This window comes from Thermothelomyces heterothallicus, assembly GCF_042370625.1.
Source record: "Thermothelomyces heterothallicus CBS 202.75 unplaced genomic scaffold P884_scaffold_31, whole genome shotgun sequence".
Lineage (NCBI taxonomy): Eukaryota > Fungi > Ascomycota > Sordariomycetes > Sordariales > Chaetomiaceae > Thermothelomyces > Thermothelomyces heterothallicus.
Window position 1 is genome coordinate 17,619 of NW_027192592.1, and position 128,004 is coordinate 145,622.

Genomic DNA, 128,004 nt, shown 5'->3' on the forward strand with positions numbered 1-128,004 from the left:
AGTACTAGATCCTCGGTAATGGCATCGCGAATCTATATAAATGCTTACTTATACTACTCTTCCTATTAGAACTTAGCGTTCTTCTTAGTAAGCTTATATAATGGTTATACGATTACTCTAAAGTTCCTAATAAATATCCAGTAGAAGTTTATAAACCTAATGAAACTTCGTACTTCTATAACTAACGTCGGTCATAGCTAATCTTTGATAGCTTTAACCTTTAAGGGTTCTATCTAAATTTGTCCTAGGGTTATCTTGTATCCTAAAAACACCGTCTTCCTAACGTAGAATTCGCTCTTTTCCTTGTTAACTAATAGCTTATACGCGTGTAATACGTCTAGCATTACTTTTACGTGCTTCTAGTGTTTATCTATTATCTTAGAGAAGATAAGTATATCGTCAAGATAATATACTATAGATTTGTCAAGAAAGGGGCGGATAGCTTGATTAATTAAAGCTTAGAACGTTACTAACGCGTTTGTAAGTCCGAATAGCATAACGAGGTACTCGTAGTAGCTATAAGGTATCCTAAAGGCCGTTTTCCACTTATTACCTTCTTTGATCTATATATAGTTATAGGCCGATAGTAAGTCAAGACGCGTAAAATATTAGGCTCCTACTAACTAATCTCGGAGCTATAAGATTAGTAGTAATAGGTATCGATTCTTTACAGTCTATTTATTAAATTACCGATAGTCGACGTATAACTATAGCTTTCCGTCTTTCTTAGGTATAAATAGGATTAGGTAGCCTACTGGCGATGTCGACAGGTGGATATATCCTCTCCGAAGGTTCTCCTCCAAATATCGCTAGAGTTCTTCGTTCTATGTCTAGCTTATATAGTAGATCTTAAAGAACTTCAATCGTACTCCTTCCTTAAGCTTGATCTCGTAATCCTATAGGCCGTGTTCTAGTAATCCTTCTAGATACTTTAGTTCAAATGCTAGGTGTCCTTCGTACTCCTTCGGTACTTCCCTAGTCTTATCTCGTTTCTCGGTTTTCTAATAGTATACGAATTTGGTTCTGTCTATAGCAATACTAGCGATTTCTCCTATCTTAACCTATTACTCTAATTATAGTGCTCCGTATTCGTTAACAGAGAGAATAGCTATCGGTAGTATAGCTCGTTCTTCCTATTGTAACGTCGGTGTCGTTATACTGCTTCTTCTAGAGTCTATAGTAGTCTGTCTACTACTGCCTATCTCTTACGGTAGATCTGTAGGACATGCCTTCCCTTAAGCATCATCCGCTCGCGATCCTTACACGCTTCCTATTACGCTAGTTAAATATGACTCTATTTGGGGTCGTAAGTAGCTATTATTCTTCTAGCTAATGTCCGGGTTGTAGTCTTTATACTATAGTAGTCCTAGTATTATATCTTTATCGTTACCTATATTTATAATGTTAAATACGACTACTATAGTCTTCCTTGTTATAGTGATATTGATCGGTTTAGTCTCCCTATATATCTATTATATTAGGAATAGCCCTTTGACTATACTATACTTCCGTTTTATTCTCTAAGGTATCCGTAGCTAATTTACAAGTATTAGCGAAATTAGGTTTATCTCTACTCTACTATCTATTAGTATAAGCATTTCGTACTACTTCTATTACGCCGTTATCTATAGTCGCTTGTCTTATTATCGTCATCTAAAGATTATAGCGATTTCCTATGTTTCTGTCGGGAGGTCTTAATATAGTAGTCTCTTACACTAGTTCCTCCTATACTACGCTACTACTTACTACTACATAGGTATTAATAGTTTTCGGGCCCCTCGAAGGGCCCTAACCTATTTCCTAGGTTAGTATTAACCTCTTCGATTATTCGGCTAATAGCGGCTTTATCGATCGTTCTTATTTCTATAAGCCATTAAGTGCTTATAGCTTCCTATTATTAGGTCTATTCTACTTTCCGTTATATAGTCTATAGCTTCATCTAAAGCTCCCGAATTCGCGATTTCTTTTCGTCCGCGTGATAGAGACAATCGTTACTCTAATATAAGTCCTATATATCTCGTCCTATTCCGTAGGGCCTAGGCTAGGCTCGTCTTAGAACTACCGTGATACCTTCTAAACTCCAGGTTTCGATCTTCTAGAGTAATTCGGCCGCTCTGTTTCCTATATTGTAAACCTATTCTATAGGGTGTAAACTTCTATCCCCGTTTTCCTATCAGGTTAGCTAGTGATTATTTTCGAATTTATCGCAGAAGTGGTATCGGCATTTATATACTATATACTAAAACTAGGGTACTTATATATATGCCTTATATCAAGGGTATAGTCACGTAGCGTTGCCTAGAAGATATTAGAATTCTCTTCCGAATCCTTCCTACTATATATAGACTATAGGTACCCTAATACTAAGGTAGGAATGTTTCTTTTAATAACTTTCCTATATACGTTCGTCTTTTCCGTAGTTTATATATATAAACTGGTATTCCGGGTTCTATATATCATAGCTAAGTTACTAATCGTCAAAGTGCTTAATATAACTATTAGGTCTATTATACGTTATAGGCTATTCCCCTTTAATAGTTTCTACGATACGTTAGAGTTCCCTTATTTCGTCCTTTATCTTGTTACTCTACTAGGCAAGTCAAGTTAGGCATCTATCTCGTTCGTATAACTCCGTATTAAGCTAGAAAACTTTATTATAGTACCATTCGATCCGTTCCTAAAGGAACAAGATATTCGGTCCGGGTCGGTCGACTCCTTAGATATCGGTTATCCACGATCTATCCTGTCTCTACGTGACTATAAAACCCTACTACCTCAAGGCTAGGAGAATCGAAATTGGTAGTATATACTCCCCTGCCGTATCCTATTCGGTAATATCTATTTCTAGGTCTATAGTAACTAATTCGGAGTACGGTATCTATTTGTCTTTGTTATTATCGTGTTCGAGACTATCCATGTCATTATCCCTATCTTTATAGCTTGTAGCTACTACTTCGATAACGTCCTTGGTTTTATCGATAACCGTAATTTCCTTTCCCGGGACTAGTTTCTAATCTTTCTTCGGGCTTCGATATTCCTACTTATAATATCCTTTCTTTCTATAGTTATAATAGGTAGCGTTAGATTTGTCTTTAGCTATCTTCTTCTTATCCTACTTCTATACTATATCTATATCTATAGCTCTAGGATATATCCTATACAAGGTACTAACGTACGCTTGCTTTTTCTTGTCGTTAGCCTTAACCATAGTTCTATTCATTCGACCTTATTTCTACTATTCCTATATATAAAGCTAATCATCAATTCTAATAGCCTATATAATATATTTATCTAGAGTTTTAGGCTAGTTATACTTATATAGCTTATCTTTAACCTTTTCCTTTAAGCCATTATAGAATAGTTATATTAACGCCTCGTCATTAAGCTAAGACTTAAATATATCCTATCTAAACTATATAATATAGGAGGCTACTAACTTAGTCTATCGGAGATTGGCAAGCCTTTCTTAGGTATAAATCTTCTCATCTTTATCGCTAAAGACCTTCCGAAGCTCTTCTTCGAAACGGTCATAGGATCGAAAGACTACCTATATAAAGGCATCTCGGTCGTCCTCGTCTTCCTTAGTAAGATAGTCATTCTATATAGGTTCGAACTATCTAAGTACCTTACCCTCTAGTCTTATAGCTACGTAGAAGACTTTAGCTTTGTCATCCGGAAACTTGTCGTCATTAAGCCAGAAGTAGGATCGGAGGTTTATCAAGAACCCTATAAGGTCCTCCTTGGTTCCTCTATACTTACCAGGTAGTTCGATCTTGATACGGCTTGCTTTAGCAGTCTCAAGCGCCTTGATTTTAGCGTAGGCCTCGTTAACCAGCTTCTACAAGTGCTTTTCGCCGTTCTTAAGTTCCTTGATTCGAGCTTAAGCAGCCTTGTCTCTCTAGTCTAACTCCTAGATTTGCTACTAGAGCTAACCAAGCTAGGCAAGCAGTTATTTGGCTATAACATTAGTAGCTATATCGATATCGAGGTCGAAGTCACCTCTGTTCTAAACTATAATAGAACAAAGGGAGTAATAGTAATGTGTAACGAACCTAACTTAGACTCCTTCTGAAAGGGTTTAGACGAAGGTAAGTGATGTAGGACAAGTGTATAGGTCGTCTAAGGGATTCGGTGAAGCCGAAGGGTTTATAACAACAGAGTTGTCTCTTATAATAGTACGATGCTGTTAGGGGTATTGTGATTGTAAGGGCGGATAGCTATTACTGGTGAACTTCTAGAGTCTACTATAATAAGTGACTATCTATATGTATATATAATCCTGGGATCACCCTCTACCTAGTGATCCTTTGCTGTCTGGATCATGGCTGTGGTAGTGATCTTATAGTGTATGGATTACTTTGCCAAGCGTGATCCTTTCCTGATTGGTCCGTTTGTGCCTACTGTCCTATTGGCCTGTCGGGGAAGGCGGCTTAGGCGGCGTCCCGTATATATATTTCCGTGACACCTATAATAGAATAGTATTATTAGATAGTGTTTTTAAGAGCTATCTAAGGTAGTAGTTTTATAATTTTTAGAGAGGTATTTATTAAGATATAAGAGAAGCCCTTTTTTAAAATATTATATGCTTTTCTATTATATCTATAAGGCTATTATCTTATATAGAGAAATATATAGTATATAATATAGATTCTTTATTTTAGAAACTATTTTTATATAGGGTGGTTCTTTTCTATATATCTAGGAAGATATTAATATTATTATCTTTATATCTAATATAAGGTCTATCTTAACTTTAGTAACTATTATTTGCTAGCTTGTACTAAGCCTAATGGAGTTACTCTATTAGAAAAAAGGAAAATAATACTTAGGTAGGGCTTATTTAAACCTATTACTATCTAGTTACTATCTAATTAGGCCTTGCTTAGCGTAGCCCTCCTTGAAGTGCTATTAGGGTCTAGGTACGGCCGTTCGCCTAGGCCAACCGCGCGGTTTCCGAAGCGTTCACCATAGTTCCCATCCAAATAGTCAAACGTAGCGGTATGGAACACGGACCGGTTGTCCCAGATGGCTACCGATGCTGTCAGTACACTTCCGTCCAGATATGAAGGGTGGATCGCTCACCGATGTCGTTAGGGTTTTTCCACTTAAACCGGACCTGCAGGTCGTGGTTTTTGTAGATCAGGTCTAGAAACCATTCGAGGAGTCTCGAGCTCTCCTCCTGGGCCAAGCCGTTGATGTGTTTGACATGGCCACCTACGGGGAAAATGCTCTTCCAGCCGGTGACGGGATTGGTACGCACGACGGGGTGAACTGCCTTAAGCTCGGTGCCGACGTTCTCAGGGGCGCCTCGTGGCTTGTCGTAAAGCTTGAAACCAGACGCTTCGGCCACCTTCTGGAATCCGGGCTGCTCGAAGGTGGCCGTAAGACCCTCGAGGAATTTCTGGTACGGCTCACTGATGCGGTCGTAGATTTCGTATCCCGATGCCCAGAGAGTGTCTGTGAGAGCCTCTGTTAGCGGTATCTCTGAGTTGCCTCCCTCCCGAGCAGCCACATACCTCCACCAGTGGTGGGAAGCTCAGTCAAGCGGAGGGACGTGTAATCAGCTGGCACAGGTTCGAATGCAATATCGCTATGCCATTGACCACTGTTCTGCTTTTTCGCGCTGAGCGTCTCTGGGGCAACCTTGGAATAAAACTTCTTATTCTGGATCGAGCTGATGGTGCTGATCTCGAGGTCATCACCTCCCAGTTCACGCTCGGAATTGAGGATGGGATGAATATGGAGCCCCGAGGTGGCAGGCCGTCCGGTCAGCTCACCGAGTCTCAGGATGAGCTTCTTCTGCGTCTCGTTGGTCAGGCCATCCTGGGCACGGAAGAACACGACGCCACGCTGGGAGACTGGAGTTGTAAGCCACGGCGCTGCCCAAAGCCAGGACCACGAGCGGCATATGACTTACTAGTAATGGCCAGATCTCTCAAAAGCTCATCGGAGTTGGGGGCATTCAGCCATTCGTCCAGTTTGGCCGTAGGGAATTCTCGACCAATGACGGGCGTGACATCAAAGTATTCGTAGGCTTCAAGTGCCCCGGAGAGCTTGAGGGGCTCACGAGCCGGACCTTTGGTCACCACCGTAGGGGTCTCGGTATCGATTGCCGACGGAGCCATTGTGCTCTTTCTTGTTGGGCCTGCGACGCGGAGCACTTCTGGGGGGTATTGAAGGCTGATGCTTGTTTTCGCAGAATCAGAGTTTATCAAGTTAGTCCTTCATTCCTCCGTCCACCACGGCCGACACAGAGTGTCCTTTTTATATAAAGTCGACAACAGCCCTTCAACCACAGGTTGGCCCAGCTGACGAGATGAATTTACATCATCGACCCTGCCATCCTCCTCACACATCTGCTAGCCCCCGCGTCCCCGCTTTCTGATGCTGCACAGCATTGCAGGACAAGATGGATGGTTCACGGTGGACGGTGGAGGGTCATCGAATGGGCGTTGATGGTGAAGATTGCGAGCTCCCGGGCACGCATTCCGCCATTGTTATCATGTCGTTCGAACAGGAAGGGAATGGGACCGCAATGACCAAAGGACCGGCCGTTCTTGGCTGCCCTGGTAGAGCACCGCTCCGTGCGGAGATGCCTCCCAACCCAACCCTCATTAGGGACGCCGCAACACGGATGTGCAGAATGTGTATGAACCACCTGTATGTATGTACGCCCATGTATACAATACAACGTCTGCCGGGCCTCCCTGCCTATCCGGATAGCTGAGACGAACCAAGAGGTAGCTATAGCCCAGCCCCCACGTGGGTGCACATACTCCTGTTCGTTGTGTCCGCATTTCCGTTGCTCGCTTTCGCTCTGGGTCCCGGGGGTAGCGGAGATAATGCGAGATGGTTTCGGGTTGGTGGTGATCAGGAGTAACTTCAGCAAAGGCGCTCGTATGGCCAGCTCTGCCGCCATCGACATGGGACTTATCATGGTTGCTATTGGCCGATGGTTTCTTGGTGTCGCGCGGGGTGCATAATAACGAGAAGTCGCGTCAGACTTGGAGGTGATCACGCCTCATCACGCCATTGCTCGACCCCTAATTCCTGCCCTTGCCATCAAAAACCATAACGCTGGGTCTGCCAGCCGACCAGTATGGGCAGCGCGCCAGTGTGCCGGAGTGTGTTTACAGTAAGTACCGTTCAGTTCCGTGATAGCTCTACTTCTGATGAATCTGCTGCGAGGCCCGCTTCAAGACTAGACCAATAGGAGTGCCGCCGCGAAGATCGGCTTCCGCTTCCTCCGGTAATGCTGTACGGACCGTGGGTTGCGCCCAGTGGCCCCTTAGTTCCCGGCCAACGCAAATGGCGACGGGTAATGTGACCGTACCAGTGAGTGGGCGAAACTGGACATTTCAGATTCCCTATACAGGGGACAGGGGTTACCAGTGTAAGCAATGCTTGGTATCAGCTTCGCAGCTGGGTCTTCACCGGCCACAACGCTGGCTGTGAGCGACCGGGGTTGGGGCCGAGGAGGGGAGGGAGGGAGGGGGGGGGGTTAAGTTGGCTACTGAATGCCCAGTATCTGGCTGACGACAAGGTAGTGCTTGCCTGAGGGGAAGGAGGGGCGAAGCCGAGAGCCTCTGGCGTCGTGCAGAATTATAGGTGAACACCGCCTGCATGCGACAGCCCACATACTGCGTAGATGCGCCCTCGATACCACGCCGATATACGGGGGGGAATCCAAGACGTGATTATCGGGAGAGTGTACGCAATGCTCGGGCCTAGAACCGGCGTCTTTCTTCCGACAAGGACGTCACCTGGATATGCTCCCGAGGCTGTATAAGTACCCGACTCCCAGGTCCGGCAGCGGAGGAGTGTAGCACCACTTCGGAGGGGCGCATTGACGACACTGGAACTTGAGCCGGCCCGTGAGCCTGGGTTTGGGAGTTCTTTCTGCTTCGGCCTTCGCATATATCAGCTCTGGGGATATTGGGATCAGCAGAAGCCAATGGCCACCATCTTAAGCAGAGACAAGACCCCACGGGTCGTCAATGACCCGGACAGCAAGCTAGGGCCCGATATATCAACCACTTCCGTGAACACGATACCACCTGTCGGAGAGCCACTGCTCAAGAAGCGATTCTGGTTCCAGAAGACCAGGCCGTATGACCCCGATGCTATAGCCACACAGGCGGGTTGCCCTTCCCATGTCGTCCAGACCACGAGACAAACCAGCAGGAACTGACCACCGGTTTAGGCCAGCGTGTTCGATGATCCGGAAACCGCAAAGCAATATCAGCCGCCACCCGAATGGTAAGCCATTATCCCCTCCAGTCCCAGGGGCATTTCAGTCTTTCTTGAGGGTGTCTAACCAAAGGGGCCCCGTGCGCAGGGAGAACACCCATCGCTTCGACCCCCTTGCGCGATGGACATGGCGCGAAGAGGTTCGGTTGGTGCGCAAGATCGACTTCCGGATCATGGTATGGACCTGCATCATGTTCATGGCCCTGGAGCTCGATCGAGCAAACCTTTCCCAGGCTCTATCCGACAACTTTCTCCCTGAGCTGGGTTTGACAACCAATGGTGAGTCGACGGCAGCATCTGGGCGAGTAGGAGCGGTATATCGGGTGGCAGGTGCTGACCCCTATCCCCAGACTACAACCTCGGTGTCACCGTCTTCCGGCTTTCGTTTCTCTGCGCCGAGCTGCCATCACAGCTGGTATCCAAGTGGATGGGGCCGGACCGCTGGATTCCGATGCAGATGAGTCTCTGGAGCATCGTAGCGGCTATGCAGTTCTTCCTCTCCGGCCGCGCGTCGTTCCTCGTCTGTCGCTCTCTGCTGGGAATCCTACAAGGAGGATTCATTCCCGATGTAAGCAACGCACGACTCCTCTCTGCTCGGGAACCTGCCCCCCCCCCCCCCCCCCCCCCCCCCCCCCCCCCCCCCCCGGGGCCCCCGGACGCGTTGCCCTGTGTTCGGTGTGAGCTGACACCGAAATGGACAGGTGATCTTGTACCTCTCGTACTTTTACAAGCACCACGAGCTCACTATACGACTGGCTTTCTTCTGGACCGCCATGAGCATCGCCGATATTTGCTCGGCGCTTCTCGCCTACGGGATCCTGCACATGCGGGGGTTCCAGGGCCACTCTGGCTGGAGGTGGCTCTTCCTGCTTGAGGTACGGGAAGCCCTCTCCATACCCGTCTAGGCCACCACCGTAGAGACCTGGCTGACACTGATACGCAATACCTAGGGTTTGTTAACCCTTGTTGTCGGCCTCTTGGCCTTCCTCTTGATGCCACCTGGACCGTGCCAGACGGCGAGTTGGTTTCGAGGGAAGAATGGCTGGTTCACCGAGCGGTAGGCCCTTCTCGCCTCCTTAGAATCCTACCCTACCCTACCTTCTACCCCCCCCCCCCCTCAACTCCACCTCGCCCCCAAACCGCGAAACCGGGGACCAACCCATGGTTGCTAACCGGGCTGGCACCCCCCCTAGTGAGGAGACGATCATGGTTAATCGTGTTCTACGCGACGACCCGAGCAAGAGCGACATGCATAACCGTCAGCCCATCACATTTGGGCTCTTGTGGCGGAGCCTCAAAGACTTCGACCTTTGGTAGGTGGCCCTCGGGACAGTTGCCGAGGAGGAGGAGGACCGGACAAGGGGTAGTGCTAACGCTATCTAGGCCGTTATATATCCTAGGGCTTACGTTCCAGATCCCAATGACACCACCGGCGCAGTACCTCACCCTCACCCTTAGACAGCTAGGCTTTGATACCTTCCAGACGAACCTGCTGGCGATACCTAACACCATCGGCCATAGTAAGTAGCATCCTCTCTGGCCGTTCCCCGTCACAACAGTAGCACAAACTGACACCGCCACAGTCATAACCATGGTTCTGATATCCTATCTCTCCGAGGCAGTCAGCCAGCTGACGCTTGTGGCTAGCCTAGGGCAGATATGGGCGCTGCCGTTCCTGATTTACCTGAATGCCGTCGACACGGCCAAGGTGAACAGGTGGGTGATATACGCGGTGACCACTCTGCTGCTCTGCTACCCCAACCGTAAGGACCCATATCGAATCCCTGGCGCGCATTTGGTGGCGTTACCCGAGCTGACCAAGAACATTCAGCCCATCCGATCCAAGTTGGATGGAACTCGCGCAACTCCAACACGGTTAGGTCCCGTACCGTGTCTGCTGCATGTTACAATATGTTTGTCCAAGCTAGCTCTATCATCGCCTCCAACATCTACCGTGAAGGTACGTACAACGAGAGCCAGAAGAAAAGGGCAGGGGGGAGGTTGGGTAGGTTCGCGCGTCAAAGAACGATTGCTAACGAGGTATGTCCCAGACGACGCGCCGCGATATCGACGTGGGAACAAGCAGCTGCTTGGAATCCTTTGTATGAACCTTGCGCTGTACGGCCTGGTGAAGGCGTACTACGTGCTCCGAAATAAGCAACGGGACAAGAAGTGGAATGCCATGACACCGGAAGAGCGACTGCATTACCTCGCCACCACCACTGACCAGGGCAACAAGAGACTAGACTTCCGGTTCCACCACTAAATCGTGCATTTTCTAGGGGCGAAGACAAGGCAAGAATGTCGTCGTGGACGGAGGAGGAGGAACGAAGGACAACAAGAACAAGGACAGGTAGCCTTGTGACTGGGGAAGCCTTCGTGTAAGGAAGGCTGGGTGTAGGGAGTAGAGAAGATAAAGACATTTATGAACCTCGGTAGATGGGCGAGAGGGTAGCGATACGACACCTCGAGACTTGCATTAGGATGGTCAGCAAACACAGTCGGTGTTTTGGCTCGCTTTAGTACGGTGAGCACGGGGTCATTCTCGGCCTCTTGCGGTGTGTGGTTAGGGCCGCCATGGGCCGCCGGGACTGAAGACTCTAGAGAAGAGGCAGCTATAACCATAGCAACGGGTTGATCTTTGCTCGAATAAAAAACGTCTCATAGAAATTGGGTGTTTTTTTTGGTGATCGATGGCGAGGCGGCAGGATGATGGTAGCATCAGGGCAGTAGAAGCCGCGAAGAATGCTTCAAGTGTCGACGAGAGGTTACTTCCCAGAGACGAAATTTTGTAGGTAGACAACTCCGACTGTGGCATTCTCTTCGCCACACCTCAACTCGAGATACCACGGTAGGGGAAACGCGAAGCTTCGTGCCTCAGTCGCACGAAAACGTCCATACGGAAGATAGCAAGCAGCAGGCCAGGCGTTATATTACCCACCGGAGAACTGCACTCCGGGTGAGGAAGGTTGCCGTAGTATGTGGAAGAGGTGCGCAGCCAGCACGTGATGATGCTGACTTCCCCGAACCAACTCCAAACGCACCCCGCCAATGTGGGGTGATTGCTCGCCGAAATTCGGGGTTCTCCAAACCTTCTCGAAGTCGTTGCACAGCAACTGCTAGGAATTCCATACCGTCTTTGACGGCAGAGGGTGATCCGCTTCGTTCAATTCGGCGGCCCACGCGATAAGTAACCCCGATCTGCTCTCTGATGAACACAAAAATCGCAGGGCCACCAGCAAGGCTGAAAACCGTTACGCACAGGCTCCCCCACTCTGCCTTCTTTGCTGCCGGCCTCTGTTCTTTCCGCTCCGAACCTCCACCCCACTGGGCTGCTGTGCAGCTTCCCGCCGCTGCCCGTGCCAGGTTTTGCCCCAGCATACCCGGCTGCGCGAAGCCTTTGCTACGGTCAGCCATCCGTCACCGGAGACTTCCGCCTACGACGACGACGCCGAGTGTGCGCAGAATGGCGACCACAGCAGAGGAGCAGGCGAAGTTGGTGGAGACGTCGAAGCGCATGGCCGCCTATCAGGCGGTCAAGGATTACCTCTTGCCCGAGTACACCAGGGTGGGGATTGGCTCCGGGAGCACCGTCGTCTACGTTGTCGATGCGATCGCCGCGCTCGGGCCCGAAGTGACCTCCAAGATGGTCTTTTACCCGACGGGCTCCCAGTCTGAGGAACTGATCGAGGCGGCTGGGCTGAACCTGCAATACATCAGCAAGCTACCCGCTGGCCAGCAGCTGGATGTAGCATTCGACGGCGCCGATGAGGTGGACGACGACCTGAACCTGATCAAGGGCGGCGGCGCTTGCTTGTGGCAGGAGAAGATCGTGGCCACTAGCGCCAAGCGATTTGTCTGTGTGGCCGACTTCCGCAAACTCTCTACGCGCTTGGGGACGGCTTGGAAGAAGGGCATCCCCATTGAGGTGCTGCCCATGGCCGCCCCGAGAGTTCTCGACGAGCTCCGGCGAATGGGTTCCCAGAACCCACGCATCCGTCCCGGGCTGCCCGGAAAGGCTGGCGCCACCGTCACGGACAATGGGATGTGGATTATCGACGCGCCGTTTGCCCCCCTCCTGCTCCCCAAAGACACCGAGTCCGCCGGTCAGGCCGGCGACGGGAGCAACGGCTTGTGGACCGTCGACGCACTTGCGGATGCGCTGATCAAGATCCCCGGCGTGGCCGAGATCGGCTTGTTTCACGGGAAGAACGGGCTACAGGTTGCCAGCGGCGCGCAGAAACCCGTGGCGGCGTATTTCGGCATGGCTGATGGTACCGTCGAGGTCAGGTCTCCGCCATCTTGAACTGGAGAAAAGTGGCCACAAGGCGGCGAACCACTTGCGGTTCCTAGGTGCTTCATAACGGCACCGAGGACGAAGAGCTCGTAAACAATAAACTCGTTTTGAGTATATGCGCGCGCTGGCCACGATCCTCCAGAAGCTTTATCGACGTTTGTGCTTGTGCCGGACGGATAGATGCAGACTTTCATCTCCGATCCGGCTTATAACGTTGCTTTTATTCGCCTTTCTCCCTGGACCAGCTCGGGGCGTAACTGCCAATGGGTGCCTCGATATGGAGCTCGTCTCTGGCGCACTCACTAGATGCGACGTCTCCTGCAGCCCCGAACCTGACGGATGGCTACATCACTCACCCGGCGCCTGGACAAATATCGCACGCACCACACGGTAGCCGCCGCGACCTTCACATGTTGTACTGCACGTGCTTTCGAAAATGCAACAATATGTTCGATCCGCGTCAGTGCCTGTCCCATGGCGGGCTGAAGAATTTATTTTAGATGTGCCATGCTGGCGGGGAACAACCGAGCAGCGGCCGTCCCAGAGCCTCAAACCATGCTGCGCTTCACTTGTACTCGCAGGTCCATCATGATTATCTTTTTTATAACCCCGGGCTCTTCTGGCTATGCCCGAGCGGCACCTTGAAAGTCCGAGGCTGGCGACAAGAGACGAAGGTGCGTGAGAGGGGGGGTGGCTCTACCCGCTTCTACCACTGACCCTTCTAGGTCTGTATCTGATCTAAGGTAAATGCTGTTTGTGCCGCCGGCTGTGTTGCCGCCTCTGTTCGGCACCTCTGTCCCCAGTGATCAAGCAACGGCCGTGTGGGTGGACCGCATTACCAACAGATGACGGGTTGATCGCAGATCGGCGAATTCGCCCTATGGAGAAGCACACCCCGACACACTCGAATACGTCAGCGCTCGTTGTAGGCAAGTTCTCCCGAAGGTAGGTATTATCAATCCCAACCAATGTCTGGTGTTAATTGCTACAATATTTCCTACCTACCTACCTACCTACCTATAAGTATAGTACAAGGTATCATCTGCGACATGGAAGCGAAGGAGACGCTCTCCAGTGACACAACCAGCATTTGGCCCCGTCGAGAGCTGGCCAACCTCTGCAAGACATGGCCATTGCGGGCCCTTTTGTTCAGCTAGCAAAGCCGCCCGGCGGACCCATAACCGCCGAGCCAGTCACGGCGGGTCGGAATGCCAGCAGGTTCCCAAAGTACCTACCTGTACATCCGCCAATTCATACATCACATCAGTAGCACGCAATACCTTGACGAATTCAGGCATGTCGCCATGTATATGTACGTATATTTACCAGTCATGTCCAGTGATTGTGTACCTCGCAAAGAAGGAGTAGTCGCTCTGGTTTCAGCCAAACTTTAACACGGGTATACAAGCACAGCTGGCCGTTTCAGAACAGGCAGGTTTTAACTTTTTCCGGGTAATTCGTGGGGCCACCGGCATCCGGGCGCGATGTCCGATGTCCAGCCGCAGAGCCCAGATTGGGCGACTTGTTTGGGAGCCGGCATTTCGCCCGAACGCCAGGTCAGGACCAAGGGACTCAACTGAGGTCCCGGAATTTGCGCCCCCCTACGGCTCTGTGGAAACTATTGCAATCAGAAGCAGGTCGGCTGGGCCTCTTGAAGGGATAGCGTTGGAAACCGTCCTGTCAGCCACGGTCTTGCATGAGAAATCCGAGAATTCGAGGTGAAGGCCGCGGACCGAAACGAACAACTGAACAAGGAATAAAGCACATAACGCTCGGTAATGGCGACAGCTAATTTCGTTCGCCGGTTTTCCCTTAGGGCTTCGTTGTATTAAATGGTGCATGGAAAGTGCAGCACGGCATGTTCGCATCGGGCTGGCCTGCCGCTGTTCACAGGATGGCCGGCGGCGGGAAGAGGCAGCCCGAAGAGTTTCAGGCCGCTCCCCACGTGCTATCCATGGGGAGGCCTGGTTCCACCCGGAAGTAATGGAATCCATCTATTGTTCGTGCTCTTGCGTCTCCGGCGACCCCGCCTGTCTCCGAGGGAGCTTTCACTTTTCCCGAGGCTTTCACTGCGCTGACAACAGCAAACTGGAAAAATCTCTCGCCTTGAAATTGCTGCTATCAGGCGACTGACGCTTCATGGCCATTTTTTTTCGCGCAATCCCCCATCCGGGTAAAGGCATCACTGACCACAAGCGTTATGCTCCTGGGCTCTTCCGAGAGCCTTTATTGTGGCCGTAAAGACTTACATTGCGATTGAATAATGTAGACAAGGAGCGCTGCAGGGTGGAGAGTGAATGCGCAACGTCCGGCGTCGGAACGCTTAGCGGCCGAAGTGTCCGAGTGACGATTCCAAGATTAGGGCTCGGAACTTGTGGAACCTGACGCCGGACACGCGCGAGGCGAATTTGAATGTGGTACCCTCACCCTCCTCCGCCCACTCCATTCTCCCAGAGTTGGTTCTCGCGGCGCAGCCGCCTCCGGACCCACGAACAAGTCTTCAGGTGAGTGATAGCAAACTTGTCCATTGGCCCCAGTTGGATAAAGCAAAGGGGGAGGAAGGAGAACTCGCTACTTATCTGGGACGGTCCAAGCCCGGGCACGGCCCCACTTTGGGCCTCAGTAGTATGAGTAGTATGAGTAGTACTCCGTATTCCCTCACGCGAATATCCGCATCTGTCTGCATTGGCCGTTCAACTCTGCGGCCCCGGACTGGTGCGCGTCGGTTTGAGGAATGCAGTCGGGCAATCTCTCGGGCAGGCGCGCAAGCCCGAAATTTAGGGGCGGAAGGGAAAGTCAGATCCAGCGGGAAGAACCTCGAGCACAGAGCCCAGGCTGCGCGCGGCCGGGACCTTTGGGCTCTGCTCTAGGGCGGACCCGCATCCAAGCCCCGGGCGCAGGCAAGCGCCGTGTTGGCAAGCCACCCGCCCGCAGACGGCGACGGCGGGCAGCTCGGATGCGGCGTCGCGGATTGCCAGCCGTCATCAGTTGCCAAGTAGCACGGGAATCTGCTCGCTCTGCCGTTTGCCGCGCCGTTCGCAATTGGTTGCAGCCGAGGATGGGCCGGCCGGTCAGGCGGCCGTCACGCCTTCCCCGTCGTTTGCCCTGCCGACTGTATCGTACAGAGGACGCGCGCAAACGGTATGAGAGTGACCAGCGGCCTGAACTATGACTCGCGAGGGACAAGACCTCAAGAATAGAATGTCAATTTCGAATCCAAGTGCATAAAGGCTCGCAGCTCAACGCCGTGTCGGGCAGACCCGCCGATCGGCGCGTTCATTCGTGTCGGGCTTGGTGGTCTGAGGCATCCGTGTCTCGGTGTCGGGGCGCACCACGGATGTTAGGGAAGCACATCAAAGCCGACAGCTCACATACAAGAGCGCGCTTCCAGGCGATTTTTCTCCATTAAAGATAATTACAAGTATATCGGGCGACGCGACGCGATGAGTCGCCGGAGGTCGGCGGTTGCTGCTTTTTTTGTCGAAGCCGGTTGGACCGCTTTTTCCATGTCTGCCGGGCGCCGGGCTGTGGCGGCCGACGCTAGGGACAATTCGCACTGACGGGGCTGTCGCTGGTGCCTTCCCTCAGTGGTCCCCACTTTCTTCCCCGTGCCCCCAGACCCCGGCACCATCAGCCGATCCGCCCGACTGTGGCCTCTTTTTTCTGTGAGCGCTGCCGCCGCCTCCCTTTCTCGCTTCCTGAGGTTCGAAGCCCGCCCGAGCCCTTTTTACCCCATCGCTTCCCGTCCTTCCTGTCCTTGCCTTTCCTCCCCTTCCTCTCCTTTCCCCCCTCCGCGCCCCATCGATTTCATCCTCCGCGCGAAAGGCTCTGCGATTTTGCTTTCTGTACAATACAGTACCGTTTCCCGGAGACCCTTTTTTTCTGTGCAGCATCGAGTTCTTCAGCCCGGCGTAGCTCCGGGATTCAAATTTCCTTCCTCTCCGGCATCGTCGGTTTTTCCGGTGCCCCGCGCGACACCGTCTTTAACTGTCGCCAATTTTGCGCGGAGTACGCGCGTCCCAGGCTCATCAGCACAACGAGACGAGACAGGGTAAACGCCTCAAACCCGGCCAGCGACATTAATCAACGATGGCGTCGGTCGTGCGATCGACAGCCCTTCGCGCTGGCGGCGCGTGCGTGCGCTGTCGAAAAGGCAAGACCAAATGCGTCTACGAGAACGGCAGATCACCTTGCAAGAATTGCGCAAAAGGCATGCATGAATGTTACTTGCCTTCCGAGTCCATGAGTCACGGCGGCCACGGAGTGTCACCCGCGCGTGTCCACCAGCGCGTGCGCGAGTCCCTGCCTAGTGAGCGGGTTGTCTCGAGTACCTCGGTCGACCGACAGGCGCCGCCCCCCTCGAGTCTGTCACGTCACGTCCCGACGACGACTGAAAAGTAAGTATTTTCCCATTCCCCCGGTTCTCGTTCACGATTTAGACCCGATTTCCAATCCCCCCTCGTTGACCACGCGCGGCGCGCAACCTTCCTCTTTTCTCTCTTTAATTTATCGCTCGCTTCTTTCGTTTCTTTTCCTCCTCCCCCCATTTTCCCCCTCTGGGATCTTCCGGATGCTCCGTTGGCAGCGACCCTTTCCTCCGCTCCCGGTTTGCCCCCACCTGCCGAGTGGCCATTTTTCAGCCTTGGCTCCGGAGGGCCAGACAGTTCCAATCTTACCCCACTCGGCCCTCACTCCCCTCCCAAATCGGCATACGCAATTTTCCCTTGCTCCGTGCGCGGCTTGCCGTCCCACCCCCGATTGTCCTGGTCTTGGCGCGCAACCACGAACGGAGCTGCTAGCGTTGAAGCTCCGCATCGCCAATACCAATCTGGCTCTCTAATCCGGGTTATTTGCGCTCTATTCACGGATTAGCACAAATATTGAATTTATGATATCCCATCTGCTCCGATAGCGTTCGGTCGAGGTTAACAACAATGTCCCGTGCAGGCTTACTCCGGAGTTACTTCAAGAAGCTGAGCGTGTCATCTCGAAGACGCTGCCCGCATGTGTGGCCTTTCACAAGCCGTCGTTCCTTCAGCAGCTCAAGAATGCTTCTATGGACCCTACCATGGTCAATGCTCTGCTTACGACCGCTGCCAGGTGAGTCCTGTATTCCGCGCTCGACGGTCCCGGGGTTGGCGGAACAGGTCCTAACGCCGTTGGCAGGCACTCCCCAGCCATGATTCGTCGATACGGTGGTCACGGCGGTGGCTCCGCCGCTGCCGAACATTTCGCCAGCAAGACAATCAGCCTCATCATGCAGGCTCTGGATCAGCCCAGCCTTGCCGATATTCAGGCCCTTTGCCTGCTCGTCATCCATGAGTGGGGTTGCCGCAATGCGGTGCGCGCCTATGTCTACCTAGGCCAAGCTGCGCGCATGGCGCAGATGTATCGCGTTGTCCACACCCACCATCAGCAACCCGACCCGGACCAGTTCCTGCAGGACGAGTCCTTCCGGCGCACTCTGTGGCTGATTTACATCCTTGACTGTTTCCTCACCAGCAGTCCGGGTCGCCACCCCGCTCTGTCGTCGCATGATGTGAAGGATGTGTCATTGCCATGCCCCGATATGAACTACCACTTCGGAAGCCCGGTTTATGTTCGTCCCCTGAATGACGCTTCGCCGTCGGCCATGGCGGATCCGAACGGCACTCTCGCCGAGGTTGGTGAGTTTGGCCATATTGTGTTGGCAACCAAGGCTTGGCGCAACGTGGTTGAGATGATGACGACGACCACGTTGGAGACCTTCTCGGAGGAGCAGTGTGTGGCGCTCGAGCAGCAAATCGATCTTCTGCGCCAGTCGCTGCCGCTTCATTTTGCCGACAAGCCTGGCCAGATCAACCTGCACATCACGATGGGCAGCGGTTATACGTACGCCATGATTCATTCGCTCCTTAACTGCGGCACCATCTTCGTGAACCGTCGCCGCATTCTCCAGGCCGTCACAGACGAGAACTTTTCCGTCGAGGCCTGGCGCCTATCTTCGCATGCTCACGGGCAGGCCGTCGACCGGATCTTTGCCGCATCGCATAGCATCATTACCTCCCTCCTGGCGCTGGAACACGGTGCGGATAAAGACAGCATCCTCTGCTTCCCCATCTTCATGCTCTTCTCGGCCTTTACCGCCGGTTCCACTGTCGCCTATCTCACCCTCAAGGGTCTCGCCCCACCCGATGTTACCGAGTCCGCTTCCAGCATTGTTCGTGATAGTCTGAGACTCTGCCAGGAGGGCTCTGAGTCTTGGCCATTGGTTCTACCCTGGCAACGACACCTCTCTGTCATGTCGAAGGTCTTGCGCGAGGTGAATAGCGCCCCCCGTGACATCCGCGAGCCGCGTGAGGATAGTAAGCCAGCCCACCGTGTTTCGCCCTCGGTCAAGGACGACGTTGTCAGCCAGGCCGACACCAACCCGGACCCCATGGAGTATGATCAGACGACGTCCTCTGCGTCGCATGCTCCACTTCCGGCTGGGGTGGACGGCCGAGACAGCGAACCTTCGGTCCCCAGAAGGTCCGGTGTCACGACGATCAGCGGTGGATCCGCAGGTGCTTCAACCCCGGCCACGGCTAGCCCTCCGCCCCAGAGCCTCGCTCCCAAGGCGGACTCACCCGGTGCGGCGTCATCGGCTTCCGTTAGTGGTATTCCCCAGGCACCACAGACAGGCCCGGATGTCGACATGTCGGCCATGGAGCTTTGTGCGGCGTTTGAGAGACAGCTTCTCGAGCTTGATGACCTGGCCGCGTTTATGGGAGGCGGAGTGTGAGTCTTCCTCTACGTTTCCCCCCTCAATCCTTTCGCGTTTCACGGATCGATAATTGACCATGTTCAAGTGCTCCTAGTTAGGTCACGACGCAGTTGCGATGATCATGCCTCCCTATTACAATCATTCGCCATTCTATTCATCCCTTGCATTCTCTTCACTCTCGCATCGGGTGCCACCGAGAAGCTTTTGCTCTGTACCATCTTGATTTTTAGGCACCTTGGAGGAGATGCTACGGAATAGTCTGCTCTTGGACGGAGACAGGGAGAATGGTTCCATCATACTTGTAAAACTAAGTGTTGTCTATTTGCTTCTTTTTCCCTTTGCTGTTGGACCGCTTCTGGGTGGGAGGGAAAGTTGATTTTTTTTTGTCTGACGTGTTTCCTGGTGTGGCTACCCTCTCATTAGGGTGATGGGACACTGATTTGCTCTTCAATGCTTGGGTTTCATGTTAAGAAAGGGAGTTTTGAAAGTGGTTTGGCGGCTCTTTGTGGGTTGGCAGCAAGGGCGCTCAAGGACGTACAAAATGGTTAGCTATGTAATCCCCTTACCGGGCATGTATGAGATCTCTGGGGAACATTTGTCTGGCCTCGGCAGGGGCATTCGGATATTTGGCCGTGAAATCGTCTTTGCTCCTCTGAATTGGACTTCTAGCTGTGCAGTCTAGTGGCACTGGCGGGTTCAGTTTTGAGTGATAGATTTCCTCTTTTACAGTGCTTGGTGTCTTGTAATTCCAGCAACCTGCCTAACTTGGAGCAACAAGGACTCTGCCTCACCCATGACGTAAGAGCGGCTCGGGCCGGGCCTCGCCAGATCTGCACCCCCCACCAATGGACTAAAATATTTCGCCATTATTTAATGCCAAGCTGTGACCCTCGTGTGTTATCCCGGCAAACAAGGGCCAGAGTTCGTTCAGGCATGCAGGTTCCATTGCCGAGCCGCTTTGAACAGCGGATTGTTTTCAGCCCCACCCCCCCTTTCTTCCGCCCTTGAGGTTTGGGCATGTAGGCTTTATGTAGGGATGAGACAGATTCTTCCGAGCCCACGAGCCCTAGACTATGCTCCGAGAGTCCAAGCCTGGTGTGTACATATCTACAACCTACCTTAGCTAACAGGGAACAGTGTATGGGCCTCTGCAACGAGGCTGGTGACATGGCATGTGGGTTTGGGCATTATCTCCATGAACTATATAATTCCTTGTCGACGACAATCTTCACGTTCAAGAGTGCTGGTCACCAAGCCCCGCTGATCCACCCAGCGTTTACTTCCAATCCCTGTCACGTACAGCTTGCATTCCATCACCCATCCACTGCCTGGACTGATGGTTGATCAACCATGCAAGAGTTGTAGCACAACGGTTTGTGCTCAGCTTTCGATCCCCTGGGCGTCACCTTTTCCCAGCGTGCTGCGGAGAGAGAGAATGATGTCTTTCAACTTATCCACTTCCTCCCTGAGCTTCTTGACTTCGGAGACTGCGGGGTCCTCGTCGAGATTGCTCTTGGCGGCATCGACCTGCTTCTTCCAGCCATCCGACTCGAAGTCTAGCTGCCCCAACATTTGTTCCCACTCCTCGACCGTGTCGTCGTCGGCGTCACCGCGGGCACGGTTCACCAGGATCTCTCGGGCCCATCGCGTCTCGAAGTAGGCAGAGATGAGCAGGAGGGGGGAGTAGATGATGCCCATGACAATGTCATTGATGCGCTTGTACGTCTTCTTGTCCATCCACCACTCGAGGAATGGAACCAAGATAAAGGTTTCGATGAGGTTGAAGGGCGGGATAAAGACGTTCTCGTCCGGGGCGCGGACGAAAGCCATGGTTTTTTGGGCAAACATGGCTAGGTACTCGTCGTTGGCGTTCTCGTAGATGTCTTCGTAGGCCGAGTTGTACAGCGCAATCAGGATGTTGAGCAGGATGACCTGGCGATATCCTGTCAGTCAAGCAGGCAAGCAAGCAAGCAAGCAAGATGCGTGCATGGGGACACGGGACTCCAACAGAAGCACACAAGCGGGTTGTAAAGGAAAGGAGGCGTAGGAGAATAGTAGCGTACCATGACGACGAAGGTAAAGCAGTAGTAAAGGATCAAGCCGAACGGGGGCTGAAACCTCTCAAAGCCGCTGAAGTCGGGGGACTGCATCACGGTGTTGGCCATGGACTGGACGATAAACATAATGTCCTCAACGTCCCGATCGTCGGCATAGTCGAGTCCCACGAAGGCCTGCAGAAAACCAACGACGAGAAAGGCCAGCAGGGCGAAGAAGATGATAGACTCCTTCATCATGACCTTGAGAACGACCAGCATGGCGCCGAAGAAGCGGAAGCTGTCGAGATATAGCAGCAGCCTGGCCCAGAACATCGGTGCGCTTACGGCGAGAAAGCTGTAGCTCAGGGTGCTAAAGCGATGCCGCAGCCCGTCCGGGTCGCCCTGGGGGTGGCTGAGGGCCATGCAGCGGAGGACAAAACTGCTGACCAGCAGGCCGTAGAGCAGCGAGTTGAAAGCATTCCAGAAGTTGAAGATGTAGTAGCCCGCCTTCCAGAGCTTGGTGGCGTCGCTGCAGATGAAGCCCAGGGTGAAGAGGTAGAGCAGAACCTCGACCGCGTCGATTCCGCCGTCTTCGTTGACGGTGTTCATGGCCACCGTGTACAGGGCGAGATATATAAAAGACATAAGCATCTGGGTGGCGTTCTGGTACATGGGCGAGCGCATGCGGTCGGGATCCAGGTGCGCGATGTAGGACGTGTTGTCTTTGTCCCTGTAGTCGACAAAGGAGGCCGGGTCGTTCTCGTCCTGGACCAGCCATCCGCGCCAGAGGTGGTTAATGCACCTCTGGTAGCCCGAAGAGCCGATGACGCGCAGAGCGTGCAAGTCGACCGCCTTCTCAATGACATTGACGGGATGGGTAGGTCGGCCGTCGACTAGGATGGAGTAGCGCTTGAGCAGGACCGAGTGCAAGAGGTACTCGGTGTCCTCCTCGGACTCGATGATCTTCTTGGCGATGACTTCGCAGGCCGTGGCTCGGAGGTAGTGGAGGTCGGCATCCCACAGCTCCAGCAGCGCCTGGTGACGCCACCAGCGCTTGTTGATGAGCAGGCAAAACACGACACAGGCGCCGTGCTCGCGGCCGCCTGCTTCCTTGGCGGCCTGGATGACCTTGGGGCTGATGACCTTGCTGTGGGGGGACGTGATTTGGCTCTCCTTGAGCTCACATGGGACGCACTCTTCGATCAGGTGGCGGATGCGGAGCGCCACTTCGGTGACTTTCTGGGCTGGAATCGCCGACTGCACGGACTCGTCGCGGTAGGTTGGGAGAACTGGAACAGACGGTCAGCCTAGCTCACTCGATGACCGGCAGCGCTCTCCTGTGCATACGCACGTCGTTGTCTCGACTCGTCCCACCAGCCGTTGCGGTCGTGATGGCCGCGGCTTGGGTGATTCAAGCCAAGGAAGCGACTCCATGCTTGCCCGGGCATTCTAGCGGTAGCCGATATGCGGCGGGTGAGTAAGTGTAACGCGAGGCAGTACAAGCACGTACTGCCCAAACCCTCCCTGAGATGCGGTGGACGGACTAGAAGTTGTTGGAGGGAGCTCCGAATTGGCCGCTATCGACGTTCTAGAAGCGACGATGGAGCTTTTTGATGAACGAAGGATCGTCGTGAGAAATTGAAGTTGGAAGAAGCGAGAAGGTGAATGAATAAAAGGAAAGGTGAAGCCGGCTCCCCGCGCTTTAGGCGTTCATAGCTGCCAATGGCGCCGGCTTTTGGCCTTGTTGGCGTCGCGGCACGGCCAACAGAACGTTTGGGTTCAGCTGCCATTGAAATCGGATGACGTCGCTGTTTGCCGGGGGGTTCTCCGGGGTCTGATGCTGGTTTAACATTGAACGCGTACATTGCCCACGGTGCCTCGATACTACCTCAACAGTCACTCTCATTCGGCGGGAATGGCGGGGTCGGGCAGTGGATCTTGCAGGGTTCGAACATGCATAGCAGCGCCCCAGTCGATTGTTTCCTCTTCAGCGGCGGCATTGGCACAGCAAATAGATCATATCGATGGGGCTGCATGAATGGTACAACACAACCCAAGAAGTGGCGTACGATCGTCCGGATATGCTCGACCAGGAAATGCTTGGCGACGCTGTTTTACGGCCCTAAGTAATCTGTACTGACGAGGAATTGTGTGCCTGAATAGTTGCAAGCGACTCAGACATCGACATTACCGAAACGATAGCCATACCTTTCGAGAAGATCATAGGAGAGACGGGAATCATAAGACGCTCTTGAGGAGGTTTCGTGATAGGAACAAAAAATTGGGGGGGGGGGGGGGAAGAGCAGCAGCGATAAGAGCCTAAGAGCCTGCCGCCCTCCTCCCAGACGAGCCAAGGATGGATAACAAACGAGCAGAACTCAGCGTGCCAATGAAATTCGGAATGTGGCGTAGGAGGAAAAAAAAAGTGGAACATGGAGGGGAGAAATTGGAAGAAGAAGAATGAAACGAAAGGGGGAGAACAATAAAGGGGGGATGTAGGGCGGGTAGGGACGAGTCTAGAAATAACTCCTCATCGCTTCCTGATAACCCGGGCCGCCCTTGAGGTCACGCTCAAAGTTGGTCTGCACTTCGAGTACTTGGCGGATATGGCTCATCGACAGCGGTTCCCCCTTGTTAACAGCGAGCGCCTGCGCCGTGCGCACCGTGTTCTTGATCTGCCGTCCGTTGAGCTCGTGCCGCGCCAGGGTCGCGTAGTCTTCCTCGCTGAAGGCCATGAGGCTGGCCTTCTCGAGTACCCGTGCACGCTCGATGAAGATCTTGAAGATGGTCTTCCTGGCCCGGTGGTCCAGCTCGTCGTACCGCAAGGCGATGTGGATGCGTGACTGGAAGGCGTCGTCAAACGTCTAGCGAGCATTTTTGTCAGCAACATCCACGCCGCCGCCGCCGCCCCTTATTGCCATCCGTTCTGCCTGCAGCTCACCTCGACTCGGTTCGTCGTGAGGAATAGGATACCCTGGAAGTACTCGAGCTGGCGGAGGAAGACGCTGACAAGCGCGTTCCGGTGTATATCGCGCATGTTGCGCTTCTCCAGGAAGACGTCGGCCTCGTCGAGCAGGAGGATGGCGCCCCAGGCGTGGCAAATATCCAGTATCTTTTGGAGCTCGCTCTCCAGATACCGTGAGTCGGTGCCCAACTCTCCCGCCGATGCCATGTACAGGGGGCACTTGAGCAGTTCCGAGATGCCTTCGGCAGTCAACGTCTTGCCGGTGCCCGGGGGGCCGTGCAGGACGGCTGTCAGTTGCCAGGGTCAGCAGTCGTATCCGCGCTAAGAGGGATGCAACAGCAGGGCGACGGCAAACAACATACCTACGAGACCCTTGCCCTTGCCCTGGATCACGTCGTCGATGCTCTCGGCTGCGTGGTACTTGTGGGATTCGACGAGCGCCTGCACGAGCCGTTAGGGCGACTGCTCAAGGTTGCGAGATACGAAGGGTCGCGTGCGCGCAGCAGGGATGGGATATCCGTACCTTGACGATGTCCTTTGTCTTTGGCTCCAGGACCAGGGATTCGTAAGCCGTTTCGTTCCACTGAATCTCCTTGACCCCGGAGACGGTGAACTCTAGCCACAGCTTCTCGGCAAAGGCAAACCCGAGCACAACCGGAGAGGCAATCAGGTACTCTTCGTCGCTGAACTCCGGCACCGGCTTGGCCGCCTTGCCGTCTTCTGACGGAGGGGTCTTCTCCGGGTCGCCATCGGTACCCTGCTGGCGCTGCCCGTCCTCGCCCTTGGAGATCACCATGCCGAGCCTCTCTTTCCCTCCGCCCTCGCCATCGTCGTCGTCGCCACCCTCAGGCCTGGGCACGCGGATATACCTCACCTTGCCCTTGTCGTCCTGGACCGCCTTGGTGACGAACCTGACCTTCTCGCCGCTGAGGCTTGCGTCGTCCCCGTGGTCTGCGTCGCACCCGCAGCAGCCGGACTCACCGACCGAGTCGACGTCGTCCTTGTCGTCATCGTCTTCGTCTTCGTCGCCCGAAAACATGTCGTGGTCCTTGGGCTTCACAAGGGAGATTGGGTAGTTAGGATTGGTGCGCCGGTGGACGCTGGGGTCAATCATGATACGCCCGTTAATATTGATTTTGACGACGGTCTTCTTCTTTTTGTAATACGCCATCCCCTGATGACTCTTGTAGTGCACCCCGCTCAGCGACACAAACTTCTTGCCGCGCTCGATGAGCTCCTTGCGCAACCGTGCCTCGTTTCTGTGGTACTTGAGCGGGTAGCACCCCAGGCTGGTGATCTTGCGAGCTCCGCGGAATTCGCCAATCACTTCCGATATGCTCCCAAAGCCGTGCTGCTTCCCGTCGTACTCAAAGTACTTGCCTTCGAGATAGTAGGAATCGCCCCTCATAATGTTGTGGTGCTTCTCCGCCACTTCTACCTTGAAAACGCGCGGTTCTTCGTGCGAGCCGTATGTGGTCGTGTATGCCAGCGTGTTGGGCTTCCACAGGGCCCAGAGCAGCTCGAACGTGATGAGGCCGTTCTCCAGCATGGGATAGAGACTGCGGGGAATCCGAAGTGTTAGCCACATCAAAACAACGAATAGGGCCGAGAGAGGAACCAGAGGGGCGAGAAGCTGGGTGAGACCTGTTCTTGATGTCGGCAGAGTCCTTATCAATGTACTTAATAAGCACCTTCAGATGCTGGCGCTTGGACTCGATCCGCTTTATCTCTTTCTTGCGGTCATGCTTGTTGCGAATCTTGCTCTCCCTGGCCTTCTTCTTTAGGTCCTTTAGGTGCTTCCGGAGGTCCTCGAGGTACCTGCATATATTTCGTGTTTGGTAAGCGCGCCATCTTTCCTTTTCCTGCACATTTTTTCTTGATCAAACCCCCAAGCGTTCCAACATCCGAATCTTTGCTTTCCAAACTTAGCTTGAAAGGGGAAACTTACAGAAATAGCAGGTTTGGATCAACCTTAGGTGTGTCGTCGACCAAGCTGACGCCCTTGATGTCTCCAATGACATCCTGCAGGCACTCGCGAAGCAGCTTGCTCTTGATGTCGACAATGGTCGCCTTGTATTTGCCCTCCCAGTCGAAAGTTCGGCGTACATGGAAAATGAACTCGTCATACTGGGCGTTGACCTTACCCTCGGCCGTATCCTGCAGCTTGTAGTTGTGAATCGTGTCGTCCCAAACCTGGTCGACACGCTTGTACTCCAGCCTGGTCGCCTTGCGCGCCTTCTTGGTGTCTATGTCTTGGGTGCCGCCCAGTAGCAGGTTAGAATCGAAGGTGCCAAGGTTAAGGTTCCCCCACCCCGACGGATGGGCTCCTCCGTGGCGTGGTCTCGCCGGGTCGTAGCGCAGCCTGGTGTCATAGATGGGGGCCGGGACACTGTTGTTGAGGCCCGAGGGGTATCCATACGAGCCGGCGCCTTGCGGCTTCTGCAGTTGCTGCGGCTGCTGCTGCTGCTGGAAGAGGAGCAGATGTTGGAGTTGCCTCACCAGATTTGCCTGGGCTTGCTGTCGTTCCTCGTCATCCTGGCCACTACCGCCGCCGTCGCTTTTCGAAGAGCCAAACTCGGAATCGGACTCGGACTCGGAGTTCGAATCCGAATCTGGCGTCTTCCGGGCCGTGGATGTCTTCCTGTGCCTGTTTGCGCGTGTCTTTTTCGCTTTGGGGGGTCCTTGATGCTTTTTGGACACTTTCTTCTTGTTGGGTGTTTCTACCTCAGACTGGATAGCGTCCGAAGATGACGAACCGGTGACTGTCGCGTTGACACTGGCATCGGAATCAGAAGAGAAAGCCGCCGGCGACTGTTTCTTCTTGGGTCTCCTGGACCTGCGCTTCGAGTGTTTGCTGGTCGCCTTCTTCTCGGAGGAGGGCACCTCGCTGGCGACAGACCTGTCGATGGGCTTGGGCTCATCCACAGCGGACTTGGCAGCGTTTTCGCTCAGGACATTGGGGTTCCCGATCTTCGCTGGAGCCGTTGGATCTCCCTCGCGCAGTTCAGGTGATGTCTTATCCTCGGAAGCCATGTTTAAGATCCAGAGAGCAGTCCCGAACTAGAGCGCTTGCTGAACGGTTCGTCGCAGAGTAGTCGAGCCGGGCCAGGTTCCAAACTCCAAGGGTAGCGTAGAGTAGAATAAGGTGTTGGTTGGAGCGGAAGGGTGGGTGGGGAGGGTAACAGAAGGGATTTCTGCAGCGGAGTGAACGAGTGAAGCCTGGAGTTAAGAAAGAAAAACACACTTTCAGAGTGCTGTACTACTGGCAAATCCCGAGATTCCGAGGTGGCCGGCCGACAAGGTGGTCCGGGAAGATTACAACAATGTGAAACAGGGAAAGGCAGCCGGTGCAGGTAGAGAGATGCCTGACTAGGATTATACGTGGTCAGCAGATCATCCTCGTCTTTTGGTTTGTGGAGGGACAGCAGAGAGGAGATAGGTGGTAATGTGAACTTCGAAAGACGCGATACGTTCGAGAAAAACAAGTGGAGGCTCAGCGCGTTTGACCGGCCACGAGGGGACTCGTAAAACATCTGAGGAAGCTAGCTTGCGAGAGGAGAGAGGAGAAGAGTATAGCCGGAAGACATCAATGGTGGCGCTTGACGAACGAGGAATCACGCTACCTGCTCTCAGACTCGGTGTCCTCGAATACGTGGGAACCGTAACCAGCAGCGCCAGAGAGTGGTGCATATGAATGTAGGGCTTAAGATAGAAGGGTTTGCGATTTGGAGAGTTGGGGGTGGTGCTGCCAAGCGAGTAAGAAATCTCAGCTCCCAGACCCTCCCGACTGGTGTGGCCGTGCCACGAGGTGTTGCTCCGTCCGAATGGTGCCGGATGTCACCCGTTGTGATCTGTTGGCCTCTCGGTTTACCTGATGTGTCTTCACAACCCCGCGTGCTTACCACGCCTCGGGCGGAGAATAGCCGAAGGGCGGGGAAGATCTGGAGGGCGCGTCAGTCGCGTATCCGAATGGAAGAGATATTGCAGGCCGTGGTCTGGGCGTAGAACTCCTTTGCCGCGGAGCAAGCGAGACTACGGCGAGGAAAACGCAGCGTGTGACGCATGAAGGACATAGAGTAGTGTGGGTGAGTGCTTGGGTCGTTAAAGTACCACACGCCCTCCAACGAACTCTCCAGGGGAGGCACAGGAGCAAAAGATGAGTCGCGCACGCCTTGTGGCAGCCTTGTTTCCCTGAATGGCCAGCGAGGTGCATTGAGGCCACGCCAACCGCTGGCCAGGTGTCTTAGCCTTGATATGAACATGGTGTTCCACGCTGGAGACCAAGCCAGAAATGCAACCGGCATTCTAACTCTTGCACCAGCCCATCATTTTTTATTCTTTGTCCGGTCAACGGGAACGGATTACAGGCATGTAGAGCGCACAAAAGACTCCGTGCTTAGCTAATGTAGGGAGTAAAAGATGTGTCACGGCAGAGCAGCAACAAGGCGAGCTTTCCAATTACTGCGGGGCGTTTTGGAGGGGACTACTTGGCAATCTTGCTGGAACATTCAAAGCGTCGGGTTGGCCAACCAAAGCAAGACCACTTCGATAGCCGCCGGTAAAGAGGCCGTCTGAAATCAGGGTGCACCAGCAATAACGGATGAGAGGGGGGTTCGGACGGTGAAATGGGGCAAAGCAGCGAAGAAGATCGGGCCTTTTCCCGATTTCCAATCCGTTTAACGCGGGTTGGATGAGGGTCTCCGGCACGACCGGGAATGTGAGGCTTCATGTCTGAATATACCTCCCTGTACGATCGATCTATGAGTACCCCGTACTGTGTGGAAGGTACGCACATACCCGAGGTGCACATAGAGACCCCATGCGGCGCTGTCAGCACAGCAAATCCTCAACGATATGGAATGTCACACCCAGCACTTACCAGTGGAGCGCCTGGGTCGAAGCAGCCTCACTGGAGGGATCGGGTAACCGCGGAAGACGCGGCAGCAAGTGCTGCGATAAGCACATTCTGATTGAGGCGGACATTCCTAGGTACGTGCTGCTTGTGGCTTCGGAAGAGGGTCAACATGGGGAAGCCGCAGACAGCACACAGATTGTACGCCCTATGCACGCATGTTGATTGGCAGTTCCCACTACTCAAGGTGCCGATAGGTCATGCAGTCCTCGGTCTGGATAAAAGGCGAGTGGATGGGATGAAACGATCTGCTTTCGAGGTGTTGGTGTTTTGGACTCATCCCTGGTTCTCGGCTAAGGAGGTTTCCATGTTGTGCATAACTGGTCCATCTCCAGGGCACCAGGCCAGGGGAGGGATACGGGCATTGAGGGAGTGTAGTTGTTGACTGCGGCCATCCGTCTGCGTACTCCATGTTGAGCGGTAGAGTGCCGCACATGTTCAGGATATTCCGGCTGTAACAGGCGCCGGCCCGGTCGAGGAGGCAAGGCCACTTAGAGCTGCATCATGCAGGTTGCCTAACCTGGCGCGGTGATGGCCCTCATTGGCTCACAGGTGGGCCTGTTTTGCAAGGGGAGGTATGCCGCTGCTGCTTAGGGTAGTGACGGCCCGGTGTGTCAGTATGAAGTGCAGTAGGCTATGAATTCAGTTTTCCCCGAGCACAGGAAACGGAAACGCGGAAACAGATGAGCTGAGAGTTGCAGAGTAAAAGCCGGAATTGACTTGGGGATTGCCGACTTTATTTTGATCCTCCCCGGACTGCAGCCCCGTCATGCGAGGAGGGGCGGGGCGGCCAGGGCAATTCGCCAGAGGCTTACCTTATTGACAGAAGTTCCATGTTTCCAACAAGAGTTTCCAACAAGAGGAAAGAGAATCACCGTCCATCCACTTCCTTGCAATGTTTTACGTTTTGCCTGCAGAACAGACAATTTCGTTTCTGCCGCACGTGACTGCTCTTGTGCATATTTTTGCGTCGCGCCCTCGCCAATAGAACAGCCAGCTTCATATGGCAACACGATGCCGCGGCTGCTTCTTGTCTGTTCTGCTATCTAAAGGAGGTTCCAGGGCAGGATCCAGATCTAGACCGGTCTAAATGTCATGGCGGGGAACAAGAGGAAAGCGCCCGATGATGCGGCCGAGATGAACAGCCGGCACGGAGCTTCGACCCGGCTCTCACAGCCTGCGACGGATAAGGGATTCACGGCCGGCGAATCGAAACCTGCTCGAACCGGGCGTCCGCCATCCCCGGGGGTATCTGCCGACGGCTACTTCCGCCAGCTATATGCAACCGAGCCGGACTTCAGGCAGCTTGCCAGGCGAGACCCTCAATTTGCCGCCGTGTAAGCACTTAGCCTTCGCTGCTGAGCGCTCCTCCGACAATGGGCATTGACAGTCAGTTAACTCTACCGCAGTCTCCAGGACAACGGGCAGTTGGACTTCAGCGATCCGGCAGCCACCATGCAGCTGACAAAGACTCTACTGCACCTTGACTTTGGCCTGAAGCTCGATCTGCCCGACGACAGATTATGCCCCCCGGTTTGTCTTCCTGGCCCCGGGGCGCTGTGCCCGAGACCCAATGACTGACACGAGTCTAGGTCCCCAATCGTCACAACTACATCTTGTGGCTGAAGGAACTGATGGACTCGACATCATATGAACAACCCGGCCGGAGTCTGTGCGGGCTTGATATTGGCACAGGCGCGAGTTGCATATACCCTCTCCTTGGGGTCGCCCAAAGGCCTTGGCGCTTCATTGCAACAGGTTGGCCATCCCCCCCTTCGCTTGAAAGATTAGCCCTCGGAAGCACTGACGTGCTGTAGACATCGATGGCAAGAACCTGAGCTATGCGGAGCGAAATATCCGACTCAACGGCCTGCAGGACCGGATCCGGCTTCTGGATAGGAAGCCAAATGACCCCTTGGTACCACTTGACGATGTGGGCATCGCATCCGCGGTCGATTTTGTCATGATGAACCCCCCATTTTACTCTTCAGAAGAGGACATGTTATCGTCGGCAAAAAAGAAGGCGCGACCGCCAATGTCGGCCTGTTCCGGGGCTCCGGTAGAGATGGTTTGCGACGGGGGCGAGGTGGCACATGTCGGTCGGTTACTGCGCGAGTCGCTGATACTGCGGGACCGCATTCAATGGTATACGTCGATGCTGGGAAAGCTCACCAGCCTCGAGGTTCTCGTTGAGCAGCTTCGCGACCACGGCATCGATAATTACGCCGTCACCGAGTTTGTCCAAGGGAATAAGACACGCCGGTGGGCGCTGGGGTGGAGCTTTGGGCCCATGCGGCCGGCCGAGCATGTGGCACGCGGAATGAAGGCCAGCTTGTGGAAGAAAATCCTCCCACCGCCAGTAACGGCGGAGCTGCTAGTGCTGCCGGCCGATCAATCGGTTGGTCCAATTACTTCCCGGGTTCAAGACATCATGGGGGCACTGGAGCTGATGTCTTGGGTGTGGGAACCGGAAGCAGCGAAAGGGGTGGGGAGAACGAGGGAAAATGTCTGGAGTAGGGCTTGGAGAAGGAAGAAGCTTCGGGAGCAACAGGAAGGAACGAAAAGCAAGGCTCATTACGATACGGGTTCAGAGTCAGAAGGATGCCGGCTCGGGTTCGAAGTTAGCGTAGTAGTCGGGAGGTCGGATACAAGAGTCAGTCTGCACTGGCGTGAGGGCCATGACGCCCTCATCTTCGAGAGTCTTTGCGGCTTTCTACAGCGCAAGCTCAAAGAACCCGTAGAGTCCAACAAAGATGACTGATTTCGCTCTCTTTTCTTTCTTTCTCTTCTCTTTTTTCCTTCTCCGAAGGAGCCTTCATCCACATGAGAACGGACCGGCGACATTTTTGTGGTTGTTGACATTACAAGATGGACGGTAAACAAACAACATTACGTAGTTATTCTGGCGAACGTGTACGAACGTTTTGTTACATCCGTAATCTTGTAATATTACACTATATTCAAACCGCATCTCCAAACCTCTCCCAGTCTCTTTCAACATCGTTTACAATCCCACGATTGTCAACCTCTCGCATCTGCACTCCCACCACCATGTCAGACCGATCGCTGGCGAGCTCACGATTTACGCCGCAGAACCAGGCCACCAACGATCGACTGTCGATCAACACGGTCGGTCTAGTCGCGCTCTCGGACTTTCGCAAACGACGCGCTGAGGTCCTGGAGCAGCAGGAGCGCGAGGCTCGCGAGGCGGCACTCTCGGCACGCACAAACACCTCGACGCCGGACAGATCGCTGACTGCGACACCGAACAACGCAAGCGCCGACAGTAGCGAGACGGAAAAGCAGAGGAAGAAGAAGAAAAAGAAGCATGCAAAGGCGCTCGTTTCGTTCGGGGATGATGACGAGGAGGAGGAGGATGAGTCTGGACCCAAGCTTGTCACCGGCCGGGGAGCAGGAGCGCAGGGGGCGGAAAAGGCCGCTAGACAGGCTGCAGAGAAGGATGTTGGTGACAGCAGCAGTGCGGAGACTGGCACTGAGGGTGCCTCTGGCGAAGACAGGGACAAGGACAAGGACAAAGACAAGGCGGACAAGCCACCGGCCAAGGTGATGGTCAACTCGTCAGTCGGCATTGTGCCCCGTGCCCGGACGAAAGCTGCGCTGCGGAGGGAAGCGGCCGAGAGGGAGGCATTGCGCAAGGAATTCCTCATGCTGCAAGCTGCCGTCAAGGCGACGGAGATTGCCATCCCGTTCGTCTTCTACGACGGAACCAACATTCCCGGCGGCATCGTCAGGGTCAAGAAGGGGGACTTCGTTTGGTTCTTCTTGGACAAAAGCCGTAAGGTCGGCGCACGACTTGGAGTGGGTGCAGATAAAGTGGTGAATGCTAGGCGGGACTGGGCTCGCGTCAGCGTGGACGACTTGCTGCTTGTGAGAGGAACCATAATCATACCCCATGTGAGTTTCACTTTTCATTCTCTATTTTTTTTCTTTCTATCTCTTTTCCTTTCCCCTTTCTATGTGATTTGCTAACAGCCTGTCTAGCATTATGAATTCTACTTCTTCATCATCAACAAGACCATCGGCCCAGGCAACAAGCTCCTCTTTGACTACAGCGCTGAAGCGACCCCGACGCATCCAGCAGCAGGTGCTTCAGGCACATCGGGAATTAACAACACGCCTGACCTCTCCAAACTTGAAGGGGCATCGGATGACCCGACCTTCACGAAGGTGGTTGATCGGCGGTGGTATCAGCGCAACAAGCACATCTACCCGGCCAGTGTGTGGCAGGTATTCGATCCGGAGAAAGATTACTCGAAGGAGATCCCGCGGGATCCCGGAGGCAATGCCTTCTTCTTCACGAGGTGATGACACCGGTGTCGGGAGCATCGCGTTGATTTAAACACGGCGTCACCCCTGCAGCACCTGCAGCACCAGCAGCAGGGTTGTTTTGGCGCCCGTTAAATGCAGGTAGCTGGCTGGTGCTGTCTTTCTGTGAGCTTCATCTGAACGATCCATCTTGCTAACGGTGGGACTGGGCTTACCTTTCAACCCGTCAGCCGCCAGACACCCCAGAACAGAGCGGCCAGCATGAGCCAACCTGGCCAGAAGAGCATCAGGAGCAAGGTGTTGCCGCCGGGTCCAAGGAACCATAAGAAAAGCTCCAATTCGAGCCTCCTGCGGAGACGCCTGGAAGGCTTGGAATCCCACGCGCTCCATGCGAGCCATTTCGACAGGAACAGCGCCCTTGCGACGACGGCCCTGGAGCCAAGGAGCGTCCTCCACGCAATGCTCCTGCTTGCCCAGAGGGAGACTGTGGCTGCGATGGTGGCGGCAAAGTAGGCCCGGACGACGAGGTGGAAGGCGGCAGAGCCTATCAGTTGCTGGAACTGAACCGCGCTGTTAACGAGAGGATGGAAGGTCGAGATCACGTCGGATCGTTGGGTGAGGGAAGCGGTTGGAGAGCGCTTGGGGGTGGCTAGGAGGGCCATGTTTGTTCAACAGCCGGTGGAAAACCTCTAGAGGGAATGCTTCCATGTCAGTTGGTGACCTGGTCTGTCAGGTTTGGCGATCCTTTTTCTGGTGAAGATTTGAGGGGATCGAAGGGTAAAAAAAGCGGCCCAGTTGAAGGTGCCGGAGCGTACCCAGCGGATATGCTGGGTCCTGGAGATCCACTATCGAACAAGCTGGAATTTCTTGGCAGTCGTAGTACCTGACTGTGACTTGTCGAGCCCTTGTCGCCCGCCGCCACTCGTCGCATTGCGGTTGCAGCCCGGCAGGTCACTGACTGGTCCCACGTCTCTGAGATTTGTTAGGGATTAACTTCTTGCCTCGCTGGCAGAGCGTGCACCATGGCGGCTCTGTTGTCAACCCCTCCTCAACCTGTTTGGTACACTAATGACATGTCTCGGTTGCGGTGTTGTGGACCCTGAGGACCCCGCGCCATAAAGACGTACCACGTGGGGGGTTGATTCGCGACGTCAACAAGAAGGGAGCAGCCGTTGGCACGCGTTGCATGGCGATCCCGATACATGCTGTTCGAGCGCATAGAATGACACATTTTTGCTTACTGGACGCGGGGGGTCCTTGTGGTGCAAAACGGCAATTGTTTGAGGGGTCGAGGGATTTGCGGCGGAGCCTGACTCGACGGGCGGTAAACTACATTGCCGCTCCCACAACGCTTGCAGAGACCGGAGTGCTCCTAAACTCTGAACACCGCTGTCTTCACAGGGCTTAGGGCAATGCATTTTGCAGTGCAATCTCGAAGTACAGAGATATCATGTCGAAGGCTTGCAGGGATTATGTGTCGCCTTCCTGGTGCGGCTGCAGTTTCGTCCCGGTTGGTCTTCGTCCCAAGCCGGTCTCGATCGGAGCTGCTTGAGTTGAGCTAACATTAACCGTCCGGCGGGTGAGGCGGGGCGGCGGGTCTGCAGGTCTGCAGAGCGGGGCTTCCTCCTTCCAGGAACGTGCAACGGCCGAGCCACTGATTGGCCTGCACCATGACTCTGGAACAGCCCCAACCTTAGCACTGAACTTTGATGCCATTTGAATAGTCAACGCTGTGCACCCCTCATCTTTCCTAGGTAGATAGTATGTTTGTGTATGGAATTGCAGCTACTTAGTCGTGGAGGAACGCTCAGGGGAGGGTATGTACTGTATATACATACGTGATACCACTCTTCACCTGACCTCGAGCAAGGTTTCATGATGCAGTGGTAGCTCGACCCTATGCCAGGTATGCGAGAAGTCTCTTACCTGGAGATTACATCGGGATTCTTCGTCGATAGCCTTTGTATGCAACCGTGAGCAACTGATAACGATATCCTGGGACAGGAGCCCGATTTACACCAAAAGGAACTGAATGGGTCGTATCTTAAAGGGCTTCGACGGAGACTGGCAAAGACAAGGAATATGTTTCCTTCTCTTTCTTTGTCCCTCTTTCTTGTGCTAGCGGTTTACCTGGCTTCCAAGGAATAATAGCACAATGAGTGTTGTGTAGTGGGAGCCAGTAACCCGGCTCCAGAATTTGGCAGTGCTCTAAACTTGATCCCTACAAGGAAGAATTGTGCATACAGGGGCGGGCACCTTCCCTTGATGACAATGTTACCTGGCTAAGGTACCTTATACATGCTGAGAGTGGTGATTTGATTATGATTATGCGTTTTACAATTAGGAGATACATGCTTACAAACCTGTTCGGGCAACTGAAGCTGAAATCACTTCTTCACACGTCTCATCGACTTCCGCCACGGGATCATCAATCCAAGCCCATCAACCTTCTCAACCCCGTGTTATCCACGATGGTAAACCCACCATGCAATCTCTCAACCCCCTGGCCGTCCAGAGCATTGTCCCACATGCCCATGGCCATGCCCGTCAGGAATTTCCCCAGGTGCTCAGTGGGGCTCCACTTGCTCTTTGCCGCGTGCTTCATGATCGGTGACATGATGCTTCCGGCCATGCTCCTCAACATCCCAAGCTCCGGCAGGAAAGGCTTGATTTCGGCGTGGCCGGTCCAGTCGACGAATCCGGGGCGGACGGTGGTTGCCCTGAGAGTGGAAGGATTCGATTTTTGCATCTCAGCCAGCGCCAGTTCGGTTTCGCCCTTGATACGCCCAAAGAACGGAGTCAAGGGGCCCGGGGTGAAGGTTGCGCCGTTGCCGGAGACGTAGACAAAATGGAACGGTTGACTGTTTTCTGCTCTTGACGCGAGAGACTGAAAGGCTTTTGCCGCAGCGAGAGGGTAAGTCTTGGTTATTGTGATGTAATCCCTGGAGCGGAGCCGGTTAAGATCACTCGTGTGCCTGGTAACTAGTCAGAGTTCAGGGGTCAAAAGGTACTGACTCCTTGCTGACCTGGGTCTGGCTGATGCCCAGTGCCCAGACACAAGCTTGGGCTCCTTGTAGCTTGTCAAGGAGGTCTTTGTCGTAGGACGCGAAGTCTTTGTGGATAATGACATTGATGCGGTCATCAGTGAACTTGACTGGCCGTCTGCTCACAACCGAGATCTTGGTGACGTCTTTACATTTGATCATGGCGTCGAGAGCAGCGGTGCCCACCAGACCGGTGGCGCCAGTTAGAATCAGATGCATCTTGTTGAGCGTGGAGAATCGAGATATATTCGGGTAGGCGTAGGTAGGTGGGAATAAACGCTCGGGCGCTTTGGTGGCAACCAGATGTCAACACGCGGTAATCCACCCTTTTGGACACAACTGGAATTGTGGGTGGCCTGAAAGAGATGGGAGGGATAATTGAGAAATAAAGAAGTTTGCATAGGTCAGCACGAGAACCACACAACCATGCTGGCTGACAATGGCGGCGTTAGTTTTCGGCTTTAAAGCTAGTGATGGAATACGGGGCTGACGCGTCATGTAAGGTTAGATTAGATAAGTCTTGTGGGTCTTGGCTTTGTGGAGTTCTTTTCGGGGTGGCCCTGTGCACCACCCTCTTCTTCTACTTGGATGCAGGGCCCGCCTGCAAGAACCCACAAGACAACCTAGACATCGCATTATTGAACCATCTTGATTTAACCAGACCACGACCTCGCCAGCTTTAAGGTTCGGAGATAAACTATAACTAATGAGTGTCTGACTGCAGTGACAGGGGTCATGTGTGGCCGTGTTCCTGCCAACCCTCCCACATCGAGCAAGGTTCAAAAATGCACTTACACATCTTCTATTCCGTGCAGTATACTAGACACTTCTACTCACTGAAGCTCAGATCAATTGTGATCGGCTTATTCTCTGTCGCTCATGAATGGAGAGTATGGAAATTGTATAATCGACGGCTGCAGCATGATACCAAACACTGTCTCTATCCCCGGGTGTGTTAAGAATCTACCAAAATCTACAGGTAATTGACACTACCAGTATAGCATTTCGCATAGTAGAGTAGGTGGGCACTCACAACTTAGCCTGGGAATTCGCACCATTTATCCCAGGCCGCTTGGTCTAGGGCGGGTATTGTGCATACTAGAAAGACATAAGAGGACAACAAAAGTTAGGCATGAATATTTGTAATGCGGTGGGGAGAACAGGTCGTCGTGTCCTATAGTACAGAGAGCTCCTCTCGCCGAACGCTGAGCCACCAAAAGTTTGTTTGCCGCCGGCAATAAAATACTGGCTGAATAGGAGTATAATAATGAGTCTGTCAATTTCTTAGGCCCTTCTAGGTGAATCTTTCCCGCTTTTAAATACACTCTATAAATTAGCTCAAATTCCCAACCGCATTCAAGCGTGCATGCAGGTACACCATGACCCCCTCCCCAAGATCACTTCAGACTGCACTCAAGGCTGAGGCTTGTTGGACGGCTGGCTGAGCGAGGCTTTGCCGGTCAAGCCAGTGGGCCCACCAGAATGCGAGGCCGTAGCAAGGTTCGGATCAGGACCGCCGGTCATGCTCTGATGCTGCTCAGCTGCTGGCCACGCTGTCTGGAGAGTGTCTTTCTTGTCTTCCCGGAGGGCTACATCAAGGAGGCGAGCTTCATTGTTCGGAGCGCCAGAGAGAAAGAACTTACGTTCCTAGCCCATCTTCGTTGCCTTTTCCAACCCCTCCTTCATTGTATCCTTGACTTTATCCATGATTGGAATGATTGGGATTTGGTATGGTAACTCCTGATGTAAGATTGTACTGGACGTGAGCGGCTAAGGAACAATTGGTAGTTTGAGTTCTGTCCTCGGCGGTGCAGTTGCTGTGATGCAATAGCCCAAAACAATGCCACTGACGTTGTTCATACCCAAGGTAGGTAAGGTACCTGGTAGGTATGTAGTACCTGAGAAAGATGGGCCAGCTTTGTGATGTACTGGATGTATGTACCTATGTATGTACCTTGGTACCATTTTTCGGGACCACGAGCAGATGCCCAAGCTCTGAATCGTACTATTACTGCAAATCTCGGGATCGGCATGGCCTACCATGCCAGCTAGCCGATCGTAGGGCGTGGAAGCCATTTGAGGGCTATCTCGCTACAACAGGCTCACGAGCCCCATCGGCTGATGAACTCGTCCCTCTTTGCGCTCTTGGCCTTCAGTTTAGCCAGTCCGACGCCGACATCGCTCAACTTCTCGTCCACCTTTCTGAGCTCCTGGGACAGCACGGCTATCGACCTCTCAATCTCAGCGTCAACGAGTCGAACGTCTCCGAAGGGACTCTCGGCCAGGATAGAGTCGTGGACCAGTTGGATCGCCAGTTTCCCGTCGGCCACATGCTTGGTTGCTACTTCCTCAAGGTTCTCCTGGGCATGGAATGCAGCGTCCTGCAATTTTTTCCGACGGCCAGCAAGGGCTAGAGATAGCTCATCTACCTGTGCGCGCAAGTCGGGAAGCCCTTCCTTTTCTTGCGGGAGGCTGATAGCAAGAGTACGAAGGATCTCCTCTAGCGGTGAGTCGTCGCCCGTACCAGGCGCGCCAGTCGAATATCTGGACCTCTGGCTCGGCCGGGTGCGGACTGGGGACACGGTTCCCTGTTGTTTGATGCTGTGCTGCTGGTGCGTTGGCGATGCTCGGATGGCTGAGGGCTGCGTTTGTAGCTCAGCTTTGGCGAGGTCGAGGACGGCGTTCGCTGCCAGTTGGTACGACTGGAATGCATCAAGGCGAGCCGTCAGATCTTGTACGCGATCGATAAGGTAGTCGAGGCATTCGTGGATCTTAATCATTAGCTTGGAAAGAAAAAAGAAGAACTCGCCAGTACTCACATAACTGGCTGCCTGGACTGACCTCGCCAGCGTCTGGCTGTTCTTTGCAGCGAGACTTCTGAGTGCCGGCTCTAGAAACTGCTGCTCGGTGGACATTTGGGCGACCGGAAGGATCTCTGCGTAGAGGGACTCGACCTCCTCTTGCAATGCGGAAACCTCGTCGGTGGAAACCTTGGTTGGTGCCGATTTGGTGGGAGGCTCAAGAGCTTCGAGGTAAAGGCGGTCCAGCCTCGTGCGAATTCTCTCCACCGTGAACTTGATCAGCCTACCACCACGTGAGTCTCTGAACGGAGAGGAGGCACGGCGAGAAACACACCTCGCGCATGTCTCGCGCAAGAGAGCGACGTCCCTTTGCTCCTCATCATCCTCAGATTCGAGCTCCAATCCCAGATTTTGAAGACTAGATAGCAACCTGTCGTCAGAGGAAAACAGATTCTCTGCCGTCTGCTGTATTGTTGCGCTAGCGCCGATGCTCCGCTGCTCGAGCTTGCTGACGCGAGAGCCGAGGGATTGCAGGAGTTCGTCTGTCTTGTCGGGCCAGTCAATACAAAAACAGCTCTGCACGCACCGGGTAGGTGGTAATTATATACGTGTAAGGCAAGATCACTGCGCTCAGATTGCCACGCCCGGGCTCGCTCCGCTTCGATGGTGACGCGCTCCTTGAGGCTTTCGCGCCCAGAGTCGACAAGACGGCCAAGAGCCTCCTGCTGCTGTCTGAGCGCCTCGGTATGCCGCGTGATGGCCTGGGTAGAGCGGTGGAGCTCCTCTATGGCGTCCTTAATCTCTTGGTCGCTCAGCAGACAAGTTGCGGCCAGATCTGACGACTTGGCGAGCTTATCGGCCAGGCCCGACTGCTCGAGGGCGGCATACCTGGTCGGCACGGTTAGAATTGAGGGCTGGCCACGGGTCTAGACAAAGACTTAGGGGTTTACGAACTGGCTCAGCTCATTCGCGGTGAGCAGCGTATCCGGCGTGAGGTGAAGCGTAGCCCAGCGCAAAAAATCGATCGAAGCTGGGTCGGAGAGCGCTCTCCTTACCGCTGACGCATCGAACGATGGGTCGTACGCCCGCAAGAGGGTGATTAGCGACTCGGCGTCCATGCCGAATATTCAAGAAACTAAGGCATCGAGTAGACCTGGCGTGCAGAGCTCCTGGTCCTTCTCTGTCGGATAGAGCATGTGACCTGGCTCTTGTGTGCATGAGCAGGTGAATGTCGAGGTGGAGCCTGGACCCAACTCTGACCGACCAGCCGACGATCCCTGCCTCCGCCGCGCACCCCGCAGTGGGAAGCTCCTGCAGACGCAACGTGAGCCCTGCATTTGCCAAGCAGTGTAATCCGTACGGTAATCGTACTTTGTACATACCACATACGCGTACCACGTTCATTGCGGGCTGCAACTGGCTGCCTCCTTTCACAACAGGATATCTCGTGAAGGTTCGTTTAGGTGTTCTTGGTTGTTACGTCCGTAGGCAGTGATGGCACGCTGACGCAAGGCGGCGGACCTCCCGATACCTAATTACTGCTGCTGCCCGCAGGTCCAGGGAAAGCAATGACAACAGACGACCAGCCACTGTCGAGCAGGTGCGCCTCCCGGGACTCTCTTAGAGTTTGGCAATATTCATGCTCTGCAAAGCCTCGAATCCCAGGCGCGGGGAGTTTTCTTTGCGACAGTGACTCGCTGCCATTCATCGAAGCCGCCAGGAGCCGATTTGTCGGACGTCATCAAGCTCGGGGCACAGCTTTATGTTCTTGGAGTATGTGTGGCATTAGGTGAACGGCAATGTGGCATGGCACCTCAGAGCTGCTAAGCCGCTACCTTGTGCAGTGGGTATGGTCACCGTTCAATGCTTCTAAGACAGGGTCTCCGAAGGATCTATTGTCCCAAATTCGCGTTCCGAGGCACATGCTCACCACATTTTTGCTGGATGGAAGCTTGTTCAATGTGCCCACAGGAGCTCTCCCTTTGACGCTTTGACGTATCGTAAGACGGTGATCCCACATTCACCAGGTTCAGAGTGCGGCTCGAACCGCAGCCAACCGTTGTTGAAAGGCGGCAAGCTGCATGTCCGGCACCACTTGCTGGGTCCTGCAGCTTCCCACCTTTGGATGGCTCTGTTGCGGGCTCGTCTCTTTCCCCCCTAGTATTCTTCTTGCGGCCGATCCGCACAACGCGCCGCTCTTGACTTCCGTCCCAACTTCGTCATTGGGGCGTGGGGATGGCCCTTGTTGTTGATTGGACACGGCATGATGCAGTGTTTGGCCCTAAGCCTTCTACTGGCGACTAAGCAACACCGTTTGCGAGGGGCGCCACGGATGGCCGCTGTAGTCGTCGGCCAGCCGTTGCCTCTGGGTCCCTCCTGCCCTGCATGTGTTGCGCATGCCCGTCATTGACTGCCGCTCCACACAGACAGCCTGGAGTACAAGCTTCAGGGACCGTCTGACGCTGGAGATGCCGGTTATTAGAAGTTGATGGGATGTTGAGCTCGCGCCGGATAATGGTGAGGCAATTACGTATTCGTCGAGCTAGCCTTCCAGGCCTCATAAAGGGTAAATAAAGGGAGATGCTTCCTCCAGGGCTGCAGACTCTTCCCCGGAACCCGCCCCGCTAGGTACGGGGGAAGCGCACAGGTGCAACCCGATCATCCTGCGATGCTCTGTCTCCAGGTACAACTTGTGTTTTCTCCGTTTGGAGTTCGAACATGCGCGCAGTCGCGACCCGCGGAGGTCCCAGAGATCTGCTGGGTAACTCTGTAGCATCGACTTTGGGCAGTTTACACCGCAATGTTGACGTGTTGCTTCAGCACGTTACCCTGAGGCATGCCGGAGCCCCTTCCCGGCAAACACAACGTTCTGAGGCACCTCAACTCCTTCACCTGGATCCCTCGCTCGGCATTCTGATAGGGTCTGGGTTGCTCTTCTTTATGCCGACGATCTTCGGCGTAGTTCCATGACCAGCCCAGAGCAGCTCCTGATCTGCGATCGTACGGCGTTCGTACAGCGCACCTCTGCTCGGGATGCAACTTGAACCGACGGCTCCATCCAGGCTTCACCGTCCGAACGGCCACCCGAACGTGGGTTTGGGGGTACAAACACGAGGACCACCACTACAGTCTGTGTTCCAGACACTCCCGCTGCCGTCCCCTTTTAAGTGCGATGGTTGCCATCCTCCTCCCGCCTCCAGGCTCTGTCCAAGGTGATGTCTCACTGCCTGATATGTGCGTACTTGTGCGAAGCAAACAAGCTGTCGCCCGCTCGACTCTTCCGCCTTGGATTCACATGCCCTCTCTGACCGGCACCGTGGGTCTGGTGCGAGCACGGGAATGACTTCACTGCCTGTGCACCTTCCTCAAACCTCAAGCCCGATCTCCGCAACTCCGACGCCTCGAAAACGGATCGTGCTGCGCGAGCAAGTCCAAGATGGGTTAATTGCGGTTGTCATGGCCTCCATCGCCCAGCTGTTGATCACTGCCATACAGCTGGGCCTAAACCGGGAGGGAGCGGACTTTCCAGCGCCGATACTGGCCATGGTTGGGTTATTTGCGGCCTTTTCCGCCATTGGATTCGTCCTTCCTGGACTTGAAAGTGTGTACATGAGGTGGCTACGGCGTCCTGTGAGTACTGGTAGCAGAGACGTTCCCGGACGCCGTATCTGACCGAAGCTGACAGAGCTCCTAAATCGTCACATGTCCATTGGGTTCGCTATTCCGGTGGTCATGCTCTGCCGCGGCCCTGTATCTGACCCGCGCAGCATCGGCATGATTGTTATCTGTTTCTGTGAGACGTCTTGCCGCTCCTCTGCCCAAAAAGCCATTGCTAACGTGCCAAGTTCTGACGGGCCTGTTCAACACTGTCTTTGCTTACATTCTTACTTTCTTGATCCAGTGTGTCATCGTTCGCTACGACAAAGCCTTCTTGGAAGTTCGGCGGCCTGGGGATGTGGAAAGGGGGGGAGAAACGCATACACAAAAGCCAGGCAACTTGGACAACCCGTCCTGCGAGGGTTCGCCGGGGGGAAATTCGTTGACCATGGGTTTCTACGGCTCAGCGGAATCCTCCGAACCGGTCGAGCCGACATCGCACCATGCACCGAGTCTTGGTCCGCAGCAGTCGAGGGGTTTGTCCCCCCGTGGTGCTTTGCACGCCTGGGCAATCAGCAACCCTATCCTCCTTTTTTCCTGGCTCCTTACTCTAGCCGTGGGCGTTCCGCTCCGCTACTGCAGAGGCCACGACGTAGCCCTCGGGACCCTTCTGATCTTTTCCGCCTGGCTCACCGCGCTCGCCATCCAAACCGCCATCAAGTGCACCGCCCATCTGCCGCCCAGTATTCGGACCCTCCTCGCAAGCCTCCTTAACCCCGTCCTCTGCACTTCCCTCGCCATGATAGCCTACGTCTTCATCGACGGAGTCCTCAGTCACCGGCCGTTGGGCGTTATGCTCGACACCCTGCAAACCCACACCACCTTACCTACCCTCCTTCTCCACCCGGCCAACACCCCTACCACCGCGTTCCAACCGGCACGGCTACCCCCTGGACGGATGGCCGCCGGCGACATAGCAACCACCCTCCTTAACTCAGGCCTCGTCGCCTGGGGGCTGAAGCTCTACGCCCACCGCGCGCACCTCTTCTCGCGGGCTGGTCTCGCCGTGGTCACCGTTTCCTCGGCCCTCGCGCTGGCAAACCTGGCGGGCGGCCCGCTGTTTGCGCGCGCCGTGCTCGGCGTGGCGCCGCCTAGCAACGCCCTCGCTTTCGCGGCACGGAGCGTCACCATTGCGCTGGCGGATCCTGTCATGGATATGCTCGGCGGTGATGGTGGGCTGAACGCGGCTATGGTTGTGGGTGGAGGGATTGTGTACCAGATAGGGCTGGGGTTGGGAGTAGGAAGGTGGTTGGAGGCGGGAGTCGTAGAGAGGGTGGTGGGGAGGAGGAGGAGGAGGAGGAGGAGGAGGAGGAGGAAGAGAAGGTGGTGGTGGTGGTGGTCGAGGATGGGGAGAGATGGCGGTGCTCATGATTATGGTGGTGGCGACGGTAATGACCGTGGTGAGGATGAGGGTTACGGTAGCAATAATAGCTGTCTCAGCGGTAGTACCGCAACGGAGAGCCGGAATTGCGGGAGGGCGGAAGAAGATGGTGGTACAGGGACGGGCACGGAGGGTGGCACACAATGGGTGGGTGGTGGGCAGGCACAGGACGCGAATCGGGCGACCGTTAAGGTGCAGCAGAGCGCGAACGACCCAAGGATTGTTGCCGCTGGCGTCACAATCGGTGTTAACGCCGCGGCCATGGGTACGGCGTACTTGTACGAGGTACACAGCGAGGCAGCGCCGCACGCCGCATTATCGATGATTGCGCTGGGTGTCATGACGGTGGTATTTTCGAGCATACAACCGCTCTCGCAGTGGGTTGTGAGGAGTACTGGTACATGAAAGGTTACGTACACACAACGTGAGTATTGCCAACACCATAGGAAAAGACGGTGGGCATCTGGGGAAGTTTATCGCTTCCAGGAGAGGGATGCCGCTGTTTTATGGTCAGGGAGCAAAAACTCCAAGGCCCCGGGTTCCGCAGAGGGCGAGTAGGAAGGAGGGGCCCCATACAGAGGGATATCCATGGGCGGTTTACTATCGATTTGGTATCAGCCTGGATTATGTCAACTTGGGACAGTCAATCCCATCGAACTGGTTATGCGCTCGACACTGGTGCCAGTATTCTAAAGTAAAATCAGTGGCTGCCACCCGCGAGGCCGAACCAGTCTCGTTTACGCGCTAAGGGGGTGGAATGATGCCGGCGGAAAGAAAAGTACTCTAATCATAGCCATCTGTTCCCCATGTTTCGATGACAAGCTTGTGCCGGAATGCCGCCATCGCATTCACTCGAGTCTTACACGGCAGGTTAGCTATACCCAGAAAGGGAAATACATGGAGAAGGAAGCAAACCTTTCAATCAGGTGCAGCCCACTTGCTGTATCAACAATGCCGGAAATCTCCCCTTCCCGCAGCGCAAATGCGGCGTCTTCAAACTCTTTTTGCATGTCCCCCCTACCGAAGAAGCCCAGATCCCCCTGCTTGCGGGCGCTGCTGCAGTCTGATTCGGTGAGGGCGAGCTGGCCGAGTGAAATTTCGCCGGATTTGATGCGGGCCTCGTAGGACTTGATGATCTCGTACGCCTCTTCCTTGCTCCGGGTGATGGTGTTTTCGCGCCAGCTTGACGGGCGCCGGCTGTCGCGGTGCTTCACGAGTAGGTGGGCGCAGCGGATCTTGCCCGGCTGGCGCTCCTCGCCGGTGCCGGCGGGTAGGCCCTTGTTGCTGTGGTACTTCGCCATGTAGATCTTGAGTTTCTCCGTGTCTGTGCCCGAGGGTGGTTCCCAGCGCGAGATCTTCTCGGCCGAATTGAAGTAGTAGGGCAGGTTCTTGGACTGGCTGTGGCGCACCTCCCAGTTGGGCGGAAGGCCGCTCTCAGGTTGCTGAAGGGGCACGTTAATTCCTCAGTTGAAGTCGGAGAGGCTAGGCTACGTTGACAGCGTGGGAGGGCCGTTCAGAATTTGGGAGAACTACTCACGTCGGCCATGGTTCCAAGCAAGTTGCTGTGCGACTGACGGTAACTGCGGCGATGACCACAAGAGAGCGTCCTGATGCGGGGACCTGAGCTTCGGTTCAGAATCGGTCGCGCAAGCAAGCGTAGCTGACCGGTGGGTAAGAGACAATAAGACGAAACTTGAATAGAATGAACTGGTGATAGAGGGACTCCAGGATCAGCCGATGATGCGGTTTGTCCTCTTATGAGCAGGCTGGCAGAATGACAAGGTTGCAGCGGGCTGTTAATCGAAGCCTCTGGATGCGGAGTGCAGCTGGGCCAAAAGGCGGGGTGATGGAAGGGTCAGGGTGGGGGTGTGCAAGCGCCTGGTGTGCCCGCTGCAGGTGCACGGCGGGTTGCTTCGGACCCCTGTTTCAATGGCCGAGCACCTAGGGCATTGTCCCACACAACCAGGCACGCCAGGCTGCGTCACTCACAGTCACCTGTCCCACCTGTGTGGGCGCGTACCACACCACCGTCAATCACGAGGCTTGCCGCCAGAAAGCGCAGCGTTGCACTCGACGTACCCACAAAGGATGTGGTCACTTTTTTGCGTTATTGAGGCTAAGCACAGGTTTGAAGAGCGATTGACCACCTTAGCCATAGTTAACCCCAAGGAAGAATACCTAACCTGTAGTTATGTATGAACTGTACATACATGCATACTACGGATTACATCTACATACGTACCCTCTGTTCGTGGTGTTTACACCGGGAACTTGTTAACTTGGCCAGGGGCTGCTTTGCGTGCTTTGTGGTGTAAGTATCTCAATATCGCTTCTTGTCGGCGGCAGAGCCGGGAGGCTAGCATCAGGTCAATTCGACACACTGATGAAGTCGATGTGGAGTCGCCAATTTAGAGGCCAGAGGAAAGGATAGAAAGTCTTGCAAGGTACTCTCCGACGCGATGTTGGTCAAGTGATAAAGGAGCATTCTTATGGTAAGGTACGACTTGCTACACTTTCCCACCGTATATGTATTATTGATACATTGATTATACATAATACCTTGAGACGAAGCCAATCTATAGCTTTATTAAGGTACCCTTGCCACTCTAACAGTTGGAGAGGAGGAATTAGCATTCTTACTGGGGTGTGGTATCGAGTGCTTGCTTGATGTTCCCGACAGATTGCGCAGTTCACACACGCCAGGTCGGGATATATTTCGAAAGGCCAAAAGGCGCCTGTCACCGCGGATTTGCACTTGCAGTGCACATTGCTTATCGCCTAGTGGCCTCGCGTGAATGCTGGGAACATCAGGTCTGTGTACCTTCTTTTAGGTAATTTCGATTGCTGTATACGGAGTATGTGCGCAGGAAACTAGCCCGAGATCGCGTTTTGTCTCTTGAGATTAACAAACAATGATCCTTCGCGCAGAAGAATGTACGGATTATAGTACATAGGATGCTACACTAGAGTACTTGTATGTAATCTAGACTCTATACCTTCCTATCCCTCCTTGAGGCACCCTGCACTTTGAGATTCTCGAGTCTAAACAGCACAAGGCTAATCTGATCAGCGTAGATGGAAGGCACTACGTTGTAAGGATGTAACGCTACTGATGAAGGTACCCTATGTAGGTACCGAGGGTACTTACTACGTATGATGGGTAAGTTTGACCCCCTGTCTGGGTATCAACAGGGGCCCTGACAGGCAGGCGCAGGCAGGAAAAACTGGTGGTAGAGGCACAAGAGGTTTTTCCGAGAGAGCCCTGGTCGGTACCTGGGCAGGGGGTGAAACTTTGGCTCCCTACCACAGTATACGGTATTGCGTTCTGTTTGTGCCCGAATCATTGACACCAACTTGCAGTGGGGTCATGGCGCAGAGGTGAACCCCTGACCTCAAGCTAAAACGGTTTAGGCGCTACTCAGTGCCAACATTAAAAATTGCCGTAGTAGCTTCCACTAGTATCGGCCCGAGGTAGGTACTTACACAGTAATAGCAAGTAACTTTGTATGCGGCAGCCCCAAACTGTGCATGTGGACAAACTTGTCATCTAGGCTGCTGCAAGGGAACATGGAAACAGTGTCCGATGATATTCCGTTGTCTGCTGCTGCCTTAAGCATCGTTTCGCAGGCACGGTCAGCTGCTCCTTACTCCGTTATGTCGAAAAGAGTTGGAGCAGAATTGTTTCCGGATTTTTGTTCCCCGTTTTACCAGTGCCTTGGCATGATTTGCCGCATCTGGGCTTGGATTTCCGGCTCCGCCAATTTCAGCCGTGGCTACTCCGTACACGTTTCGCTCAGACGTTTTGCAGCGTTCTTACGGTCCCGCACGTACCATCATCATCCCAAGCGACTCCTTCCCCATCGGCCACTTCTCTCTAACAGCTCAATCATCGACTTCCGACCACGCGTCTATTTCTGTTGTCGCCCCCAGCAGAGCGCCCGACCAGTACTGAATCGGAACTGAATCTCTATCTTCCCCAGCTGTGTCGTGCCATACTTGTAGCACAGGTCAGGTCAGTTTCGAACGGAAGAGGGGCCGTCTTGCCACCACACCAACAATGTCCTCTCCCTCAGCCACCGCTAGCGACCGCAAAAAACCGGTTGAGCAGATTACATTCCGTTTCTGCTCCGAGTGTAGCAACATGCTATACCCCAAGGAGGACGAGGTCGAGCGCAAGCTCATGTTCACGTGTCGCACTTGCAATTTCTCAGAGGAGGCCACCTCGTCGTGCATCTTCCGCAACACCATGAACAACGCCGTCGGCGAGACGGCCGGCGTGACGCAGGACGTCGGCAGCGATCCTACGGTGGGTAGCTATTCTCTCTGTTCTGACACAGACCCTTCTGAGCGCCGAGGCCCGGGCTCGTTGTCGATCGTCTCGAGCTCAACGAGCCACTCCATTGCTTCGGCCTGCGTATCTTCCTGCCTTGGGTGTGGTCGCATGTTTGTCTGTGAGGCATGCGGTGACCACTTCAAGATGCTCCGCGCCGATCTTGGTACGCCGGAACTCGAGTTCGATGAGGCCGGCGGACTTGAGTTTGACCAGGACGTCGACACCGATGACGAGCTTGACGTGGACCTCCAAGATGTGGAAATCATGGCTTGGACCGGTGAGAGTCTCGACGAACTTGGCGCCTTGGTGTCTCGAACAGAGGACCTTTTCGGGCTTCGCAATGTCGAACTCAGTATGGAAGAGAATGCCACGAGCGCTCTCAGAGCTGGTGCTCCAGTATCTTGAAGACGTCACAACTCTCTTGCCTAGGGATGTGCTGCTTGAACGCCGAGTTATTGCAATGACTCGGGGTTTTCGCGGTTAGTCCCATGATATGAACGACCTGTACGACACACGACATCCATGACAGCGAGCTTTCACACACGTCTCAACCATCATTATTGCGCATGCAACAATAACGCATCGGGTCATCTCTGGAGAGTGGCAGCCTTTGGCCAGGAACCTGTTGGTCGAAGCTCGGAGCATCTGCAAAGCGCGCTTAATGATAATTAATGACGAGAATCGAGGGCTGACAGTGTTTCCTTGTTTAGTTGCCAAGGGCTAAGAGAAGCTGCCCGGCTTGTCAACATGACGAGGCGGTTTTCTTTCAATCGCAACAGCGCAGCGCCGAGACGGGAATGGTAAGGAACTCTGAGAAGACTCCTCGGGCAATTGCGGTTGCTGACAGTAGTAGAAACTTTTCTATGTCTGCTGTGAGTGCGGCAACATATTTCAATAGGCCGTTGGTCTTTTTTGGGGTCAAGTTTCCCATCATTATTCATCAAAAGGCATCGGCACACTTTGGCGTTTAGTGATAGAGGTCACCGGCTTTGGAGGCGGCGCAGCGTTTTACACTATGGTCAATTCATGTATTTGATGGATTGTGAGTTGCTGGACGGAATCGAATCAACAAGTCTACCTATTTACCGTTTACTTTTGTACAAGTAGTATACACATCCCGAGTAACGCCATCCAAATGCCACTGCTTAACGGCTAACCCTAGCGTGACACGCTGCCTCCGTCAATACACTTGCTCCCCGTTGGCCCGGCGGCGCCAGCCTAGGATGTTAGGATGCAGCATAACACCAATCTGCTTCAACAGCGTACCGCCGCAAGCCCAATTACCTCCCAATCTCTTCGAAGAGTTATGCCTGCATGGGTGCCATGCTGAGAATCCTGCTCCACTTCTTCTTTCTCAGCTCCTGTCCCACGACGCCGTTGATTCGGGAGCCGATCGGGTCGCCGGACTTGTTGATGAGAACGCAAGCATTGTCGTCAAAGCGAATCACACTGCCGTCCCGTCGTTGCACCCTTTGTTTTGTTCGCACCACGACCGCATGCCGGATGTCGCCGCGCTTGACCTTGGCACCAGAAGTTCCGGCCATGCCCTCCGCTTGGGCTCCTCTCTGTTTCTGAACGACCACCACGATCCTGTCGCCTGTACCAGTAAATGGTTAACTTCCGCAGCAAGGCCCGAATTCGTTTAAAGTGACTACGCACCAATAGAGGCGTGTCTCTTCTGCCCGACAACCATGGCACATTCGACAATGGCCGCCCCAGAGTTGTCGATGCAATTAAGCATCGTCTAAGCCTGCTGGTCAGTACTGCAAGGCAGTTAAATCCAAAACAATACACACCTTTAGCTGAATCATTTTGATCAGTCACTGTCTGAAAGCGCGGCGCTTGGAACGACTGATATTGAGCTCTGCAACTTGAGACGTGGACGCCCACTATCAGGTCGTCTTGGCCAATGCCGAACTCCAGAAAATTGTTCGGGCCTGGAATGGTAGAGTCTGGATTATGTAACCAAGGCGGTGAGCAGGTCGTTCGATGGTGGTGGTTCAAGATCGAGGGGCAGAAAGCTTGGCAGATGGTCAACCAATGGGATGCGTTGCGCAACTGTCGGCGCTTGCTGCTCTTCCTCTGTGTTTATGCCTAGCCCCCGAATTTCCAGGGCAACAGCACATGGGGGGAACTCCCGGGTCTGGCATCCAAGCTGGACTTCTCCATTTCTGTAGAGATGCTGCAACATCCATCTCACCTTCATCCGCCGATCCTCAACTTCTCTCAGCGCAGATTTCCAACCGTCAAGCCTTCCATATTGTCAGGGTTCATGAATTCCAGCCTGTGCATCTGCGTATGACGACAACTTACGCAATTCGCCGCAATCTGTTAAGGCTGAGCTGCGATTTCGATCGACCGTCTGCCGAGGTCGTGCAGCTGCTGATTGGCACTTCAATTTCAGCTGGGGATATCTCGGTGGGAAGCTGAGCACAGCTGTTCCTTGCATCGGTTTTCAGCTGCTTCGCCGTTCAAGCACGTGCAGTGAGCCGCGAAGCGCATTTTGCTGCTGCAAGCCGGAGGCTTTTTGCGACCAGGACAAATTTCCCGGATCAGCGGTCGCTGGGAGGATAGCAGATTCGGGCATGGAAAGCTGACACTCTTTTATCTGTCGCAGCACCGATAGTGCACATCCGCTCCTTTCAATCCACAGGCACTGGTGATCACCATCCACCCAGCCCATTCTCATTTCCCGACCCTCTCCCTTTTGCGCGCAACCGAGCCCTTCTCTTACCTCACTAGTCCTCATAATGCCTCGAATAGCAACCGCGACCTCCAAAAAGCAGTCGCTCACCTTTGCGCAACTTGCTGCATATGATGACATTCTGACGGATGCTCTCATCGATCGTGTGAGTTGCGCAGCGCCTCTCGCTCGGAGAGGATGAAGACTGACCTTCAATAGGTGTACTACTGGACGACAATTCCAAAAAACCGGCCATCGTACCATCCGTCGCGCGGCGTCCGGGAAGAAGAGATCGCCAAAATCATTCAAACTCACCTGATCGTCGAGCCGAACCTTGCTGTTGCCGAGGAGAAGCTCCTGTCGACCGATGGCTTGAGAAAGTTCCATGACTCGCTCAAGACAGCCAAGGAAAGGGAAGATTTCAGGTCCCACCTTCGTCGGTACATGTCCATTTATCTTCCCGACTGTCCATTTGAGGTAAATGCGACAAACCGTTACACGATCGAATCGTACGAAGCGAGCATCACAGCACGACGGCCCATCAGGCGCAATGAACCAATCAAATATTTGGCTGGAATTCAGGTGACGGTTACGCCGGAGGAGGAGGCCCAGCTGGCCCTTCGCAAGAAGGACTTCAGTCTCGTTGTCAGCAGCAGGAGTAAGCTGACCAGCTTATTCATGGGACCTGCGCGGTTCGCGAATCACGACTGCAGCGCAAATGCCCGGCTCGTTACGGGCGGCCAGGCAGGGATCCAGATTTTCGCTTGCAGGGACATTGCGGTTGGAGAGGAAATTACCGTCACATACAGTGAGAGCTACTTCGGTGAGAACAACTGCGAATGTCTCTGCCAAACTTGCGAGGAAAAGGGGGTAAATGGCTGGAGACCCGAGGACGGCGTGTTGTCGGTTCATAGGAGCATCGAGGACAGCACGTTCGGCGTTGATCAAGGCTACTCGCTGCGGAGCCGGAAACGGGATCGGAGCCTCAGTGTCGCCGGGTCTCGCACATCGTCGGTCACCCCGGACATCCGGCCACGTATTCCCAGGGGATCCAGGCGTCGGTCAATGGTGGGAGACAGGGCGTCAACCACTGATTCTCTTGACGGTGAAAATTTGGCCATGTCCAACGCTTCTCTGAAACGAAAGCTGGACATGGCGGGCTTAAGTTCCCCCCCGCTCACGCCGAGCAAGCGTTCACAACCTGATCGCTACAGTACTGCCACAGCTTCCTCCAGCATATCAAGGGGCAGCTCAGCTGTTGGATCCGCCGGCGACTCTGTGGTCTCGGAAGATGGGAAAAGCGCCCTCACCGAAGTCACGTCCCCGGAGCCTGACAAACCAGGTCCTCTCTTGTCACCAGAGCTTTCACCTGTGAAGCAGGGCGACACAGCGATTGGGCAATTGGCTGGCGGGCGATTGCCCCACCTGCCCCTAACGTCTGCGGAAACGCTTAAATCAACGTCGATTCTCCCTACAACGGAATCCGATCCTATGCAAGGTCCAGTCGGCAATGCGTCTACTACAGTATCCTCACCGCCTGACCCGGAGTCCTCCGCGACAGCAACGTGTGACGTCTCCGGGGATGCTTTGTCTCAATCCGCCGGTCTTCAACTGGAAGAGGTGAAGGACAGGGATTGGAAGGATTTGAAAGAGACTGTTTCTGGAAAGCCTTACACGCACAGTTCAGAAATTGCTCTGGACGCAGAAATCAAAGACACAGAGAAAAGCATTTCACTAGAGGTGGATACGGCGGCACCGGACGGGCTTGATAGAGCAGAACGGCATAGGTCTACACCCGCCAACGACCCCAATGATGAGGCAGCCACAGTCACGTCCGCTCCCGCCAGAAGGAGAAGGAAACGCGGCATCTCTAACCAGCCTGCTGCAGACCGCCCGCGGAGACGTCGAGTTCCCGGGGATTACACTCTCACACCGCTTCTCCTCTCGGAGCCGGAAACGGCGTGGATTCACTGTACTAACTGCAACACGGCGTTTGTGCAGAAGGATGCCTACTTTACAAAAGCCAATTGCTATCGATGCGAGCGTCACTCTAAACTTTACGGTTATGTCTGGCCCAAAACAGCCCCGGAGGGTAAGCACGACAAAGAGGCGCGGGTGCTCGATCATCGGGAGATCAACCGGTTCCTGCACCCCGAGGACGAAGCAATCATACGCGGCCGGAAGCCGTGGAGGGAGCGCTTGACGGGCGCGAGTGCTGAGCCCACCAGCGGCGAGGAGCGCGGGCAAGAGTCGCTGCGTAAGGAACCGGATCGATCGAAACCTCGGGCCTCCTCGGATCTTGAGGCGCCTGCGCGCCGGAGCGGACGTATCCGGAGGGCAAGCGCAAGAGCGTTAGGGGAGTGAGGCTCGATTTGCGATTGAGACTGTGACCGAGCGAGGCAGTGCGAATGTGTAAGGCATGATGCCCTTAATGGATTGTACTGTTTCTCTTGGTTGCTGCAGCTCAGCATGAACTCCTTACCACCGATCTGAAACTTGTGAGCGAAGTGCTGTGTATTACACTGTACATATATACTTTTGCAGGTGTGACCTGATCATTAATACTCTCAATTAGAAAAACTTCCCCCGACAAGCTGTTGGTTTGCTGGTCGGTGAGCGTGCTGTGATCCCCGCGGTCCACAATTCAACAACCCCTGGCAGCCAACCCTGCACGAAGCAGGCCACGGCAGAGACCCACACGGGCTGCAGCTGAGGCCATCCCGGTCAATTGTGGAGTGGCTGGGTAAGGATCCCAGAGCTTTCCGTTGAGCTTTGCAGATAGTGCAGAGAGCTCCCATCTTCAGGCTACCATTCCTCAACGGCGCAATCCTAAAGAGAGATACACTCAAATCCTTCAATCGCTTGCCTTCCTTCCGCACAGTTTGATCTTTATCGCACAGTTTTACCATCTCAACTCACCCAGAAGCTCCAAACCGTTCCGGCGCGCTGCACCCTCTTTCGATTCCTTCACTTTACGACTGCAGTCCAACGCCGGCCGAATCTTCGCGCGTTCTTTAAAATCGGCCAATTGAACCTGCGGCTGGTTTTTTGAGGTCGTAAACACATAATAAAATGGCGAGCAGCTTTAACGAACAGACAATCGAAGACGCGCCGGCCGCCAGCACCTCTGCCGATGCCGCTGCAGGAGCCGACGTCGACATGGCCGAGGACACACCCGCCGCCACGAGCGAAAATCCTAAGGGCTCCGAGCTTCCCTTTGCCGAGGGCGTTACCGAGGATCTTATTCCGGAGCGTGTCACCTTCGCGCAGTACCTTTCTACTCCGGTGGTCACCTTACTGGTTGGCTCGGGGGACAACGAGACTATCCTGACGGCGCACCAGGGGCTGCTGGTCAAGAGTCCGTATTTTGCCGAGGCTTGTGCCGAATTTGCGGATGATGGGAGCGTGAGTGGTCTTGCCTGTTCAATGGGTCATTGGGGAGGAGCTGGCGCTAAATCTGAAACCAGCCGCGTCAAATAGAGCTCCCCGACGAAGACGTGGACGCAATGGGGTCCTTCCTCGAGTTCTTGTACACAGGCGATTACTTTCCCAAGAAGGTTCCTGGCCAGCGCACTCTCGAGAAGCACCCGTCGGTTCCTGAAGTAGACATGACGGGCGAGCAGCTCCTCAGGCACGCCAAGATCTACACCCTTGCGGAGAAGTTCGGTCTTGCCCACCTCAAGAACCTCGCGTCTAGCAAGATCCACTGCATCAACTCGACCGCTAAGGGCGAGATTGCCTACGCCCGTTACGTCTACCAGTACACCACCAAGGAGGACACGACCATCCGCGTTCCCGTTGCCAACTTCTGGGCTACCCGCTCCCATTCCCTTCGCGCTGAGGCCGAGGAAGAATTTCGTAGCCTCTGCTTGGAGTTTCCCGAGTTCGGTTACGACGTGCTTAGTATGTTTCCCTTCTTTTGTCATGGAGTCCCATTTTTGGTCTTGTGGTGGCAACGCTGACCCGTTTCTTTTCTTTTCTCCCTTACAGCTCGCGTACTCGACGAGAAGCTCAAGCGCGAGCGCAACGAAAAGATGCATCCTGGGACGCCCGGAAGCGCTCGCAAGCGGCCCCGTCACAGCAGCGCGGCGGCTTAGGCGAGCAGAATGCGGCGCGGAAGCGCACGGTGGGAAGCGTTCGTGCGTCTTGTGCTGCTAGCCGGGCGTGGCCTAACATGGCAGTACCTCAGCAGTCCCCATCAGCTGGCCGGCTGCCGTTCTTCGAATGTATACTATAGTGCTATCCTTCCTGGGGTGGCCACCCTGGGCCCTCCTTGGCTCAATTGGCTCAAGTGACTGGGTGATGGGCTAACTAGCTTTGGGAAATATGGCTGGTCAGTTGTACACTTGGCCAGAGAACACCCATGGTTTATAATGCCAATTATTTAACTGGAGGTGCGTGTATCCTAGGGTTCAAGGTCTAAGTCACCAGCCACAAACCTTCCTGGGTGGCGCAAGCCAAGGCAATTTGATCATCGACTTTGGAGGCTCGAGATTCGCGGCGTAAACACCCATTGTACCCTCTTTCAAAGATCACGCCCTCACAGCAGACGTAGGTATGAGGAGCTGGCGATACAACACAACACGTTATTAGTATTTGCTCTCGGTTGGGCTCATGATTACACCATTCTCTTTTGTGCCCCGCGAAATATGGTCGGCACGGCGGCCTTGTCAAGCCCAAGACCATTTCCAGGCCTTTTATTAAGTAGTCTCCAAAACAAGTCAACCCTTCCACATGATTGAGGGCTACATAATTCGCTATTTTCTGCTGCCCCCACACCTCTTCTAGCCTGCCCGGCTAGCTCAATCGGTAGAGCGTGAGACTCTTAGAAAGGTCCATCTCAAGGTTGTGGGTTCGACCCCCACGTCGGGCTCAATTCCCGACAGCGATTGTCTCCTGTCAATTCTTTTCTCCATTTTTAATCCTTTTTCTCTCTCTCTCTCTCCTCTAAACTCTGAGATACTGCACACTTACTTGTATTGGGCCCTTTCGCTCTCATTCTTTATTATGCGTATCCCACAAGCCGCTACGATTCGCAAAGCATAGCAAAACTTGTTTCTCCCCCTCGTCCCCCTTCGCTGGCATCAGATAGCTAGCACCGTACGTCGCTTCGCCTAGCATTTAGACTTTTCGCAAGCTTTCTCTCTGAGCCATGTTCACCTGCCGTTACACCACCGAAACCTCTTCCACATTAGACTTTTTGTTTGGTTCAACTAAGGTCCGACTTCAAGCCTTATCTACTCTAGGGCTGTTGTAATGGTCGCGCCTACTCTCCTCAATTACGATGCAGATTTTCTCTAGGGTTTTGCCTCGGCAGGAAGCCGCGGGGCAAACGGATCACACGTCCTGCAACCCTTTACCCCCCTGCCTCTCTAGGACTTTCCTTTGCGACTCTGTCTTCTTCTCCTCAATTTGCCGTCAACTTGACCACGGCGCGGGCAAGGCCGGGCGCGCTAGCCGTGACCGTGATATCTCCCTTCCGGTTGGCACGCACAATCCCCAAGGCAAGCCCGCTAAAGGCCTTGCGCGTCCTGGACGCAAATGATGTGAAATCCCGGGGGTCGCCGTTATCCGTCGCCACGATCTCGCCACCGCCGCGACCCGACACGGTGAAGGTAATCTCGTTATCCGCCTGCGGCACCACATTGCCCTTGCTGTCTACCACCGTGGCCGTCAAGAACGACAGGTCAAGCCCGTCGCCCGCGATCGCGGACCGGTCCGCTCTCAGGCGAAGGGCCGCGGGCGCTCCCGCCGTCACCACCCTATCACTGGCCCACTGCCTGCCATTCCTGTACGTGACAACGCGCACCTCGCCGGGCTGGTAGGTGACGTTGTCCCAGCGGAAGCGGTAGACGGACTCGGACTCGCGCCGCAGACGACCCTGCGACTTGCCGTTGACCCACAGCTCGGCCTGGTCGCCGTTGGAGAAGACGTGGACGGGCGTGACCTCGCCGACGCGGTCGGCCCCCCAGGTCCAGTGCGGCAGGATGTGGGCGACGGGGTGGTCTGGCCGCCAGCGGGCCTGGTACTGGAAGAAGCGGTCCTTCTTGAACCCGGCCAGGTCGATGATGCCAAAGTACGAGCTCCGCGCCGCGTAGTACGGCGTGGGCTCGCCGATGTAGTCCCAGCCGGACCAGACAAACTCCCCGGACACAAAGGACGCGTTGTCCTGCGCCACGAAGACCTTGTCGGGCGACGAGCCAAACGGGGCCGTATACAGGCCGTAATCGCTCACCTGGAGCAGCGTGTCGTTGCCGCCGCTCCCGACCGTGTAGTTCGCGGGGGCGCTCGTCCAGTTGGTGATGGGGAAGAAGTAGGTCCCGCGGGTGCTTACGGTTGCCGCCGTCTCGCTGCTGACGATCAACTTGTCCGGGAAGGCGTCGTGGAAGGGGAGGTAGAGCGGCGGCGTACTGATGCCCGGCAGGCCGGCGTACGGGCCCGTATCACGGATGCCCTCGCCTTGGTAGTTGAGGCTGATCACGTCGAGCTCCCCCGGGAAGGGCATGTTCGGCCGGGCCGCGTTCATGGACGCCGTTACGGGGCGCGTCTCGTCCTCGGAGCGGACGATCTGGCGTAACCGCCTGGCCACGGCAGCGCCGCTGTCGCCCGTGGTCTGCTCCCCGACCTCGTTGCCAATGCTCCAGATGATGACGGACGGGTGGTTACGGTCGCGGCGCACCATGGCGCGAAGGTCGGCCTCGGACCAATCGTCGAAGATAAGGTGGAAGTCGTTCGGGTTCTTGGACAGCTGCCAGCCGTCGAACGCCTCGTCATAGACCAGGATGCCCATCCTATCTGCCAGATCCAGCAGTTCGGGAGCAGGGGGGTTGTGGGAAACACGGAGAGCGTTGCAGCCTAGTTCCTGGAGCACTTCGAGCTGGCGTTCAGCCGCGCGCACGTTGAAGGCGGCCCCGAGCGCGCCGAGATCGTGGTGGCCGTTCACGCCCTGGATCCGGATCCGCTCGCCGTTAACCAGCAAGCCATGATCGGCGTCATAGACGACCGAGCGGATGCCAAAGTCGGTCAAGTACGTGTCAACGATGTCATTGTTGCGGTTATATAAACGCGTTACAGCAACATGCATATTCGGCGACTGCGAGGGCGGTGGACCCCACAGTGCTGGCTTCTTGACAGTGGTCGAAGCGTTCACCGAGACCTTGTGGCCCGCCGCGACGGTGATGGTCTGGCGCGGGAACGAGGCCACCTTCGTACGGGCCTCCCCGGTCGCCGAGTCTACGACATACACATCGGTCACCACGCTCAGCTCCTGAGAGGTCTCTCCAGCGTTCTCGACCTGGACGGCGAGGTCGAGGACCGCGGACGATTTGGACACGTTCCTCGATGTGATAAAGGTGCCCCACTGCCCAATGTGTGTCGGGCTTGTCTTGGTGAGCCAAGCATTGCGGTAAATGCCTCCGCCGGGGTACCAGCGCGATGAGTTCGCGGGATTGTCGACGCGGATGGCCAGCAGATTGTCGTCGCCGAGCTTGAGGTAAGGCGTCAGGTCGAGACGGTAGGAAGAGTATCCGTAGGGCCATCCCCCGACGAGGTGGCCGTTGAGCCAGACGATCGAGTACGACATGGCTCCGTCGATGTCGAGGTAGATGGACCTGCCCTCGTCGGCCTTGGTCATTTCCACCTTTCGGCGGTACCAACCGATGCCGTGGACGGGCAAGCGGCCCATGCCGCCGCCGACGGGAACATTGTCCCCGACGTAGAATGGACCCTTGATGGCCCAGTCATGTGGCAGGTTGACGGTCTCCCACTCGGTGTCATCGTAGCTCGATCGCACAAAGGGGATGCCGATGGTTGGCTCGCCGGAAGGGCGCCGGTGTCGTGCGGCCGGGTCGACGATGAAGTCATTAGCCGAGGGCAGAATCCACGGTTTCAAGACGGTCAAGTCTGTGCGGTTCGCGTAGTCGTTGCGGCTCAGGTCGTAGGCCAGATTGTCGGTGTTGTACTCGCTCCGGTAGAAGCGCCAGCCGGTGTTGATGCTGATCCTGTCGCGTCCCCCTTCCTTTGGTAGTGGCTTCGCGTCTACTACGGACAGCAGCAGCGGGCCTAGGAAGGCGAGCCCACAGGCATTGGTGAGACCATTGGAGAACCACATGATGGCACAGCGCTAATATGCTCTACTGTGTAACTGCGGCAAGCCATCTGCAGGTAAGTGGTGCCTGCTTAAAACACTACGACGCTATATGTATGTGCAGTACATATATAATTATACCTAAGTGTGCGTGCACCCCCTCGGTCTATTTCGCATCTTCCAACCACAGCCGTGAGTTCCTCGGGCTGTCATAATACAGGCTAAATTATTAGGTTGAGTTTGGTGGGGTTGCTGGGAACCAAGGAAGCCTAATCCTTACGCTCCTCCCGAGTCTTCATGATACCACAGCACGTTGTGAATTCTGTGGTGGCAGCGAATCCTCCATCTGCTCATTGGTGGGGAAGCTTTAATCCGTCGCGTGGCGGGGAGTCCGGGCTGGAGAGGGCGCGCTTGGAGCCGCGGTAGCACGCCTACGGAGAGTATTAATCCGTACTAGCGCAGAGATCGACGGAGTTATGATAGGTGCGTCTCTTGCCAAAGCCGTGGGAAGGATCGCTTCGGTGTTGGAAGTGTAATTACGGAGAAAAGAGCGAGCTAAGCAATTCACGACACCGATCGGCATCATCGTCCGGGTTGGGAGTTAAAAAACAATCGTGTTCTATCTGAACACCTTCCCTGGTCTTCTTTTCCTGTTTCCCCGCTTTCTCGTCGCCTCTCTAGCCCGGAAAAGCCGAGCCGGGTGTCTCCCCATGCGTGGGGGCCGGGGTGTTGACCGGTGATCTTGGTTAACTTGGAGACGGCGAAGTTGTTAGCCACAGTATAGGGTTTGTAGCAGATAACTATAGGGGTTCTTTTTCTTGTCGGGCAGGGAGCAGATGTCACAGAGTAGCAAAGAAGGTCAGCGCATTCGCTCTTCTAAGCCATAATCATATCCGCCTCCCAGTCCTTCGCGTTGCTAGACATGGCCGACCTGAACGATCAGTAAGAAAACATCAAACTCTAGCGTATTTATGCTTCATTTGTCCATCGAGCTATTATTATTCTTTTGGCTTGCAGAAGCTGTCGGCCTCAGTAAGGTCCATTGCCTTCCGTGATCTGATTACTCTAGGTTCCGCAGCTCATCCCGAGTTCCTATTTAACTCTTTCCTGGATATCTGGAACGTCCTTAAACATCTTCTCGTTAACTCTACTAGGCACTTCAATGTCCTAAATCTCTACCATTCTTGAGACTTTACCTAACTACTGAGTGTCTTGTCGTCTTGCTAGGCGGCGACATTTCGTACATTCATAATAGATAACTCTAGTCGAAGACAATACTCATATATCACAGGCTACTTCTCCATCTTTGTTCTATCTTACAAGTGCCATCATACGAAGATGTCAATACCCGCGCTAGACATATTGGGATGAAGAAGAGCTCCCGGCTCGTGAAGGGTACATGTAACAACCGCTTCTCTTAGCCCCCCCATAGTTGAATATTGAAACACGGAGATCGTTTGTGTCCAGTATGATTGCCATGGCTGATAGCTTGCCTTTCTGATATTTATCACTGACGATCTTCTGAACTCAGATCCAACTTGGCTTCGATGGCTGGTGTGATGGTGCTGGCCTTCTTAACACTAGCAGAGGCCGCCACCTTTGTCGTGACCGTTGATACCATCTGTCGGCGCGTTCGAGCAGAGGATTTCTACATCCAGTGTGGGTGTACTTCAACTCTAGGTCCTATAAGCCTCAGGAAGTGGTTCCGAGGGGAATTATACTTTCCCTGATATAATCGCAACCTCGTCCCAAGCCAGGCAAACTCACCTATCACAAGTTCCAACTCTTAATGTTTCCGTTACAGGTCCGTCAATCATTTTGTTATATCTACACTTGTACATCACATATCCCCATACAAAGTCATCAGTTATACAAACGTGACCGTCATCAGGAGCATTCCGACATGACGCCAGCCACCAGTCACTCGCTGCCCAAGTAGATGACAACCTACTTGTCAGTACATTTCAGTCATGTACCTGAATTATCGTTATCACAAGAGCACCAACAGCATAAATCTAAGTTTTACTTAACCCTAGCATAATTACGCCTTGCAAAAAGGCCGATTTTCCTAGAATATCTTTATCACCGGCCAAAAATCATCACCACTCAGCTCAATGCTAATCAGGAGCCATCGCTGGATGTTCACTCGAAGACCGACAAGGAACTCAATGAGAAGGAACAATAAATACTCGCTGATCACATACGTAACCCATATCTTTCATCAACAAACAGCCCACCAGCCATCACTGATCACTCGCTCTAACAATCCGCTGTATACACCGATCTCGCTTAAACCTGCTTCAAATAGTCGAGAATCCTGTCCCTCTCCTCTACGGGCATCACGCGTAGCATGTCGCGCACGCCCCTCCAAGCAGCACTCTCGGTAGCCTCGTTGTTGCTGCCGGCGCGCACGAGATCCCGCATTTCGGCCGCGATCGCCTCGCTCCTAAGCGCATCAACCTTATCGTGTACCAGTTTTCGGTTCTTCTCATACCACTCCGCCACCTCTCTGTCATTGTTCGCAAAGTCGGGAATTCCGCTCCACGCCTGCAGCATGGCGAGGTGACGATCGCGAGCTGCCTCGGTTGATGCCGAAGAGTACGTGGCACCACCCTTGCTGTGGATGCCCAAGGTGAGGTTCTTGATGCGCCGGAGAATATATTCCTCATTAAGTCTTCTGCGCACGCGCCAGTAGAAGAAGCGTCTGGCATTGCGCCACTCCAGCACTTCCCTGATAACACCCTTTGCCTTCATGCGTCCGGCGCGGTCGTGCAGGTCGGCATACTGCAGGCTGATCTGGGCGTAGACGGGCAGGAGCTGCTGTTCACGCTCCGTCATCTGCTTCTTGAGATTGTCCGTCTCCTCCTTGGATAGACCCTCCTTGGCCATCTGCTTCTTGAGACTGGCATAGAGTGGATCAAGGCGGGCCATCGTTTCGAGCTGCTTATCCTTTCGGTACTTGATGCCAATGATACCCTCGGGCTCCAGAACACCACCGCGGGCTTCCACGTCCGCATACATCTCCATAAAGGTGGGGTTGATGGTTGGATCTACGACGACCCACGAGCCACCGCGAAGCTCACCGAAAGGCGGAATGTAGATGAAGACGGGTTGCTCAAACTTGACCAAGGCATCAACAATGAAGGAGCCATACTTGAGAACCTCGTTGTACATGTCACGCTGGCCACCCGAGAAACCGCGCCAGTTGGCAAGAATCATGAGCGGCAGCTGCTCACCGTGGTTGAAGTCGTTGATGGCTTGAGCCGTCTTGAACGCGGAGTTGGGGTACCAGACACCACCGGCCTCGATCGTGAGCTGCTCAATCGAGTCGGGATTGGCAGGGTCGGCGGGGGTGATGTTGTCGACAGATCGGGTCTCGACGCCGATGACGCCCATAGGGATGCCGCCGAGACGGGCACGACCAACCACAACAGTGCGGGCCCAGCCGCCAAGCGTTTCGACGAATGAATCTTTGTCAAACAGGCCAGGTTGGAAGCCATCCTCGTCCTGCTTGCCAGCAATCATCCACCTTACATCGTAAGGCTGCTTCTGAGGCGGCGTGTAGACGACGTCTCGGTCCCAGTGATCGACGCTAGGGAGGATCGGCACCGGGGCATTTCGCTTCTCCGGGACAAATGACATCCATTCAACGATCTTGGAGACGCCGGCGAAATCGTCATTAGCTGTCAGATGAGAGACACCGTTTCGATACATGATTTGGGTGCCGCCAAGTTGCAGGTTGGAAGTGTAGACTTCACGTCCGAGCAGATTGTTGAGCGCGGGAGCACCAGTGAGTATGATGGGTTGACCCTCGATCTGCACAGCACGTTGGCCGAGACGTACGAGGTACGCACCGATACCTATCAAAAGTCAGTTTGTGCGGCATAGCAAGAGAACAGATAAAACTTACCGACAGAGCGGCAGGTCACGAGCGTGCAGGTGAAGATGTCATTATAAGCCCTGCTTGTGGCACCCGCAATCAAACCCGACCCACGCAAGCATTCGACGCCCAATCCGTCCTCAGCGCCGACGATAGTGACGATTTTGTGCCGCTTCTCACCGTCTTCCGTGACTTCTTCTGTGATGACCTCATTCTCAAACCTATGCTTGGCTTCATCCTTGAGGTAGAGATACTTGAACCCGGCTTCGGGCTTCTCGGGATCATTCCAAGCGACGTCAAAATGAGGCATCAACTCGTTGGCGAGACCGAGACGGGCACCAGAGTTTGCCGACAGGTAAATTCGGGGGATGCCCAGCTTGCGAGCCAACTCAGTGCACTTGAAGAAGAAATTGTCCTCCTTGGGACCGAAGGAGCCAATGTTGTAGGTGATGTCGTTGGCCACAACAATGAACTTACGTCCCGCGGGGTATTCGGGCGTACGAGCGTTGATCAACCAGCCGACCATACCGCAAGTGTTAGTGCCAGGCTCGCGGGACACCTCGGCCAAGTTGTCCTGATCGTCCAAGACGAGCTCGTTGAAGTCGATGCATTCACCAGTGGGGGGCTGATTTGGCGCCAACGCAGGATTCGCCTTGACCGCATTTGTCCAGCTGTTCTGAATTGCCTGGCGGAAGAGTTCTGGGAAATCGTAGACGTATTGGGTCCCCATGAGGTGAGCCTTGTAACGCTTGGGTTGCAACCAGTTCTTGGTCGGGTAGGGCGTCGAGACCGGGAGCAAGTGCATCGAGCCAATCTTAGTGGTACCGCCAATAGAGTGAAACACCCACTCGCCCTTCTCAGATTTACGCTCCGCGTACATCTCTACTTGGATGACGTATCCTGAGGTGTTGGTGATGATGACACGCAGGGGATACGGGGTGTTGGTGACTGGATCCGTGCAGATGATGCGAATCTCAACCTGCGCGACGCGCAGGCGCCATCCACGGGGACCAAACCGGTCCAGGAAGCCCTGCAGCGACTCCTCGACCTCCTTGGGTTGCAGTTGGAAGATGGGGCTGAAGTTGAGGAACATATGGTTGAGATCCGAGTTGCTCGTGCCAATGATCTCGAGTGCGTCGAAGATGTCGTTGATAACACGATCCGCCTCCGAGATCAGGTACTCAGCAGTGGGGATCTCGTCACGCAGTCTGCCTGGTCGAATGACGGCACGGGTAAAGAATCGCCGGTCAGTCTCAACGTCCTTGCCGATACCCTCGTAGACGTGGATGTTCTTGTTCTCGGTGAACACCGGCTTGATCTTGAACTTTGACAGGCGGGCGAGTTCAAGCTGGAAGGCGAGAGACGGCTCGATGTGACGAATGCTGTCGTCTTCGACGTAGCTAGGACCCCTGAAGGTGTAATAGCCGGGATAGGAACCGTCCTTTCGGCCGCAGATGAAGGTGACGCGGCGAACACGGCGGGCCAAGAGCTCTTCCCTGAACTGTTGGATCAGAGGCAGAATATCCTTCAAGGTCTCGTCGTCGCTGCGGCCTTCGGCATCCTGAATCCCAACGTTGACCACAGCAGAGAGCTCATCCGTGCTGTCGAGGCGTGCAGGCGGTCCCGGTCGACGCTTGTCGCTGAGCTCGAGCAGAGGGTTTGGACTCTTCTTGCGTCCACCAGCCATCGGAATAGTGCTGAGAGCCCTCGAAAACTGATCTTCGGCGTCGTCGAGATACTTGCAAGCGATGATCACGCCCTTCCGAACCGGTTCTTCCTGTGCCCTCTGCGACAGGTACGACATGTCGCTGATGGAGCTGATCCGGGAGAAGTTCTGGTCGACCGGCGTCGCAGGAGTTGACGGAGCGGCCGACTGTATCGGCAAACCGAATTCCGACTGGCCGATCTTGCGAAGAGCAAATTCCCAGGAGACGAAAGAAGGCGTCTTGTCGTCGTCGGTATGGTACTCGATTTTCTTGAGAACATACGCACGATAAGCCCGACGAACATATGTCTCTAGTGCAGCCAGAGACACCCAGGGATCCTCGTGGGCGAAGAAGAGCGTAAGCACGTCGAACACGGTATACTTGGAGTCGACAACTTCTTTGATGATCTCCAGATTAGGTTGGCGGTGATCCCAACCGGTCTCACCGTACCGGGACTCCACAACAGAGGAGCGAAGAATATGCTCCATTTGGGCGGTCCTTTCCTCGAGCGACGGCAGAGCGCACTGAATGAGAATCTCGCGTGCCTTGAGCGAGACCTTGGCTGTTTGACGAGACTCAAGCTCAGCCAGCTTCCGCAGGACAGGCCGGAGAGTCTTTGCGACATTGCCGACATTGGGCTTGTTCGGGCGATACTCTTCGAGAATGGCCAGCACCAACGAGTTTTTCGCGGCGACTCTGCTATGGGAGAGCACGGTTTGAACAACCTTCTGAATGTCGTCCTTGTGCTGATCCCGAAGTTTCAAGATGACCTCCTCATCCTGCAACCGGCGACCAGAGAACAGACGCTCCACATCTGCGTACTGGGACAGCAAATCTGCAATGACGTTGAGTTCGCGAACTTTCTGACCGTCCGCGTAACTTTCAAGAATTGCTGTGAGTGGCGCCAGGGTGGATCTAAGCAGCTCGGCGTCGGCCTGTGACTGGATGTTCTCGTCAAGGAACTTTTGGAGTGCCTTGATGAGATTCCGCGCAGGGAACTCGGCGTGCCTTTGCGTAGCACGCTCCAAAACTTGTGTGAACTGGGCCTCAAGTTTGTTGGGCATGCGGGCATGGAGTGCCGAGAATTGAGCCGCAAACTCGCTGTACGGCAACTGCGGGTCGCGAAGGACTGCGATTAACTCTCTCAAAGAGTCTTGCATGACGATCTGGTTGTCATAGCCCAACAGGATATTCCTGAGCGTACTGTACTGGAGAGAGAATCGCTGTGAGGGCTTGTTGCCAACCACGACTGGAGTGCCGTAGTCCGGAAGCTGGCCCATGAAAGGCTGGGCCTGCTTGACCCGACTTGGGTCGTCAAGAGCAAGAATGCCGAGAATGTCACCGGCCTCGAGAGTCACGCCGGGCTGCTTGATAAACTGCACGATGCCGTCCTCTTGAGCAACAAGGGGCATGTACATCTTCATGACCTCCACCTCAGCGAAGGTTTGACCGGACCGGACATGGGCGCCGTTTTCGACCGTGTACTTGACCAGCTTACCAGGCGACGGGGACCGTAGCTGGGTTGGGTCGTTCTCCTGCTCGAGCAGGCACGTCTTGCCGTCGACGGATAAGCGTGTGGCAGCCGCTTCCTCTTTCCAGTAGACGTTGTGACTGTGACCACTCAGGAGAATGAGGAGGCCGCCATCACTGAGGGCACGCACGCCGACGGTGCACTTGGACCCGTTGATGAAGAGACGGTAGCTGTCAGAGCTCGAGCGGGTGACGGTAAACTTATAGCGGAAGCCCTCATAGATGAAATCAACGGGGAAAACTGTTTTGAGAATATCTTTGGCGGGGACCTGCCCCTTTTCGAGACCGGCGCGGTACTCAGCGAGGCATGCCTCGCTTGCGATGTGTGCTTTCGTAACAGCACCGCAGACAACTGCGAGCATGGGGTCGGGCCTCTCGGCGGTGAGCTTCTTGGAAATCAGCTCATCGAGCCAGCCGGTTGTGATGGTGTTTTGCTCAAAGGCATCCGTCTCGAGCAGCTTGATCAGATACTCTACCGTAGTCCGGAAATCGCCACGGATACTGAGCTCCTTCAAGGCGACAACCATGTGTTTCCGCGAGGCAGCACGGTTCTCGCCGTAGGCGAAAATATGCCCAAACTGAGAGTCCGAGTAGCTGTGGATTCCACCAGCCGAGCCGACCGAGAAATAACCCCACACGTTGGAGCTTGAACGGAAGTTCAAGTCATGGAGCACGCCATTTGACGGCTTGAAGCCCTCGCCCGGGTCTTCAGAAGTGATACGGCAAGCAGTGGTGTGGCCCTTGGGTGTTGGACGCCTCTGCGTTTTTTCACTCTCCGGGTTCTTGAACTCAAAGTCGATCTCCGTCGACGTCTTGGGATCCACGCCGTACAGAAGTCTAATGTCCCGGATGCGGTGTAAGGGCAGTCCCATGGCGATCTGGAGCTGGGCAGCCGGCAGGTTGACGCCGCTGACCATTTCCGTGGTTGGATGCTCGACTTGCAACCGGGGGTTGAGTTCCAAGAAGTAGAACTTGTCATCGGCATGCGAGTAGAGATACTCGACAGTGCCAGCGGAAACGTAGCCGACGAGTTTGCCGAGACGGACGGCAGCCTCCTCCATGGCTTTGAAGGTAGCGGGCTTGGCAATCGTGACGGGTGCCTCCTCGATGATCTTCTGGTGTCTCCGCTGCACCGAACAGTCTCGTCCGAACAGGGAAATGTTGTTGCCGTATTGATCCGCGAGCAGCTGTACTTCCAAGTGCCTGGCACTGTCCGCCAACTTCATGATGAAGATGGGCGAGCCAGGAATTTCACTGGCTGCTGCCTTGTAGAGCTCTTCAAACTTCTCTTCGTCCATCACTTTCCGGATACCCTTGCCACCACCGCCTTCCGAAGCCTTGATCATAACGGGAAAGCCGATCTCTCTGGCCTTCTCCAGACCTTCTTGCCACGAAGACACGCAACCCCTGCGGTAGACCTCGTCGGGAACCGTCACAATGCCCTTCTCGTCAATGTGAACATCGTTGACACCCGAGCCAGACCAGGGAATGCATGGCACATCAGCGTGTTGTGCGACAATGGTCGAAGAAATCTTGTCACCAAGAGATCGCATTGCAGAGCCAGGGGGCCCAATGAAAACAATCTTCTTGGGTGATGCTGCAAGAGATTCGGGAAGTTTTGGGTTCTCGGAAGCGTGGCCCCTGTTCATCACTCGTTAACGCAACTCTGACTGAAAGGGTGATGTCCAGCTGCCCACCATCCTGCCCAAACGGCATGAACATCCATTCGCTCCGCAACGTCGACGATTAACTCGACGTTGGCGTAGTTGTGGTTATTTGTGCCGCCAGGAACCTCGACATAGTGGTCTGCCATGCGGATATAATCGGCGTTTGCTTGAAGATCTTCTGGGGTGGCCATCACTGTGAACTTGATGGCCCGTTCGTCGCCGAACGTCTCGTATGCCCATTTCCGTACCGACCGGATCTCCTTGACGGCGGCGATGCCGTTGTTGGCAATCAATACCTGCAGAGAAAGCGATGGTTAGGAATGCCCTCCAAGAAAGGCCCAAACCTCGGAGCCAATTCTCCTCCAGGACACGTACATTGGTAATGACCGTGTGACCACCGTGGCTAGCTACGAAGTCTTTGACTTTCGACGGGGGGGCATTTTCAAGTGTATTCCCACCGATGAAGTGAGAGGGCAGATTATACTGTTCGGCGTACGTTGCCCTGCCGTTAGTATGGGGAGCGTTGACGCCGCTCCCTTGACCGTTGGTTTCTGCCATTACTGCGCCTGGTGCAGATTGACAAGAACCTGAATGAGAAGTGTGGTTGTGGTCGAGTTCCACCTCTTTGTGTGTACCACGAGGGTGGGTGTGATACTCGGGCGTTCGGATAGTTTCCCCGACTTAAACTAGCCGACAACGATATTGGGGAGCAGCAGCACGATACTAAATGCTGACCAAACTCCAGATAGCCATCAGCTCACTCTGTCCGAAATCTTGGATCCGGGGAAGGGCGAACCTTCAAGCGCAGCCAAAGCTTCTTGAAAGATGCTTTCCTCGAGTCGAGATACGCTGGGCAGCGTGAACAATGGCCCGGTGAATCCGTAGGGAATGGGACGAAGACTCGATCGGCGATTAAAACAGGCAGACCGCGGAAAAAGCGATACAAGAAGCGAAGGTTGGTCTCGTACCCGTGGCCACGCAAGGAGTTGATCTTGAGAGAAGGAGTGGGAGGGAAACCACACGCAGGGTAGAGGGAAGGCAGCAGGGTAGATGAATGGCAATGTGGGAGTTTCTGGTGGGAATCTGTACCCTTGAGACCTGAGGTGGGGCCAGGCGGGGGTCCAGAAAGGTACAGTGTGCAGTAGGTATCCTCACAGTGGAAAGCACAACCATGAACCACGCAGTGGCATTGGCTCAGTGGCTCGGGATTCAGGTTCTAAGCTTATCCAGCAGTTCTCTTGCGCTGGGTGGGCCATGTCATCTGAATGTGCTATCTCCTTGTTGTACTTACCACGGGAAGGAATAATAGATGAAAGTTTCCCTCCGCGTGTAAGGTACGTCGTATCTTTTGACAGCTGAGTCCCCTTCAGGATACTACATGCACTGAGACGAGTGCGTCCCTTCCGTAGTCGCCGTCCAGTATCATCGGAGTGGTCTGATTGGGGGAGTCGGTGCCGGATACCTACCTACCTAGGTAGGTATTTTCCTTCCAGTAATTCGGACGCACCCATTCGCGTCTGTCGGTGAGAATGGGAAACTACACTCTAACTAGTCCCAGAGCTGAAGAAATGGGGGAAGAACAGTTGCGCCGTGCTACCGTTTCTTTTTGCCTGAACTTTCATATTTTGGGGTACAGTGTCCCGGGAGAAGGGTCGGGTTCGATCCTTATCAACATATCGTAGTGTACGGAGCCCGAGTTCTTACACAGTGCTTTAAGGGTTTTTGGGTATCGGACCACGAAACGCCAAGCCTTTCGGGAAACCCAAGTCCACTCATCCGCTGACCTTCCACTGCGGTTATGACAAGCTTGCTTTTGCATGTTTGAGTTCTACTTTTGCGGGTCTCCTTGCTGATAGTTTTTTCAGCTATCCTCTAGTTATTCCCTCGAAGCAACGTGTTCAAGCCAGGACAAAGGTTGAGCTTGATCTGGGATGGCGAGTGGGGATAGAAAAGCGGGACGGGACGGAAGCCTCAACAACCGAAACCGACTATTCAACCATTTTCTGACGAACCTTGACATTTTTTTGGCCCTCGCCAGGATTGGCCGAGCGGGGCACCTCTGGGGAAGTTCGGACCAAAACAGGCGACAGCGTGCAGAACGCCGAAAAACACCGCTATCACCCGAGAGAATGATAGAGTTCTGGTTGCGATGCCTCCGCGTTGAAGGAGCAAGTCTTGACCGGGACTTTTTCAAGTCAATTGATCCAAAACTGTACAGAACAGAGCAGGGAAAGCGCAGGATCGCCGTTGGGAGTTGTGGGTGGCGCTTGACATCCGCCAGATATCCCCAATTGTTGGGCTCCCTTCCGAAGGCAAGGCATCCTGGCAGCCGACCGACAAATAATCCGTACATACGTAGTATGTCCCGATATGCACAAGGGTCGGGTTGAGACCCGCAGATCCCCAACATTCAATCCACGACCAGAGCGCGACGAGATCCAGCGCACAGTAGGCGGTTGTCATGTTGTTGATCTCGGGGCACGCAGGGCTTTCCAAATAAGGCAAATCCGGAGTATGTATGAAGCATTCATGTATCTCGTACGGGGTAGTGCACCAGTGTATTTCATTCCGGAGCGCTTCAACTCTCGAGGGAAGATTCAGGTTCGAATGCATTTTCTCGATCGAGGGACAGGGGCCGCTTCCTTCCGCCCGGTGACAACGTTCATTTCCCCCGAGCCTCCATGCCCCCCACTGGCGCCCGCGGGCTCCGGCTACACTACAGTCACAGTGTTCGCCACACTATGGTGGATCTGCCACCTTGGTCCGGTGCGTTTCCAGAAGTTGCAACGGGTTTGCCCACATTCGGTGGATGTACTTGTACTTTAAGGTTTCCACGTTGTATTAGACGTAACCTGACATCCAAACAGGTACCTTACCTTAACCAGCCCACACTTAGGGAAAGGAAGTGTAAGGCACCGATCCAGTATATCCGGTACTTACGTATCTGCGCAACGATATGCGTGCACCATCGTGTTTGTCCCGGTTCAGTCAGCCATGAATCACAAGTTGCCGTGCTGACAAAAAGGGGATTCGATGGAACGGAGCTTCCTCTGGATGGAGTGAGAGGATGTCTGGCGGATCATGGGATCATTCGCATATTCCGGCGACCAAAAAAGGGGATGAACGCTCTCTCGTAGTTCTGTGCAGTGTAATTAGTAGTAGCGAGGGTATTATGAGGTATGTGCTCGAAACGACTACACTAAACGTCGGCATCACCACGACGGCGACGCGACGGCCCGGGGGGGAAGATCGATCTCGGTTGGCTGCCGTTCCCCAGACCACAGCGCGGGCCAAACCGACCCGGCCAGGCGGTCCCACCGAGGGCTTTTGACATCAAAATCGTACGATAACCCACATACCATGCGATGGCAGAGCTACAATCATCCACTCACCTTCAACTTTCTCAGCCCTACAGACACCTAAATTACACAGTGTCCGCGCTCTTTCCGCGATTATCAGGAACTAGGGTATATGACGACCCATGGGTGCGACTTCTTGGATTATTATATGGATTACCACCCATGTGTACTAACGCTACGGGCTGCAAGGGCATGACAGGCATGTGACCGCGGCTGCTACACTGCCCTAGCCGTACATGATCGGACAACGGCTTTGCATATCAACGTACGTGAGGTACTTCGACTTCGACCAAGACCTAAGTCGGTACGAAGGGTACGTAAAGGACAACATGCAAAAGTTCACCCGCGTTGGTGGGTAGCTAGGGGTTATGTATGTATACATGTATGTATATAGCCAGGGGCCCCCCTCCGCTCCAGGGGTTTGATATATTTATGCGCACACATACAGAAGTTCTTCATTCCCAGAATGGAAAGTTGGTTATCTTTACTAGATCTAGCCAAATTGTAGCTTGTGCCAAATGTTCAAGGCGCACGCGATTACAAGGGAAACAACACAACCCCGTTGCCCCCCGACGTACGCCAATCCTTATCCTCGAAATCTCTATAGCCCCCAATGATTGACCCTTCAAGGACGTGAATGGGCATCATCACACGTGCCAGACTTCTCTCGCCTTCCGGATCATCATCTCTGACGCAACATGCTGACTCCCATCCATGACCTTCGAAGAGGTTGGGAAGTAGAGGCAAAAAAGAATGGATGAAATGCTACAAAGGAAAATAAAATAAGTCATGTATGTGTATATATAGGTATTCCGCGCCAACACCCCGGACTCTCCTGACCCAACCCAGCGCAAAACCCTAAACCGAGGCAACCAAAGTCCAAGCCAACCTAAGCCAAGCGAGCAAGGTATCAGCAGCAACCGACGACCAACCTTAGAGAGAGAAAGAGAGAGACAAGAGCCCGAGACATGATGACAGAACGCTCATTAAAGAAGTATTCAACCTGACACAAGCACCCCCAACGTGCAAACCACCAGTGCCCACGCCTTCGAGCGGATCTGGTTCGGCGGGACAATATGATTCAGTAAGTCTCGCCCAGATCTCCCAATGCTCTCGAACTAGCCCCGCTAGTCCTCCTGCCCGAAATCGAGATCCCCGTCGATGTCGACCCACCACTCTGTCGCCTAGAAGTCGGCACGGGGATCCCGCTTCCGCCGGCCGCGCCACCGGCCAGGGCCGCCTCCATCTCCAGCCGATTGTACGTCCCTCGCCGGCTGGGGGTGCGATACTCGGTGCCGTCGACGGCGAATCCCCCGTTCTCATCTGCCTCTTCTTCCTCTTCTGCCATGACGGCACTGCTGCCCGTATAGCTCACGCTTCCGCTGTGTCTGTGGCCGTGTCCATTGCGCATGCCTAGGCTGCTGCGCGGCCTGCTCAGCGGGGTGCGGGTACTGGACATGCTGGCGCGGCTCACGGGCCGCGGAGGCGGCATAGTCGTACCTGACGAGCCGCCATTGTAGGAGTCGGTGCGGCTTGCGGTGCGGCTTGCGGGGCGGGCGTAGCTCGAATGGCTGGCTCGGCTGGGGGGGCGGTTGAAGTCGAAGTCGGTGGTGGTGCCGGTAGTGTTGGAGTTGTTGGAGGAGGCGCCGGTTGGGTTGCGGTTGGGGAGGGGGCCAAAGGAAAGGCGCGAGACGCCCGATGCACTAAGTCGGGGAACGTGCTTGGTCGCGCTGGAAGAGATGCTGCTGCGGGAGTCGGATGGAGCGTGGCGGGATTGGGAGGGGGTCGTATCGGAGCCGGCGAGGCTGGTGGCGCTGGACGAGGCCGTAGAGCCAGTGGCGCGCTTGCGGGTGCGGATCGTGACGGTTGAGGGAACGGTCATGGGGCCTCGCGGGGAGGAGCGCGGGGGAGTGTTGGCGGCGCCCGGAAGCTTGGAGCGGGCGGACTGCACGCGGGCTTCCAGCCGTTGCATCTGGGCGGTGAGGGTCCGAATGTGGACGAGGGAGTTGGAGGGCGCGACTCTGTGAGAGGGTGTGCGGGTGGGTTTCGCGGCCGACGACCGGTGGACCGGGGTTCTCATGGCACTGGAGGTAGTGACGACCCGAGTGGAGCGGGAAGAGGATGTGGAAGCCGTGAACGCCCGTGGCTTTGGGGTGATACTGTGGGAATCGGCTGAGGGCAGCCTGCTCTTTCGTTGGGCGGCGGGCGTCTTCAGCCCGCTTATTTTGGGCAGCGGCAGGGAGGCATCAGACATGGGAGGTGATGGCGGGTCTCGGAGTTCCGAGGTGGTGTCCGTCGCGGACAGCGACTTGAGGTCTGGCGGAGTCATGATCATCGGAGAGCTCGCGGTCGAGTGCGGCGAGTTGCAAAACGAGGGAGAGCCTGGAATCGAAGAGATATCGGTAGATATGCTCGATAGATGGCGAGACTCCTGTTTCTTGAGCTTGTCCTGCAGAATCTCGGCTTCGATCTTAAGATCGGCAAGTTCCTCCTTCAGCCTCTGAGACTCGACCCGGAGTCGCTCTCGCTCTTGCTCCCCAATCTTGATTTCCTCTTCGAGCATGACGGCCCTTTCGATGGCAACGTTGTATTTGAACTCGAGGTCTTCCAGCGAGGAGGTGGTGGTTCGTGCCTGGCGTTCAAAGTCATCGTTGGCAACCTCGATGTCGCGGAGCTTCAGCTGGAGCGTTCTGTTTGCGTCGCGGAGGTTCGTAATCTCCTTCTCAAGAGCATTCTGCGCCGCATTCGCCTCCGCCTTGGACTCCTTATACTTCCTCTGCGCGTTGTGTTAGCGAAGCTGCCCTCCCCCCTACTAACGGGCAACCTTTCGACTGGGCGACATGACCTACCTTCCACTCTTCCACTTCAAAGCTCAGCCCCTCTGCTTTTTGCCGCAGCGCACGTTCCCGCTTGTCGGCCGCATCTAGGTCCTTCTCGAGTTCTGCCTCTAGTTCCTTGCTCGAGGCTTGGAATTCGGCCAGCTCGGCCTCCAGCACCTCGTATTGTGACTTATACCAGGCCAAGGCATCCTCCACGCTGGTTCCTTCTCGAGGAGGGGACGATGGCGGCTCGGACATTTGGGTTGTCTACGCAGCGGCGTGCGGTTTTGCGCAATTTCGCATGTGACGAAAGAAAGCGATCGAAAAACAGCAGTGAACGAGTGTTGCGAGCTGACTTCGTGGCTAAACAAGAGAAAAAAAGCCGTCCGTCAAACCTCTCAGATTAGGTAAAGGACTTTCGTAGCAAGAATGATGATGTTCTGGTTATTCCGTGCCTATTGCGTGCAGCACTGCGGTCCTGGGGTTTGGGCGACAGCAGGGTCAACAACCTCCACCTCGGATTGCGACCGAGAGACACAACATACCCAAACCGGGGGGTGTTGGGGATCCCGCCGAATGAGCTCGGCGGTCGAGGGAGTGCCGGAATGCCGGCCCGCAGTGTCGCCGATTGTTGACGTCGTCTGGCCGCAGCGCGCAAGCCGGTTTACCTACCTTTTGCGCTGTTGTCGTCGCCGTCGATGTTGAAATGCGGTGTCGTCTATGGGGAAGGAAGGAGGATCGACTTTCAGGCGGAGGGTGTTTGGCTTGGCGTTCGGTTGTCGCTCTGCTTGGGCCGTCGCATGCGCTCACAAGTGGCGCCCTAGCAACCGTGCACGAGTGGGGCAGGCCTACACGGTCGTCAACTTAGTGGCCGGGCGTGTCCCACCTGACAACCATCATGCGTGCCTGCGTGTGCTTGCGTTGTTAACAAGCCGAGCCGAATCATGGTTAATGCAGGAGAAGCGGTCACCCCACGCTAGATAACCCATCCGTGCTAACAATAGCATCGATCTCGTGCATTCATTTTCTGGATCAGTCCCTTTTTGCGGCAAGTTACCAAAATGATACTTCTGTGTATGCCATATATGTATGTAAACGCAATATGGATTCCACTATCTGGTAACTTCTGGCACCTAAAGTAGGCAAGGTGCTTCGTACATACAATGCATACTAATTACACTTAACCTCACGTCCCTTACTTACCTCTTTACCTGCGTGCATGCATCCCGCAGCCGCTCCCTCTCATCGAGCCCCACGGGGCTTCCTATACCTCCATTTCGAAACCTAAGTCCGGAAAAAAGGCCCGCATTTTTCACAAGATTGTCTCTTCCGGAGCGCTTTTTTTTTGTGGGGGGGGGGGGGGGGTTGTCTCCAGAATGTACCCTGTTTCAGCTTAACAACCCTCGATTGAAGAAGGGACAGGGATAACGCTCCCTGTTCCGTATGGAAGCATTGCTACCCGTGTCAATTCAGCTAAAAGGCCACGGCAACTTGCCGTTTGATTATCGTGAATCCGTCGGTCTGAAGAAGCTGCGGTATTTGACGGCCCACTGATCTATAGCAGTTGCGTGTGAATCTTGGTCTATAGTAATGAGGAATTCTCCTAAGTTTTTCGGACATTTTCCTCAGAGCTGACTCCAACCTTTCGGTGACTCAATGGACATCTGACGGGGCACGACCCCCATCAGATGTCAAAGCAGCAGCTAACTTCAAACCCCCTCCCTCCTTTAAATCTTCTTCAACTACCATTGCTTCCTCTCTCTCTCTCTCTCTCTCTCTCTCTCTTTTTTTTTTTTTTTTTTCCTCCTTCCTCTCACAATCCATACTCTTTTGCCTTCCCTTTGGCAAAATGCATACCGGCCGCAAAGTGAAACAGCTTGGCCGCGACGATGGTCCTCTCCCTCTGGCTAAACTCGACAAGCCGGTCGTAGAGCTCGTCGAGGGGGACCACGACGCGCTGGATGTGCTCGCCGTCCTCGAGGCGCTGCTCGGGCAGGGGCTCGTCCTCGCGAAGCCGCACCTCCACCATGGTCATGCGCATGGTGGTGCTGCTCAGGCCCGGGTCGGCGGCCTGGACGGGGCTGATGCTGACCACCTCGCACTCGTACCCCGTCTCCTCGCGGAACTCGCGCACGGCCGCCTGCTCGGGCGTCTCCTCCTCGTCCACCAGCCCGGCCGGCCACTCGACCGTGTACGCGTCCAGCGGCGGCCGGTACTGCACCACCAGCAGCGTCGCCGGCGGCCGCGACGGGTACAGCAACACGTTGCCAATAGCCACGGCATCGACGCCCCCCGAGCTCTTGGCCCGCGTCTTGCGCGACGCCGCCTCCCACGTCCGCGCCGTGCCCGTCTGGTCCACGTACGAGATCTTTTGGAGCGCGATCCACTTGGCCTCGTCGGTGGGGAGGTCCGTGACCGATGTGATGGTGGGTTCCTGGATCTTCTTGGTCATCTTGGCGCCGCTGTTGTTGCTGCTGCTGCTGCTGATGATGATGATGATGGCGTGCGTGACGGGTGGGCTTGTTGGCGGCAGTTTCTTTCCAGCCCCAGTTTTTTTTTCTTGATAAGACTATGAGTCGTTGGTGAAAACCTCCCCGAGAAGTGCAGTGGCGTGCAATGGGGAGGGCACAAGAGGCGGAAGCGGGGCCAAGAATTGAGAGACCCCGCATGCCACCCACAGTCCCTACCGCTAAATGTGGCTCCTCTATGACCTGGGTCCCTTATTCACTGCTGCGTAGTGACCACCAAATTTCATTCACTCTATTAGTACCCTGTAAAGAGAGACAAAGGACGGAAATAGGGTAAGGCCGGGCTGGTCGGAAGAGCTAATCATGGAAGGTGCGATTAACAGAAAAGAAATAATCAGACCTCAGAGCACAGACGGGAGACCTCGGGCTCCGGTCTCCCAGGCACCTATTATCCACCTGAGGTAATTCCGCGGCCGCATTATAATATCACTGGGGATTGGTTCCGGGCTTTCTTCTCCCCTCCTCGCTAGGTTGGGGGTAGTCAGGGGCTACGTAATTCAGCATCCCAAAAAGGGCAGAAATGTATTCAACTTGTGCCGCAGCAATGATGTTTGTATTTTATTGTTATAGGTTCTAATTAGATCACCAAGGTGTAGGGGAAGGGGTAAAGAGGAGTGGTCCATGACAGATGCCAACCTGTACTCGAAGGTCTTGCTCCGACGAAGAAACCTCGCCAGCTCAGAAGTAGCTGCTGTCGATGACGGGGGGGCCCGGAATAACGTACTCGTTGAAGTTGTTACCCCAGATGTCGACGAGGATGCCGGGGTCGTTGGCACTGTAAGCGCCCGGGATCTTGACTCCGGCAGGCAGCTGGCCCCCTTCGCCGCCGGAAATCCTGACTTGCTAATTGTAGGAAGAGAAACAGTTAGCGGGGAGACATCACCCGAATGAAGGGAGGAAGAAGAACGAAGAGGAAGAAGAACGAAGAGGAAGAAGAACGAAGAGGAAGAAGAACGAAGAGGACGGCAAGGGACGGGGAAGAGCCGAGACTCCAGAAACTTACATAGCAGCTCATGTAGAACTGCGCGCCGCCTGGCTGGCTGGCAGTGTGTAGCGCGATAGCCTCGGCCCGGACGAGATAGTCGCCCGCGGGGATGTGGCTGGGGATCTTGAAGGTGCGCTTGCCGCAGTTCTCGTTGAGCTTGTCGGTGCCCCAGGTCTTGGTGCCCGCGTCGTAGCCGAACTCGTCCACCTTGAACCAGTCGCCGGACCCGTCGGCAGTGGAGGCGTCGTCCACCTTGCTCATGTAGATGAGTACCGGGCCGAAGTGGTTCCCGCCGATGGCCTCGTTGGCGCACGAGCGGTCGCCGGGCTGCGCGTGCATCTCAACCGTGAACTCGTCGCCGGCTAGCCGGGGGAGGAAAGGAGGCCTACGTGTTAGACAACGGCGAAATCGATCAAGCGGGGACTGGTCTAGAAGTCGGGAGCCCGTACCGTTCACCTCGCAGAAGCCCGACACCCCCTTGGTGCCGCCGGCGTTGCAGGTCATGTCGCCGCTGGTCACACTAGTGACGGGGCTATTGTTGGGCTAATTAATGAGAAAATGTTAGTTCGCCGGCCAAGACTCTCTGGGCAGATAACCAGGGGCGGTTGTCTGTGACTGACCGGCATCCGGGTGCACAGCGTATCAAAGTCGGTCGAGCCGCTGCTCGCCTGCTGGAAGATGGAGTGGGCCGCAGCATGCTGAGCAAGGAGCCCAGCGGCGAACAAGGCCGGGGTATACGACTTCATTTTCGGTCAACTGAGGCTTTGGACTGGGAAGGTGTTGGCGATCCTGGTGCGCTCTCTGCTGCTGGGCGGCGATGCAGTCCTAATTATATCAAGCGGAATCCCCACACGAGTTTGGCGTATAACAGCTGGGCGCGCGGCTGGCTAAAAGTGAATGATGCTGGCTCGTCTGTGTCTCGAAGATCGACCACAGGTCAGGGCAAGGGAAGACAGGAAGACAGGGTAGTTATACTGCGTAATCGTCCTGAGCATTTCCGAGACCCGGTTCTCTCTCTTTCTGGATGTGATCTTTGATCTCGGTACCATACCTCCCGTCAGCCCACTGCCGAATCCTGAGGCCACCTACGGCCATGGACGATTCTGCCCATGCTTGTAAACCGATATTGGATCGACAGGTATCACGGCCCGTCGAGTCGAGCGCCAAGCCTCCGTCATGCCGAGTTCGCGCACGGGTGAGAAGCGATCAACAACGGCGCGGCACGAGTTGGGGATGTCGTTGGCCGCTAAGCTATTTAAGTGAATCAGGATTGGGCCCGCCCGCGCGCGATGCCCACCCGGAAGTGCGGCGCTCGTTTCCCCAGTCGGCTCGATTCTCTCGGAAGCGCGACACCAGGCCGTGCCGCGGTCCCCACCCACGTCCGCATTTATCCAGCAGTTGGGGAGTGCCGAGGGGCAGATCTGGAAGCCCAACATCTCAACTCAAAGGAAGCGGGTCTTGAGCGGGAACGTGACGACAAGAGGGCTTGCTTGATGCCCCATCACTTGTCAACCCAAGAACGCGCAATGCGACATTGGACAAAGCTCGGCGGTAAATCGTCGCTCTCATTTCCCGGTTTCTTTCCGGGAACAATGCATATATTTTTATCTGAGAAAACAAATAACAGTCGTCTAGCTGCGAGAGACAGACACATCAGCTTCTCCTCCCTGTCACCAAATCGACCTCTTCGGGCCGGACCCTCTTCGTCTTCTTGACGAGCTTCCACCACAAGATATTGATGATATACACAGGGATTCCAATGTACGAGGTCAGGAACTTGTCGACTTGGAAGTGCGGGATGAACGCCGAATAACCGCTGAATATGATGACGAGGGCGGTGATGGTCAGCGCGATGTACGCGCCCCACGGCAGGAGGGGGTTCCGGTACGGCATCACCTCGCGTGGGACGCCCTGCGCCTTCATGGCCTTGATCATGGCCAGGTAGCTCACGAGGACGGCTATCCAGTTGAGCGCGCCGAACACGGTCACCAATGACACGAAGTAGCCAAAAACCGTCGCGGAGGACTTGGTCGCGTTCATGAAGCCGAGGGCGATGAAAATGGAGGAGAGGGCAACGGCCGGAATCGGCACGCCGCTCTTGTTGGTGCGCTGGATCAGCTGAGGGGCCTGGCCGTCCTTGGCCAGGGCCCAGGCCGTGCGCGAGGCGAGGTAGATGTCCGAGTTGGCGGCGCTGATGGTAAAGATCATGAGCAGACCGTTGACGGCGTCGTCGAGCTTGTTGACACCGGCGATCTGCGCGGCGACGACGAAGGGAGAGGCCACTGCGGGTAGGTCGTCAGTACGGCGTCTCGCGTTTATTTTCTTAGAAAAGGATGGAAAGGGAGGAAGGAGGAGGTGGGGGGTGGTAAAAGGGACGTACATCCGCTGGTGCCCTTCTTGGTGGCGGCCAGCAGTCTCTCGCTATTGTAGGGAACGGCCATGCCGAGAACCAAGACGCCGGCGACGTAGAAGAAGACGATCCGGAGGAGGGTCTGGTTGACGGCGCGGGGAACGTTCTTGCGGGGGTTGGGCGTCTCGCCGAACGCTACGCCGATGAGCTCGGTCCCGAGGTAGGCAAAGGTAGCCTGGACCAAGCAAGCCCAGACGCCGAGGAAGCGGCCGGTGGCGCCGGGGATCACGGCCGTGTCGCCGCCCGCTGATGCCGTGTATTGCGCAAAGGCGCCCGGGTCCCGCCAAAAGACGAAACCGGTGCGAACGCCGTTAGGGCCACCGCCGAGGGCAATGATGAAGCAGAGCAGGATGAGCATCAAGATGACGAGGGCTTTGACCAGCGACATCCAGAATTCGGCCTCGCCAAAGAATGAGACGTGGATCATCTGTTGAGAATGTCAGCCAGCCGCTCCCATTGGCTGCCTGGCTTGGGAAAGGGGAAAGGGGAAAGGGGCAAGGCGCACATTGAGGGCGACGATGGTGACGCCGAAGACGACGATCCAGACCGACACGTTGATGTCTGGCCTCCATTTCTGCAGCAGAATCCCCGTAGCAGTGAGGTTGTTCGGTAGCACAATGACGTATTTGAAAAAGTAGTTCCAGCCCGTCGCGAATCCCATCGCCGGGTCGACAAAGCGTGTGGCGTAGCCCGAGAAGCTCTTTTTCATCGGCAGCCAAGCACCCATCTCGCCGAGCGCGACCATGACCACGTAGACAACGAAGCCCATGAAAGCGTATCCGATAAGCAGTGACCCAGGTCCGAATTTGAGGGATGTGCCGGTGCCGATGACGAGACCTGCGCCGAACGTCAGCTCCCGCCCAATATCTGGAGCCGCGCTGGGTCAAAACTTACCGGTTCCAATCGCTCCCGCAATGGCCATCATATCTGCAACGACACCGCGCTCCCCGTTAGTGCTGGTCTACTAATCCGGGTCCCTCCGCCCCCCCCCCCAACAAACACTCAACTACACAAACAAATACGCACTCAGCTGCCGAGGCTTCATCCCCCGGTGCAGGTCATCCTGGGCCTCGTCGACGATGCCTTCTTCGCCGCTCAACTCGGACTGAGGAACATCTTGGACGGGAGTCGGCGACTTCTCGCCGCTCTGACCGTCGCGGCTCTTGGAGAAAAATCTCGCCATGCTGTGCACTCGCGGCCGCTCGCGGCCCCTCTTTGCCCTGGAGGAAGGAACGGGGGGACAGAAAGCAAGTGGAATATATGAACTAGCGCTAGGACCCCGGCCGACAAGTCAAACGCGCAGAGGGTAACCAAAGTCGATTGGGAACCGATGAAAACGATTTACGGCGGCCGCCGGAGGAGGCGATCTGAGATGGTTAATATAGCACGCGCCAAGCTGCCGACCGATGTGCAAAGAGGAGGTTATCGTCGGGACCCCGTTCGGTGGGTGAAAGTGGGACGGCAGAGCGCGGAAACGCATGCGCCCGCGGTCGCCGCGTGCTGGGGAAGAGCGTGCCAACAGGGATAGATGTTTGACCAAGAAAACATGGGGTCAACCAACCGTATTGCGTGTTAACGATGGCTCGACCCTTACCGGGCCGTATCTGCTCACCGTCGCATGGATCCATTGTTGGGATCGGATAACGTGCTTGGTGGGTGCATGGAGATGTACACTAATTACCGTGTGGTCGAGGTTACAATTTGGTCCCGGTTGGGCATGTCTGAAGAGTTATCGCAACCGCCACAGGGATCAACAACAGAGTTGGGTTCAGCCGAGGGTGAAGGGGGGATTGCTCCAAACCTCCCCTCCGGGCCATCGGGATCCGGAATGTTGCACATCAGTGGGGAGCGAGCACCCCCCTTCGGTGTCCCAAAGAGCAATCCGTCCGGTGCATCCCCATAGTATATATAATCCGTACATCACTTGCGCAGTGCTTGGCAGGTCGGCCGACGAACATTTGTGGCTGCTAGTACGGAATCCACTTCAAGTTCCAAGGATGGGCTGCCTGGGCAATGGTGGCAGAGATAAGGCTTTGCGGGTACGGAGTAGTTAATGCAGGGAATGCTCCGAAATATGGGTCAGCCAAGGCGCTATCCCATGTGTGGGGCGGCAGATGAGGAAGGTGCTCAGCGATAAATGCATCATCTGCTGGCAGGTCGCGGTGGAGAAGTCTTTGCTGGACGCGGGGTGCACCTGGCAAAGGCCCAACAGCACTCAGCATCCGGCTGTTGCCGCAGCTCAATGGCATCACTAGTTGGTGATCGGTGTGTGTTTCCGTTTCATAACACTGCAAGTTACACTCCACTAGGGAGCATTTGCTCAGGTTCGACTCGGGCCACTTACTGGACTGGCAATGTTGTGGAACTTTGCTTGAGCGCAACGAATGAAGCAGTGCGCTGCTCGTTGCTCACTCTCGCTGTTCGCTGGTCGGTGAGCGGATTGCGCCACCGAATGGGCAGGTACCGGGCTGTGGCTTTCGGGGGCCCTCAGGATCAGGCTAGTGGGCTGATGACAGGTACAGTACGAACTAGTGTGAGACACCGGTGGCTCTTGCTTACGGAGTACACTATTTCATTCGGCGGCTTGGCCAGGTTACTAAAGCTGATATCGTTTGCTACGGCAAGTGGTGGGTGAGTGAAGTGAGGCACCGTTTGTGCAGGTTGCAGTTGTTTCCCTCTCTGCGCCTCCCCGGCTTAGAACGTTACAGCAGGTGGCGAATCCTCCGTTCGAGTACTGGTAGTAGTGTACTCCGCACGCTGTGTTCCGTATACTTATTTACAAGCGCATCGGAAGGCAAGCATGACCCCGCCTCGGTAGTAAGGGAGGGAAAGAACAGAACAAGGCAAGGGTACTGTACACTAGAAGGACAGAAAAAATGGCAAAATGCCGAGCCCTGGTTGTCAGCTTCTTGGGTAGTGTTCCCCATAAGTGTGGATCCTCGGCTCAGTCTCTGTCAGTCCCCGGCACAAAGTGCGAACACTTTAAGGTCGCTTTAGCTCGGTACACTACCAGCACGCAACGCTTTAGTGTACGGATTAGACGCCGTCCCGGGACCCGACCCCAAGTCTTGGCAAGCCTAACCCGACATCAGCCTTGCCTTGTGATCTGGTGCGTTAAAATGCCGCCTTTCGAGACGAGATACGATAGCATATTTACAGTTTTTTATGGAGATTGGGAAAATAGTGAACCACCCCCGAGGCAGCAATTCATCACAGTGCGCCAGGAATTCGAAGCCTGCGCCCAGGATAGTGAGTAAGCACAGAGTCGTCGTTTCATAACAGTAGAGCATTTCGAAGCTCTCAGGGAATTTGCCTCGCAATGGCACTTCGCTGTGGATTAATTAATCAGGGCGTGCTGTGTTTGAAGATGTGCTCCCCGTCCGCGTTTGCTCACCACAGCTGAGACAACCTCGGTACAATTTTAACCCAAATCAAATTCTGAGTGCCCTAGCGAGGAAATAAATTGACGCTGTCTTGGTTGCAGTCAGTCCCCAGTAAGATACATAGTACGAGATAGGACAACGGAAATTCCGAATGTCAAACATATCGAGCAATTGCTAATCATGGGAGAGAAGATCGGTACATTGGTCGAGCGAGGTAGAAGACCCTGTTGGTTCTCGGCTCTTGACCTGCCTTCGACCTTCCAAGCACACCGCCGGCTTGGGTAAGAGAATCCGAGCAGTGACATTCCTCTCTATCCTTTAGTTTCTTCCTTTCTCATTCATTTCATTTATTTTCTTTTTTTGTTCTTGTGTGCGTTACAATTATGCGAACAACCCTTAATTCCGAACCACTACGCGGTCTTCGACTCCGCATATCTCAAACCCGGGGAAGTGGGTTGGGAATTAGGAGTTAGTCTGAATCCAAGATGTCATTTGCTCAGACTTCGACTCGCAGCAGGAAAGAAACTTCAATCTCTTGTCAAGGTACTTACATATAATTATTAGATGGATTGATTACACAGCCTGTGCGTTTCTCATCTTGTTTTGTTTTGAGTGGTTCGCGTTGACAATGCAATCGAATGGGTCCGCACTATCGTTCGACAAGATTAAGCTCCTCGAGATGCTGCTTTTCCTTCAACTGGCTTTCCTGCATCTCGATGGCGAGGGCGAATAGAAGGCCTCTTTCTTTTCACTTCTAGCTCCTTACATGAGTTCAAGGAGCTGAAGCTGACTCCCAAACAGTTCCTTGTGAGGAGCTTGCGGGAGCTTTAATATTGGTTCAGCTACAAAGCATTAGATTTCCTTTCCTCTTTCTTTTTCTCCCAGTTAAAAGCCAACTCATCAAGGCCAGAGGGGAGAACCTAACCTACCTACTTGAGGTACCTACTTTAGCCGAAGTATGGAATGGCTTCAGAAACTGAGCGAAAGTAATTTACAGGTTCATAGGGAACAGCGAAACGTCAGTTCGGTATGACCAACAAAGCCTAGACAACTAGGAGCGGTGGGGTTCAACATTCGCTATCGTCAGATGGCAGCATACCAATGTTTTCCTTTGAGTTTTGAGTCAGATGTGCAGTGTCGTTGGATTATTGGATAGCACTAATTAGAGAATGCACTGAGCTGCGTCCCTGGGCTGTCTGAAAGTCTCTCTCTTTTATTGTGGTTTTTAAGCTCATCCAAGCAAACTAACAACAACAACTTGTCACCTACCTTGAACTGTACGAAAGACAGTTTCGCAGCCTCGAGAACGAAAAGGCTCCCCAAGGGCCAACTATGCCATATGTTACATGTCCAAGGAACTACACCAAGGTAGCGAAATGTGTAATAACCCTAACCCTAAATTGGACTCGTTTTCGTAAGTGACGAGCCCCTTGCGCTTGGCTTAACTTAAGTTTTCATCCATTCACAGTCAACCGGACGATTCAGTTGATTTAATTACCCCACCAATACCTTCTTCGTAGGAAGTACGGACCTAGCGTCACACGCAACCCCTGTGCGCTGGCCATGATGCCACAAACGGCTGCAGGCGATGAGATTGCAGCATCATCGGATTGGCAGACCGACGTAAAAGGGAGCAATGGATCAGAGAACAAAGGGCCACAAGGAGAGCCGGTGTTGGGTGACTGCATCGAGTCACTGATCACTCACTGGCACACCTGCATCCAAGAGCTGCAGCGTCTCCAGCAAGCGGCCGAGGAGGCAGACAGACCGGTGCGGGGACTCGGCGCTCTGCTCAAGGTGCAGCAGCGCGCGTTGGACAAGACCATCCAGAGGCACCGGGGGCCGTCGCCGTCGCCCATCTCCCAGGCCCAGTACTTCGGCATCAAGAGCTGTTGCTGGGACGACAGATGGGCCGTCGTCAAGAAGTGCCGCGGCCTGGTCGCCATCAACAAGGACTTCCCCCGCAGCCCGCGGTTGCCGGTGGCTGCGGACGAGGGCTGGTTGGCCTACAAGGACCAGCCCTTCCAGGAGAAGCCGGTGGCGGTGGACGCCGTCGTCGACAGCGGCGCCACGTGGATCAAGTTTATTTCCATTTCACCCAAGACCCTCGAGTACCAGGTTGTGGCCGAAGGGTGGGAGAGCGAGCCGGAAGAGGAGGGCGGCGAGGGCGGCGCTGAAGGGGGCGACGGGCTGGGCCACACCGAGTTTGCCGATACCGTCAGCAAGATCGTCCGGGCCGCCCGATGGAACCACTGTCACCGGGTGCACCTCCTCCTGCCGGGGCTCCACGAGGGGAAATCCGGACTGGTCGACAGGATGATTCACTATGTCCGCCACAGGATGGGGGGAGAGGACGTGTCTGTGCAAGTTAGCTGTGCCGGCAGCCCCTTCCTCAGCGAGCCCCCTCCGCCGCTGGAAGAAGCCGTCACGGCGCTCATCCAGGACCGGGATGCGCTGGTCGGCGAGGACTGTGCCCTCCTGACCGCGACGGTCAACCTGGATCCCAGCGCCCTGGTCGCGCTCGTCACCGACCTCCACCACGGGCCGGTCCCCCTGCAGCCGGAGTGCCAGCAGAAGATCATCACCCGGTCGATCCTCGACCACGAGACCGACAACAACGATCTGGTGGCGCGCCAGGACATCCTCCCGACCGTCCTGTACCCGGCCCTGCGCGGCCGCAAGATGGTGTGCACCCGCGCCGCGGCGGCCTACTTCCGCAGGCTCATCGGCGCGATATCCACCCATTCGGAGGAGACCCGCGCGGCCTTGGTCCTCCCGCCCGCCGACGAAGCATCGTCGCCGACAGCCCTCCGCGGGAAGCTCCAGGCCTGGTCCGCCGTCCCGGTGCCCGACGACCTGCAGCTCCCCGTCGAGGTCGTGCCCGACGTCGACCTCGACGACGCTGCTCAACTGGCAGCGTCCGGCGCCCTGCCGCCCATGGCGCTCGGCGTGGCCCGCGACCTCTCGCCGCTCAACCGCTCCGTCTACTGCTACGGCTGGGCACACCGCCTGACCACCGTCACGGGCCACCGGGGCATCGAGCGGCAGGTCCGCCTGGCCGTGGCGCGGCACTGGACGCGCGGTGACGAACGCGACGAGGTCCCGCCCGACATCTGGCACCGCCACCTCGGCGGCTACCTGATCCACCGCGACAAGCCCAAGGACTGGCGGGACATGGTGCCCCCCGGGGAGGGGATCCCGCCCGAGGTGATGCGGTGGACCAATCCGTGGACGACCTGGGGCCGGGGCATCAGCACGTACGGGCTGCCGGACACCAAGACGTGGGAAGGGGTCGGGCACGGGGACAAGACGGCTTACGGGCGGAGGGTCGGCGGAAAACAGGTGCGGGTGGACGCTGAAGAGGAGGAACCACCCGAGGAACAGGAACAGTCATAAATGGTGCAGCATGGGGGTGGTTGTGGGAAAAGGGGAGCTTAGGTCTGGTTCTGGCATTTGCATGGGTACTTCTGCGCAGATAGAGATGTGTATATAAACGAAGCTGGTCTGGGGTATATTGAAGAGTTGGACAAAAAAATCGAGAAAGTTAAAAGAATGAGAGGAAAAAAAAGGCCATTACAAATGGTATATATCCAACCCCCATCAACACAACTGCTCCCCTATTTTTTTTTCGAACCAGAAGATCACTGCGTCCAAGTCAGCACCCGCTTCAATCACCTTTTTTAACCCCCCCCCCCCCCATTTTTTTTTTTTTTTCACACAGTCAATGGATGACACAAAACTTACATCTCCCCCTTTTCTCCGCGTCACCTCTCACAAACCCCGACAGGAAATCAAGCCTGCGCGGCGCCAGCAGGGGCGGTGGCGCCATCCGCCGGCTGGCCCTCGCCCTGGGGCTTTTCGTTGTCGTTGCCGTTCTCGCTGCTGCCGGCGCCGGCCTTCTGCTCCTTCTGCTGCTGTTCGTCCGCGACCGCCGGCTTGCGCAGGCAGCCGAAGAGGGCCTTCAAGACGTTGGCGACCTTCTTGAGCGGGTTGGGCTTCTTCTCGGAGGGCGCCGACGCAGCAGCCCCGGCGGCGGCAGCGGCGTCGTCGCCGGCTTCCCCGTCGGGCTTCTCGTTGTTGTTGGTGGTGGTTTGGTCCTGTTGGTCCTTTTGGGTGGTCTCCTGTGGCTGCTGTTGTTGTTGTTGCTCTTGTTGCTGCTGCTCCGGCTGGGTCTGGGCGACACCAGGGGCCTCGATCTGGGGCGCTTCGGTGGCCATCGTGATGCTGATGAGTGTGACGCTGGGGATTCGTGGAATACCCGGCTGGTTCGAGTTTTGGAGGAGGAGGAGGAGGAGGAGGAGGAGGAAAGAGCGAAGTCTGGGAAGATAGGCGATTGAAGGCAAACAACGAGAGCCGGAGGGAACAGCGTCCTTCTTAATTATGATTAATGACTGATTCCCCTGACGACCCGATAAAGATAATATCCAATTTCCAGCCGGGGAGTCCAATGCAGGGCTCCGGCGCCACCACCGTCTTGTTTGGACTGGGCCCTCGCGTAGATACCCTATTTAGTGTAATAAACATATCCCCATCCTGGGGGGGGGGGGCGCACATTTGGTGCCAATATGGATCTGAGACCCATCTCGTTTGCTCCGCCAAGCAATGACTATCGCGATGTCAATCTGCCAAGCCACTGGCCGGCACCGGCCCGTTGAGGGACTAGTGCCGGGGTGTCATTGAAAAGGGGGCAGCGCGTTCAACGAGGGCAAACAGAAAGCATCTCCTTTTTGAGTGCCATGGTCTAATTTCACTTTCCCGAAAGTTAGCCTCCACCAGGGGCGGATGCAGGTGGGATAGACTGCTAACCTCAGGTACGGGAGCGGTTAACGTATGTACATACTGTACGTACAGTACAGACTGAATGAAATTACACACGTACGGAATAAATAGGAGTTTGCTCACATTCGGGACAATGCCTGACTTGTTTGGCGGAGCACAATACTTGTTAAAGGTCGTCTTGGGAAACGGCCCGTGGGTATTCTAGCGTACGGAAAGTACTTGGTGTATAATAATGCCACTTCTTTCGGAAACAATTCGTCTGCGCCTCACGTATAGTTACACTAGTTAACCTTGGTTTATGGAGAGCGATCGCCACAGTTCGGGCCCAACACCCCGGATCTATCGAATTGGCTTGGCAACTAAACGCACCTGGCCAGCTAAAAAAGGGGGCACGAAAGGCTCACTAGCGGGTGGCCCACAAATTCTGACTAATCAGTCCCGCTTCAGGTTATTCATCGATTCGTGGTTTATTACGGAGTACTCCGTACCTCCGTACTTTGGTAGGTATTCAATTGTGTGGAGTCTGTGCGGCAAAATTAGTGAATTATCCGTCTGCATAAGTTCTGTTTTCATACCTCGCACCTCCGTTTCTGCTCAGGCGAACATTGGAAGTACTGAGCTTCAGACACATTCCATTCGGTCCAGGGCGTTTGCGGTCGATGAAGTTCTTGAACATGTTGCGTCCAGTCCAAAGCATAACGGCTCCCTGCATTTGCTGAATGGGGGGGGAGGGCGTGCCCAAGCCTTCCTTATGCCCAAGTCCGGGCGTGGTCCAAACACTTCCACGCTGAAAGACGACGGGACGGCGCCCTGTGGAAATGGATGGAATGTTTGGGATCGGGAAGGCAACGACAGGTGCCGCAAGGGCGAATTCTATGCATACGTACCTCTCCGGGCCCCGCGCACACAGCATCATACAAGGAAGACGTGGTAACATGTAAAGTCTCCGAGCCGGTCCAACTCGAAGAAAGAGCGGGGATCTTCCCCTTGCTAATAAGGCAACTTGTGACGTCGCATCACAGCTTTCCGACGGGGAATTGTAGAATGGAAGAGGATAAAAATGACAGCTAAAACCGCCTTGGTGAGAGCTGGGGCTCTTCTCTCTTCTCCAGCGAAAATCATGTGCGACTCAAACGTCAAACTTGGTCTCAACTTTGATACCACGTAATTAAATGCTCGACAAGAGTCAATCACAATAAGCACGAAGGCAAAACAAACCACAACCACCAAGCCGCTCAGTAATTAATATCTCACCTTTATCCGCCGCATCGATTACTTGAATTGACGCGAAATCGCGAAACCGCAATGGCTTCCCACAACGCCTTCGTCCTCGGCGCGACCGGTGTTCAGGGCGGCGCTGTCGCCCGCCAGCTTCGCGCTCTTGGTTGGAATGTGGCTACCATCGCGAGAGACCCGGACTCGGCGGCAGCCCAAGCTCTTGGAGCCATCGGCGTGCAAGTTCATCAAGGCTCCTGGACGGACTCGGTGGCCCTGGAGGCAGCCATGGTCGGTAGCAAGTCGCTCTTTCTGAACCTGGTGCCGGTCATGGAAAATCCCGCCAGCGAGCTTGAGCAGGGCCGCGAGATACTGAGAATCGCCCGGCTCGCCGGCGTAGAGCACGTCGTCTACAGCAGCGCCTTGTTCGTCCCGATCGACGACCCCAACCACATCCTGGAAACCGCCTTCAAGGCCAAGACGGACTTGGAGAAGCTGGTACAGACGTCAGGCTTCCCTCGCTGGACCGTCCTGCGCCCGGGCTTCTTCATGTCCAACTATCTGGCGCCCAAGATCCACCTTCTCTATCCGGGCACGGCCGAGACGGGCCTGTTCCAGCTGGCGATGGAACCGACGGCGCGCCTCCCCATGGTCGACCACGAGGACATCGGCAAGTATGCCGCCGCGGCCTTCCTGGAACCGGACCGCTTCCGCGGGCAGGTCCTCCCCCTGATCAGCGAGGTGGTGCCGGTCGAGCGGGCCATGGAGACGATGCGCCGCGTCACGGGCCGCAACATCCGCGCCAAGTACCTGAGCGACCAGGAGGTCGAGGCCATGCTGCCGAGCCACCCGCTGATGGTGCTGCAGCAGGTGGCCGCCCGCCTCGTCGAGGCCCTGGATGATGGCTACGACGCCCCTGCAGAGGCGCGCAAGTGGGGCATCGAGACGAACACGTTCGGCCACTTTGTGGAGCGCCACAAGTCGGACTTTGACGAGACTTTTCGGAACGTTTAACTGCTGAGCCATCCATGCTCTGCTCAGAGACTCGCGGAGGCGTCGGCAGCGGGTTATGATTGATGAGTATCATCATGATTTCGGGTTTGTGAATGTTGTGATGTGATTGACTCATGGACTTCGCTCTGCTGGGGTTATCGCTGCCCGCTGTTGGAGTTTTTATGACTGAGCAGTTCTGAAACGGGGTAAACCGAGCGCGTAACGGAGAGCAGAAGGAGGAGGGAAGGGGGCAGGCGTAGAGAGGGCTCGGTTTGGACAACGGCGGTGCAACAGGTATCTCTCAAGTTCTATTATTTGTAATCCGTACTTCGACGCGTTTGCGCCGTTAAGGAGGAAGGGTTCATGGCTTATTTTTTTTCCCCATGGCATCCAGGCACTCCCCAATCGAGTGGGTGTGAATGTGTAATAATTTATAAGTAATCACTGGAAGCAACTCGGCTGTGTGGGATCGGCGCTTAATCACGTCTAACAAGTTTCAGATGGACAACTCCCCGGCCGCAAATCGGAATGCTGAGGAAGTTCTGACACGCTTCAAGACTTCAAGACTTTGAAGCCAAGGACCAATAGAATGTCAGAAAGGAACACGGCCACGACATCATGGCCCGGTGACAGTCATGCTGCTTTGAGAGGCTGGTAGGCAGCATAACATATTAAAGAGAGGCACTTCCTCAGTGTACTACGAAGTAACCATGCATGGGATCAAGCACTCGTATTCTGGAGATTCTGGCTCGAGAAAAAGACGAAAGAGGAGAACAACAGCCTCTCTAATATCTCTCCTGGAACAACAGAGAACATGCGACTCGCATCTTCTGTTATCATCGCCATCCTCGTGACTCTGACTGCTGCCGTCCCCGAGATGGCGGCCGAGAAGGCTCGGGAACGAGAGCTCTGTGTAAGTCTTTGCAGGAATCCAGCCCGTCCCTCAGTCCTTGTGTGATATTAAGCCGTGCAACTTTCACCGCGTGTGAAACGTTTGATTTGAAACCTAGGCAGGGAGTATGGCGCAGCTGACTCATCCTTCGATCACAGGCCTGTACAGAGAATAACTGTCGAGGCCCCGATTGCTGCTACAGCGGCACTTGCTAATCAGAATGGACAATCGCGGACTGACTACTGTTCGAGGCCCCCCGGGGGGGGGGGGGGGGGGTGGGGGTGAGGGTTGCTGTACTTTAATTATAGCTTCCATGTTGAATAGGGTGGCCGTTGCACGGTATGTGTACCTAACTGATGTTATATGTACATGCATACATGCTAGGATGATTGGGATCAAAGGGTAATAGTTTGATGATGCTCTAAGTAACTGTTTACAAGCAAGCTGATTTATTAATACCTTGCATATCTGCAGGGGGGATTCTTCTGAGTTAAATATGCCCCCCCCTTTTTTGCAGAGGACCTGGATCTGAACTACAAATCACGCCGTCGCCGGCTCCTGGAATCTAATATAGGTCGGGTAATTAGGTAGGTTGCGAAACAAGCGCTTTTCGGTCAGTCCGCGCTTTATTTACTTAGTAGGTACCTGAACGAAACCATCACCTGTGCTTTTCAAACTGCCGGCTGATTTCGAGCATGCTCTCGGGCCACCAGTCCCTGTCCCGGTTCCAGAGACACGCCTCCAATCCGGGATAGCTCCTGACCGACACGAAGCGGGCGAGCTCCCAGGCGCCGATGCCGCCGATCCACCAGACGTCGTCCAGCAGGATGACGAGGACGAGCCAGTTGGCAAAGATCTCGAGGGCGAGCTGGTGCGCCGCGCTGGGCTCGGGCATCGGCCGCCCGCCCGCCGCCGCCGCCGCCGCCGCCGCCGCAGCCGGGCCGGCGTTGATCAGGTTGATCATGTCCTCGACCAGGTTCAGGAAGGCCGTGGGGACCTTGTGCACGAGGGACATGATGACCCGCCGGGGCACCCGCGACGGTATCATGGACGAGATGCTGGCCGTGTACCGGCGCAGCCAGGGCGAGATGTGCGCCAGCCGCCCGACCGGGTCGTTTGCGATGTCCGTCACGACGGGGAAGCGAGCCGCGTCGTCGTCGTCGTGTCCCGGCGTGCTGGGCGCGGATGAGCCGCTGGCTTGCGGGGGAAGGAGGGACTCGGCCACGATGTTGTTGAGGATACCCAAAGCGGCGAAGCAGGCTTCGAGCTGCGGGCTAATGCTGGTGGTGGTGGTGGTGGTGGTGGTGGTGCTGCCATCGTCGTTGCCCATGACCGCATCTGGCCCCGCGCCCGCCAGACGATGATGCTGATGCCGATGATGATGGATGGCCCGGATCTCGCCGGCTTTCTCGTTGACTCTTGCCAGAGCGGAGCCCACGGTAGCCGCCACGACCGGGCCGAGGGGGTGAGTGGTCATGATGGAGGCTCTCACGTCCCCCGCCCCGGCCGCCGCCTGGGCCCTAGGGCCAACCTTGTATTCGTACTGGGTGGACAGAGCAGCCGGCGAGGTGGCCGGGCTGTGCTGTGGCGAGTTCCTGAGGAGGCCGGCGTAGGCGAGGCGGACGGCGCGGAAGAGGCTCAGCCACTGGGGGCTCCCGGGCAGCATCATGCAGTCAAGCAGGTGCAGGTGCTCGCCCGGGGGGGCCGTCTTGGCGAGCCAGACGCGGGCCGCGTAGCTCGCGGAGCCGTACATGCCCATCATGGCGGCGTTGGCGAGGACGTGGTCGTAGTTGTCGGCCTCGCAGAGCGTCGCCTGGATCTCGCGGAGGGAGCCGAGGTGGTATCGGTGGGCCAGCGACAGCAGCTCGACGATCTCGCCGCGGCCGGACGGGGTACGCGCCCGCGAGGGCTCGTCCCTGATAATGTCGCAGCATCGGCATACCGCGGCCAGCGCCAGCACCGATCGCATCAGGGGCTTGCTCTGGCAGGCCAGGTTCGGTATGCCAACCTGCATCGTGTACCGGTCCTGCTCGCCCACGGTGCGGTCCCTGCTGGTGTGCTCCAGGAAGTGCCTGAACAGGTCGACCTCGGGGGGTGGCAGGATCTGCTCCAGCTGCGACAAGTTGGGCGGCTCGGTCCAGCCGTCGGCCTCCTTTCTCTTGCGGTAGATACAGGCGAGATCCATCTTCTCGCACCTAGAGCAGCGTGGCATGCGCTCGTCGCACTGCACACATCCGTCCAAGAGAGGACCCTAGCGTGTTAACAAGCTCTCCTTTCTCTCTCATCTCTCCTCTTCCTTTCTCTGCTCTCGACTTGCGTCGCGCCCGTAGGAGCTTCACCCACCTTGATCCTGCGAACTTTGCATCTTGTGCAACCGTATCGTGACTTTCTGTGTGGCCGGCGCGTCTTGTGCACGACCATCTCGCTGGCGTGCAGCGCGGATCCCGCCGTCTCGTGGCTCTCGTCCGTTTCTTCCACGGACGGAGAGGGGAGCTGGTGAGTCGAGGAGGTCGACATGTGCATTTCGCGTATCGTACTTTTGACGACGTGTATATCGAGAAGATAGGTAGGCAGGTAAGGTAGGTAGCTAGCTACCTGATGAATTATTTGCGCCCCAAGTTGTTGTCACTTCCAGTCTTAATAACATCCCCTACCCCGGAACTAAGGGGGAAACTGGGCGTTTTCTTGATTTCAAAAGCCTTGAGAGTAAGATAGATCGTCCTCAATCGGCACGTTAATCTTAGTAAGCCACACACACAACAAAACACACACGATCGTGATTCAGAGTACGGATAAGGACGGATAGTGAGCTCATGGTATGAACATGGCAAATTCGACACCGCCCTGGGACTTTTGTATCACCGACTGCGCCACGCGCGACGCCTCAAGTACACGAGCCCCTTTGGAGCAAGCTGGTCCCTGCAACTGGCGGGCTGTGTAACTCTTGTCGTGCGCAACAAGCGACCAATGCCGCCGCCATGATGGGATCGCATCCCCCTGGGTCCCGAGCGCCCGGGATGTGGCCCGATCCTGGGGGGCGATGCACAAGAGCAAGGGCGGGCCGGTGCTCCCAGGGTGTCGAATTTGTAATTAATATGCATGTAATCCGTACTCCATACTCCGTCCACTACAGTATTGTACACTGCTGGTTATCCGTACGCAGTAATCCCTACATATACAGCAAGCAGCGCAGGGTTCTTTTTAGCACCAGGAGAAGTTGGAGGGATAACGCTGACAAGACGCGGCCTTGACCGGGGTTAGCGGGGCACGCCGATACAAAGGCGTATTCGCTTATCGACGCCCTCGAGCCGAATACGCCCTTTTGCCCTGTGAAGTATTCCATAATCCGTACTACTATCCGTACTAATTCCAGAGTGGTGCAAGGTTATTCCGGACTTGGGTCCAGTATAATAATTATACGAAAACACAGCTAAGAACCAAACACAAACCTCCATAACCCATTTCAAATATATCTGATTAAACCGCGGAAAATCCTATCTCCGCTTTCCCTCGTGCAGTTATTACCTCAGTTTGCACCGGCGAGCCCGATCAGGCAAGTCCTTTCCTAGTTCAGAGTGCATCCGCACATCCAGCGAGGAGGAGATACGCCTCGTGGCTTAGATTCATGACGAAGAAAAAGCCTTATCACGTTAGCAGTTCTATGTTCACTAATAACAGTTAAATATACCTACCTAGTTATTGGCCGCTATAGGGTCGGTGTCCGCTCTACATGGTAGACGATGTCGGAGACCGTAACGTAGTAAGTCCCTAAGTACTGCCACCCAGCCATCGCCTTCCATTCTTTCCTTTTCGTTTCCTGTCCAAAGAGCTTTGGAGAATATCGTTCTCCCACAGTCTGATCCAGAAAGGTCTCTATAGAGAGAGTAGGGACTCCTGAGCGCATTCCAAAGCTCCGCCTTATAGCCATGTGAAGTCAACAGTAGACTACGACACAGCCTGCGCTTGTTTATAAGTGTCATTGACCGCCGTTTATTCAGAAATAGCCTGTTGGAGTGCGGCAGGCTGGTCTTGGCGTGGGGGATGTGGCTACGTTCGTTTCCCCCAGTTCTCGAGGAGCCAGCACCATTTATCTAGCCTATGTCTATGACATCCAGCATTCTCCTGCAAAAGAGGGTGTCGGCCCTTGGATAGGCAGAAAGTCTCCTCAAGCTGCTGTGGTGCGTCCTGCTCTGTACTTGAGCGGGACTATCTGGTGTCTTGGGTCAACAGATCAGTATATCGGATAATTAACCGTGACCATGGAACCATCGGAGAGAGTATATAAATAATAATAAAAGGCGGCTTCAGAGACAATGTACTGCCACTTATCACTCTTAAGAGCCCATGCGTGACTGTGAGTTCGTAGGGTAGTGATTGTGATCACCAATGCTCTCCTTGCAGTGAGTCCCAAGTACCTTCTTGTTAGCGAACATGCTTAGAACCTGAAGCCTCTGCCAAGCAAGTCCCTGAACCTCATCATGAGATCAAAGCATAAATCAAAACGTCTGACCACATTCTGCATTGATTCCTTGTCCAAGACAAGGGGCGCGCCTGAGGTTGCGCGCGACACAAGAATGGAGAGTCAAGGCAGCTGCTGGATTGAGCTTCAGACAAAGTTGAGAGCTATCATTTAAATGAAGTAGTGCAACCGGAGAAGAGAAAAGGTCAGAAACCGGCGGGACTCGATGTACATCGCGAGGTTGCTTGTGTTGTGTGAAATCACGATTTCTGAAGCACCTTCCAAGGGGAGAACTCGAGCTGATGGAACTTGGTTCTGCAGGCAGCCACGCGCGTGTAACGGGGATGTTGCTTGTATGTTGACTATGTACGGCTTATTGGCTGAACAAGTCGACTCGTTTGGCGCCGGGCGTCCATGCATTCGTGCGCGGGCGAGAGCGTGGTCACATGCGAAGGCTGCACTTTCAAACTCGACTGATACCCCAGCCTCCAAAGCCCCTGATTAGGCAGCAAGGCTGCTCCTGCGGCGTCTTGGAGAGAGAATCGCAGGCCTCATTGCACATGTAATAAACCAGCCATGCCGGCTCTCTCGGTGCCCTTACCTGGATCGATTCGCTCTGGTATACCTGAACTCTGAAACTCGGAGCATGTGATTAATTATGGAATCGTGGATTCACAAAGAACCTTGCAGATAAGGAATCCTAGCCATCAACTGGCATTCTCTGAGATTATTCAGGCAATGACTGGAGGAGCTCTGCAGAAACTTGAATTCGTTTTGGCAGACCGGCCATTGGGCAGGGTTGGGCCGCAACAGCCATAAGTAATTAAAACACAAAAAGGACCATGCCGACTGAAAGAGAACCGGATGCAAACGGACTGGTAGCCTTTCCATCATGGGGCGGGATGGAGTACTGTGAAAGGTGTGACCGTTATTTTACCAGCGCAAGAGCTCTTCAACAGCACCGCCAGGATTCGAGCAGGCACGCTCCTGATATTCTCTCGACAAGAACGGCATCGCCTATAAGCCCTTTCGCGCAGAAACTGTCAGCTCCTGGGATGGCATCGACCGGGTTTAGGAGCTGGGGAACTGGCTGGGAAACTGAGAACCCCCGCAAAGCCGAGGAGGAGCCTTCGAGAGATCTAATAAAGTTGTTGAGAGGGTATGATCTGTGACTTTTGTCATCCCCTCTTCCCCACCCCCCCGGCCGAAGATTTAAAGTTGTTAAGAATAGCCTCGGGTCAGGCTCTACTCAAGCGGGGAGTACTCGGACCTCGTAATATCCTGTAGGGGGAATGAATACCATGTGCACAAGGCCATTGTGTGCACACAGTCCGAGTTCTTCTCTACCGCTTGCCGCACAAGCTTTAAGGCCAGTGAGAGTCGATAGTACCACCACCACTTTTATGCTCGCAGAGGCCCTGAGCTGACATGAATATCCTTCAACAGGAGGCTGGAGAAGGCAGGATTGACCTTCCGGATGATGATCCCCAGCTTGTCCACATCATGATATATTATCTGTACCACTTTGACTACGACATACAGCTGGCGCACGAGCAAAGTCATTCCGAGGGTTCAGGGCCGGACGTCGACAGACGCGACATGAATAAGCCGACCGGGAGCGTTCTTGCCACGCATGCAAGAGTATATTCGCTGGCGGAGAAGTACCTTATCCGGGGATTGAAAACTGTCGCCGCTCGACAATTCAAGTTGGCGGCTAATACCTCCTTCCCAGATATCGACGATTTTCTTGAGGCAACGCTGGAGGTCTATACCTCTACTGTCAATGATGACAGAGGTTTGAGAGATGTCGTCGTTGAAACCCTCTATAGAAACTCGAACTGGTTGGATAGGGAGGATGTACGAAATGTAATCAAAGAACTGGGAGCTTTGACGTATGATCTCCTCATGTACATGCGCCGATGGCGCGCCTTCTGAATCAGCAGATACTAGGTAATTAATAGGTTGGGAAAGAAGCACCTCTCCAGGCTGGCCTGCTATTTTGAACCCTCTTTGTCATGTCAGTTGAGGAATTTATGAATGAAGCTCACGCTGTGGGCGCGCCTCTGGAGGATAATTGATATTATTAATACGTCTGAAAGCCCTGACCGACGACCACCTGATTAGCCTCGTTCTCGCGGGAAGCCAAAACCAGAGAGGAAGGGAAATAATCGAAACATGATGACAATTACTTAAGAATGATAAAAGGGAGGATAGCTAGGTTTACGTGAACTGAATATGCAAACATAGACCGAAAGTCTCGTTCCAGAATTGCGTCTGAGAAGCTGGCGCGTCTCCTAAATTAGTGGGCCGGATCTCTTAAGTCTCGCCTGGCGACGTCGCATGGGTACACACTAATCCAGAAGTGGACCTAGAATGTGGGCAAAACCCTAACCCTTAAGTTCTTTCCAGAGCTTGCAAAGCATGGCCATGGCTGGCCCGCTTCTCGAAGGTTCCCGTGACTTCCAGGTGGAGATAGCTCTTTCTGGATCATGTTCATGGTCAGCAAGCCACATCGCACGAGCATCGACAGCATTCTCGTCGCTTCGAGGTGCCGCGCGTTGACATTGGTAATGATGGATTACTGCGTGTTTGAGACGCTGCCTGGCAGCTCAATTGAGGCCAGGGACGGTGTACTTAAGACTCGTGGTTTCCGAGGTTCATGATCCAATCCTCTCCCCAGAATCATCAGACAGCAAACACTCAGAAGTGAAGAAACAACTCAGAGAGCTCCCAGCGCCCACCACCACAACAACACAACAATCCCATCTGCCCATCGCCAACCATCACGGAAAACAAACGTCCACTCCTCAGTTTTATATCCCGGCAACTTCAATCAATCAAGATGCTGTCCTTCTATCCCAGCTCGTTCTGCGCACCGGCGCACCCCCACATGGTTCCTCGCCAAAGCTTCTTCGATGACATCCTTAATGAGCTCAGCAGCGGCGCCTCCGCTTACCCATACATTGCTGCTCCCGCGCCCCGCCGCCCACGTGCAAGGCGCTCTCGGCCTCATCCTAGCACCTTTAACCCCAGATTTGACATCCGCGAGACCGAGGATGCCTATGAATTTTACGGCGAGCTGCCCGGGCTCCAGCGCGAGAACCTGAACATTGAGTTGCCGGATCCTCAGACTTTGGTCGTCAGCGGCCACGTCGAACGCAGCTACCCCCGGCTCTCGGACGTCAGCAGCAGCAAGGCCATCGAGCCGGCACCTACCCCGGCTTCCACAGCAACCGAGACCGAGCAGCCCCGTCGCAACTCGTACCAGGCGACGGTCGAGGATGACCCGGAGGACGAGAACAGCTTGTCGTCTGGGCGCAGCACGCCCGTCTCCTCCCCGACGACATCCCGCAGCTCTTCGCCCTGGACCGAGCTCGCAAAGCCCACGACGTCCGGGACGCCCGGCCAGGAGGTGGCCACACAATCACGGCCAGAGCAGACCGAGGAGGAGCCGCTCTACTTGCGACAGGAGCGGTCCGTCGGCCAGTTCTCGCGCACCTTCACCTTTGCCGACCGCGTCGACGAAGACAACGTGACGGCCAGCCTGCAGAACGGCATCCTGAGCATCAGGGTGCCAAAACAAAAGCCGTCCGCTCCGAGGAGGATCGAGATCAGTCTATGAAGGGGGGAAGTTTTAATACAGCCAACATGCATGTCACTGGGCGATCAGGCCGCCGAGAATGGCAGCCCTCCAACTTTGGAAGGCCCGTCCACCTATGACAGGGACAGTGAAGGCGGGGCCTATGTGCCTGTCAGAGAGAGTAGAACTGGACTACAGAGTTCGGCTGGCCCACTGGCTTACGCCGGGGTTGCGGTGCCAGCTGTTTCGGATGGGTCAGGGCCAGGAAGAGGGGAGATCGTGGACTCGGCTGTGTTTTGCAGATGGATGTAGATTTTTTTTTTTCGGTCGGCCATTTAGGGGTAATTAAAGTATCTTTTGAGTAAATCTACCGCACTTCATTCCAATTTTATCCCTCCTCACCTGGTCTTCTAGATACTCGTGCCAATACCTCGCTTCGAATCTACCGCCCACTGCATGCAACATATCCCGAAATAACATATCAGAAGTTAATTACACGTTGAACATGGTAGTTACTCCATACAACGTTTGCCTTGGTGCGTAGAGAGTTGTTCACCCTCGGTATCGCATAAATCTAAACCAGGAACGAAATCCGTCCAAACTTCTTAGCTTTGTGCCCTGTAATCCTAGCTCAGTGTTGTAATATGTTTTCGGCCAGAGACTCGAACAAGTCTTTTGCCGCCAGGCAAGAACTTCCACCACTCCTAGGATCATTGAGGATCACCCTCAAAGTTTATATTGAGGCTTTGGTGCGTTCTCATTCATTGTCGAGATGAAGCTCTTGTGACGATGGATAATGGATTGTGTAGGTACCGTACGTCGTCCGGATGCTAATTATTTCTCATTGAGATCCCTTCTTGGCGTGCCCACTCAGCCAACCAGAATGATAATATTTTGTAGAAATAATTAACCACCTCACCTTGATGGAGTATTTTGGATCGTGGTACGAACTTTTCCGGGTTGTTCGGGTTGCATCAAATGAAAACAGTTTCAAACTCTAGTTCATCGCTGGGGCATTGAAAGATAAGGGGACCCATAATTACCCCGGGACTGCGGACGCAGGAATCACATGATTATTTTCGACCACAACCCGGAAAATCGACGCTTTTCGCGCTGGCCAAAGCAACCTACTCAACCTATGTAGTTGGGAAAGCCATATACTTCATTTCAAAATGTGCTCCGAAACAGCCAAGATTGAACCATTAAATATGTGATAGAAAAGACCAGCTTTTCGACTTGTGATCTCCCTCGTTGACCAAGCTGACGGCACACGACCACTAGCAGAAGTGGAGCCGAACTCCCGCAATCCCACCTTGCAGCAATGGTAAGAGATAATTAATTAATCAAACGGCGCAAGAGCACACAATATAATCCGTAATTACCTAATTTGTCATCCTCAAATCTTCCTTCACTTATGACACACCTCCTTCTGAGTCGAAGAACAAGAAACGGGAACAACAAGGAAAAACAAACTAAAAAAAGAAGAGAAAAAGAAAAATAAAGAGGAAATGTACTACTCCACCTTCACGACCTCGGACAACTGCCCTCTGGCATTCCAATCGTCCCTGCCCCTCCCCATCGCCGCCGCCGAAGGCGCCAGCGCTCCCAAGACGTGCATCCTCCTGCTGCACGGCTTCTCGGGCTCCTCGGCCTACTTCGCCCGCAACGCGGCCGCCCTCTCGTCCTCGCCGGCGGCCCACTGGGTCGTCTGCCCGGACATGCGCGGGCACGGCCGGTCCGGCCACAACCCGGCGCGCGGCGGCTACCACGTGGCGCGGCTGGCCGCCGACCTGCGCGAGCTGCTCGCCCACCTGCGACGACAGCTCCCCCCCGCCGAGGCCGAGGCCGCCGCCGCCGCGCCCGCGGTCCGGTTCGTCCCCGTCGGGTGCTCGATCGGCGCGGCCGTCGTGTGGACGTACCTGGAGCTGTTTGGCGAGCGGGACGGCGGCGGCGGCGGCGGCGGCGGCGGGGAGGACTTATTTGCCGGGTTCGTCTTCGTGGACCAGGCGCCGCTGCAGGACCGGGCGGCGCTGGGACTGGGCGGGGCGTGGGGCGCCGAGGCGGCGCACCGCGGGTGCTTCGACGAGGCCAGCATGCTGGCCGCGCAGAGGGCGTGGGTGGAGGAGCCGACGCGGACGCACCGGGCGCTGGTGCGGGAGTGCCTCGGGTATCGGTTCGCGCCCACGCAGGAGGAGGCGGCCGACGACGAGGGCGAGGAGCGGGCGCGCAGGGACGAGGACTTCTTCACGGGCATCAGCGCCGTCTGCGACGGGGTCTGGCTGGCCAGGCTGCTGGCCGATCACACGCGGTACGACCACCGCGAGGCGTGCGAGGCCATCGCCAAGCCCGTGCTGGTCATGGCCGGCCGGCGCAGCGGGTGTTTCCCGCTCGAGGGGATGGAGGAGACGGTGAGGAGGGCCAGGAAGGGGGGCAACCGGGACGCCGAGATGATGGTGTTTGAGTCGGGGCACTGGCTGTTCTACGAGGAGCCCGAGAGATTCAACCGGGTGCTGCTCAAGTTTGTGGAGCGGTGCACGAGCTGATTTCCATCGGGGAAGCAAGGACGGAAAAGAGAGAAAGAACAGTAATGAAAGAAATGCCAAGGCCATCATCATCATCATCATCATCGTCGTCGTCGTCGTCGTCGTCATCATCATTATCATCTGTCTAGGTAATTAATTACGCAACAAATCGTCAGGCGGGGGCAGCCCGTTCCGGAAGCGGCGCATGAAGAAGCGGAAGGGCAGCTCTGGCTCTGCGGCCGCATCGGGCCAGAGGGTGAAGTCGTCGGGGGCGGGGAAGACCTGCATGTGTTTGTGCATGCGGCTGCACCCGCCGTCGATGCCGCAGTTGAAGATGACGAGGTGGCGGCGAGGGAGGAGGGAGGAGATGACGTGCCGCGTCGCCGCCAGGTCGTGAATGTCCAGGGGCTCATTCTGCCGCCGGAATCCCTCTCGGGTGAAGATCAGGTAGTGCGGCCTCGCCGATGGGAACTTGTTTGCGGTGAGGAGGTGGGTGGTGCTGATGTTGGCGATCTCGTAGCTGGAGACGGTGATGTCGCCTCCCGGTCGACAGCCGGATGGCGGTTATAGACCACCATATCCTACTCAACCAGGCGGTCGAACTGGGTGAGGAGGTAATTAACCCTCGCTTAACCGGGGCTCCATTTGGTGCAAGGTTCGTGAGTAGGACGGACTATTATAGGAATCAGAGTAAGGGAATGCTTGGTGCAATGGGATAGACTATTTGAAGTTCGGGACTGTTCTGCGGACAAGTGAGCTCGTGTTCAGTGACGTATAAATATGCGTCCTTGAAGTGAGTAATTAAGTGAAGCTCAAGAAGAACCGAGACAGCGATCAAATTCGGTGTCTTGGATTTATCCGAGAGCCAGCTTCCTGGCCATGAAACCCGAACCACGGCGGCCGCCGTGCAATTGGCAGAATCCCGGATCACGGAGTATCCACCTACGAACCTACCAGATCACTAATTACCTCCTTGCAGTGGGAAGTCGTATGTGCTCGATTTATATAATCTATATAATCCGTACTTTGCATGAGGTATAAACATGCACATACACGGTGGGACCTGCATGTATTCGAACAAATGATTAATTAAATTTTGGGCCAGATCATGTGTATACACCTATGTATGTATCGAGTAGGTATATCCGTATACAATAACACACAATACCTAGGTAAGCTACTTAGGGGTAACTAAGGTAATTACCCTACCTTTTTTTCCCCTCACGGGATGGGACGTTGGTGCCGACTCAATCTAATGTCTGTCAAGACACCGCAGCACATCTTCTCGGAACGCTTGTGCTAGCGGCTTGGCCATGAGATCAAACACCGATCATCATGGCCGTGGTCCGGAGCCGTGGTTACAGCCCCGGTCCCGGCCCGGGGAGCCCCCGCCGACCCGGCCCGACCACTGACCACAAAACGAGCCACATTTCTCACTCAAAAATTTTGGACCAGGGCAAAGAATAAAAGATGACATTATGTAAGCCGGCTTCCCATTTTATTTCCCGAAACGCCCCATGTTTTCGACCTGAATATTCCCGGCCCTACACCACGGCCGGCCGAAATGAGAGAACATTCTGTGCAACGCTGATGCTTCGGCTGTGTTTCAGTAACTACGGTCTAAGATGATCTCATCCTACTTGCTTCGTTCTAATTACTTGGTAGTTCGACACCATTCCATGCCCTGCTCTGTATGAGGTAATCCGTATTGATGGCATGGGTGCTCGGCAACTCTGCGTCATGATTAAACGGCGGATCCGTGGATCGGCGCCGCTGGTCATCGGGTGCGAACCCCAGCTCTTTGAGGGTTCGAAAAAAAAAGCCATGCGCGCCTGACACCAGGATCGGCAATTCTCTACCAATCCGGAGCACGCGGAGCCGGCCGGGGTTCCGACGCAGAGACGGCAGCGCCGGGAGGCCCCGGAGTCGGCCGTGCACCTCCATCGGCGTATGCTCCGGGGGGCGACTTGGGGATCAGAACCATGGGCGGCAGGCGATTGCCAGGAGGCGGCCCGGTTGCTGCCGGGAAGAGCGGCGGCGGGGGCATGCTGCGGATTCCCGCCGCGCCCGCGTTCCGGTCGCCCAACGGGGTGCCGAACGCGGTGCCGAACTCGCTCCGGAGGGGCGGTGCGGGAAGCGCGAAGCCCAGCGAGCCCGTGCCCAAAGCCTCTGCCCGTGCCTCCCGCATCTTTTGAGAGATCCTGCTGTCTCTTCTCGCACGGTTCGTGTACGATCGGGCGTTGGATTGGATGGTCCGCAGTCCGGCGCCCATGCACTATTATTTTTTCGAACCCGGTTTCATTCCATACCACCCCCAGTTAGCATGCCGTTGCTTGTGTTGCTCGAAAACCACGAGAAAACCACCGAGAAAGACGGTAGAGAGGGGAAAGAAAGAGAGAAGGAAAGAATGCAAAAAAGGGACCGTCCTCACCAGAGCCTCGACGACCTCCCATTTCATGCCGACGCGGTCCGCCAGCCCGGACCAGAGTTCCCTCCGCATGTTCATGTACTCGTTGGCGACCATCTCGAGCCGCCTGCCGCTGTAGTCGTGGATTCCGCGGCGCTCGACCAGCCGCTCATACCGCTTGCGGCACGCGTTGGCCGTCTTGTTCGGGAAGTGCGTCCGCTGCAGCTCGGCCCAGTTCTGGCCCCGCGACCGCGCCTGGAGGAGCGTCTTGTCATCCTCGGCCGTCCACGTTCCGTTGTTGTAGATCGAGTACGGGTACTCGGCCAGCGCCGCGGCCTCGTCCCCCCCGGCCGCACCGGGCCCGGGTCGCCCCCCGGTCTCGCTCGTGCAGTGGTCGCGGCCGGTGGCGGCGGCTGTCGGGGCTTCGACTCGTTGGGTACGGAATGACGAGGAGGTCGGCTCCGCGTGGTCATGGCCGTAGTCGTGGTTGTGGTTCCTCGGGGAACCCGGTGAAACCGGCAGCAGCGGGTGGCGGGAGGGCCCAAGGCCGGAGCTGCTGTTCGGTTGCTGGGCCGCAATCGGATTCCGGTGACCCTCGGTTTGGCCTTCGGAGCCAACGGGCGCCATGCCCTCGGAGTATCCCTCTGTATCTCGGACAATCCACGTATTGATATCTCGGCTCAGCGGTTGGGACGGGCGTCTCGCCCTCGTCATGCTTTCGGTTTGCCACTCACCCAGGGCCCCAAGGCCCAACCTTCTCGCAGCGAGAGGGGCGTCAAAGGACGATAGGGGAAGGGGATCTTGGGTCGTCTCTGTTCTCCTGATTCTGGATGAGGCGTCTCTGTTTCAGCTGGGCCGCCAACAGAGCGGTCAGTCTGGACCGAGACAAATGAAGGCGATTGTTTTCCGGAGGTGATGGGCCGTCTGAAGCGGACAGCCGCCTTCCGGAAGAGCAGATCGCTGTGGAACCTTCCTGCTGCGAATCAGAGCGGGCCCGGATGCCGCTGCAGAGATGCCGATGCAGAGAGCGTGGGTCTCTCTAGGGCGGCCGCAGCAGAAGCGGCCTGGTCCGGCTCGCTTTTCAGCTTTGGGCACGTTGTCCGGTCCAACCCCCGCTGCTAGTCATTGTCTTTCCATTGTTTCGGCGGCGGAATATCATCCGCGCCGCATTCCCTCTGTCCTCCAGAGCTCCCATACTTGCTGACCCTATGAGCCTCCTCGTAACGAGGGGGGTTTTGTTGTCCTTGTCCCACTAGTAAGGAAGAAGTCTCTCTAGATAAGGTAGGTTAATTACCTAAGGTACCTAGGTATGTATGTACCTATCTAATTACCCAAGGTAAGAAGGTATAATTATCTACTGATGTTTTGCTGATTATTACCTATCTATTATTCGATAGGTGCTGTCGGCAGGTGCTCCTAACTGCTTTCACTATTTCTCATACACATCACTTGGGGAATGCGCTATTATTACATTGTCAATTTCGAGAAATGTTTAATGGTGGGCCAGACCGGAAGTAATTAATTAGACTAATTACGAGTTTTTCTTTACCTTGACCCTCTTCTAGAAGCCCAGGACGCATCCCGGGGAGGAACAAAAATCCTTTGTTTTTCCCACCCCTTCCCCGGTCAGCTGCATCTCAGCGGTCATTTCAAGAGCCTCTCTCGGGGCCCCCTCACCCTCATCGCTGGGTACACGTACATTACAACCTTAGTCTGCTCCCACTGCTGCAGGATGTCTTCTGGCTGCATGCCAAGCGAGGCGGCCAGCCAGTAGCATCCGTTCGGGACATTATAGGTTGAACCGCAGACCCGCAGCTGCAGGGTTTCACTGAATTCCATCGAACCTGCTGGCAAAAGTATTTGGCTCAGCTACGCCTCAGCTGCCTCAAGTCTATGAGAGGGTCTCGAGCGTGCCATGACACGTCTGAGCGGGTGCGCGGGCCCCCTTCCGCAGCATGCCGGGAAACGTCGATTCCGGCCCAGGGAAACGGCAACATGCCGGCTCTGACGGGGTTGTCCTGCCCGCGAGGATTTCTTTCTCTCTCTTTCGCATAGTCCCCAGAGGGTTTGTGATCTTGGCCCTTCTAAACCCCTTAATAGAATCGAACAACATGGGCCAGGCAATGATGCTCTCAAGGTTGCGGAAAGCGAAACCGACGTGGTCAGACAATCCGTTCCTACGGATTGACAACAGGTAAGGGGTGAGAGGAGGAAACGGGAAGGGAGGGGAAGGGGAGGCAGAAAGGGGGAAGAGTAGGCAGTGCCACAAGTATCGTCCCATTATTAATATTGATCGGGTCCTTCGGCTGCCCGCGAAGGTGCTCCCATATCGCATCTCGCTCAAAAGAATAATTAGGTCTGCTTGAAAGTACAAGTCAATTGAGGGGGTTACCAACCCGCCGCTGTCACTCCACCTTCCCTGTCCCCTCCCACTTGTCCCAGAGGCCGCCGACGGCCCAGCCGGCCTCGCTGCCCTTTCGACGCAGCTCCTCCCCCGCGGAAATCTCCACCGCCATCTCGACTTTGACCCAGTCCCGGTACCCCCTCCTGCGGACCATGTCAACCTGGCGCCCCAGTTCGGCCGCGCTCAGCCCGCGGATGGGAATCGATCCGCCGCCGCCGCCCGCGCCGGCCCACACAAACGCCCGCTCGGCCTCGTAGTGGACCGGCTCGCCAAACCGAAACGCCGTGGCCCGCGTCATGGCTCGGACCCGGTCCAGGCAGCTGGCGTCGACGGAGCGGAGGAAGACGTCCACGGCGCTGCCGGTCGCGCTGCCGTACCCGTACGCGCACTCATGGTCGAAGTCATGGTCATTGTCGCCCTCGTTAATGGTGACGGCGGCCACGTCCGCGGCGAACATGACGGGTGCGAGTTTCTGACCTCGCAGGAGCCCGCTCCCGGTCGTCCAGTAGAGGGTGGCATGCAGCTGGATGAGCAGCCGGGTGTGCGCGTGCAGGGCGAGCATCTTGTCGCTGGCAGATGGTTCGAGTACGGATGCCCTTATGGTGCTGTTGTGCAGGGAAGAAAATAAAGAAAAGGAGAAAAAGGTATGAGGAGAGAGGGAGGTAGTGCTTGGCTGGATTGCTATGATCAGTCGGACAGGAATTCAAGTCTCGCACCCAGGTTGGTGATTTGTTGTTTTATCGGGTGTGGTTGTCGTGGATGAGTTTTCAGGCTTTCTGTTGCTGATGAGAAGACATGGGCCAGTTTTAAGAACCCAACTGTATGTGGTATTGTGAGCAAAGAACTACCGTGAATTGTTCACTTTGTTCGGGTGGCTGAAAGGAAGATTCGAAAAGCGTCAAAGGCAGGTGTCCCTGAAGGATCTTCTCTCCGGTTGTGAAGAGGTAGCTGAAAGAAAGAGGGCCGATGTTCTGGAAAAGAAAACACCTTGTCTAAATAATACCTAATTAGCTGACATCAAAACAAGAGGTGGGGGTTATTGATAATTGAATGAGTGATCCAGTCTGGAAGCATAACTAATAGGCAAACCCTAGTTACCAAGTCTTGTTTCCATACTGAGGTTTCTGTCTCCGATCAGTGTACATGGGAAATATCAAGACAAGTTGATCTACTGCATTAATAATTAGTACAAGAGCACCAAAGCATCTCAGCACCAAATGGCCAAGGGAACTACAAGACTCTTCGCGCGACTAATTATTTACCTTTACTTAAGCCTTTGGATTCACCTAATTAACACACTTATCCCGCTGGTACTGTGCTCTCTCATCTCTGATACAAGGATTAATTATTGATCGTAATTCTGCTCATCGCTAGCAAACCGAGCATCGCCGTCCGCTGCAACGGGGAGCTCGAGGTCCACGACCCAGGCCGGCTGCACGGGCTGCCCAGCGACCGCCGCGTTCACAAATACGGTGTTCTCCCCTTTCTCGACCGGCAGCACGTCGCCCGCACAGTGGCTCGTCTTGACGCACTTGCCTGCCGCGTAATTACCCCCTCGGCCTGCGCTCCTTCTCCGCCACCACCTCGGGATTGTCCCCCTTGAGCGGCGAGACCGACGTGGATTCTGTCTCACGTCAGACCAGGTAGAGAGTGTACTTGGTTTTTCAGGGGTTAATGAACCCTAAGCCTTTGTTTCCCCTGATTATTATAACACCGAGCTTTCCCTGGTATGAAGTCGAGTTGTTGGCTCATGTCTTTCCACATTCAACGGTTTCCAGGCAGAATTTGGGTAAAGCTGGCCGGATTCTGCACTGCCATTCGGTATGCCTATAATTAATTACCTGGGGCGACCCGGTGCGTCCGTAGAATTCCCGTCTCCAGCTGTGTTTCGTATTCGTCTCCATGAATTCTGAATTGCCCCCGTCGAGTAACTAATAATTACTTTCTGGTATTAACACAGAATGGCACAATAAATCATCAGAAACAGCGGAAGGATGGCTGGTACATACATTACACGACTCCAGCTCTGTCACGGGCTGAGACTGCGACTGGTCAGGTACTGGGAACAGGTACATACAGCCTTTGAAGGCTGCGGTCTCAGGTGCTTTGTACAGACTAGCCTCAATTAATGACACATTAGCCTCACTCTTGCACTCTTCTGGGTCGACAAGAGAACGAGGTACCTAGATCATTGGTAATCATCTTAACTAAGCTTCATAACTACCGCGCCAGCGCTCTCAGATGCCAGCAAAAATGAAACAGAGACAATAGGAAATAATTAGAAGAAAGGCGGAAAAGAAGTGAATAGGAGAGACCTGCCTCAAGCAGGTGGCCGGGATAGCCATCCACCGAGCTCACCGGGCTCCTCTAGGACCTTCATGTCTTCCTCCCGCAGCGCCAGCCAGATCTCCCAGTCCTCGTCCCCCTTGGTACCGCCCCGCCTCGGCAGCAGGGCCATGGCGCCCTCGTTCGGCACGTACGCCCGCCTGACCCACGCCGCCTTGGTCTTCCTGCTGTTGTTGCTGCCGCCGCCGACGCCGGGGATGGCAAACTCGATGTCCGCCCCCAGGTGGACGCCGACCGAGGCGTCTAGCCCCGCGTGGTGCCGCGCGATCGCCCGGCGAACGGCGGCGTCCACATCGGGCCACGCAATGCGCCAACCTGGCCCGGGCCCGGCCGGGGCCTCCGCGTCCACCACCGCGTCCGTCGCCCGCGCGGCGATGGCGATGTGCGCCTCCACCGCCGCCGGGTCGTCGTCCATCTGCGCGACGGCCCGCCGGATCCGCCACGCGGCCTCGGCGATCTGCGCCGTCGTCGCCCTCCTCGGCCCGCTCGTCTTCTGCTCTTCCACTTTTTCTTCATCTTCTTCTTTCTTGGGAAGAGAGCAGGAGGACAAGGGCGAATCGCCGTCGTCATCGCCGAGCCCGACCAGCTCGCGCGCCGTGGTCTCCGCCAGCGTGCGGAGGAACAGGTTCCCCACGTAGCCGTCGCCTCTACTTTCCCCCTTCTCCTCCTTTCCTTCCTCTGCCAGGACCGACGCCAGCAGGCGGCCGCGGCCACGGCTGCGGAGGTCGACGGCGGTGGCGAAGCGCGTGACGTCCGCCGGGCACACGCGGAGGCCGCCACGCCGGCCGCCTCCCGCGCGCAGGCGGGCGCGCGTGACGTGCACCCAGACCAGCGCGCAGAGGGCGTCGGTGGTAGACGCAAAGGCGGCCGGGCCGTGGGCGGTCCGCAGGTAGGCGAGCAATGCGGCGCGCAGGGCCGTCGCCGTGGCGGCTGAGACGGTCAGGACCTTGGCGACGACGACGACGGGGCCGGACGGGGAGGCGGAGCTCAAGGCCGTTGTTGTGGTGGTTGCCGAGGAGGAGCAGGCAGCAAAGTCGTAGCCGGGCATGGATAGCGGGTTGACCGGGCTGGTTCGGGCGGCCCTGGCCGCGAAGGCGATGAAGTCGTTCTTGCGCTTCTTGAGGCTGGCGATGCCTCCGCCGCCGCCGCCGCTGCCGCTTCCGCCGCTCAGCTCGTCGTCGGTGGCGAACAGCTTGAGGAACTCGACTGTTCCACCCCCGTCCATGACGCCGTGGTGCATCGAGAAGCCCAGGATCAGGCCGCCGTCGATGAAGGAAGCCCGCAACGTAACGGGGTGGCACGCATCGCCCGGGCCGGGCGCTGTCTTGGGCAGCAGCCAGAAGAGGCTCTTGATCATGGTATGCGCGGGGACGCCGAGGGCCGAGAGCTCGTCGAAGGACCAGGGAAACTCGGAACGGTTGATAACCTGATGGTCGAATACCTCGTCCGGGAAGAGTTCTAAGTTAGAAGGGGTGCCGTTGCCTGGGTACACCAACCGCGGTAGCTCGCCCTCCCTGGCATGGATGATCTGGCCGGCGAGGAAGGGCAGATACGACAGAACGCGGGCGAGTTTCCCTCGCAGATAAGTCACAGCGACTTCTCGCTCGGAGTCCGGAGCGCCAGGGAAGGGGAAGATGAAGCACCTCATGATGTAGTTTTGAGGCGCTGTGTAATCGAGGGCCGTAAGCGGTATGGTCTCGGTCAGGCTCGCGACCCAGGCTTCCTTGTCTGGTTTGGATTCCATTGCTGAATATTGTCTTGAGTACTAATCTGGATGTGATTTTTTTTTCTTTTTCTTTTTTTCCTTTTTTCTTTTTTTTTGGGCAGCGATGGTTTGTCGTTACTCGAGGACTTGCATAAGCACTCGGTGTTGAACTGCTCGGCGCTACGCGGCCAATATGGTTATTTAAGAAATCGAGGTTTCTAGTGTGCTGAGATTTTGAGTCAATATAACTTTCCCACTTGTCAGGAAGCTGGAGGCCTGTTTATATGTTTACAAGGAAAGAGCTACTCAGGTACAAGGCGAGAGACAAAGGGGGCAGTAGCACGCGCAATGGCCCGCCACGAGTGACAACATCCATCCTGTTAATAACTCTTTTCTTGCCTAGGGGGTTCATTGGATTTTCAGCGCGGCATCGGGTGGTCACGAAATCATACGTGTATATAATACAGCATTGCTTGAAAGAATTGCGCCACTCTTTACGTCGGATCTCGTGGGGCATTAATCGCAGCCTTGTTGGACAGGGTTCTCTCTCTTTTTTTATTTTTATTTTTCTTTGACTGCCGGAGCAGGGGCCAAGGTCTCCTTTGTCCCCGAACTCGAGTACGGATTATTACCTTACCTCGGTGGGGATTACAAGGGGGTAGTTGAGACACATAGATACACATACACACATAAATATAACTATAACTTACCATGTCTTGGCTATATTTAGCCTTGTGCTGCCTCGGGGACATCGGCAGCAAGCACCCGAGCAACGATCGGCAGTATCCACCGACAAGCAAGTGAGAACCCATCAAAGGGCGACGCAGGTCGCCCGTGATGACTCGGAGAAAGAACAACAAAGACAGGTGACCGTGTTATGACTATGGACAAGTCGCTGGCCACACACAAGTAACAAAGCAGAGAGCAAGGTAGGGTCAGAATGGAAGAAGTACAGGAGCCGAGCTTTGTAATTACTCCAACTAATCATTACCCAGACACTGGGACATAAACAGGTACTGTACATACATACATACAATCCATTCTCACAATCAAAATGACCTGGGAAAAGGGAAGAAAACCATATCATCATCACGACAGGAAGTAATTAGTAACGCGCCCCCCTCCCCCCTCTTCCCTGCCTCATTAATTAACTGTTCGTTCAATACGCAACCAGAGTGTTCAGACCATCCAGCTCCCTGTCCCAGCAGCGATGCTGCGAGATGCCGTAAAAGAACTTCTCCATGAACCCGGCGGAGCCCTTGGCGATGGTGACGGCCTCGCTCAGGCTCTCGGGCCGGAGCTCCTTGAGGGTGACGACGCCGTAGCTCTCGTGCGCGTCGCCCGAGCTCGAGACCGAGACGCTGGGCAGGGCGATGGCCCCGTGGACGAGGTCCACGGCCTCGCCGGTGGCGCCGATAGTCTTGAGGTGGCCAAACGCCTCGCGGATCCAGTGCAGGGCGCGGCCGTTCTTGGCGAGGGCCTCGACCGACTTGGCGCCGCCGGGGATGAAGACGGCGTCGACCATGGTGGAGCGCAAGCCCTCGAGGTGGTGGTGCGGCTGCGTCGAGCTGCCGTTGGCGGCCGTCACCTTGCTGCGCTTGGTGCCGACGACGAGGGGCACGGCGAGGGCGGACGAGAGGGCGGCGTAGGCGGCGTTGTAGGCCACGTGGTCGTATCCGTCGGCGATGAGGATGGCGACGCGGCGCGAGGCGATGGTCGGAGCGGAGCCCGGGAACTCGGTCTGGCTGAGCGCCCGGGCGCGGCGGCCGTGGTTTGGCCGGCCCTGCTTGGGCGCCTCGCCGCCGACCAGCTCGGCCACCGTCTCGGCGAGGTTGAGGTCGATGTCGGCGAGGCGCTGGACCATGCGCCCAAAGACGACCGGGTCCTCGCAGTGGTCGAGCTCGAAGGCGAAGGCGTTGACGATGTGGCGCTTCTCAACGGCCGACATGCTGTTCCAGAAGAGCTGGGCCTGGCTGAAGTGGTCCTTGAACTTGTCACTGCGCATGCGCGCCTTGATGCCCGCGATCTTTTGCGCGTACTCGACGTAGGCGCCCTCCTCCTTGCTCGCCGGAGGGCAGGCCTCGAAGCGGTTGGGCCAGTAGTTGACGGTGCCGCGGGTGATGGTGTGGCGGAGGGCCCCGTCGCGGTTGAAGTTCATGACTGGGCAGATCGGCCGGTTGATGGGAAGCTCCTGGAAGTTGATGCCCAGGCGCGAGATCTGGGTGTCGAAGTAGCTGAAGTTGCGACCCTGGAGCAGGGGGTCGTCCGAGAAGCCGATGCCGGGGACGATGTGGCTGGTACAGAAGGCGATCTGCTCGACCTGGGTGAAGAACTCGTCCGGGTTGCGGTTCAGCTCCATCTCGCCGATGTAGCGGGTCGGCACCAGATCCTCGGGCCAGATCTTGGTAGCGTCGAGAATGTCAAAGTCGAACTTGTGCTCGTCCGCCTCGGGGATCGCCTGGATACCGAACTTCCACTTGGGATACACGCCGTTCGCGATGGCCTCCCACAAGTCCTTGCGGTGGAAATCGGGGTCCTGGCCGGCGAGCTTGAGCGCCTCGTCCCACACGAGCGAGTGGACGCCGAGCTCCGGAGTCCAGGTGAACTTGACAAAATGGCGCTCACCCTTGGCGTTGATCAGCGTGAAGGTGTTGACGCCGAAGCCTTGCATCATGCGGAATGAGCGAGGGATGGCCCGGTCGCTCATCTATCAATTAAGAACAGTGTCCAAGTCAGCCGCTGTCCAGCAATCACACGAAGTCAGACCTCTCAGTGTACGGGGGCCATCCGATCGTTGTTCATGGTGAAAAGAAAAGAAAAGAAAGGAAAGAAAAGAAAAGAAAAGAAAAGAAAAGAAAATAAAATAAAATAAAATAAAATAAAATAAAATAAAATAAAATAAAATAAAAAAAATAAAATAAAAAAATAAAATAAAATAAAAAAAATAAAATAAAAAAATAAAATAAAATAAAAAAAATAAAATAAAATAAAAAAAATAAAATAAAATAAAAAAAATAAAATAAAATAAAATAAAACGAACGATTACGTACCGCCCACATAAACATGTGTGTAGACTCGGTGTGGTTGAACTCGAAGTCCCAAAAGTTGTTGTGCGCTGTCTGGGCCTGGGGCACCTCGTTGTGCGGCTCGGGCTTGACGGCGTGGATGACGTCGGGGAACTTGATGGCGTCCTGGATGAAGAAGACGGGAATGTCGTTGCCGACAATGTCCCAGTTGCCCTCGTCGGTGTAGAACTTGACGGCAAAGCCGCGGACGTCGCGCACCGTGTCGGCACTCCCCCTGCTCCCAACAACGGTGGAGAAGCGGACAAAGACGGGGGTCTCGCGCGACGTGTCGGTCAGGACGGGGGCGAAGGTGAGGTCTTCGGCGCTCTCAAACACCCTGAACTTGCCAAAGGCGCCAGATCCCCGGGCGTGAACCACCCGCTCTGGGATTCGTTCATGATCGAATCTCATGATCTGGGAAGGGAGTCAGTCGTCCCGATGAATGCTTAAACTTTGATCCAAGCGGAAACTCTAAGTAGCAATAAACGCACCCTTTCGCGGGCAAAGGGGTCCTCGAGGAGCATAGGGCCTGTCTTGTCCTTGCTGACCACCTTCAGCCAGTCATCGGCCGTACCCTGTTTGACGCCATAATCCGTTGTCAGGCGGTCCTTGTTGGTTGTATCCTTGGTGTCGTGGGCGAGGTCCTTGAGCTTGTCGCCCTCGCGGGAGCCGAGGGCGGCGTGCGCCGCTTTCTGCACGGATTCGGGTACCAGGCCGGACATGTTGCTTTGGATCGGTGACAGGAAACCTAGTCGAGGATGGTATGGTCTCGATTGGCAGGTCTGTTACCCCGGAGCCCAAGATTTGGGGGGGGGGGGTGGTTGGATATTATAATTAACCATTCTCATAAAGCGGCAGCTCGCCAATTTTGGGTCCGCGGTTTGTTGCTTCGTCGTCGTGACGTCAGGTAATCAAGGGAAATCACTACCCGATCATGTAGTTATCCAAAGGGTGTCGATCGAAGACATGCTGCGGGGGAGAGCAACGCGCGACAGGCAACAGAGTTGAGATGGTGATGTCATGGCCCAGAAGTTGCTGGCTGCGCGAAGCTCGGCTTGTTAGAGTGCTTGCCAGCTAGCCTCCGGGTTCCGTCAGGCCATTTTTTCCCTTTGCATCCGCGCCAACCCCAATCGCAGCCAACCAAGGCATTGATAATCAATTAATTACGGAATAGTGGAGGTACAACTCGTCAACGGTTTTCCGCGACGTCGCCTCTGCCCTCGATCCAGGGATTTCTTCTTTCTTCTTCTTCTCTCTTTTGTTGCGTTTCCTTTCGTCGCCCCTTCCGGAGGTTCTTGCCCGAAGCTGTGACCTTATTAGCGAACCAAGCGCTCCTGGCAGGTATGTACAATAATTGCATACCTAAAACGCATGCAAGAGTGAAGGACGCCAGCAAATAGCACGACTCGCTCTCCGGAGTATCGAATGTTGGAATCGCAGAATGGGGAATGCTGATGATGCAGGTGCAAGCTCGATGCAAACACTAGAATCAAGAGACGTGACAACTGATCTCTCTCACCCGCTCGCTGCACACTTTCATCAGTGCCAGCAGGGGAGATGCAGTAATTATGATTGGGGTTTTCCAAGACACTGCAAGCAATTAATCAGAAGGTTAAGGGGAATGTGGCTTGAATCATTGCGGAATGAGCAGCATTGTCAGCTAATTACGACGACAATCCGATCGTCGCCCGGATGTGGGAGATGGGCAGGCATGCAACTTGAAGAGCTCCCGGCCCGACGCAGAGGACGATGTTAAGTTTGCAGACCCCGAGAAAGGTTCTTAAAACTTGATCACATAGCTCATCGGCTACGTTGGGTCTGGACTCTGGCACGAGCTCCCTCCTCGCGTTCTGAATATGACGTGCGGCAGATCGCCGTTTCTCAATCCGAGTTTACTCATGATATATACCCCTAACCCTCGTATCTTATAAAAGCGGTTCCTTTCCCCCTTAAAGCCATCAAGTTCAATCAAAGCCGCCACCCCGGCCCCGGCCTTTATGACGTGCCTCTACGATAGATTGGCTATTAGCCATCACATCCTAGCATCTGGGGCGCCTAGGTCAGTGCCAGGAGCCTGGAACGACCAACGAAGCGGGCACTATTTCCTAGGGCTGTAAAGCAACAGGAGCTGTCAGACTGGTTCCGATAGAGTAGAGGCAAACGGCTGACTATGGTTCAGCGGTTTACAAAGTTGCTTCCTGTGAGCACTGTTGAATCGATTGAACCGATGCTGCTTTGATAATGAAGGGAAGGAGGCGCGTTCGCATAGGCTTGAAAGGGTTAGGGATGTATATGGGTGAGGTCACATGACATTGTCTCGCATCGCCCGAATACCAGAATTCCGGATGATCTTTGTTGGCCAGCACGGTTTGCCGCCCGCAATCCGGACGTTTCCATCTAAGCGTTAGGATTTCTCGCATAGAGAACCTATTCATCTCCTTACTAACAAAACCCGATTAATACCCTTGAAAAAATCTACCATCGGGTCTCTTTTTCTACTTCGATGTTCCTGGCTCTAGGCGTTCTTCGGCCAAATGTGGAGCTTTGATGTCGCTTACTCAAAACCCGGGTGAAGGTTTTTGGGCCACCGAAGGCCCAGTCCACCAAAGCCATGCCACCGAAGTCCATGCCACCGAAGTCCATGCCACCGAAGTCCATGCTATCGAAGTCTATACTATCGAGCCACCAAAGTCTATGCTAACGAAGTCCAGCCCACTAAAGTCCCTAACTCGAGTCCACTCAAGTCTCCGCAAGTCCACTCTACCCCGCAAGTCCTACCCTCTAAAACGTCTGATTCCACCAGGTCAGGTCTCCACGAAATGCCACGGCCTGTGGCCACAATCAGAGGGTCTAGCTTATTCACCAAACAACGCCTCTCCGGCCACCTATTCACCCGCCAAGTAGGCCCTGTCTGACTTGTGTAAGGAGACTCGCATCAACAGACTGATGTGTCCTGATGGCGCCCTCTACTATTATTGTGAGTTGCCGAGAGGCTTCGACAATCCTGGCCGGTACACTCTGCACGATAACAGAGGCTAGCAGTTCTAGGTCTGATTCGGTATTTTTAATCGACGATCTGTTACTTTAATACAGTTAGTATAAAGCTACATATATAACAAAGAAGAGTGCATACGCGAGACCCTCTGCTGCTTTTGAGTATATAATAACAAAAATAGGCGATGGCCCTGCGAGTGTTCTCCAGCGCCGGGCGACCCGCTTACGTTGCTTCACCTCATCCCTGGAGAGGCTAACTTGTTCCTGAGCTTGGATATATATATCGATAGCAACAGAAGCATTGCTGTAGCCGGGCCTTCGAGCCGGAAGCTGTTCGTTTCGCTGATCGGAGGCGACGATCTTCTCGAGTGAGTCAAACACATCTGCCAACCGAATATAAGCGAGTCTAGACAGTATATTATCTTCATCAGTTCTAGCCTTATCTAGCAACTGGAAGGAATTGATGATACAAGGATCCGAGCTTGCCACGTTATCAGGTATCGTAGTCTTTTTAAGGATCAATGTCCAGTTATTTAAAGCCCTCTCAAAATAATTGGCAAAGAAGGTAATTACGTCGTACCGGATAAGGCTAGGGACAATTTCTAATGTCTTATTCCTGGTATAGTGTCGCTGCTCTAGATTCCGGTATGGAATGTATGGTATCGGCTTCCGCTTTTGTCTTCTTATTATAGCTGCCGCTTTCTTATAGGAATCTAAACGTCTTCTGTTGCTTCCCAAAGGCAGTGTATTCTCTCCAATATAGAGTTGCTGGAATGACCTTGTCACTATAGAGGTGGGAGAGTGGCCTGAATCAGAAGCTCGGCCACCTGTAGTACATTCGTCTTCGATATCCATAGCGTCGTATATTAACGGCCGGTTTTGGAAGAGAACAGGAGGAATGTACTATAGCTCGGCGGCTACAAATGACTACAGCTCAGATAGGCTGTAATAATATGACACCATAGCAGTATTCGCGCCGTGGGCGGCACTCCTGGACCAACTACTACGGGTCTATAGAAGTGGTAATAAGATGCGTTGATGCTTCTAAGTGCCTCTTGTACTTAGGGATGCTGTCTGCCGAACGTGGTAGTAGGCTCCGGTAAGCTTCGAAGAGCGTTTGTCGTAGGTAGCTTGAAGGATTGAAAGGTGCCTTGGAGACAAAAACGAGTGATATTTATAGACAAAAGAACTGGTCAATGCGTTCGAGCGCCTTACAAGTACACGCTGCGGCACGCGCGTAGCTAATGCTTTAGAAGCTCCATCGCTTCTGACACTATCTAAATATATGTCAAACCCTGGCTCGTCATCCCTGTTAGCGTAATAGAATGTTTATAGGGTTATCTAATTATATGCTAACTTGTATCTAAGCATTTGGCCGAACCCTAAATCCCGGATCGCGTTAGCAACCTGCCGTGAACCTGGAATGATGGCGGCGCATCACTGTGCCGTAGAAATCCGGAATCTTCATGTTTCAGTGGAGGGCTATTTTTAGGCTATTGTGCTAGATTTTGATTGTGCTATAGGTTTATACTACCGGTCGCCATGCTGTAAGGCCCTGTGCCACAACCGCTCGTTTGAAACCTCGTGTTGGACCATGGCACCGTTATATCACTACATCCGTGCCGCAAACGGTGCCACCATATCCCTCTGTAGACGGAGGATGTCCTTGGGAAAGGCTCTACCGTACGTCGTGATGCCCATCTCGGCCTTTGCTCTCTCGACCAACTAGGGGAGATTGTCGAAACCGTCCAGCTTCTCGCGAAAGGCCAGAAGAGCCTTACGCTCAGCTTCCGGATGGGATTCATTGGGAACAATGGAAACACCCGCGATAATTTGTAGGGTCCTACGCAACACGAGCTCGGTTGGAAATCGAGTGTAGAGGATGCTCTTGATTAGGAAAGAAACACCCGAGATTGCCTCTAGAACGGAACTCTTGCCAGACGACTTGTCACCGCACACGATGATTTGGGGGAGGGAGATGTAGTTGTTGATGCCTTGCAAACGGAGCTGGTCAATTGAGTCTAGAAAAGTCAGGTTAAATCTACGCTAGCAAGGTAATAATACAGTAACTCCCTGTAAAGAGCTCTGTAGTCTGTTCATATCTCTAATTCTTGGATTTCTGTTGACTAGAGTCGGAGTGGTGCAGAAACAGGGGGGTAGGAGCATCTGGAAGGGGTGTAGGATTATCTGGTGAACAAGGAAGGGGATTACAGGGGCATCTCGGTTGGCCAGGAAAGGGGGCCAGGGGTATCTAGTTAACCAGAAGGGGGGCAGGGACATCTGGTTGACCCGATATGACCGATTCTTTTTCCTCTTACCAGATTTCTATATTCTGTACACATAAGGATGTTCTATTCTCATACCTGGTTGCTTAGCTCCCAGCCAATCGTCTCCCATTTTGAACCGCACGCGTTTGTTAGGGCGAATTGAAAGCGCATTTTTAGCGCGAGGCAAGCGCAGATTCAATCCAGACAACGATTAACAAAGAATAATTAGGTTCCAGGTTTCGACAAGCTCGGCGCCGGGCCTGCTATGCCACAATTTCCTCGTGCTAATTAGCGCTTCGAAGCAGATAGTAATGCTTAATCTGATGTAGACTCTGCTTATACTGCTTCAGTCGACGTGAATGATTTTCTACCAGGCTGCAACCATTGCCTTTGACTAGCGTGTTTTGCGCCTGTTGCGCCTGTTGCGCTGTGTACTTTCGTGCCTCTCTTTGTGCCGTCACCTAGCGCCCCCCTTGCGCACTCTTGCGTTTCGTATGTACATACATACAAGCGCGGTCCCATTGCGGCCTGGCACGTCCAGGAGACTGGATTTCGGATGCTTACACCAAAGCAAGTTTGGCTTTCCAGTTTCTGGCGGCTTAACGCAACTGCACAAGTCTCAAGATCGTCCACCGAAAGGCTGAAGAATGGGCAGCGAAGCGTGGATCCCAGCTTGTTCCGGCGAAATACGAGGTCCTCTGCTTCACCAGAGATCCCAAGGCCAACAGCACACATGCCCCCCGGCTACCCTACGCCACGATTCAGGCCTCCCCATCGTGTCGATACCTCGGTATTTAGATAGACACCAAACTCCGATGGGACTACCAACGTGAAAAGGTCGAAGCTAGGGCTACACAGCGACTGTTGACCCTGTCTGCGTTGGCCTCCCCCATGTAGGGCACTGGGGCAATCGATCTGCGGCAAGTATACCGGGCCATGATCGTCCCCCAAGTGCTCTATGGCTGCTCTGCATACGCGATACATTTTGCAGACTACACAGTTCACCTGTGCCCTAGCTGATAGCGACCCTAAGCGACGTACCCCTGACGCATTAGCCTGTCGTAGTAACGTCTCAGTGGCCTCAAGTAAACACCGACCTGAAACATATCAACGAGCAAGTCATAGACACTTCCAATGCCACGGTTACAGTCACATTAGCACTCGAGCGCAACACAGATATAAAGCTATCGTCCTAGCTGTACCAAGCTCGGCAGCCCGTCAATTGCAGTACAAGCAGCCAAGGCGATCACATGGACCGAACTCCCGCAGTAGCTCGGGAAGCCCTATCACAGTACTCCAACACACAGTGCGCAGAAGAGTGATAATCAGTAGACAGAAACAGAGGAGGGCCAGGAAAGGCCTGACAAGTACATACACACAGAACAGGTATTAGGACTGCTAGGGGAGAGGTAACCAAATTCAAGCGGCCGGGAGAGCAAACTTTGTGTAGGAACGACCTGTTGGAATTTCTTGTAGGAAGGATTTCTTTCCCAGAAGCAGCAAATGGGAGCCCTATACTTATAGTTATACGATGTATAGCCGCCGCTAGGGCGGTGGGTCAGTCCATGAATCCATTACTATCATCATCTAGAGTTGTCCTAGGCCTAGCATAGTCCTAGGAACATTGAGTCCTAGGACTAACTAGTTTTCCTAGGACTACCTACAGATCTTAGGACAGACATGTCCTAGGAATGCAAGAAGATGCTGATAATGATGATGATGATGACGACGATGATGAATTCATAGACTGACCCAGCTGCCCTACTAGCAGCTATACAGCGTACAACTATAAATACAGGTGTTCCTACTTCTTTTTCCAGAAACGTGTGTTCCCGTCTCTCTTTTCCGGCGACAGCAACTCTTACAGAAATATCCGGTTCGCAGCTAGACAATTCCTACAGGAGTTGACATCTCCGTTGCACTGTAGTTGCCCCTTTACTTACAGTCTTACTATCCGTTCCGTGTACTCGCTCTTGTCAGGTCGTTCCCGGCCCTCTTCAGCTTCTGTCTACCAATTCTCGCGCGTCAACGCTAGGTATAATTACTGGAGTACTGTAGACCGGACGGTCCTGAATTTGCTTAAAGAGCCCCGTCCTAAGGACGATCTTTGCTGCCTGTACTGCTATAGTCGGATTGCAGAGGATGCGCTTAACGTCCACGCATGGTTGCCTACCCGCCCACATCTGGTGTCGTTCGTAAATAGGAGTCAAAGTATATAATTAGATTTATACTCTGCTTTGGGCTTGGTACTACTCCTCTAATCCCTACTTTGCTTTAGACACCTGGCTGGCCTTTACGCATCTTTGCTTGCATCCCCTGTAACTGCGACTGGCCGGGGACATGTCCTCGATGGTCAGACGCCTGGTCCTGACTGCAGTGCGGTTGGTTCATCACATGAGTAGTCCGCGCAGCCTTTAAAGCGCATCTCGCTTGGCAAAGCCTTGCTAGCAGAGGGGGGTGCTTCTCCTATAAGAATCCCTTGAGGTAGCGTCCCTTAGCCCTACAAATGACGCGGGCTGACCCAGAGTGGGAAGACGCTGTGTCACCAGTTAAGAATACCAGTCTACATCATACCAGGTCTGCCAAGCGCTCCTTCTCGGCTCAGGTTTGTTACATGAATTGACAATCGCCTCACAGCCTGGTATACGTTCCAAGTGCTCCTTTAGCCGTTGCTCCTCCTCGGCCAGCCGCTGGCTCCACCAGTCGTCCGGATGTTGCCCCTGTCGGATGACGTTCCGTGCCCATGACCAGGGAAATGCCGCCTGTACGAATAGCGAGGCCAGACCGTCGTGCTTGACCAGGGGTTTCAGAGGTTGAGTGATGTGCATGTAGCCTCTCACAATCTGCATCCCCTCGTCCTTGGTCGTCCCCTCGCGGCGTGCCGCCGGGTTGTAAAGGAAGTCGGCGAAGACGACACGTATGGTAAGCGCCGGTGCGTCGATCTTACCACGCAGCCAATTAACCGTGTCGCGCCAGTCCACTATGGCGGGGTGTTCATCAACGGGCCAGTCGTGCGGCATGTAGGGCGGGAAGACAAGCTCGAGGAAGCGGAGATGGGCGAGACAGTCAGCAGGGACGGCATCTCGGAGGAAATGCGATGCAGCGAGACGCTCGTATGGGTAGTGCTCCTCGGTGCTGGCGGTTCCCGTGGAGTCCAGGGCCCAGAACGGCCACGCCTGGACATCGTGAACAATGAAATGGTTACGCGAGAAGAAGACAAGCTGGGCATCGCGGTATAAGGCGTGGTAGACGAGAAAGAGGCTGGTTGGTGGAGCCCAGCAGTTGCAGGTGAAGGAGAAGGCGGCGTGTCGGCGACGGCAAAAGCAGCCTGGGCACGGTGCTGGCCGGCCCGAGGGGTCGACGCCAAGGCATTGGCTCAGCCGGCAACCGTGATGAATGTAAGGCTGACATCTACCCTCGGAAGCTAGACAAGGCGGGCAGCATACTTGGTAGCGGCGATATCTCCTGCACCACGTGACCTCCTTCCAGGGGGTTACCAGGTCTGTATACTCGAGAATAAGAAGTCGTAGCTCGCGCGGCAGGTTTACTAGAGCCGACGGTGCCTTAGCAGGTGCAAGGCGAAGAGCTGACGGCTTAGGGCAGGCTTTTAGGATAGCGCTTTCGGCCAGCCGCTGGAGTGCGCGGTCCCATTGTTTGCAAAGCCGTACACGGCAGTCTTTGAGGGGCGGGAAGAGGGCGAGCGGGGCGATGGCTAGCTGGCCAGCCTCTAGCGCATACTCGTGCTGATGGTTGATATCGCAAACTAACGAGAGCGCCAGGCATCCGGGGCGAACGTGGGACGACAAGTGGACCGCAGCGTCGTACCAGCTAGTCAGTAGGGCTTGGGCTGCTAGCTTAGAGGAAGTTAAGTCTATACCCGACGAGACGGGATCGAGCAGCGGTCGACGGTGCACACTCCCATGGTACTTGGCGCACTGGGCGCGGATACTATTAGCGTGCGGCTCATGCTCGACATCGTCGCAACAGCAAAGCGGCGGATAGTCCTTCGAGTCGACCGGATAGTGGCACGAGCACTCGTTGAGAACGATCTTGAGACTCGTCAAGGAGGCGATGGCCGTTGGCGACAGGGCTTGAAGGGACTCGAGGGAGGCCTTGTAAGCGTAGATGACGAATTGGTTGGCAGAATACAGCAGGGCAGCGGCTTCGGTGTAAAGGTCGCGGCAGGACCGGAGTAGGCCGGCGAAGTTGCGTGTCGGCGGCGGGTCAAAGGCCGACACGAATATTCGCGACTCCTTGCGACCATCCAAGTAATACGTGTTTGGGCGCCCATCACGGCGGGCTATGCCTATATGAAGATATATGCGATGGCGTACGTGAGGAGGCAGCCGTAGCAGAGTCGGTGGCCGGGGCGGCTGCTCCTCGATGCCTCGCATCATCGTTGGGGGCCGATGGCTCTTGGCCGCCGTTACGGTTGATTCGAAAGGATTGGTAGCAGTTTGCTGTCGACTGTTCAATTTCGCGTTCCGTTTAGTTTTCGCGATGAAGAACTGAGAGCAGAAGTCGGGTTTGTTCAACAGAAAACACAAATCAAATTGGAAGCCCGGGTAATTAATTACCTTAAGTAAGGTGGGTGCTACGCTAATCCGATCCATCAATCCGACGGGGGTACCTTCAGCTGGTGGGCAAGAACCTTAAACTTTGTGACACACCGCTCGGGCAGGGAAGAAAAGGCGTAATTAGTCCAAATTCAACAGCGCAAGGCCCAGCTGGGAAGTAAATTAAGGTATGAAACAAGGTCGGACTAGAACGCGGAAAGGGGGATTGAATATGGGGAATAATATTCTCTAATTAATTAACCACTGCGTTCTTCTCACGAGGACTAGAGCGTGAAAATATCTAATTACACAATCCAACCTCTAGCAACACAGTGATGAATTTCTTTCACCTGGTACGTCATTCCAGCCCTAGACACCGTCTCTAAGATACTTGAACGGACAGATACAACTGACGTTGCAGACACATTTCCTGACGAAGAGATTGTCGAATGGGATGTGACTAGGTCGACCCGAATCAGCCACCCACTGCAAGAGATCAAAGATTTTCAACGACAGCATTGTAGTCCACAAAATCGATGCTCTTGCCGGACCGGACCCAAAGATAATCTTTTTGACGCCAAAGTGCTGCTGTGGATGCTTCGGGGGCATTCTTCACAAGCTTGAAGTACGGAGGAATCGGTATGTATGTATGTACAGTACATGCATACACCTGCAGACCTGGACGGTCAGGCAGAATGATAATAAATAGGGGCGCCCAGCTGAAATACAATGTTCGCCTCGACCCAATTCCGGGGTGGAACCGTGATTGACCATGCTGAACCACACTTATCTCGCCCGTATCTTGCACGGAGCTCCACTAGTTATTAATTCACGCCGGTGATAACGCAAGAGAGCCAGTCAGCCACCCACCTTGGTCGGTATCATCCAACATTGACGTAACCCACAGAAGAGGTAAGAGGACCCTTGATGATCGCCTTCGATGATCTGCAAGATGACTCCCGAGCTTCCGAGTTCGGGGAATGGCGATCTTGAGCTAGCTGTAGCCCAATTAACGCTGACGATCAAGATGACCCAGATCCTTTCGACACAGGGGTGCGTGCTCACGCAGTAATTAGCCCTTCCCACAAAACCGGTGGCCCCCTCATGGGGAGAGCCAAGGACGGCGGCGAGATCCTGCAAAACCATAAAAGTCCTGTCCCGTTCCCAATCGAAAGCCTCGCGTAGAGAAGCAAACAGAAGCAGTATAGATTGGATATACAATGATGGTGATGATGATGATGATGACAAATGATAATGATTCGATGAGCAAGTCGTACACAAGTCCAGAATCCGTGCGAGCTGGTCCCGACATCAACTCTTTACTCCCTTGGCCGCCCCTCTCAACTTCGCCTTTATCCTCCCCACCAGGACCGCCAGCCCGGCCTCCGGCCCCTCATCGGCCGCCACAAACCGCCTCACAAGAATATTGAACATGCCGCCAAACGCCAGGGCGATGGCCGTCGAGGTAAAGATGATGACGTTGTACGGCATGCTGAAGTCGGGCGTGGGCAGGCTGCAGAGCAGCGACGTGGTTCTGAGGTTGTACGCCGCCCGGGCCGCCGTATTCCCTTCCGCCCCGCGGTCGAGGATGGTGATGACGGCGGCGGCCACGTCAAACCCGCGGTTCGCGTCCGGCGGGTACTCGGTATACCGCAGGATGGACTTTTCAAAGTCGTACGTGAGGAACACGGTCGAGGCCGCGGGCACGCGCATACGCACTTCGAGCTGGGTACCGCGGGCGCGGTCAAGGGCCGGGCGGTAGTAAACTTGTTGGATCAGCGACTTGTTAATGTCGTCATTGTCTCGGTCTGCGGCGCTATTATTTTTGCTATTATTGTTGTCATTACGAGACGAGGATGGCGATGAGGATGTGCCGGCTACGCGCGCTTCCATGGTGTGCAGGTAAATACGCATAAACCAGGGGAGTGTTTCCATGTAGATGAATTCGACCTCGGTGTCGGGACTTGGGTTGCGCAGAATAGTCTGCACGCCGCCGCGCTCCTGGCCGTAGCCGGTGAAGCTGCGTTCGGCATAAAGAAGTGGAGTCTCCGGTGTCAGGATGCCGGCCGAGGCGCCATCCTCGAGGCGGGGGAGCATCAACTCCAGCTCGGTCTCGGGCGGCGAGACGTGAAAGCAGCGCGAAACTTGGTCGGGGTTCTTTTTCTCGGAAACGTCCTGGGTGACAAAGACAGTGCGAGAGTGGGGAACCTGGAGGCACACCGGAGGTACGGCCGGGTCTGCAAGAGGGCAGGTTCCTTTCACGGGCTTGCCGAAGATCTGGGCGAGTGACCACTCCTGGTTGGTGTGGTCCATGGGAAAGCATGTGTCATGAGAGTGGTAGGGCTTCGAAGTGTTGCAAGGCAGCCGATCGGCTGGCGGGGGTCTGGGTATAGGATTGTCTTGAAGCTCTGTTAGTCGACAGCGGAGATGGCGGGGTGGCCCTGCCTGGAGAACGACGTACCCCTCGGCCGCTTGGACCGTTCGATGTCAAGGACCATGTCGATAGTTTGCTCGATCTGTAGAACGCATTCATCGCCGGGGGGGCAAACTGGGCGGACATCGATGGCCATGGTTTGCCACGAAGCGTCAAACAGCTTGTGGCCGTCGAGCAGCGTGGCGATCCCGGCTTTGCCCTTGCATGGCAGGAGCTTCAGGAACGGGGTAAGGTTTTCGGTACAGACCACCTCGTGAGGCAGCACGCCGTAGAGCAGATGCATATTACTGTCCGTAGGATGGTCGCCTTCGGGTTGGAAGGACATTACGGGGCGTGTCGTCCGGGTTTCGTCGATGAAGTTGACCGAGGCGCAGAATAGCCCCGACAGGGCGTTTGTGAGGGTTCGCCATTTGCGGTCCGCTCTGCGAGTCAATTGTTGTCAGTAAGCGGCAGTGTCGATGGTCGGGAATCAAACTAGAGTGCCCTACTCCTCGTCCGCGTCAGCCTCGAGCCACGCCCAGAGTTCGACACCAGTGCCGCCCTCACGCGCGCCGTTCCACGGCCTGGCGCCCCAAGTTTCGGCATCCCATCGCCCCAAGCTAAACCTCAGATGAAGCTCGCGCGTGCCGGCATGTTGCAGGATCTGACCGAGCGAGCGCGGGAAGAAGCGGAAGTTGCCCTTTTCGAACTCGGAGAAGGTCGTGTTGGAGCGGAAGTTGAAGCTCGCAAGGAGCGAGGACAGAGGCAGCGGCCGCAGGTTCAGTTGCTCATAGTAGTCGGAGGATGCCGAAGCAGGAAAGACATTCAAGGAAAAAAGGAAAACCCAAAGGAACGACAGGAAGGGTAGGAATTGGCGCATCTTGCTTCCTCAGCGCCGTTTGGCCATTTGGCGCATGGGATCCGCGAGAGGGAGACGAGAGGTTCGACGATGATAAGTCTTGGCAGTCCCGGGATAAAGGTGGCCACACTTTCCCTAACGCGCTCTGCAGCCTTGCAACGCGGCTGACGCTGTTCGCTCCGCCAGGCCAAGGCGGTCACCTCCAAATTTCCCATCTCCAGACCCGCAACTCTAAACCAGGAAGCCAAGCACCTTGTCGGACATCTTTTCAACCCACACCACTGACACGTTGAACAAACCTCGACATCGAGTATCCCTTGCCAGCATCTTCATCAGAGCCCACAAACCTTTTTTTTTTTTTGCACAATGGCTGCCGAACAACGAAAGCTGCTTGGTACGCTCCTTCCTTTTCATCCCTCCTCGTCTCAACAATGCGATGAGTGCTAACATGGGTTTCTTCTGCGCAGAGCAGCTTATGGGAGGTGGCATGGCGTCACGTAGCGCCCAGCTCCCGCTCACCGACCCCAAAGTCTGCCGCTCTTACCTCGTCGGTACCTGCCCGCACGACCTCTTTACCAACACCAAGGCCGACCTGGGCCCTTGCCCGCGCGTGCACTCGGAGGCGCTCAAGGCCGAGTACGAAAACCTGTCCGAGGCCGAGAAGAAGAAGTACGGGTTCGAGTACGACTACATGCGGGACCTGCAGAACCGCATCGAGGCGTGCAACCGCAACATCGACACGCTCCAGCGGCGGCTCGAGAAGACGCCCGACGAGGTCCGCCAGACCAACGCGCTGCTCAAGGC

The 128,004-nt window shown here is 54.9% G+C and overlaps 41 protein-coding genes and 1 non-coding gene across 42 annotated transcripts in view; 17 read left to right on the forward strand and 25 right to left on the reverse strand.

The window, feature by feature from the left end:
- Nucleotides 1–4,871: 4,871 nt before the first annotated feature.
- Nucleotides 4,872–6,125, reverse strand: P884DRAFT_316678 (uncharacterized protein; the record flags this gene model as incomplete). The annotated part of the gene is made up of 4 exons (XM_069445292.1): nucleotides 4,872–5,038; nucleotides 5,083–5,457; nucleotides 5,517–5,858; nucleotides 5,918–6,125. 4 exons carry the CDS (start codon nucleotides 6,123–6,125, stop codon nucleotides 4,872–4,874), a joined length of 1,092 nt encoding a protein of 363 aa, XP_069294132.1.
- Nucleotides 6,126–7,954: 1,829 nt separating this feature from the next.
- On the forward strand, nucleotides 7,955–10,516 carry P884DRAFT_280500 (major facilitator superfamily domain-containing protein; the record flags this gene model as incomplete). Its single annotated transcript, XM_069443447.1, has 11 exons — nucleotides 7,955–8,137; nucleotides 8,204–8,259; nucleotides 8,339–8,529; nucleotides 8,601–8,818; nucleotides 8,952–9,125; nucleotides 9,201–9,307; nucleotides 9,444–9,563; nucleotides 9,634–9,770; nucleotides 9,834–10,013; nucleotides 10,082–10,210; nucleotides 10,302–10,516. The coding sequence occupies 11 exons, from the start codon at nucleotides 7,955–7,957 to the stop codon at nucleotides 10,514–10,516; spliced, it is 1,710 nt and encodes a 569-aa protein (XP_069294133.1).
- A 1,200-nt stretch (nucleotides 10,517–11,716) lies between these two features.
- On the forward strand, nucleotides 11,717–12,556 carry P884DRAFT_280501 (ribose 5-phosphate isomerase A-domain-containing protein; the record flags this gene model as incomplete). The annotated part of the gene is made up of 1 exon (XM_069443448.1): nucleotides 11,717–12,556. The coding sequence occupies one exon, from the start codon at nucleotides 11,717–11,719 to the stop codon at nucleotides 12,554–12,556; it is 840 nt and encodes a 279-aa protein (XP_069294134.1).
- A 4,927-nt stretch (nucleotides 12,557–17,483) lies between these two features.
- P884DRAFT_83952 (uncharacterized protein) lies at nucleotides 17,484–19,573 on the forward strand. The gene is made up of 3 exons (XM_069446116.1): nucleotides 17,484–17,647; nucleotides 17,714–19,306; nucleotides 19,378–19,573. The coding sequence occupies exons 1-3, from the start codon at nucleotides 17,604–17,606 to the stop codon at nucleotides 19,388–19,390; spliced, it is 1,650 nt and encodes a 549-aa protein (XP_069294135.1). The 5' UTR covers nucleotides 17,484–17,603; the 3' UTR covers nucleotides 19,391–19,573.
- Nucleotides 19,574–20,672: 1,099 nt separating this feature from the next.
- On the reverse strand, nucleotides 20,673–22,776 carry P884DRAFT_302897 (uncharacterized protein; the record flags this gene model as incomplete). Its single annotated transcript, XM_069444981.1, has 3 exons — nucleotides 20,673–21,224; nucleotides 21,356–22,617; nucleotides 22,680–22,776. 3 exons carry the CDS (start codon nucleotides 22,774–22,776, stop codon nucleotides 20,673–20,675), a joined length of 1,911 nt encoding a protein of 636 aa, XP_069294136.1.
- Nucleotides 22,777–23,844: 1,068 nt separating this feature from the next.
- On the reverse strand, nucleotides 23,845–27,326 carry P884DRAFT_250652 (uncharacterized protein; the record flags this gene model as incomplete). Its single annotated transcript, XM_069440653.1, has 6 exons — nucleotides 23,845–24,192; nucleotides 24,270–24,580; nucleotides 24,656–24,734; nucleotides 24,817–25,852; nucleotides 25,938–26,111; nucleotides 26,242–27,326. The coding sequence occupies 6 exons, from the start codon at nucleotides 27,324–27,326 to the stop codon at nucleotides 23,845–23,847; spliced, it is 3,033 nt and encodes a 1,010-aa protein (XP_069294137.1).
- Nucleotides 27,327–30,168: 2,842 nt separating this feature from the next.
- P884DRAFT_231129 (uncharacterized protein) lies at nucleotides 30,169–31,973 on the forward strand. Its single transcript, XM_069439816.1, has 4 exons — nucleotides 30,169–30,542; nucleotides 30,615–30,738; nucleotides 30,798–30,963; nucleotides 31,023–31,973. The coding sequence occupies exons 1-4, from the start codon at nucleotides 30,301–30,303 to the stop codon at nucleotides 31,964–31,966; spliced, it is 1,476 nt and encodes a 491-aa protein (XP_069294138.1). The 5' UTR covers nucleotides 30,169–30,300; the 3' UTR covers nucleotides 31,967–31,973.
- A 283-nt stretch (nucleotides 31,974–32,256) lies between these two features.
- P884DRAFT_210245 (XAP5, circadian clock regulator-domain-containing protein) lies at nucleotides 32,257–33,531 on the forward strand (the record flags this gene model as incomplete). The annotated part of the gene is made up of 2 exons (XM_069438986.1): nucleotides 32,257–33,120; nucleotides 33,208–33,531. 2 exons carry the CDS (start codon nucleotides 32,257–32,259, stop codon nucleotides 33,529–33,531), a joined length of 1,188 nt encoding a protein of 395 aa, XP_069294139.1.
- P884DRAFT_294692 (uncharacterized protein) lies at nucleotides 33,254–34,361 on the reverse strand. The gene has a single exon (XM_069444293.1). It carries the CDS (start codon nucleotides 34,152–34,154, stop codon nucleotides 33,711–33,713), a length of 444 nt encoding a protein of 147 aa, XP_069294140.1. The 5' UTR covers nucleotides 34,155–34,361; the 3' UTR covers nucleotides 33,254–33,710.
- Nucleotides 34,362–35,920: 1,559 nt separating this feature from the next.
- Nucleotides 35,921–36,755, reverse strand: P884DRAFT_210237 (uncharacterized protein; the record flags this gene model as incomplete). The annotated part of the gene is made up of 2 exons (XM_069438985.1): nucleotides 35,921–36,434; nucleotides 36,508–36,755. 2 exons carry the CDS (start codon nucleotides 36,753–36,755, stop codon nucleotides 35,921–35,923), a joined length of 762 nt encoding a protein of 253 aa, XP_069294141.1.
- A 1,584-nt stretch (nucleotides 36,756–38,339) lies between these two features.
- Nucleotides 38,340–40,530, reverse strand: P884DRAFT_250666 (uncharacterized protein). Its single transcript, XM_069440654.1, has 5 exons — nucleotides 40,292–40,530; nucleotides 39,946–40,225; nucleotides 39,672–39,883; nucleotides 39,356–39,620; nucleotides 38,340–39,307 (listed from the first exon to the last, which is right to left on the reverse strand). The coding sequence occupies exons 1-5, from the start codon at nucleotides 40,453–40,455 to the stop codon at nucleotides 38,639–38,641; spliced, it is 1,590 nt and encodes a 529-aa protein (XP_069294142.1). The 5' UTR covers nucleotides 40,456–40,530; the 3' UTR covers nucleotides 38,340–38,638.
- A 2,509-nt stretch (nucleotides 40,531–43,039) lies between these two features.
- Nucleotides 43,040–45,186, forward strand: P884DRAFT_316712 (uncharacterized protein; the record flags this gene model as incomplete). The annotated part of the gene is made up of 3 exons (XM_069445293.1): nucleotides 43,040–43,130; nucleotides 43,183–44,267; nucleotides 44,508–45,186. The coding sequence occupies 3 exons, from the start codon at nucleotides 43,040–43,042 to the stop codon at nucleotides 44,778–44,780; spliced, it is 1,449 nt and encodes a 482-aa protein (XP_069294143.1). The 3' UTR covers nucleotides 44,781–45,186.
- P884DRAFT_332354 (uncharacterized protein) lies at nucleotides 44,757–46,224 on the reverse strand. Its single transcript, XM_069445781.1, has 3 exons — nucleotides 45,913–46,224; nucleotides 45,291–45,817; nucleotides 44,757–45,233 (listed from the first exon to the last, which is right to left on the reverse strand). Exons 1-3 carry the CDS (start codon nucleotides 45,919–45,921, stop codon nucleotides 45,224–45,226), a joined length of 546 nt encoding a protein of 181 aa, XP_069294144.1. The 5' UTR covers nucleotides 45,922–46,224; the 3' UTR covers nucleotides 44,757–45,223.
- A 1,754-nt stretch (nucleotides 46,225–47,978) lies between these two features.
- P884DRAFT_231141 (uncharacterized protein) lies at nucleotides 47,979–49,783 on the forward strand. The gene is made up of 3 exons (XM_069439817.1): nucleotides 47,979–48,681; nucleotides 49,419–49,508; nucleotides 49,562–49,783. Exons 1-3 carry the CDS (start codon nucleotides 48,433–48,435, stop codon nucleotides 49,604–49,606), a joined length of 384 nt encoding a protein of 127 aa, XP_069294145.1. The 5' UTR covers nucleotides 47,979–48,432; the 3' UTR covers nucleotides 49,607–49,783.
- Nucleotide 49,784: 1 nt separating this feature from the next.
- On the reverse strand, nucleotides 49,785–50,623 carry P884DRAFT_250672 (mitochondrial 54S ribosomal protein uL14m). Its single transcript, XM_069440655.1, has 3 exons — nucleotides 50,505–50,623; nucleotides 50,368–50,452; nucleotides 49,785–50,305 (listed from the first exon to the last, which is right to left on the reverse strand). Exons 1-3 carry the CDS (start codon nucleotides 50,517–50,519, stop codon nucleotides 50,013–50,015), a joined length of 393 nt encoding a protein of 130 aa, XP_069294146.1. The 5' UTR covers nucleotides 50,520–50,623; the 3' UTR covers nucleotides 49,785–50,012.
- Nucleotides 50,624–51,458: 835 nt separating this feature from the next.
- Nucleotides 51,459–53,755, forward strand: P884DRAFT_272720 (uncharacterized protein; the record flags this gene model as incomplete). Its single annotated transcript, XM_069442545.1, has 2 exons — nucleotides 51,459–51,557; nucleotides 51,611–53,755. 2 exons carry the CDS (start codon nucleotides 51,459–51,461, stop codon nucleotides 53,753–53,755), a joined length of 2,244 nt encoding a protein of 747 aa, XP_069294147.1.
- A 708-nt stretch (nucleotides 53,756–54,463) lies between these two features.
- On the forward strand, nucleotides 54,464–55,488 carry P884DRAFT_210333 (uncharacterized protein; the record flags this gene model as incomplete). Its single annotated transcript, XM_069438994.1, has 3 exons — nucleotides 54,464–54,796; nucleotides 54,859–55,294; nucleotides 55,382–55,488. 3 exons carry the CDS (start codon nucleotides 54,464–54,466, stop codon nucleotides 55,486–55,488), a joined length of 876 nt encoding a protein of 291 aa, XP_069294148.1.
- A 694-nt stretch (nucleotides 55,489–56,182) lies between these two features.
- P884DRAFT_t164 lies at nucleotides 56,183–56,264 on the forward strand. Its single transcript has one exon. It is a non-coding gene; the product is annotated as a tRNA-Lys (tRNA).
- A 57-nt stretch (nucleotides 56,265–56,321) lies between these two features.
- Nucleotides 56,322–59,559, reverse strand: P884DRAFT_250679 (glycoside hydrolase family 2 protein). The gene has a single exon (XM_069440656.1). The coding sequence runs from the start codon at nucleotides 59,499–59,501 to the stop codon at nucleotides 56,799–56,801; it is 2,703 nt and encodes a 900-aa protein (XP_069294149.1). The 5' UTR covers nucleotides 59,502–59,559; the 3' UTR covers nucleotides 56,322–56,798.
- A 1,799-nt stretch (nucleotides 59,560–61,358) lies between these two features.
- Nucleotides 61,359–68,985, reverse strand: P884DRAFT_332360 (acetyl-CoA carboxylase). The gene is made up of 4 exons (XM_069445782.1): nucleotides 68,636–68,985; nucleotides 68,291–68,556; nucleotides 63,388–68,234; nucleotides 61,359–63,337 (listed from the first exon to the last, which is right to left on the reverse strand). The coding sequence occupies exons 1-4, from the start codon at nucleotides 68,816–68,818 to the stop codon at nucleotides 61,767–61,769; spliced, it is 6,867 nt and encodes a 2,288-aa protein (XP_069294150.1). The 5' UTR covers nucleotides 68,819–68,985; the 3' UTR covers nucleotides 61,359–61,766.
- A 3,715-nt stretch (nucleotides 68,986–72,700) lies between these two features.
- On the reverse strand, nucleotides 72,701–74,696 carry P884DRAFT_210352 (uncharacterized protein; the record flags this gene model as incomplete). The annotated part of the gene is made up of 2 exons (XM_069438996.1): nucleotides 72,701–74,395; nucleotides 74,469–74,696. 2 exons carry the CDS (start codon nucleotides 74,694–74,696, stop codon nucleotides 72,701–72,703), a joined length of 1,923 nt encoding a protein of 640 aa, XP_069294151.1.
- A 1,488-nt stretch (nucleotides 74,697–76,184) lies between these two features.
- Nucleotides 76,185–77,025, reverse strand: P884DRAFT_264221 (NUDIX hydrolase domain-like protein). The gene has a single exon (XM_069441825.1). It carries the CDS (start codon nucleotides 76,888–76,890, stop codon nucleotides 76,252–76,254), a length of 639 nt encoding a protein of 212 aa, XP_069294152.1. The 5' UTR covers nucleotides 76,891–77,025; the 3' UTR covers nucleotides 76,185–76,251.
- A 619-nt stretch (nucleotides 77,026–77,644) lies between these two features.
- Nucleotides 77,645–78,697, reverse strand: P884DRAFT_280520 (glycoside hydrolase family 61 protein; the record flags this gene model as incomplete). The annotated part of the gene is made up of 4 exons (XM_069443449.1): nucleotides 77,645–77,809; nucleotides 77,970–78,313; nucleotides 78,401–78,494; nucleotides 78,572–78,697. The coding sequence occupies 4 exons, from the start codon at nucleotides 78,695–78,697 to the stop codon at nucleotides 77,645–77,647; spliced, it is 729 nt and encodes a 242-aa protein (XP_069294153.1).
- An 827-nt stretch (nucleotides 78,698–79,524) lies between these two features.
- Nucleotides 79,525–81,664, reverse strand: P884DRAFT_84318 (amino acid permease/ SLC12A domain-containing protein). The gene is made up of 5 exons (XM_069446117.1): nucleotides 81,388–81,664; nucleotides 81,256–81,288; nucleotides 80,867–81,198; nucleotides 80,332–80,788; nucleotides 79,525–80,233 (listed from the first exon to the last, which is right to left on the reverse strand). The coding sequence occupies exons 1-5, from the start codon at nucleotides 81,542–81,544 to the stop codon at nucleotides 79,605–79,607; spliced, it is 1,608 nt and encodes a 535-aa protein (XP_069294154.1). The 5' UTR covers nucleotides 81,545–81,664; the 3' UTR covers nucleotides 79,525–79,604.
- A 1,706-nt stretch (nucleotides 81,665–83,370) lies between these two features.
- On the reverse strand, nucleotides 83,371–83,943 carry P884DRAFT_264227 (uncharacterized protein). The gene has a single exon (XM_069441826.1). The coding sequence runs from the start codon at nucleotides 83,649–83,651 to the stop codon at nucleotides 83,439–83,441; it is 213 nt and encodes a 70-aa protein (XP_069294155.1). The 5' UTR covers nucleotides 83,652–83,943; the 3' UTR covers nucleotides 83,371–83,438.
- Nucleotides 83,944–85,120: 1,177 nt separating this feature from the next.
- P884DRAFT_294706 (uncharacterized protein) lies at nucleotides 85,121–87,203 on the forward strand (the record flags this gene model as incomplete). The annotated part of the gene is made up of 2 exons (XM_069444294.1): nucleotides 85,121–85,158; nucleotides 85,265–87,203. The coding sequence occupies 2 exons, from the start codon at nucleotides 85,121–85,123 to the stop codon at nucleotides 87,138–87,140; spliced, it is 1,914 nt and encodes a 637-aa protein (XP_069294156.1). The 3' UTR covers nucleotides 87,141–87,203.
- P884DRAFT_264230 (uncharacterized protein) lies at nucleotides 87,204–88,198 on the reverse strand. The gene is made up of 2 exons (XM_069441827.1): nucleotides 87,489–88,198; nucleotides 87,204–87,388 (listed from the first exon to the last, which is right to left on the reverse strand). The coding sequence occupies exon 1, from the start codon at nucleotides 87,959–87,961 to the stop codon at nucleotides 87,536–87,538; it is 426 nt and encodes a 141-aa protein (XP_069294157.1). The 5' UTR covers nucleotides 87,962–88,198; the 3' UTR covers nucleotides 87,204–87,388; nucleotides 87,489–87,535.
- Nucleotides 88,199–89,637: 1,439 nt separating this feature from the next.
- P884DRAFT_264232 (uncharacterized protein) lies at nucleotides 89,638–91,182 on the forward strand. The gene has a single exon (XM_069441828.1). It carries the CDS (start codon nucleotides 89,829–89,831, stop codon nucleotides 90,750–90,752), a length of 924 nt encoding a protein of 307 aa, XP_069294158.1. The 5' UTR covers nucleotides 89,638–89,828; the 3' UTR covers nucleotides 90,753–91,182.
- Nucleotides 91,183–92,281: 1,099 nt separating this feature from the next.
- Nucleotides 92,282–94,146, reverse strand: P884DRAFT_210232 (uncharacterized protein; the record flags this gene model as incomplete). Its single annotated transcript, XM_069438984.1, has 3 exons — nucleotides 92,282–92,839; nucleotides 93,155–93,736; nucleotides 93,967–94,146. 3 exons carry the CDS (start codon nucleotides 94,144–94,146, stop codon nucleotides 92,282–92,284), a joined length of 1,320 nt encoding a protein of 439 aa, XP_069294159.1.
- Nucleotides 94,147–96,814: 2,668 nt separating this feature from the next.
- P884DRAFT_84403 (uncharacterized protein) lies at nucleotides 96,815–97,382 on the forward strand. Its single transcript, XM_069446118.1, has one exon. It carries the CDS (start codon nucleotides 96,925–96,927, stop codon nucleotides 97,252–97,254), a length of 330 nt encoding a protein of 109 aa, XP_069294160.1. The 5' UTR covers nucleotides 96,815–96,924; the 3' UTR covers nucleotides 97,255–97,382.
- Nucleotides 97,245–98,390, forward strand: P884DRAFT_264233 (uncharacterized protein). The gene has a single exon (XM_069441829.1). It carries the CDS (start codon nucleotides 97,511–97,513, stop codon nucleotides 98,015–98,017), a length of 507 nt encoding a protein of 168 aa, XP_069294161.1. The 5' UTR covers nucleotides 97,245–97,510; the 3' UTR covers nucleotides 98,018–98,390.
- Nucleotides 98,391–98,924: 534 nt separating this feature from the next.
- On the forward strand, nucleotides 98,925–99,704 carry P884DRAFT_210193 (heat shock-like protein; the record flags this gene model as incomplete). Its single annotated transcript, XM_069438983.1, has 1 exon — nucleotides 98,925–99,704. One exon carries the CDS (start codon nucleotides 98,925–98,927, stop codon nucleotides 99,702–99,704), a length of 780 nt encoding a protein of 259 aa, XP_069294162.1.
- A 1,444-nt stretch (nucleotides 99,705–101,148) lies between these two features.
- Nucleotides 101,149–102,962, forward strand: P884DRAFT_294711 (Alpha/Beta hydrolase protein; the record flags this gene model as incomplete). The annotated part of the gene is made up of 4 exons (XM_069444295.1): nucleotides 101,149–102,192; nucleotides 102,361–102,673; nucleotides 102,840–102,843; nucleotides 102,904–102,962. Exons 1-4 carry the CDS (start codon nucleotides 101,171–101,173, stop codon nucleotides 102,960–102,962), a joined length of 1,398 nt encoding a protein of 465 aa, XP_069294163.1. The 5' UTR covers nucleotides 101,149–101,170.
- Nucleotides 102,963–104,039: 1,077 nt separating this feature from the next.
- On the reverse strand, nucleotides 104,040–105,218 carry P884DRAFT_210254 (uncharacterized protein; the record flags this gene model as incomplete). Its single annotated transcript, XM_069438988.1, has 2 exons — nucleotides 104,040–104,459; nucleotides 104,616–105,218. The coding sequence occupies 2 exons, from the start codon at nucleotides 105,216–105,218 to the stop codon at nucleotides 104,040–104,042; spliced, it is 1,023 nt and encodes a 340-aa protein (XP_069294164.1).
- A 1,624-nt stretch (nucleotides 105,219–106,842) lies between these two features.
- P884DRAFT_264238 (uncharacterized protein) lies at nucleotides 106,843–108,031 on the reverse strand. The gene has a single exon (XM_069441830.1). The coding sequence runs from the start codon at nucleotides 107,555–107,557 to the stop codon at nucleotides 106,997–106,999; it is 561 nt and encodes a 186-aa protein (XP_069294165.1). The 5' UTR covers nucleotides 107,558–108,031; the 3' UTR covers nucleotides 106,843–106,996.
- A 2,682-nt stretch (nucleotides 108,032–110,713) lies between these two features.
- Nucleotides 110,714–111,085, reverse strand: P884DRAFT_167109 (uncharacterized protein; the record flags this gene model as incomplete). Its single annotated transcript, XM_069437287.1, has 1 exon — nucleotides 110,714–111,085. A coding segment is annotated over one exon (372 nt), but the record flags the coding sequence as incomplete, so codon positions are not given.
- Nucleotides 111,086–112,205: 1,120 nt separating this feature from the next.
- Nucleotides 112,206–114,833, reverse strand: P884DRAFT_272738 (catalase-like domain-containing protein; the record flags this gene model as incomplete). Its single annotated transcript, XM_069442546.1, has 3 exons — nucleotides 112,206–113,753; nucleotides 114,097–114,525; nucleotides 114,603–114,833. 3 exons carry the CDS (start codon nucleotides 114,831–114,833, stop codon nucleotides 112,206–112,208), a joined length of 2,208 nt encoding a protein of 735 aa, XP_069294167.1.
- Nucleotides 114,834–117,246: 2,413 nt separating this feature from the next.
- P884DRAFT_188255 (uncharacterized protein) lies at nucleotides 117,247–117,636 on the reverse strand (the record flags this gene model as incomplete). Its single annotated transcript, XM_069437361.1, has 1 exon — nucleotides 117,247–117,636. A coding segment is annotated over one exon (390 nt), but the record flags the coding sequence as incomplete, so codon positions are not given.
- Nucleotides 117,637–118,830: 1,194 nt separating this feature from the next.
- P884DRAFT_272739 (uncharacterized protein) lies at nucleotides 118,831–119,543 on the reverse strand (the record flags this gene model as incomplete). The annotated part of the gene is made up of 3 exons (XM_069442547.1): nucleotides 118,831–119,126; nucleotides 119,424–119,430; nucleotides 119,469–119,543. The coding sequence occupies 3 exons, from the start codon at nucleotides 119,541–119,543 to the stop codon at nucleotides 118,831–118,833; spliced, it is 378 nt and encodes a 125-aa protein (XP_069294169.1).
- A 2,173-nt stretch (nucleotides 119,544–121,716) lies between these two features.
- P884DRAFT_287632 (uncharacterized protein) lies at nucleotides 121,717–123,769 on the reverse strand (the record flags this gene model as incomplete). Its single annotated transcript, XM_069443892.1, has 3 exons — nucleotides 121,717–121,909; nucleotides 121,947–122,854; nucleotides 123,137–123,769. The coding sequence occupies 3 exons, from the start codon at nucleotides 123,767–123,769 to the stop codon at nucleotides 121,873–121,875; spliced, it is 1,578 nt and encodes a 525-aa protein (XP_069294170.1). The 3' UTR covers nucleotides 121,717–121,872.
- A 1,470-nt stretch (nucleotides 123,770–125,239) lies between these two features.
- On the reverse strand, nucleotides 125,240–127,221 carry P884DRAFT_280532 (GPI transamidase component PIG-T; the record flags this gene model as incomplete). Its single annotated transcript, XM_069443450.1, has 3 exons — nucleotides 125,240–126,327; nucleotides 126,390–126,784; nucleotides 126,851–127,221. The coding sequence occupies 3 exons, from the start codon at nucleotides 127,219–127,221 to the stop codon at nucleotides 125,240–125,242; spliced, it is 1,854 nt and encodes a 617-aa protein (XP_069294171.1).
- Nucleotides 127,222–127,566: 345 nt separating this feature from the next.
- P884DRAFT_210350 (uncharacterized protein) overlaps nucleotides 127,567–128,004 on the forward strand; it is a gene marked incomplete at both ends in the record, with an annotated part of 922 nt that continues 484 nt past the window's right edge. The window contains 2 exons of the mRNA XM_069438995.1: nucleotides 127,567–127,594; nucleotides 127,668–128,004. The exon at nucleotides 127,668–128,004 is cut by the window's right edge and continues 484 nt beyond it. Of these exons, the coding sequence (XP_069294172.1) occupies nucleotides 127,567–127,594; nucleotides 127,668–128,004 (365 nt within the window). The remainder of the gene's footprint in view (nucleotides 127,595–127,667) is intronic.

What these genes read in the sequence shown, in the direction of transcription:
- P884DRAFT_332360 (XM_069445782.1), bottom strand. Translation starts at nt 68,818, where the DNA reads ATGGCAGAAACCAACGGTCAAGGGAGCGGCGTCAACGCTCCCCATACT. An exon ending in CATGCCGTTTGGGCAGGATG is followed by an intron (nt 68,235 to 68,290) that starts GTGGGCAGCTGG and finishes AGTGATGAACAG; the next exon opens with GGGCCACGCTTCCGAGAACC. An exon ending in CGTGACCTGCCGCTCTGTCG is followed by an intron (nt 63,338 to 63,387) that starts GTAAGTTTTATC and finishes GACTTTTGATAG; the next exon opens with GTATCGGTGCGTACCTCGTA.
- P884DRAFT_264221 (XM_069441825.1), bottom strand. Translation starts at nt 76,890, where the DNA reads ATGACCAAGAAGATCCAGGAACCCACCATCACATCGGTCACGGACCTC.
- P884DRAFT_84403 (XM_069446118.1), top strand. Translation starts at nt 96,925, where the DNA reads ATGCCGACTGAAAGAGAACCGGATGCAAACGGACTGGTAGCCTTTCCA.
- P884DRAFT_231129 (XM_069439816.1), top strand. Translation starts at nt 30,301, where the DNA reads ATGGCGGGGAACAAGAGGAAAGCGCCCGATGATGCGGCCGAGATGAAC. An exon ending in GACCCTCAATTTGCCGCCGT is followed by an intron (nt 30,543 to 30,614) that starts GTAAGCACTTAG and finishes ACTCTACCGCAG; the next exon opens with TCTCCAGGACAACGGGCAGT. An exon ending in TTGGCGCTTCATTGCAACAG is followed by an intron (nt 30,964 to 31,022) that starts GTTGGCCATCCC and finishes GACGTGCTGTAG; the next exon opens with ACATCGATGGCAAGAACCTG.
- P884DRAFT_250679 (XM_069440656.1), bottom strand. Translation starts at nt 59,501, where the DNA reads ATGTGGTTCTCCAATGGTCTCACCAATGCCTGTGGGCTCGCCTTCCTA.
- P884DRAFT_294692 (XM_069444293.1), bottom strand. Translation starts at nt 34,154, where the DNA reads ATGGCCCTCCTAGCCACCCCCAAGCGCTCTCCAACCGCTTCCCTCACC.
- P884DRAFT_84318 (XM_069446117.1), bottom strand. Translation starts at nt 81,544, where the DNA reads ATGGCGAGATTTTTCTCCAAGAGCCGCGACGGTCAGAGCGGCGAGAAG. An exon ending in TGCGGGAGCGATTGGAACCG is followed by an intron (nt 81,199 to 81,255) that starts GTAAGTTTTGAC and finishes CGTTCGGCGCAG; the next exon opens with GTCTCGTCATCGGCACCGGC. An exon ending in TCACCATCGTCGCCCTCAAT is followed by an intron (nt 80,789 to 80,866) that starts GTGCGCCTTGCC and finishes CATTCTCAACAG; the next exon opens with ATGATCCACGTCTCATTCTT.
- P884DRAFT_83952 (XM_069446116.1), top strand. Translation starts at nt 17,604, where the DNA reads ATGGACCCTACCATGGTCAATGCTCTGCTTACGACCGCTGCCAG. An exon ending in CTGCTTACGACCGCTGCCAG is followed by an intron (nt 17,648 to 17,713) that starts GTGAGTCCTGTA and finishes CGCCGTTGGCAG; the next exon opens with GCACTCCCCAGCCATGATTC.
- P884DRAFT_264232 (XM_069441828.1), top strand. Translation starts at nt 89,829, where the DNA reads ATGGCTTCCCACAACGCCTTCGTCCTCGGCGCGACCGGTGTTCAGGGC.
- P884DRAFT_231141 (XM_069439817.1), top strand. Translation starts at nt 48,433, where the DNA reads ATGTCCTCTCCCTCAGCCACCGCTAGCGACCGCAAAAAACCGGTTGAG. An exon ending in ACGTCGGCAGCGATCCTACG is followed by an intron (nt 48,682 to 49,418) that starts GTGGGTAGCTAT and finishes TTCCTTGTTTAG; the next exon opens with TTGCCAAGGGCTAAGAGAAG. An exon ending in GCAGCGCCGAGACGGGAATG is followed by an intron (nt 49,509 to 49,561) that starts GTAAGGAACTCT and finishes TGACAGTAGTAG; the next exon opens with AAACTTTTCTATGTCTGCTG.
- P884DRAFT_264227 (XM_069441826.1), bottom strand. Translation starts at nt 83,651, where the DNA reads ATGCTCTACTGTTATGAAACGACGACTCTGTGCTTACTCACTATCCTG.
- P884DRAFT_264238 (XM_069441830.1), bottom strand. Translation starts at nt 107,557, where the DNA reads ATGCTCGCCCTGCACGCGCACACCCGGCTGCTCATCCAGCTGCATGCC.
- P884DRAFT_264230 (XM_069441827.1), bottom strand. Translation starts at nt 87,961, where the DNA reads ATGGCCACCGAAGCGCCCCAGATCGAGGCCCCTGGTGTCGCCCAGACC.
- P884DRAFT_250672 (XM_069440655.1), bottom strand. An exon ending in GAAGAGACACGCCTCTATTG is followed by an intron (nt 50,306 to 50,367) that starts GTGCGTAGTCAC and finishes TTACTGGTACAG; the next exon opens with GCGACAGGATCGTGGTGGTC.
- P884DRAFT_264233 (XM_069441829.1), top strand. Translation starts at nt 97,511, where the DNA reads ATGAATATCCTTCAACAGGAGGCTGGAGAAGGCAGGATTGACCTTCCG.
- P884DRAFT_250666 (XM_069440654.1), bottom strand. Translation starts at nt 40,455, where the DNA reads ATGGACGCCGAGTCGCTAATCACCCTCTTGCGGGCGTACGACCCATCG. An exon ending in TTGCGCGAGACATGCGCGAG is followed by an intron (nt 39,621 to 39,671) that starts GTGTGTTTCTCG and finishes ACGTGGTGGTAG; the next exon opens with GCTGATCAAGTTCACGGTGG. An exon ending in CAGTCCAGGCAGCCAGTTAT is followed by an intron (nt 39,308 to 39,355) that starts GTGAGTACTGGC and finishes CTAATGATTAAG; the next exon opens with ATCCACGAATGCCTCGACTA.